Source organism: Natrix helvetica (assembly GCF_964273705.1).
Source record: "Natrix helvetica genome assembly, chromosome: Z".
NCBI lineage: Eukaryota > Metazoa > Chordata > Lepidosauria > Squamata > Natricidae > Natrix > Natrix helvetica.
Genome location: NC_138554.1, coordinates 61,954,831 through 62,074,519, shown reverse-complemented (window position 1 = coordinate 62,074,519; position 119,689 = coordinate 61,954,831). Strand labels below are relative to the sequence as shown.

The 119,689-nt window shown below is 41.6% G+C and overlaps 2 protein-coding genes across 14 annotated transcripts; one reads left to right on the top strand and one right to left on the bottom strand.

Annotated features, from left to right (window-relative positions):
• Positions 1 to 16,888: 16,888 nt before the first annotated feature.
• TRIP13 (thyroid hormone receptor interactor 13) lies at positions 16,889 to 50,968 on the bottom strand. 7 transcript variants are annotated; one of them, XM_081971630.1, is made up of 15 exons: positions 50,840 to 50,943; positions 50,610 to 50,725; positions 48,889 to 49,013; positions 45,893 to 46,058; positions 42,616 to 42,745; positions 41,662 to 41,717; positions 35,954 to 36,044; positions 35,516 to 35,588; positions 34,928 to 34,991; positions 32,420 to 32,506; positions 29,676 to 29,782; positions 26,849 to 27,002; positions 26,476 to 26,588; positions 23,968 to 24,037; positions 16,889 to 17,151 (listed from the first exon to the last, which is right to left on the bottom strand). In XM_081971630.1, the coding sequence occupies exons 3-15, from the start codon at positions 48,978 to 48,980 to the stop codon at positions 17,056 to 17,058; spliced, it is 1,299 nt and encodes a 432-aa protein (XP_081827756.1). In that variant the 5' UTR covers positions 48,981 to 49,013; positions 50,610 to 50,725; positions 50,840 to 50,943; the 3' UTR covers positions 16,889 to 17,055. The 7 variants fall into 7 exon arrangements, with proteins under 7 accessions (XP_081827756.1, XP_081827754.1, XP_081827757.1 ...); XM_081971628.1 differs by having other exon boundaries at positions 50,811 to 50,935; XM_081971631.1 differs by lacking the exon at positions 50,610 to 50,725 and having other exon boundaries at positions 50,851 to 50,968.
• Positions 50,969 to 51,003: 35 nt separating this feature from the next.
• On the top strand, positions 51,004 to 108,740 carry BRD9 (bromodomain containing 9). Of its 7 annotated transcripts, none has more exons than XM_081971612.1 (17): positions 51,004 to 51,144; positions 52,057 to 52,277; positions 64,247 to 64,379; positions 69,773 to 69,830; positions 75,223 to 75,367; positions 78,281 to 78,391; positions 79,386 to 79,561; positions 83,084 to 83,216; positions 87,047 to 87,122; positions 95,131 to 95,226; positions 96,637 to 96,769; positions 96,974 to 97,085; positions 100,767 to 100,805; positions 101,146 to 101,217; positions 102,579 to 102,681; positions 104,008 to 104,175; positions 108,040 to 108,740. In XM_081971612.1, exons 1-17 carry the CDS (start codon positions 51,051 to 51,053, stop codon positions 108,135 to 108,137), a joined length of 1,968 nt encoding a protein of 655 aa, XP_081827738.1. In that variant the 5' UTR covers positions 51,004 to 51,050; the 3' UTR covers positions 108,138 to 108,740. The 7 variants fall into 7 exon arrangements, with proteins under 7 accessions (XP_081827738.1, XP_081827740.1, XP_081827739.1 ...); XM_081971614.1 differs by having other exon boundaries at positions 69,770 to 69,830; positions 79,449 to 79,561; XM_081971613.1 differs by having other exon boundaries at positions 69,770 to 69,830; positions 79,446 to 79,561.
• Positions 108,741 to 119,689: the final 10,949 nt, after the last annotated feature.

Genomic DNA, 119,689 nt, shown 5'->3' with positions numbered 1-119,689 from the left:
GCCTCCCCAGCTTAGACTCGGTCCATTTCCATTGGACTGGCTGTGTCTGGTTATCTCTCCAACAGAGATAAAAGTAGGATTTATTAGCTAAAGTAGGATTAATTGGTGATAAGTTGTGATTCGATTTATTGGCTATTCTAAATCTTAAATTGACAAATCTGGTACTTGGTGCAAAGATTTCAGGATTTATTCTTGGGTCCTAATGGCTTCTGAGGGAATTGGGTGCACGAGTTCTTCCCTCTGGCCTATTTGCTACCTTTTTGCTGCTTGGCTGTTACATGGAGGCTTCCCAGCTCCGTTCACTGTTCAGATTCTTGCGGCTTCTGGGCCGGTGCCACAGACTTGACGCTCAGCAGCTTCCCTTTCCTGAGCTGTCAGCAGTCGCCGCCACCGGCGCCACCCTGATGTGTTGCTCCGGATTGTCGTTGTGAAGCAGTGGATTCCCTTATCAGGGCTACTGCTGTTGTTGATTGCATTAGCGAATGCAGCCTCAGACGACCAGGAGGTCGTGGTGACATAACCGGTGTTTTCGGTTCGCCTTTACAGTCCCTCAGAGGAGTCAAAGATTCTAGGTGGCCATCTTGGAAGAGGTTTTGGCGGGAAAAAGGGTGGGTGGCCATTTTGAACCATCAAAGGTTCCGTCCGCATTTTGACAGCTCCGTACAAGGTCGTAAGTTGAATGGCCTCCAAGGTCTCGGATAATTTGAATGCAGATACCCTCAGGGCTCTCCTCCTGCCTCTATACTACCTACGGGAGTTGGAGAGTCAGCAACCAGGAAAAGGGCGGGTCCTGTAAGGGAGGTCCCCCAAAGCCTGCCAAGGTTCCAGCACAAAATAAGGCCCAGAATGGTACCCCTGCCTCAGGACCCCGCAAGGCCAGAGCCAAGTCTCGCCACTGCAAGGAGCCTATTCAGGCCACAGTGACTCATTCTCCAAGGGCCCAGAGTCCTCCTGAAGAACTGTCCATTGATAGTGAACATTCTCCCCCCGCATCCCCCTTGCAGCCTGAGGATGGGGTGGTTATCCCTGATGAGTATGATTCCCCTCATCCCTGATGAGGGGAAAGGAGTCTCACCCCTGACCTGGATGTTGGTTCCTCTCCTCCAAGAGGGATTCCCTGTTATCCGGCTGACATGGCTGATATTATAGCAGCTGCCATAGAAAGAGGCATTGCTGTTGGCCTGCAACATAGCGCTGCTGTGCCTTGTACCTCCCAAGCAGCTCATTCTTCTAAGAAGGCTAAACCTTCCAGCACACAGGGGGTACCTAATGATTTTTTCTCAGGTTTTTGTTTCAGAGGTGGAGGAACAGGTCTCCAGGGATTCTGACCTTTCTGATGATGAGGATCTCACGCCCGCTCCTTCCTCCTTGGTAGGACTGTTTAAATCTATGTTATTTTGCTCCCTTCTCTTTAAGGCGAAGAAGGTATCTGGCATTCCTGCAGCCAAGTCATCTGCCAAGAAGGAGCAGGACAAGACTGACACGACTGATCCTCTGTTTTCCAGGCCTATGGTGGAAAATGATGTGGTCCCTTCGCCTAAGGTTTTTCTGGAGGTAGTCCAGAATCAATGGACTGCACCAGAGTCTGGTCCCCTCCCTTCTGCTTTAGATAAGCAACTTTATAATGTGAGTCCGGAGTTAGCTAAGTTGCTGGAGGTACCTTCCATCGACCCCCCCCCAATAGTGGCGCTGTCTGCTCCTAACACTGCCACAGCTGCATCTGAGGATGCCCTCCACCCGGAGGACAAAAGGTTTGATCAGACTTTGGTCAAGGGGCATCAGGCCTCTGCATGGGCAGTGCAGGCTTCTTCTTCTGCCTCTTTAACAGGGCAGCTTTGCATTGGCTGAAGCAACTTCAAGAGAGGGTTCCTCCTTTTGACAAGAGAACCCATAAGGACTTAAACAAACTTAAGGCTGCGATGGAGTATTACGCAGATGCCTCTTTGGGATGCCCCTCCAAGGTCATAGCTTCTTCAGTGTCCATGCGACGTCTTTTGTGGCTCAAACAGTGGCAGGCGGAAGCCAGAGCTAAGTGGAGACTGGCTTCTGCACCATTTTCTATGGATCGTCTATTTGGGCCTCCACTTGAACCTATGCTGGTCGAGTCTAAAGATAAGCGAAAGGTTCTGCCTTCTGCTACGTCTAAGACTGATAATAAATCTTCTTCCTCTTTATTTCGCAGGCAGCGCTTTCGGAACACAGATGGGGGTTTCAATTACTTCCATCAACAACGTCAGCCTCTCCCCAGGCAGGGATCTGCTACCTATGACAGGTCAGGCAAGAGTAACCAACGTTTCACATACAGAAAGCCTTACAAGGGAGCTTCTAACCGTCCATTCAGGAAGCAGAAGTGACTATATGAGTTCCCTTCCCATTGGAGGTTGCTTGGCGGCCTTTGCAGATCGTTGGGATGCCATCACCAACGATGCATGGATTTGCCGCACCATCAGATTCGGATTGGCTCTGGAGTTTCTCTCCACTCCCCCGCAGTACTTCATCATGTGTCCGGTTTCCAGGGACATCATCAAAAGAAGGTTGGTGGAAAAAGCTATACAACATCTCCTTCAGATTCAGGCCATAGAGGAGGTGCCTTCCAACCAACTGGAACGGAGTTTTTACTCCCGTCTCTTCATAGTGCCAAGGTCTTCGGAGGGTTGGAGATCGATTCTCAACCTCAAATGTCTAAATTACTAGAGGTTCAAGATGCATTCCCTGCGATCCATCTTGGAGAGTGTTCGCCCAAACAACCTCCTCTCCTCGGTGGATCTCACGGAAGCATACCTCCACATCCTGATTCTGGAGGACCACAGGCAGTTTCTCAGGTTTTGTTATGCCGGAAAGCACTTCCAATATCGGGCTCTCCCTTTCGGCCTCTCATTGGTTCCGAGGGTCTTCACAAACGTTCTTGCGGTTCTTGCAGCCCATCTGTGCGCTATGCCTATCTGCATTCTTTGTTACCTGGACGACATATTATTATTGTCCAGAATGACACACCAGGCTGACAGGGACATTCAGACCACTCTGCAGGTGCTCCGGGATCACGGGTTCCTGATCAATGCCAACAAGAGTCATTTAACTCCTGCCACTCACCTCACACATCTAGGGGCTGTTATAGACACGAATATAGGGAAAGTTTTTCTGTCTCCAGAGCAATGAATGAGCATTCGCAGGTTAGTCAGAAATACGGCTGCAGTGCGAGGTTCAGCTACTACAATTGTTGCAACTGCTAAGGAAGATGGTGTCGTGTTTTCACATTGTGCCGTGGGCTCGCTTCCACAGTAGTCATCTACAATAGCTTCTGCTTCCCTACCAGCAGTCCGACAGCAGCTGTTCAACAGTTTGTGTATGTCTCACTCCAGAGGTAAGGAATTCTCTACGTTGGTGGATGTCCCCAGCACTGTTGCAGGGCACCCTGTTCAGGGATCCTCAAAGACTGGTCCTCACCACCGACGCAAGTCTTCTAGGGTGGGGAGCTCACATTCAAGATCACGTAACTCAAGGACTTTGGTCCCGGTCCAATCTAAAGAACAGTATAAACTGGTTAGAGCTACGAGCAGTGTATCTCGTGCTACGCCAATTCAGGGAAATAGTCACCAATGCGCACGTACTAGTCCTAACAGAAAATACCACCACAAAGGCGCATATAAACAGGCAGGGGAGAACGCAGTCAAAGACTCTAATGACTTTATCATTCCAGTTAGTGGCATGGGCAGAGATAGGGCGTTGGTACTTACCTGATACGCCTCTTCTAATAGAGTGGAGATAGCATCCACTTATGGGTTAACCCTGTCCTTTCTCCTATTAGACTGAGCCTGAATATTAATTAATTAGCCCCCTATATAACCCGTCTATGTGAGTGACTCCACCCAGCTTTACGATGAAAAAAACAAGACACAGACTCCACATGTTATCCAACTTTCAACTTTAATAACGATATATAGAATAAATTCCACAAGAAATTCCACAATGATAAACAATGCCACGAACAACAGCCTGATCAACCCTTCATCCAGGTAATCACTGAAATAAACAGTCTCTAGTCAGGGTGGGGTTGGATGCTATCTCCATTCTATTAGAAGAGGCGTATCAGGTAAGTATCAACACCCTTTCTCAATAGAGCTGGAGATAGCATCCACTTATGGGACATACCCAAGCTAGTCCCCCTAGGGAGGGAGAGACTGTTGTATTACCTTACAGTATGGACTGCTTGCAGTACCCTGCGGCCAAAGGCAGCGTCTGCTGAAGCGAATTTGTCCAGCTTATCATTCTGGACAAAGGGTGATGGGGTTGCCCACGCTGCTGCCCGGCAAATCTCCCCCAGGGAAGCCTGGGTGTTCCAAGCCGCAGAAGTGGCCGAGTGCCTGCTGGAGTGGGCCGTAATCCCTTGCGGGACTGGCTCCTCATTGGAGAAATAGGCGATACACTTTCTAACCCATCTGCCTATGGTAGTGACTGAAACCCTCTGCCCCAGAGAGGAAGGCTGGAAGGAAACGAAAAGACTTTCACGAAGTCCTGTGTATGTAGGTTTGAAGGGCCCGCCGGACATCTAGCATGTGCCACTGCTCCTCCAAGGGTCTTGAAGGTGATGGGCAAAAGTCAGGTAACACAATTTCCTGCGTCCTATGGAAACACGAATTGACCTTGGGGCGGAAGGAGGGGTCAAGCCTGAGGACCACCCTGTCTTCAAAGAAGGTGCACAGACGAGGGTCTGTGCACCTTCTTTGAAGACAGGGTGGTACCAATGGATAGCGCCTGGAGTTCTAATAACCGGCACACAGATATGATGGCCACTAAGAATGCAACCTTCAGGGAAAGAAATTGTAGAGGAATAGTATCTAGAGATTCAAATGGCGTTTTCGTCAGGGAGGAGAGGACTTTCCCCAAATCCCATGTGGGATACCTGTGTACTATAGGTGGCCTTAAATTAGAATTTCCTTTCAAGTATCTCTTAACCGCCGGATGCTGAGATAACGATTGCCCCCCTCCCCAGGACAACATAGTGGACAAGGCCACTACTGTCGACTAAGGGCATTGGGCAAAAATCCCTTTTCCAGTCTGTCCTGGAGGAAACTCGAGGACTTGTGGAACTGATGCCGAAACTGGCGTTATCCTATCAGAATATCATTCGCAGAACACCCGCCAGGTAACATTATAAATACGATCCGTGGAAGGTTGCCTGGATGCCTGAATAGTGTCTATGACCCTAGTGGAGAACCTGTCCAGTCTCAGACCTTCCCACTCAAGCGCCAGGCAGTTAGCTGGAGCCACTGGGGGTCCGGGTGCTCCAGCACCCCTGAGTGAGGGACGCCTGGGCTGGTGGGATCCTCCAGGACCTCTCCACAGACAATGTCTGAAGGTCCGCAAACCATGGCTGGCACAGGCAGTGCGGGGCAATCAGTATGATCTCTGCCCTGGATGCAATGATTCTGTGTACGACTCTGGCTACCAGTGGGAGTGGGGGGAAGGCGAATAGAAGTCCCTGAGGCCAGGGCCAGCGGAGAGCGTCCGTCCCTTCTGCCCCTGGCGCGGGGAACCTTGTGAGGAACTGTGGCAGCTGAGCATTGGTTGGAGAGGCGAAGAGATCTATGATCGGGACCCCAAACCGTCGCGTAATCGCCTGGAAGAGAGAAGGGTGTAATCTCAACTCCGCCTGATCCAGGGTAGAGCGGCTGAGCCAGTCTGCCCTCACATTATCAACCCCTGAAATATGTTCAGCTATTAGGGACAGGAGATGAATCTCAGCCCAGCGGCCCAGTTTTTCCGCCTCCCCCATCAGTTGCTTCGACCGGGTGCCCCCTTGTCTGTTGACATGGGCCTTGGCCGTAATGTTATCTGTCAGAATATGTACATGTGTCCCCTTGATCATGTCTACGAAGTAGAGGAGGGCCAGACGGATGGCCCTAAGCTCGAGGAGGTTAATGCTCAAGGTACTTTCCTCTGACCACCTCCCTTAAGCACAGTGTGTGTCCAGGTGGGCGCCCCAACCTGTGAGACTCTCGTCAGTTGTGATCGTGATCCTGCCCTCTACCCCGAAATAACACCCTCTTTCAATTGCCGGGGACTTCCACCAAAGTAATGATTGATGTACCTCGCTATGCAAGGCAATTCTAGTTAGGAAGGTGCTCCTCTGTTCCTTCTGGAAGGGCAGTAGGAGTCTTTGTAATTTCCTGGTGTGTAGTCTGGCCCAAGGAACAATTGCGATGGCCAAAACCATCTTCCCCAGCAATTTAGACAAGGTAGCTAGTGATACCTTTCTTTCCCTCTCCACCTGGTAAACTAATGGCGGAGGCTGTCCTGTCTCTCGTCAGAGAGGAACACCTGGGTCGCATCCATGTCGATCCAGGCTCCCAGGTGTAAAATGCGAGTAGTGGGTAAAAGGTGACTTTTGGCCCTGTTGATGGAAAAACCATGGGACTGGAGGGCCTGAACCGTGGTGTCCAGGTCCACCAAGGCCCTATTGTGAGAGCGTGACAAAACCAAAATGTCGTCTAAATAAGATATAATCCTGATGGGCACCGTTCTTAAATGTGCTGTCAAGGTGGCCAACACCTTAGTGAAAGCCCTAGGGGCAGATGAGAGGCCAAAGGATAAGGTTTTATATTGATAATGGTGTTTATCGTAGCAAAGCCGGAGGAAACAATGGTGGTGCTGGTGAATAGGTACATGCAAATATGCCTCTGTTAAATCAATAGAGGTGAGCAAATCACCTTGCCGCACCCCTTCCAAAATAGACTGGAAGGAGTCATTTTAAAACATCGGTATTTCAAGTATTTATTAAGACGCTTCAAATCCAAAATAGCCCTCCAACCCCCCAAGGACTTGGGGATAACAATTAACACAGAATAGAAACCTTGAAAACGCTGGTCTATCGGCACCGGTTGTATGGTTTCAATGTCTAAAAGATGACGTATGGCTGAGCTCATTAAGAGCTGCCATTGCCTATTGCCCGACACTGGGGATCTAATAAAAAAACGTGGAGGGAAAGACATGAACTCAAGGGCCAACCCCGTTTTAACTGTAGTGATGACCCAACTGTCGGAAGTGGTGGATTCCCACATTTCTGCAAAATGAATTAACCGGCCACCAATGGGGAACCGCTCTCCAGGTAGCTCAGGGCCCTACGGAAGAAACGTTTCGCCTCACCCCAAAAGGGCCGCTTGGACAGATTGCCCTGCTGCTGGCGGTACTGTTGCTGTCTCTGGCGCTGCCCAAAGTTGCTCTGCTGTCTAAAGGAGGATAGGCCATAACCCTGATTTCTAAGGGGTCCCCCATAATCTTGCTGCCTAGCCCCCTGGGATAGGGTGGTACGGTCCCTTCTTATAATTGGTAGGCAGGATCTTACGCTTATCTTTCCCCTCAAATAGGAGGGCCGTGAGAGAATCCCCGAAAAGGTCCCCCCCTTTGTATGGCTCAGATGTTAGACGCCACTTATGCCACGGGCGCATTCACAGGAGCCTACGGGAGGCCACGGAGGACGCCATGACCCATGATGCAAATCTGGTGGCACTCAGGGTGGCATCCGCCCAAAACTGCACCGCAGCTATGATTTTATTCAGGTCTTGGTGTGCCCTGGAGTCCCCAGCCAGGATCCTCCCCTGCAGCTGCTGCAACCAACTCAAGCTAGAATGAGAGAAAAAGGAAGCTGCCGCTGAGACCCTGGCAATGTAGTGCTAGAGTGGAGAGCCGAAATTGGGGCATCCACGGTCGTCCACAGCAAATGTTTGTCAAGGGGCTCAGCCATGTTATAAAAACATTTGTCTGAGCTGGAGGGGGCCGGACCTGATGTTGGTGTAGCCCATTGCCTCTGGGTGGTGTCCATAAACAATTGGGGGGCCGGTTCCGGCAGCTGACAGCGACGGGCAACTCGTTGCTCGCTCCGGCTCCCCGGTGGGCTTCCCCACTTCTTGGGGGGCACAGGACGCCCCGTAGAGGCGTCCTGCCAGAGGGGCGGCATCGCGGGGGATCCCTGCATCAACGGCGGACGGCGGGAGGTCCCCTGCGCGCTCAAGGCACCGGGGAGCAGATCAGAGGGCGCGTCTTCGCTGACAGGCTGTTCAGAGTGAAAAAAGAAAGCTGAAGGATGCGGCGGCGGAGCGGTGAGGTGTAGACTCCCTTCATTCCTATTACCAACTATAAAATCTGTCAGCTGTGCAAACTTGAACTTTTGGCTTGATTTGGAGAGGTGCGGCTGGAGGGGAGCGGGATTTCTCCCCCCCCTTTGGACAAGCGGCTGGAAACAAGTGAGCTCTCAGCCCCAAGGGAAGGAGGAGGGGGAGAGCCAAACTAAAGATGTCACACCCCTATTAAATGGATTTTCAGATTTAAACTTTTAAGGTTTAAGACAATGAGATTTGGAAGCCCTGGGAACTTTGAAAACTTTATTTGTTGCCTCAATACCGGAAGCTGGCAGGGCAAGATGGCACACTTCCGTTGTCTTCATGAGATGTGAGACTTGACTCCACCTTTTAACTTCAGACTTCCGGTCTTTGTCTCCGTGCTACCTGGATAATTCTCTTGTGGATTGTTTGCTTCTGAACCTCCTGGAGTGAAAAACGACTGCTCTTTTGCCAGGGTGATTAGAAAATTCCCCTGTGCCTGGACTCTCTGTCTCCTGGACTCTCTTGGCTGTTCTATCTCTCTGACTGATCCTTCTTTATACTGACTGGAATCTTTACTTTATAAACAATGGCATCTAAAAGACCACCTCCTGGAAAGTCAGGCTTTGCTGCCTCAGCCCCAACATCTGCAACCTCCAGTCCTAGCACACAATCAACGTTAACAGCCTTCAAGCAACCTAAATCTACGGACCTGGAGTTTCATCAAATGTTACAACAACTTTTACAGGGACAAGAGGAAATAAAGAGACAATTGAAGGAGATGAAAGAAGAAATTAAAGAGAACCAGGATAAAATTAATAAAAACTCACAGGGACTGGATCTTTTGGAAGATGGGGCGGCTGAGATGAAGGGAGGGATAGAGGGTGTGCAGAGGGGAAACAAAGAACTTGACACCCAACAAATGAAAATAGAGTTTGAGAGAATGTCTTTTTATCTTAGATTCCAGAACGTGATGGAGACAGATGATGAAAACATAAGGGACATCATGACAACCATTTTGGCTGAGTATATTCAGAAGGAAAAACAACAGATGGGGTGGGAAATAGACCTGGCTTATAGAGTGAACTCAGCATATGCTAGAACACACAATGTCCCCAGGGAGGTACACATTAAATTTCTTAGGAAAAGCACAAGAGATGAAATCCTGAATGCACAAAGGGGGCAAGCCTTGACATACAAAGATAAGGAGATAACCATTCTGAAACAGATCCCCAAGAAAGTGAGGGAGAAAAGAAAATCTTATTCGCAATTGGCGAATAAACTATACCAGAAGGGGGTGTGGTTTCGATGGTTACTGCCTGAAGGTATGCTAATATTCTGGGAGGAGACAAGAGTTAGAATTAATACACCCATAGAGGCGCAGGCCTTTATGGAAAAAAACAAACTACTCCTAGAAAAACCAGAAGACACTTCAGTAGATGTACAAGACACGGGAGGGGCCGGAGCACTGCCAACTGGGGGAGATGGGGCGACATCAAGAAAGCTCAGATCACATAAATAAGTAAGAAAATCCACGTGATATAAACTGACCGAAATTACCAATTGAATTTACCACACTGACTATATGCTATTATGTAATATTTGAATTTTATGCAAATGTATACTATGAGTTTGGAGGGGGGGGTGCACCTACCGCATTTCGCAGCTGCCAAAATTTGTAACCTTTCCCTTACCTTTTCCCTATGTAAAACATCAAAAAAACAATAAAAAACTTTGTTTAAAAAAAACAATTGGGGGACAGGGATGGTGTCCATCTCCAATTTATGCTCTGTAAACCAGGTGATGGCTGTTTTGGTGACCCCGGAATTTGAGGGGGCCTCCACCTGTTCCCCCATATCGGCTGCCGCAATTGCCTTGGTTAGTAGAGGCTTAAATAGGGTCGGTGGAAAAAGGCCCAATGCCACGGGCTTGTCCGGGCCTTCCCCCTCTTCTTCAGATAAACCATCATCCCTGATCTCCCCTTCTTCTGAGGCTGGAGAATGACTGCGCTCTGGGCGCTGAGGGGAATGTTCAGCCCTCATGTCTGGTTCGAGGGTATTGTGTGCTCACGCCTGGGCAGCTGGTGGAGGTGGTGGTGGCGCACGCTGTTGCAACCCAGCTGCAATCCCCTGTTTAATTGCCTCTGCAATGAATGACTGGTAGTCCAGAAGCATGGCCTGGGCTGGGTACTCTTGGCGGAGGCCCACAGCCATGGGCATAAATGTGGCTTCCACATGTCTACTAGACAGGCGAGGTTCCATAGGGGGTGGCAGCACCAATTGCCCCCAGATCCCTGAGGTATTAATAGATAGCATTGGACTAAATGGGCCAGGCCCAGGATCCAATTGTGAGGGGAGGTTATGGCCTGAGGTGGTAATGGGGGAATAAGAATGAGACCCAATCTTAGTCTGGGGGTGGGCCTCCTTGTCAGCCGATTTGGGGTCTTCTTTGACTTAGAGCCCTTGCTGGAGGATTTAGAGTCCTTAGAGCCTTTTTCCTGTGGCTTATTTGCATTGCTGCTTTGGGATGAGGCAGGCAAGACCAATGGATCGTGGCCCCCAGCCACTGACAGCAAACTCTGAGCGCTCCCCTCCGTGTCAGGCTGTGCTGTGCTATCTGCCATCTGAGGGACCGTTGGAATTCAAAATGGCGGCAGTGCCAATTTTCCTATCCAAAATGGCAACCACGCCAAATTTTTTATTCAAAATGGCGGCCATACCGAATTTCTCCCCCTGCCAACGGCTGCCGGCTCTCTTGCTGGCCTCCGTGGGCTCCCCCCAGGCTAGTGCGGTCGTGCACGCCTCAAATCGCCATCTGCGGGCCTCGCAGGGATCGAAGGCAACATGTGAGGGCTTTTGACTCCCCGCAGCGTCAGTGAGCCTCTTAATGGCAGCGCGGTTGCTTTGACCACGAAACAGCTTGTAGAGGTCGGGCAAGGTCTGGTAAGGTGCCGCGCAGGTATGCTGCGTAATTGGCTGCTCATGAAAGGAGGGGAGGGGGGGTGCTGAAGGGCTGATTGCCAGCACGCGATTATTCTTCCCTGCTTGGCACCTGTGACTCGAGGTTGGCAGAAGCCTCAATGAGCCTCTCTCTTCAATATCCCCAGGGCTCCTTTTTAAAAATTAATTTTGCTAATGAAGAAGATCAAATACTGGATAACACTACTGTCCAGAGTGGACTGAGTTGGAAAGCTGGGTGGAGTCACTCAGAGACGGGTTATATAGGGGGCTAATTAATTAGTAATCAGACTCAGTCCAATAGGAGAACAGACAGGATTAACCCATAAGTGGATGCTATCTCCAGCTCTATTGAGAAACATCTACTTTCCATTCGATTAGAACATTTCTCAGGCGTTCACAATCTGCAGGCGGACAACCTCAGCTGAATGAACATCGACCCGGTGGAATGGAGCCTTCATTACAGTATTTTCCGACAACTCTTGGAGAGGTATGGTTGTCCAATTCTGGATTTGTTTGCGACGCAGAACAACCATCAGCTCCCCAGGTACTTCACACGTTACGCAACTGTGGGGGCGGAGGACATCGACGCTCTCAGATGCAGTTGGCCGCGGGGTCTTCTGTATGCGATTCCTCCAATTCCACTGATTCAGCGAGTAATCAGAAAAATGTTGATAGAGGAAGCAGAACTGATTCTTATAGCGCCCCATTGGCCACGCAGGCCTTGGTTTGCAGACTTGATCAACCTGTCAGTGGGTCCTCAGTGGCAGCTTCCTCAGTTCCATTTTCTTCTTCTACAAGGTTCTCTCCGGCATCCAGATCTAGCCTGGCTTCGTCTCACCGCTTGAAGATTGAGTGGGAGGCCTTGATAGCAGCTAATTTGTCCCATGATGTAATATTATTACAGTAGTGACTGATAATGGTACAGAATTCACAAACTCTAATTTTACAACTATGTTGCAAAAGGCTGGTATACAACATAAATGTTCTGCACCTTATCGTCTACAGCATAATGCATTTGTGGAAAGAAGAGGACAAACATTGCAATCTATGGTTAGAACGATGCTAGCTGATGCTGGATTGCCTGAATCATTATAGGGTGAGGCGATGATGTGTGGAAATCATATTTTAAACGTGATTAACATCACAACTGGTGAAATACCGTATACCAGATGATATGGTAAAAAACCAGACTTCAATTACATTCATATATTTGGAACTCCAGCTTGGGTTCATATTCCCTCACAATTGAGACATAAAAGACAAAAGAGAGCCCAACAACTAATTTTTATAGGCTATAATTCTAATCACAGATCCTACAGATTTTGGCAAAGAGGATCAACAAGGGTCGTTAGCAGTGCAAATGCCAAATTTATGGAACATATAGGATGGAATAGGTTAGAACTAAATAATGATGTAATTATAGAAACCAAGCCTAGCACTCATGAAGATGATGAGAAACCAGGATTGGATATTAAAAATGAATTGTCGACTCAAGAGGAAGTAGTAGTGCAGGAACAAGTGAAAATAGAAAGTCTGGTAATAAGTCCTCAGTTACCAAGGCGTTCTACACGTGTAACTAAGCCACCTGATAGGTATCAGGCAACTATGGCTTATCAGATTAACAAAGTTCCTGCAACATATCATGAATTGACCACATTTCCTCTAGAAGATCAAAAGGAATGGAGAACTGCAGTGACTAAAGAACTTAAGTCTTTGCAGAATATGAAAGTATATGAAAATACTGATTTACCTCCAGATAAGAAAACAATAGGGAGTAAGTGGATATATAAAATAAAAACTGGAATAGACGGAGCCATAACATGTAAGGCTAGACTAGTGGCTCAAGGTTTTGACCAAACAACCACAGATTATGATGAAGTGTTCGCACCTAGTCTAAAATCCACTACACTTAGAGCCGCTTTAGTTTGGGCTGCAAAAAATAAGTATTTGATTAAACACTTGGATGTAGAAACATCTTATCTACATGCACCATTACAACACACAATCTACATGAAAAAAACAGCAGGAATCAAAGACAATGACAAGTCTGAATGTTGGATTTTGAAGAAGAGTCTTTATGGCTTAAAACAGTCTGATTATGAGTGGAACCAGTGTGTAGTCAATGCTTTAACCACTATCGGGTTTAAAGCTGGTTTAACTGATCCATGTCTGTTTAGGATGGAAAGAGATGGAAAATGTTTCATTACTTCTTTTATTTACAGACGATATAGCCTTGTTAATTAAGACAGAACAAGAGGCTATTAAAATAATTGAACAGTTGAAGAAACATTTCAATGTAAAAGATCTGGGTGAAATACGTCAATATTTAGATTAAGGATTGATAAAACCAGGAGAGGGTTTAAAATATCACAGACGGATAAGATAAACAATTTACTGAAACAGTTCAAAATGGAACTATGTAAACCCTCAAAGACTCCTGAGTCAGGAGTTCAACAACAGCAATGATCAAAGTGCTATGCTTGATAAGGGTTTATACTAATCACTAATTGGAGGTCTGTCATATTTTAGTAATTGTTTAAGGCCTGATATTGCATACAGCACAAACGAATTAGCTAGGTATAATTCAGACCCAACTGAGAGGCATTGGCAGGCTGTAAAAAGGATTTTAAGGTATTTGAAGAATACGATGCACTATGCATTATACCTTGAACCTAATGAGGAGCTAAAGCTAACTGCATATGCTGATGCGAGCTTTGCTACAGATATAGACACAAAAAAGTCAACATCTGAAATAGCTGTATTTTTGTGTAAGGCATTAGTAGGATGGAGATCTATTAGGCAGAAACATCTGAGTCTGTCTACCATGGAAACAGAATTTTCTTGTCTATCACTACTTTGTACTGATATAATATGTTACAAACAGTTATTGATTGATCTAGGAATAGAAGTAAATGATTCTATTACCGTGTACGAGGACAATCAGGCAGCTATCCAAATGGCTACTAATTTGGCAGTTAAAACTAGAACAAAGCATACAGATTTGCACTATTTAAATGTACGGGAGAGTATTAAAAATAAGCTAGTGGAGTTAACATACTGTATGTCAGAGGACAATATAGCTGACCATTTTACAAAGGCTCAGGATGCTATTAAACACAAAGAAAGTTGTGGATATTATGGATTAAAATTGTAAATATATATTGGCTACCCAAAGGGGAGAATGTTGGGAGTATACTCCTAGTGTTGGGTAGGCAATATATATCTATCTACCATGACAAATGGTAGCTGTTACTTTAAATAAGTGGATGTAGCTAACAGATGTAATTATCTTTGCTATAAGAGGAAGTCAGGAGAGCTGATTCTTTCTCTGATTCTCTCTCTGCTTGTCCTATGATTGATGACTGGAACGTGAACTGCGACTGTAAGCAATTGTTTGTTCTTTGAATTGTGTTTGGACTAATATTTACTATCACTGCTTGTGAAGCAAATTTAGTAGTAAAGCTACTTAATTTTACTAGCAGTGTCTGTGACTCTATTCGTGTTTCTACGAGCAACATTTTCCTCTCCGGCTGCACATTCCGCTGCACTACTCTCTGTCTCCCGACGGAGATACCCCCTAACAAAAACTATACTGGCGGCCAGGCGTGCGTTCCACTAATCAAATTTACAACGCCACTTGGACTCAATTCTCTTCCTGGTGTCAGATACAACGAATTTCTCCATTGCAGGCCTCCATACCTAATGTACTTCAGTTCCTTCAGTTGGGACTTGACAAGGGACTGTCCCCAATATGCTACATTGTCAGGTGGCGGCGTTGTCTTCGGTCCTGTCCATAGATTCTTCCAAGCCGCTTTCGCATCAGCCTCTTATTCACAGGTTTCTAAGGGGCGCTACCAATCTCAACCCTCCTACAATACATAGGTTTCCTTCTAGGGACATTGACAAGGTCTTGGAGGCATTAACAGGGGCTCCGTTTGAATCTCTGCATTCAGCATCTCTGTATCATCTGACAATCAAGGTTGTATTTCTTGTTGCAGTCACTACGCCCAGAAGGGTTTCTGATATTGCTGCATTGTCTACCAGACAGGACATGCATATTTCATCCAGACAAGGTTGTCCTATGTCTGGACCCGACGTTCATACCAAAGGTAAATTCCATATTTCATAGGGCACAAGAACTGGTGCTTCCGGACTTTTGTCCCAATCCAGTACATCGGATAGAACGCAAATGGCACAGTCTGGATGTGCATAGGGCTTTGCGTGTGTACATCAAACACACAACGGAATTCAGAAGATCAGAATCTCTCTTTGGAGGTAAGAAGGGGTCCAAGGCTTCTTCTACAGACATTGGACGTTGGGTTCGCTCAGCTATTTCCAGGGCATATATCGCCTTATCTCTTCCGTTTCCACCACAGAGCACTGCACACTCCACACGCAGCGCTGCCGCTTCAGCTGCCTGGTCCTCTGAGGCCCCCTTGGAGGAGATCTGCAGGGCGGCCACGTGGACAACGCCAACACCATTCATCCACCACTACAGGATAGACAGATATGCGTCGGCAGATGCAGCTTTCGGATGCGAGTATTGCAGCGGGTGGTGACTCAACAGGATTCTTAAATCCTCATTCCGTTCCCTCCCATGGGACAGTTTAGGCTTTGGTATGTCCCATGTCTGGATGATGTCTCCACCTACTGGGGGAATGGGCATTGGTTACTCACCTGATACGCCCTTTTCTCCAAATGGTGGAGACATCATCCAGCCCCACCTGGGGGGTATTTTGTTTGGACTAATCTTTGTTTTTTATGTCAATAAGGAGATATCACATTTTAATCTGTAAGTGACTGTAAGTAATCAGCAGTCTTCAATTATTCTTCTAAGATGGAGAGGCTAGCACGGAGGACAGCATTTGTAAATTTGGTAGACCCAGTCCTATTGGATACTGGCTGGAACACTCATCTCTGGATGATGTCTCCACCATTTGGAGAAGGGGCGTATCAGGTGAGTAAGCAACGCTCATTCTATTATGTACTGTTCCTTCAGTGTTTAATCCTTCTGAACTAAAAACTGTTCAATCCTCTTAAAATAAAAAGAGCCTCAATAGCATTTTTAATTGTAGCTGTAGTTACTAATACATATCTTTAAAGCTTTATCATTCATACAATCTACTTAAAACCTTGGCTCAGCCTCTAATTCGTATTGATTTGTTTGATTTTAGGGCATTGCCAATGATATTTGGTTAATGTATTAAACTGCTTTTGCTTATTAGAACTGAATTAAATAAATACATATTAAATAGTAGGTAAAAAGGCAAATAACAGATATTCTGTGAGATTGTTTCTTTTTAGATTGGTCTGGCATGGACTCATGCATATATTATACAAAAAAACATCTCTGCCACTTACTCTATTAACATGTAGTTTTCTATGTGTTTTTAATCGAACAGTAGCCTTAATTAGCATATCCCAAAGATCCTTTTTTCAAAAGACAGCTGAACCTGCTTGGGTTTTTTCTTTGAAAACTTTTCATTTCTCACCCAAGAAATTTCTTCAGTTCAGGACAGAAGAAGCTTCTTAGATGAGAAGCAAAACAAACACACATTAAAAATGATTCTTATTTATTATTAATGATTGCCTAGTTAGTCTTAATCTACTGTAAGATAAGATTTTTACTACACACCATCATTATTTTTACAAGAGATATAAAAGTTAGTCATCTTGTTCAGAGAAATAATACAAAAATGATATAAATTATAGGCATTCCAACTCCAAGAATGTGTCAAAATCATTGGGAATAATAACTTGGAATTGCTTTTAAATTACTTCCCCTAACAGTACATGGCATCTTGACAACCCAAACAAAATCAAACCTTTGAATATATAGAAGTAATTTATTGTACATACAATAGTTTAAAAAAAAGTCTGAACTGATCTTCAGGTTAAAAACACATGGTTCTTAATTGGCAATCTCAGTAGGTAGATAGAAAAACAAAGTAATAATGTATGTAAATTAACTACCACAAAGCAGAGTAGGACTGAGAACATCAAACACAGTCTGAAAGCTTTGCTCGTTCTTCAAATTGCTTGTCCACTGCAAGTGATAAAGCTTGGAGGAAAGTTGCCATTATAACATTAGGAGACTAGAAAAAAAGAAAAATGTTAAGTGCCAGAATAAAAGCTTGTAAATTCACTATATAAAAATAATTGAAGAGTTATTTAACACACAATATGAAATATTACAAGCATTATATAAATGTACAAATTCCATGGAAAAAGAAACAGTTTCAATGGAATTTCTGCAGTATAATGAAGCAAGCAGTTGGGTACCTCAGAGTTATGTCTTGGGCCCAGTGCTCTTCAACAGTGGCTAAGGAAACTAGATATAATTAGCCCAGAAGTTCCCAATATCTGGCCCACTACTGGGCTGCAGCCCGCTTGGAACTGGACTGGACTGAAGCAGTGGGCAAATACGCCCATGCCAACGCACCCATGCCAATCCACTTGTGTAAGTGGTAGGCACAGCAAAGGTCCACTTGTGCAAGCAATGGGTGCACATGCCTGCCACATATGCAAATGGAGCTGGGCATGCTTAGAACCATCCCATCTCTCTGCCCCCACCCACTGGGCCACCACCAAGCTCGAAGGTTGGGACCACTGGTTTAGCTTAACAAAGGGAAGGCTTAAGGGTGACATCATAGCTGTCTTCCAATACTTGAAGAGTGACACAGGGAATAGGTGGGTTGATTTATTCTTCAAAGCACCCGAAGGCAGGAAAGAACCAATTGGTGGAAACTTGTTACAGGGAAATCCTATCTGGAATTAAGAAGAAATTTCCTGACAATAAGAACAATTAATCAATTGGGAACAGTTTACCTCCCAGAGTTATGGATGTCTATTGCTGGAGATTCTCGAGAAAAGATAGGACAACCATTTGTCCTTGATAGAATAAGGACTTCTGCCAAGGGCAGGAGATTATATTAGACTCCCAAATTCTCTAAAGTTGGTGGAGACAGCAGCCATGCATGGGTTAACTCAGCCAGAATCAATAGGACTGTCTACTAAATGATGTCATTGTCTCTGAGGAGTGTCCTCCCGCTTTTTTAGACTCAGTTCGATCAGGACTGGCTGTGCTAACTGCTCTCTCCTCAAATTAGTACTCTAAATTCCTTTTTAAAAACTATTCTAATTGGCCTTTTTCAAAGAGAATTAATTCGGAAGGATTCCTGTCTCCAAATTACAAAAAAAAAGAAAGAAAGAAAGAAAGAAAGAAAGAAAGAAAGAAAGAAAGAAAGAAAGAAAGAAAGAAAGAAAGAAAGAAAAGACAGGTATCGTCAAGGATGGCTCCTCAAGGAGTGAATGCTTTCAAACAGCCCTTCAGGGCTCTGACAGAAGGCTCCTTCACGAGAGCTCTTTCTGAGACTCGCAGCCTCCTTGCTCTCCACGGCTGCTATTTAGAGACTCCTTCCTCTCGGCGCTCCCTGGCATCGGCTATTGGAGGCCCTGCTGTTAGGCAGACACTTTAAGGACTCGGGGCTGCCCCAGCGACCTAGTTTCCCGTGCCACCACTGCGAGGGTGGATTTCATCACCACTGATTGCCGCCACAGGCGGCCACCACTACCACAAACACTACCACTGCCAAACGCCGCTGTGGCCCCAAGTACCGCTGCCACCTCAGAGAGCGCCGCTGAAGCCTCTGCCAGCTCCACAGTCTCTCCAAGGTCCAGTTATCACTCGTCTGACACGTCGGCCTCCTCAGTCTCATGGCACCTGGCCCATAGGCTCTGTAGCCTCAGCGGCCATTTTGTTTAGGTGCAAATCCTCCTGGCAGCCATTTTGATTTCTTCTTTCGGTCAGCAAGGTTGTAAGTACTGCTTTGGTGTCTTCTCCAGCCCAACATCTGCAGGTTCCTCCACCTGCCCAGGCCTAGAATGCTTCAACCGCCCCCCGCCTCCGCTGCGCATAGGCGTCGGCCTGCCCCATTGTCTCCTTCCAATGAGCCCTCTGCTAAGGTTTCCCGGCCTACTCGCAGAGCCGCCCCTTCAGACAGAGGGGATACTGCCACGTAAGCTCCTAGGAAGACCAGGATAAAACCAAGCACATAGAGCCCCATCCCAGCCCTCCTCTCGACTTATCATCGGATTCAGAGGACGATTTATTCCCTGCAGCTTCTATTATCTAGTCGCAGGAGGCCAGGGCCAAAGGCGCCCAGGTCTGCAGTGGGGAGGAGTTGGAGGGTGACAGACGGAGAACTCTTGTCCCAGAAGGATGCCTCTCCTCCATTCAGGCCTCTGACATGGCTGCTATTACGCACCTGACATGGCTGCTATCATATCTGATACAATTGAGAGAGGCATAGCTGCAGGTCTTAAACACAGGTCTTCTAACCATTCTACCCCACACAGGTCCTCTTCTTCTTCGAGTTCCAGACACAGGAATGGTGACCTTTCGGCTTCTTCCTCGCATGATCTCCCTGGTACCTCCAGCCAACCTTCTGTTTTTGGGGAGGAGGAACGCCTTGCCTGGGATTTGGATCTTTCTGAGGATGAAGGTCTCCCTCCACCCACATTTATTGGTCTGTTTAAACCTGCTATCTTCCTCTTTAAGGCAAAGAAGATTGCTGGCAGCCCTCCACCCAAGCCTTCTCAGGGCATGGAGGCGGACAAGACAGACACCATGATCCCCTCTTCATCCAGCCCAAGGTGGAAAAGGAGATGATTCCCTCATCCACCTTCATAGACATGGTCCAGAACCAGTGGGTGTCTCCAGGTACAGGCCCTTTCCCCTCCACCTTGGACAAGTGCTTGTACAATGTTGGTCCTGACCTCGCCAAGCCTCTTGAGGTACCCTCCATTGATTTACCTGTTTTGACCTTGTCCTCTCCCAATGCGGCTTCAGCTGCTCCTGAGGAAGCTCTTCGCCCGGAGGACAAAAGGCTTGAACAGACTCTTGTTAAGGCACACTAGGTCGCAGCTTGGGCTGTTCGTGCCGCAACTTCATCCTCCTTCTTTAGCCACTCTGCCCTCCTATGGCCTAGACAGTTTCAAGAGAGAATTCCCCCCAGGGATTCCAGGGCTCATAGAGACATTAACAAACGTAAGGTGGCCTTGGAATACACTGCAAATGCATCTTTAGAAGTTGCCTGTTTCACGTTGAAATCCATTGCTTCCTCTGTTTCGTCTCGCCGTCTTCTCTGGCTCAGGCAATGGCAGGCGGAAGCCCTTGCAAAGTGGACACTTGCCTCCTCAGTCTATTCTTCTGCCCTCCTCTTTGGTCCCCCACTAGAGCCCCTCTTAGTGGAATCCAAAGATAAACAGAAAGTCCTCCAGGCTGGCACTAAGAAGCAGAAGGGGCACGGACACTCTACCATAGGCAGCCCTTTCGGGGGCAGGACAGGGGTTTCTCCAACTCCTGTCCACAACGTCAGCCCCTCCCCTCCTTCTCTGATCCAACAGAAATAACTAGAGGTTCGCCCCCAGGAAATCCTTCAGGGACTCTTCCAATAAGTCCTTCAAGAGGCAGAAGTGACTGCCTGGAGGATCTCCCTATTGGGGGAACGTCTTGCGGCCTTTGCAGATCATTGGGACGACATCACCAACGTCGTGTGGGTCAGGTCCACCATCAGATTCGGTCTAATCTTGGACTTGCGCTCTAGCCCTCCGAACCACTTTGTCACATGCCCGATCTCCAGGGATCCTCACAAGAGGCTCCTGGTGGAACAGGCCATTCATCATCTGCTTTGCATTCGGGCCATTCAACCTGTTCCTCCAGGGCAGGTGAGGCGGGGTTTTTACTCTTGTCTATTTATCGTGCCAAAGTCTTTGGGGGGCTGGAGAGCAATCCTTGATCTCAAATTTCTCAACCGGTTCATAAGATACCAGAGATTCAAAATGTACTCTCTCCTATCCATCCCAGAGCGTGTGCGCAAAAATGATCTCCTCACCTCAGTAGACCTCACAGAAGCCTATCTCCATGTCTCCATTCACAAACATCACAGACATTTCCTGAGGTTCATCTACGCAGGCAGTCACTTCCAATATCGGGCCCTCCCCTTCGGGCTGTCATCAGCCCCAAACTGCTTGCTGTAGTCGCGACCCACCTTCGAGCCAGACCCATTTGGATATTGTGCTACCTGCTGTCCAGGTCGCACAGTCAGGCTCTCCAGGATCTTCAGACCACCATGCGGGTGCTTCAGGAACAGGGCTTCTTGATAAATCATGAGAAGAGCCACTTAGTTCCCACTCATCGGCTAGTTCACCTAGGTGCTCTCATAGATTTCTCTCAGGGGAGGGTCTTTCTGTCTCAGGAGCGTCAGGTCAGCCTCAGGGACTTAGCCCACGAAGTGCGCAGGAAACAACTGGTTCCACTTCTCCAACTGTCCCAGCTGCTGGGGAAAATGTTCTCATGCTTTTCCATTGTCCCCTGGGCACGGCTTCACAGCTGCTGCCTCCAGTGGTTTCTATTGCCGTACCAGAAGACCAACAGCAGTTGTTCCCTAGTGGAGGTCAGGCTGACTCCAGACGTGATCCAATCTCTGGACTGATGGGTCTCTCTGGCCATCTCTCAGGGGGGCCTATTCAGGGAACCTCCATGGCTCGTAGTCACTACGGACACGGGTCTGACAGGGTGGGGAGTTCACCAGGAGGACCAGATGGCTCAGGGCCTGTGGTCCGACTCCAACCTTGCTCACAGCATGAAGGCTGGAGTTGAGGGCAATTCATCTGGTCTTCCTTCATTTCCAGTCATCGGTAAGCAATTCCCATGTGCTGATTGTAACGGAAAACACGATGGCCAAGTCGCATGTCAACCGTCTTTCACCTAGGCACCTGGGCGGAGGCCCACCTTCTCTCTCTTCATGCCAAGCATATCTCGAGCACCGACAACACCCAGGCAGATTGGCTGAGCCGCACGACAATCAACCCAGCGGAATGGAGCCTCGACCGCCACATCTTCAGACAGTTGTCCACAAGGTACAGGACTCCAATTCTAGATCTCTTTGCAACAGGAGTCAACAAGCAACTGCCCAGGTACCTTTCTCGCTACACGACACCAGGCGCGGAAGAGACGGACGCTCTATGGTGCAGGTGGCCTTGTGGTCTCCTGTACGCATTTCCTTCCTTCCCCCTGATATAGAGGGTGATCTGCAAGATGCTAGAGGAAGAGGTGGAGATCATCCTAATCACCCCTCATTGGCCAAGCCGACCCTGGTATGCAGACCTAGTCAATCTCTAAGGAGTCCCTCATCGCGGCTATGATCAAGTCCCTTCTCCATCAAGGCTCCATTCATCACCCCGACCTCCATTGGCTCCGCCTAACCGCATGGAGGCTGAGTGGGTGGCTTTGAAGGGGGGTAATCTTTCTGACAAGGTGGTCCGGACTATTCAGGTGTCTTGGCGCCTGTCCACTAATAGAATTTATGAGTCAACGTGACAAACTTTCACAACCTGGTGCCTCTCTTGATCTATTACCGCCCTCGAGGCTTCGGTCTCCCAGGTCCTAGAGTTCTTGCAGCAGGGTTTCAACAGGGGACTTTCACCTAACACCCTATGGCAGCAGGTGGCGGCCCTTTCCTCGGTTCTATCTTTACACCATGAAGAACCTCTTTCCTTGCATCCACATGTCAGATGCTTCATTAGGGGCGCGTCTAATCTCAGCCCCCCTGTCACCCATCACTTCCCCTTGTGGGATCTGTCCAAAGTCCTTGAATTCCTCACAGAACCGCCATTTGAACCACTTATATCTGCCTCGTTGCTACATCTCACACTTAAGACATTTTTTCTGGTAGTCATCACGTCGGCTCATAGAGTTTCGGAATTGGCGGCTCTTTCTCTCAGATCTGATCTGTGCATGTTCCATCTGGACCGAGTGGTCCTTCGAATTGACCCTACCTTTATCCTCAAGGTAAATTTGGCTTTCCATCGGTCTCAAGATCTGACCCTTCCAAATTTCTTCCCAGGCCAACTCATCCCCTCGAACGCAAGTGGCACACTAGACATGCGTCATGCCCTTAAAATATATGTGGACAAGACTGTCGGCTTCAGGTGCCCCAAGGCCATCTGTTTCTACCCTACTAATAAAGGCCTTAAGGCATCCATCAATGGTTGGGCGCTGGATTAGATCAGCCATATCACGTGCTTATCTAATGCATCATCTTACGCCTCCGGACAACATTACCGCACATTCTACACGCAGCGCTGCAAAGTCAGCTTCGTGGTCCACACAAGCCTCGGTGGAGGAAATCCGCCGGGCGGCCACTTGGACTACTCCAACGCCATTTATCCACCACTACAAGGTGGATAGATACACATCAGCCGATGCAGCCTTCAGACCACATGTGCTTCAGCAAGTGCTCCCCTCCTCAAGCGTCTAGGCCACTCACATTCCCACCTGGGGACAGGCACAGCTTTGGTATGCCCCAAGTATGGCTGCTGTCTCCACCAACTTTGGAGAATGGGGCATTGGTTCTTACCTGATACACCCCTTTTCTGTAGGCAGGTGGAGACAGCAGCCATCCCCACTCTTCTGGGGACTGGCCTAGGTTGCAGAGGGACTTTTGAGGGGTCACCTGAACATAGAGGGATGACGACTATCGCACAGCAGCCTCCCTATCTCCTTCGTCAAGAAAGCGGGAGGACACTCCTCAGACGATGACATCATTTAGTAGACTCAGTCCTATTGGTTCTGGCTGAGTTAACCCACGCATGGCTGCTGTCTCCACCTGCCTAGAGAAGGGGCGTATCAAGTAAGAAACTCTTCCAGTTTCTATGATTTTATGTTACTAACCTAATTGATTTTTTTTATTTGCTATTGCACATGAATGCTTTGTTTATGCTTATTTTTTGTAACATGTACTAAAATTAAAAATGAGAAAAATTATAGTTATCACTGAGTAAAAATCAAGCTCACACATAGGGCTATTTATGTATTTTATGATTTTTATAAAATAATATCATCTTACTTGAATATACAGGGCATGGGCTAGAAAAGGAAGTTTTCTTAGGATACGGCCGCTAAGTCCTTCACTTTTCCTATAAGCAGAGATATGTTATGCATTAGGTTTAATTTTTGTCAGTATGAACATATAAAGAAATTGGAATAAATTTCACAACATAATACATATTGAACCAACTTGCTATTGGACAGTGAGCCTTGTTTGCTCGATTGGTAATATTTTTCTATTGTATTATATATTGGAAGTAGGATCTCATCTGACTGAATTAACTTTCTATCATATTACACATTTTTTAAATATATACCTTCATATTACTCACAACTTCTTGAACTTCCAAATTCAAAATAAATTTTGAGGATATATTTTGTGATTTATAGAAATATTTTCTCTTTTCTGGGCCCCAGGTTTGGATTATTGTTTTTTTAACCTGCTCTTTCTTGTTTTAATTTTTTTTCTTCTAGCATTCACCGAGTAAGTTGCAGTAACAAGAAACCTATTAGGGCCAGCAAAATATACTGTTTATACTATACAACAGTAATGATTTTACTACCCTAACACGTTTGCGTAATCTAGCTTTGTTCTATTAAGGATATACAAAATATTTCAGACCTTTGCAAAGCATTCTTAATTTTGAAATATTCTGTTTCTATTTCAAAAGTTCCAGTATAATCACTTATAAACTAGCTCTTCAATTTCTCAACTTTTAAAATAAATACTTCTAGGTTGTAAACTCCTAAAATTTAAGTAGGAGTTCAAAACAGTGGGTGTTGTAAATAAATGCTCCAGGAATTAAATCTGTCCTTCAGAAATACCAGATATTTCTTCTTGTTGCAGAGGCATTGCTTTTTCTTTTTGAACAAAAATGAACTGTCAGTGTGCATTCAGTTTTTAGCTTTCAGATTACTGAATGTATCTAAATATATTACTTTTTGGCATTCTTTCTAGGTTTTGCTGGGAAATTGTCCTGAAAATGCAGAAGTACACTTATGCAAAGTACATTAGGAAGAAGTTTCAAGCAACAGCCAGAGATGAGAACAGTATTTTTCTACTGTTAACAACAACAATAAAAGTATTCTTTATAGAATGGAAAAAGGCAGCCAGAACTGATCCTCAAATAATTTTATATATCTAGAGGAAAAAGATATAAAGCATTAAGTTTTATTCCAACTGTTACCTAAAGTAAAAATAATTTTGTTCCAAAATAGACTTCTTGGGATTGGATATAGAGGGCACTGAACTGTGGCGTACTAGTGGATTTTCTTTGGGATGTAGTACCTGATAAAGATTGCTTGTTAGCATAGCCTTTGGCCTAAGGTTCCATCTCATTTTGTTATTTAATAGCTACATGACATTTATGAAAATGTTCATTTAGAGTACTAAAATACAGTATTACAAACATTCAATTCTATTACTCCTTCTCATCAGGACAAATGAGAATATTGATGCCTAAGAATCTTGCCCAAATTTGATTATAATCTAGATAGGATCGGCAACCTGAGATAAATGCTGAAAATTTGACTGCTGATTGATCAGTAAAAAGTATTTCTCATTCAACCTGGTCTAGAAAAGTTATATTCTGAAAAATCAGGTATGTTGACTAGGATTCATCGATACTATGCTGCACTTTAATTATTTAATTGGAAATAATTATGAGACAGAAAGAATAATCAGAAAGTCAGTATAATGTTAAAGTATCAGGCTAGAAATCAGGAGACTATGAGTTCGAGCCCTACTTTACGCACCAGCTAGGTGACTTTGGGCCAGTCACTCTCTCTCAGCCCTAAGAAGGTTGCAGTATCAAACCACTTCTGAAAAATGTCATAACCCCCTGCAGAAACTAATCCAGACAGTTGCCAGGAATCACAGTCTGATTCAAAGGCATCCCTTTCCCCTATCTTACAGATAGCTGAATATTGCAAAATGTGTCAGTTTTTCAATTGTTTTTTAATCGTTGGGGGAGAGTCTACAAGATCGTTTGTCTCATGAATTTGTTATTAATACCTGCAGAAAGGGAACTTTTATTGGCATTATCACAAACAAAGACCCATTTGTTTATCTCAGAAGCAAAGCTATCCTGAGTTCTGTTTTTGAAAAACGTTCTTCCCAGGTACTATCTGGCTCCAGACCTAAAGGTGGACACTGAAATACAGCTTTCCATCTCTACTCCAGTCATGCTGGAGACCCAGTGGAAGAATTGATCCAGTGCTTGGGGGCTGTTATGGCCTGAATGAAATGAAGCTGAATCTAGCCAAACAGAGGTGTTATTTGTTTCAGATGGTGCCAATTTCAGATGGTGCTACCCCCTCTGACTTGGGCTTCTTCCAGACTTATATTTACCAATACCCTCTATCTATGTAGCAAAGACATAGGTTGGTATGTCAGAATTGGCATTATCTGGAATCTGGGGTCTTGGCTATTCGATTCTGAAAACAGTGTTTGATCTTATCGAACAATAATCACAAAGAAGCATAAAACAAAACAAAAAAGTAAGCAAAACTAAGCACTGATATATACCTTGAAATATTTTTTAACAGGAGACTTAATTTTGACACGTCGTTTTCTAAGTAACCAATCACTTCTAGCTCATGGAGTGTTAACAGTTGCTGACGGGGATATATTATTTGGCACTTCAGGGAAAAAAGTTTTTATTTACAAAAAATGTATATAAAGCTAAAAATCAATTACTTAAAAAGTGCTACCAATTCAATAAATATAAAGACAATATTCAAAGCAAAGAAGTTATTAAAAAGGAATAGGCATTGCTCACTTGTGAAAATTAAATACACAGAAAAATACATTACCAAGAATAAAAATAAAAATTATTTAAATACAATCTCTTCAAGGATAAGAATTATACTTGTAAGTATTTTAAGAATACTGAAATTACCTTCATTAGTTCTTCTATGCAAGAATGATAGATTTTGAATATAGCCGCAGGAGAAGGTGGCCCAATATATTGTTTAATATCAGCTCTATCTACAAAAGCAATATCAATTTTCTCTGTGATATTTGAAGTCGTCAGTATAATCACATTAGGATACCTTTAAAATCACAATTACAAGAGTGTCACTTCATATACTTAAGGAATACATACATTTTTCTAATTCAAATATTTTAAAATATAAAATATAGGAGTATAAAGAAAAAGAAAAAGAAGGGGAAAATAAGGGAGGAAAAGGGTCAGAGAAAAAAGTGTAGGGTAGGAGGGAAAAGAAAAAGAAACATTGACTTCTGAGTCCTTTTGATCAGTAGAATAAGGGAGTAACAAAAAACTTCAACTTTTTATTTTTATACAGGATGGATAAAAATTGATTAAAAAAATAAACTCAGATTAAAAAAATAAATCATATTTTTTATTCAAATTGATTTTTTTATTTTTATCAAATTGATTTTATAAGTTTATAAAATATATAATTTATAAAATGCTTTTGGAGTAAAAATCTAAAGATAGTTTTCTATTTAAGATACATTAATAATTTAGTTTATTCAGCATGCAATGGAGCTTAGTTATGTAGCATGAGGCTGTATGTTCTGCAATATTTACATTTTTTGTAAACTCATGCAATGAGCCCAAGTTCTGTAAGCTGAGCTTGGCACTTAACATGCCAAGTGATGTCCCGGTGTCTGGAAGCCGTACGGATCTGGATGGGAAGTAACAGACTCAAGCTCAACCCGTCCAAGACTGAGTGGCTGTGGCTACCAGCGCCCCGGTTCAACCAGCTTACTCCATCACTGGCCATTGGGGGCGAACGTCTGGCCCCCGTGGATCGGGTACGCGATTTGGGTGTCCTTCTGGATACCCAGCTGTCCATGGATGACCATGTGACAGCTGTGGCCAGGGGGGCGTTCCACCAGGTTCGCCTGATGCACCAATTGCGTCCCCTATTGGACCGGAGCGCCCTTCGCACAGTCACTCATGCGCTTGTGACGTCCCGGCTAGACTACTGTAACGCTCTCTACATGGGGCTCCCCTTGAGATGCACCCGAAGGCTGCAGCTGGTTCAGAATGCGGCCGCGCGGGCAGTCTCGGGAGTCTCTGGCTACTCCCACGTAACACCTCTCCTCCGCGGGCTACACTGGCTGCCTGTGGCTTTTCGGGTGCGTTTCAAGGTGTTGACCATCATTTTTATGGCACTCCATGGCACAGGACCTAGTTATTTGCGGGATCATATCCTGCCCCATACATCCCTTCGGCCGATTCGCTCACACAGAGAGGGACTCCTCCGGGTGCCGTCCACTAGGCTGTGCCAGCGGGCGACACCTAGGGGAAGGGCCTTCTCTGTGATGGGCCCGACCCTCTGGAATGACCTTCCTCCCGACATTAGAATGACTACGGATCTCCGCTCCTTCCGTCAGAAACTTAAAACACACCTATTCCAGCTAGCCGGCTTAGCCTAATTCCATCTTTCCCACCTCAGTTTTATTTCTAAATTTTTAGGATTGGTTTTAGGGTCTGTTTTTAATGTTTTTAATTTTTATAAATTCGTACAGGGGTTGTTTAATTTGATTTTTAGCTATGTATATGATTGTTTGTATGTTTTTAAATTTATTCCTGTACACCGCCCCGAGTCCCTCCGGGGAGAGGGGGCGGTCTAGAAATTTAATAAATTATTATTATTAAGTATTATGCACTGCATTAATGCATTCACCCAATTTCACAGTAACCATGAAATAAACCATAAAACACAGTTCAGGAATAACGCTTTATCCCATCATTTTGTAAATCTATTACACTACAAACTGTATGATTTTTGAAGAGAAATGCATCTGTACCATCAGGCTAAAAGGGTGAGAAGAAAAGGCAAGTAGTAAAAATGAAAGTGAAGCCTTCTAAGCAGCTCATAAATATTAAAGAGCATCTGTCATTTCAGATCCAACATGGCAGTGTCTGTTAATGGGTATCTACTCACCTGCTGCCTGCCATATCCCTCACCTTGTTGTGTCACTGTTGCATTACCAGCCATCCCATTAAAATGAATGGGACTGTCGGTGAATCAACAGCGAGTCAGAGGAGGAGCCACTGCAGGACAGAGATGTCAGTTGCTCTTTAAAAATTATGATTTCAATTGAGTTGATTTAAAGCAAGCCTTTTTACTGCTTGATTTAAATCTACCCTGCTTTTATACAATATATACTAGCCATTTCTATAACAATAAATCTATCTAAACAGCAAAACCCAAAATCAAAGTTTTATTCAAAGTCCAAAAGCAGAGTCCAAAGTAGAAACAAAATTGTGTTCCCTTCTTTAATCAGGGCAGTCAATTTTGCCATCTCTGCTAACTCTATCAACTTTTGCAGCCATTTTGAACACAGAATTTTTTAACACGAGACAAGTTTTCATTCCTCAAGAAAGTTTTTCTAGTATATAATACTTCTCATTATTCCTACACAACAAATTACTGCTCGGTTATGGAGCAAATGAGGTTTGACAACTTTAAATCAACTCGGAAAATTAGTGCTTTTTTTTTTATACTAATTAAAATAATTATATAATTGAACATAATGGATAGGATAATTATATCAATCAAAGCCACTCATTTTCAGTATAATTAAATAATAATAATAATAATAATAATAATAATAATAATAATAATAATAATAATGAATTGATTTCTTTTCAAAAGTTTCTGTGAAAGAAGGAATATTATCTTGCTTCCAGATAATCCTATTTTATTTTTAATCTTTTGTAATAAATGCTAATGATTAATGATTACCTTTTGATCTGATCAATTTGTGTAAGTACAGCATTTACAACACGGATGGCATCCGAAGGCTCAGTACCTGCTTGAAAAGCACTACGAGCAGCTGTGAGACTTTCCACCTGCAAAAGAAAAAAAGATTGCTACCTCATATTTTTAGTATAGCAATTTTTTAAAAGAGTTCTGCCTGAACTTTTAAACCAGGGGTGTCAAACTCACATTGTCATGGTAGCATCACGTGATGTATGGGGACTTTCCCCCCCCTTTTTGCTAAACCAGACGTGGGCATGGCCAGCGCATGACGCATCCGGCCCTTGGACCTGGAGTTTAACAGCCCTGTTGTAAACAATGTGCCATTTCTATTTTTTCCACCCCAGAATAAGAAAAAAAAAAACATTTACTATAGTATATATTACTGTAATTAAAAGACAGTGAACATCTAAAAGAGTTTTCTTTAAAAAAAATCTTTGCTGCCTGAAAATTCAGCAGAGAAAAACCTTGACCTCCAAGTGGTTTTGCTGAATTTATTTTTTGCCCACACTTACTTTGATGGAATTGGAAAACCAAATATTATTTAAAATAAAGTAAAATTTATAAATACAGAAATAGAAAAGAAATTTTGGGATCGCACAAATGTCAAAACTAAAAAATGCTCCCCCCCCCCAAGATTTTTAAGTTTGGGAAGCTTTGCAAAGAACAAAGCAAACTTTTCCTGTAATTAATTTATATCTTGATATTTATATCAATCACATAGAAAGCATTCTTTATTTCGAATTATTTTCCTGGTTGTTGTATGCCAAGTCCAAATTTGAAATTTGGCAGTGAAAATAGTTCACTATAAAATAGAAATGGTAAAATAATCACATCTATTCAATTTATCATTACTAATATCATGACTCTCTCCTTATCCCAAAACTAAATGAAATGTCATACTTTTGTTGTTAAATCACCAAATTTTGTGATTAGTTCAGTAATTCCATGTCTTCTAAAAATTTATATAAAATTTGTACATTGGCTAGGGCCATAAACTTATAAAATCTAGCCATCACTGAATAAAAGAAGAAAAAACCCTAACTCAGATGGATGTAGAGCAAAATTACTAAAACTCTTTTTTTTCCAGGGAGAAGATATTGCTGATTTATCAGTGAACCTGATTAAAGACTTTTGTCATTGATGATAGTGGCCCTGCAACAATGTTTGCCCTAGAGGTAAACCCCAGCCCGCACACTTGATTCTTAAGCCAGACTGCAATTAAAGCAGTATTTCGCCAGAAACTCTGCATCTGCCATATGCGAGTTTAATTTCATTCTTCTCTTAGTTCTTCTGGGTTACTTGGAAGAATCTCCCTAGCCTGGGAGATTGTCAATGGTTTCTTGAGTGACAGAATGTTGTTTTTCTAAAGTGGAAGTGACAGGCCTTCTTCAAGAAACCCTTCTTGGAGCTAAAACGTTTAGACAATTATCTTTTCTTTCTAAGTCAACAACAGAGTGCCTTAAAGATGCAGTGGTATTATCTAGACTCCTTTTAGCCTAGACTCAAATCTAGGCTTGGGATGAAAAGGGCATTGATTATTCTTGTCAATGATCTTAAACAGGAACTGGATGGAAAAAAATACATCCCTTTTAATCCTGTCACACCCCATAGCATGATAGCCTTAACCATGATGTCCTCATGGTTAACAGGAGGATCAGTTGACACTGAGAGTTGGAAGCTTTTGTGTTTTAGGAATTTATAAAAAGGGAAATTTCAGTTATCAGCTGTTGGAGAGATCATGTCTCCAGACTAGGCTAGGGTTGGCCTGGAAAGACAAGAAAGGGAAGTCGGGGGAGCTGAAGATCAGCTGAAGACAGTGATGGAGGCAACAGCAGAATTCAGTAGCCATCTTAGCCATGTTGCACAGAGCAGTGTAAAGGGGAGAGATGTGGAGATAGGCAGGAGCTAGTGAATCAATTTTTGTGCACCTTGATCTCTCGGTGGCTTTTGATATACAATATTCTTTTGAATTGGCTCCAGGTATTTTATGGTGATTCTCTTCTTTTCTTTTGGAACACAATCAGTGTTAGATTACAGGGTAGACTTTACTGCCAGGGCTCTCCTTTGTGGAGTGGAGCGGCCTGTGTGGTTCACCTTGTTGGTTTTCTGAAAAGCTGGCTCTTCTCCAGGCCTTGGGCTAGGTGGTTGGAGGGAGGGGATAATGAATATATTTGTATGCATGGATGTTGTTGACCACAGTTGACATCTTGTGTTTTTTTTTAAATCATAATTGTGCGTCATTTGTTTTATTGTAAGCCATTCAAAATTAGCTTGCAGCCTGTCAGTGCCTAAATCAAACTGAATTTGTTTTTACTTGCAAGCTGCCATAAGTCATTCTGAGTGGCCTTGAATCTGTGCTATAAATATAAATTAGAACTCAGATTAAAATATATATTATGAAAATATATCTGAGGTAATGTCTTCATGAATAGGTATGTATGTATATAAATTTGCAAACAAACACAGTAAGAATCATGAGCATATTCAGACTTTAACCTGAGGGTTTAAAGAATGGTAAATGTAACCTATAAAAAAGCACAGGTGGATTTTGAATTACCTAAGCCCCTGCATAAATTAAAATCTGATTTCTTTTCCTTCATACAGCCTAGCTTGGATTCTGATAGAAAAAAAGACATAGAATTTTGTAATATACATATTGGGTAATATACTATAAACACTATCTAGTGCAAACAATTTTTAATATTGAAGTACTATTATAATCATACCTCATCAATAAGTACAAATACAAGGGCATCTTTGTCATCAATTAATTCTTGAATCTTCTGAAACATTTTTGTAACAAGTTTTCCACTCTAAAAAAAACATAAATTGATAAAACATTTTTTACCCTACAGGGCAGGCCTGTCAAACTGGCGCCCACCCTGGCTCTGCAAAAGCAAAAAACATTGTGATGTCACAATCCAGTGTGCGATGCAGTCGAGTTTGACACTCCTGCTAGGGTTAAGTAATACTCCCGCAGAGAACAAGAGTCTGTTTGATTGGTCAGCCCAAGCTTTTATATTCTTGAAGAAACTTGGGGTTATTCCTAAACTCTATTGAAGAGTCTGACCAAGGCTTATTCACAGCCTAAAATGAATTAGTGCTAACACCCTTGAAGTACACTTGTATGAACTCCCTGGATGCTGTAAGGTCTCAGTTTTCAGAGGAACTCTACAAGAGGAAACAGTGAAAGACACTTAAAGAATGCAGGAGAAATAAAGAACAAATCCAACCAAGTATGAAATGGAGAGAACAATAAAATATATAAAAAAGCCTATTTAAATGAAATTTAAATAAAACAAGACCTACTTATATGAAGACTTTGCCACCATTTGGAAAAGTACTTAATTTTTCACTATTCTGCAGGCCATTTGTATTATGCAGCTATATTAAGATTACTGTGAGATTATTGACTCCACCTCCTGCTATGGGAAAGGTTTCATAATACTTTCCTACTTTACTGTTCTGACCCCCCTTCTTCCCTCACCCACACAGAACACGCTCCGGAACAATACTACTTTAACAGGATTTATCGCACAGACAGATAGACAGATCCTTGGCAGTAAACCACCACGACAAGGCTCACAGACACGAGACACGATAGCAGCTATCCAACATGCTACGTTTCCAAGACCGAACTTCTTGAATAATTCCTTTGTTGACTTCTGCAAAGGGCATATGCTCAGTCAATCTTTTTATAGACTGAAGGGGAGTCTACTTATCAGCAGCTGAGAGCCCTTACCGCCGATAACTGCGCCCTTGCTCCCTGCGTCTGTGGGCGTGGCGATAACGAGCATCTAAGAACTCCCTGCTGATGTCTGAGTCACTGTCCCGTGACTCCTCCCCACTGCTCCAAGGCATGGCATCAGGAGCCTCCCTCCTTTGGCTCTCACCGCTGCTCCATGCCTCAGGCACCTCCTGGTGGCCGACCAGACTCTCCGATCCCTGCTCAGAGTCAGAACCCTGCCCAAGGTCCTCCTCATTCTCCAGAGCTGACTCATAGGGACCCTCACTCTCGGAGTCTGGTGGCAGCTCCAACGGCTCCTGCTGGGCCACAACACTTTACCATCTAAATTGTGGTAACAGGTCGGAATTTATCTGCATACTACTATGAAAATTATGATATTATTGAGGACATTTTCTTTTCATTTATTAATTTTGCTCCCTTTTATCCTTTCTTTTTGCTGTGTTATTATATTTCTAAATGTTTATAAGGGGGTTGTTATGTGCCCGCCAAGAGTTGCTTTTCATTGCAATGACATGCAAATATATTTAACAATAATAATAAAGTGGAATGGAATGGGGAAAAATGGAAAAACCTCTGTAGTATCACTTCCTAATAGGATTTGAGATGTGTGGATATGATGTAAGGTTTAAAAAGTGTAAAATGGCACAAAACATTCAAGACTTGATATACCATAAATTGTAATAAATTTCACAGATTCAGTGGCTGGGAACTGAGGATCAAAGATTAAAGTGTTGAAAAAAAGATAAGAATAATTTTGCTTTGTTTAAGAACAATAACATTTAATTACAAAAGTTTCAAGAAATAATTAAGCAGACACAGGTCTCATAAATATATAAGTTAAAATCGTTTCCAGTGAACTATACATTAGAGCAAATAAATTTCTGCAATTAAAGAGTAATTTACATCAAATTCCATTCCAGCCTTTCCCTACTCTTCCATCAAGATTTATTACACAACAATCTTCATTTGTTTTACTTAGAGCTCTCTCCTCAGAATCTCCCTTAAACTCATTTTCTCTCTCTTGCCTCCTCCCCACCAATATTTCTCCTTTATTTCTGAAGGGGGATCTTTTTTTGGTTTTGCTCCAGCAAAAAAAAAAACACCTCTCTTATCTTGATTAGGATTCCAAAATAACTAAGCTTTTGTTAGCCCCAAAAGAAAGGTATGGATTATCCCCCATACCTTCCTCATTATTAGGCATATCCTATTTGGAAAGCAAAAGTATAGAAGCCTTGTTTGATTGAGTGTTAAATAACCTTCTGGACTGACTTAGCTTGCCTACTTTTCCAATGTATGGCAGATTCTGGAATGAATAGGGCTTGTCCATTCATTACACAGATTCATTATACTGAGATATGATCATTTATTTTTACACCAAAATCTAGTAAAATAAGAGTATAAATTCCTTAGCAATTGAACATATCACAGAAATCACAAATGGGATTTCAACATCTGCAAATATATATGTATATATATAAATACATACCTCAGAGAACCACTTAGAGAAAAGGCTGTGACTATTTATCTCTACCAACTGTCCATAGCAGTACCTAAAAGTTCAATAAAAGTAAGTCTTAAAACAAAGATTATTATTCCTGTGGTCTTTATAAAGCATTACACCAGATAATACTTTCCCCAAGAGTCTTAGTGTTATGCAGAGAGCAATGATTAAAACAAAGTTGACCATTTATCATTTTACTGTGAGAATTAAGTAAAACAAATGAAGCTGAGCAGGATCAACTTTGTCAACTTGAAATAACTATTATTAAATAAGGAAAAACAACTAGTGTCAAAGGAATTAAAAATTTCAGAGTTATTACAGGTCATGGTATTTCATTTATATTGCTCTGAAATACATAAATACTTCCGTTTTCATTAAGATGTTTACATTGTTATGGAAGCAGCAGTTGCACAACAGGGATAGTATGATGTCCAAATGCAAAAACTCCAGATTAAAAGAAGAACCATGTATACATACAATAATATTCAACCTTTGCAAATTAATATTGGAATGCTACCTTGTGAATTGGATGCTATTTTGACTTTGAATACAGAAAACATTACTTAAAGTTACCTATGTGAAAGTCTAATAGTCAACTTCTGTGCCATTGCTTTGCAAAGGGAAGTTTTACCAGTACCAGGAGGACCTACAATCAAAATATAGAATACTGTTAAATAACATAATTCAGCATGTTTCCTGCCACATCAAGTGGCAGCATTTGCTACTGAATTATGGCAGTCTCACAAGTGACAAGTCACACAAAGAAGTTCAGTACATGAAAACACAGTGCAAAGCAGTAGTTGAGATTATATTTTGCTTCATCTTTCATTTTGCTTCATCTTTCATTGTAGTACAGTATAAAAGAAATAACATGGATTTTATTACATGATTATTCTACAAATTATTTAAGCACTGAGGGGAAACATTCTCAGTTTTACAAAATGCTACAAGTTAAGCATTATACTGAAGTATTCTAGCTACATACTTTTTAATTAAAAAGTTGATAGTTACCATGTAGTAGAATAACTCTGTTCCATGATATCAAGTTGTTATCAACACTTCGGTCAGAGAATAGTAATGTTGTGGTAACATAATTTAATAACTAATTAAAGAGTAAAATAGAAAATAGTGTATCAGAACAAAACTGAACATTTTATTAATTGTTTCCATCAATGTAAAGAGCAAATCAATTCAATGATATTAAGGCATGAGAATTATTATATTATAATAAAAGTATTAGACATTAGGTTTGTTGTAGATTTAATAGACTTGAATAAAAACAAAATCAACTTGTAATTTTATCATTGAATGCTGAAAAAGCCTTTGAAAAAATGTAGCTGCTGAGATTATACTTCATTGTTTATTTTTCCTTTTGCTATTGAATCTTAACTTTTTTAAAAGTAGTTTTTATGCAGTGCCTTTTCATTGAGAATGTATGCATTTATATTATAATTATATATGATTTTTCCTTTTCTGGTATTATTTTAAAAGCAATGAATAAGTAAAAATAAGAATAGGAACTTAGATTCTTTTCTTAGTAAATAATTGTTTTTCTAAAACCCTTTTCCCACTTTGTGCAATGAAAATATGGTATTTTACATACATATACATTAAGATTTGGGGAACAAATCAAATTATATCAAAGCAGATGGAATTTGGGAATAAAATAGCATTCCCATTTATGAATTATATCTCTCTTGCAAACAGAAATTCTCAATATCCTCATTTTTAAATGCCTGTATCTTCAGGATTCAAGAATGGAGAATTTAGAATATATAATCCTAAATTAGATAATTTAGCTTTTAAAAATTGAATACTGTATTTGTACAAATGTTACATGAGATTCCCTTCAGAAAAAAAAACTTATTTTTCACTCATTGGAAAGTGAAAGTCAAAATATATGAAATGAGCCAAAAGAAAAAATATTTTCCCTAATGCCATATCACAAGTACAACTAAGATTAATAACTTTATCATTTATTTATTTCGCATTCATTCTTTCCTTCTCTCTCTCCCCCTCTCTGTATCAAGTCTGATGAAAAGTGTGACTACAATTGACATGATAACAGTGTTCCAATATCTCAGGGGCTGCCACAAAGAAGAGAGTCAAGCTATTCTCCAAAGCACTTGAAGGCAGGACAAGAAGCAATGGGTGGAAACTAATCAAGGAGAGAAGCAACTGAGGAGAAATTTCCTGACAGTTAGAACAATCAATCAGTGGAACAACTTGCCTCCAGAAGTTGTAAATGCTCCAACACTGGAAGTTTTTAAGAAAAGATTGGATAACCATTTCTGTGAAATGGTATAAGGTTTCCTGCCTAAGCAGGGGGTTGGACCAAAAGACCTCCAAGGTCCCTTCCAACTATGTTATTCTATTCTATTAAATTGATTAAGGTTCTAATGAATTGTGGATGGAAAATGTATTGAAAATAGGAATGTTGTGTTGTGAAATGAAGAGAAAGGGGGACCATACAATAGATCTGAATGAAGGTGATTTTAAAATAATTTTAAAACTATATACAATTAATCTCTACTTCACACTTCACTCACTTGTTGCAGATCCTAATTAAAAGAAAATGTTTTCCAAACTGTCTTCTTTCAAATATGACTAGCCTATCAAAGGGAAATAGCTTTTGACACTTAAGTATTGTAATATATACAGGTGAAACTCAAAAAATTAGAATATCGTGCAAAAGTTCATTTATTTCAGTAAGGCAGCTTAAAAGGTGAAACTAATATATGAGATAAGACTCATTACATGCAAAGCAAGATAGTTCAAGCCATGATTTGTCATAATTGTGATGATTATGGCGTACAGCTCATGAAAACCCCAAATGCACCATCTCGGAAAATTAGAATATTACATGCAATCAATAAAATAAGGATTGTACATAGAACAATATCGGACCTCTGAAAAGTATAAGCATGCATATGTACTCAGTACTTGGTTTGGGCCCCTTTTGCAGCAATTACTCCCTCAATGTAGCCTGGCATGGAAGCTATCAGCCTGTGGCACTGCTGAGGTGTTATGGAAGACCAGGATGGCTTCAATAGCGGCCTTCAGCTCTTCTGCATTGTTCAGTCACATGTCTCTCATCTTTCTCTTGGCAATGCCCCATAGATTCTCTATGGGGTTCAGGTCAGGCGAGTTTGGTCTTAATGAAGCACAGTGGTCCAAAGTCCTGTTGCTCAGAGGTCCAAAGACCTCTTTTCTGATGATAGCAACTTTTGCATCTCATTTGGAAACCAAGGACCCAGAGTATGGAGGAATAATGGAGATGCAAATCAAGCACAGTAATCCCACGGTCATTGAACCAGTTTTTGCTTTTGGCAAAAGTTGCTCTCATCAGAAGAGGACTTTGGACCACTGAGCAACAGAACTTTGGACCACTGTGCTTCATTAAGACCAGGGTCAATGCAAACATCTACCATGAGATTTTGGAGCACTTCATGCTTCCTTCCGCAGACGAGCTTTATGGGGATGTTGACATCATTTTCCAGCTGCCCACACGGCCAAAAGCACCAAAACCTGGTTCAATGACTGTGGGATTAGTGTGCTTGATTGGCCAGCAAACTCGCCAGACCTGAACCCCATAGAGAATCTATGGGGCATTGCCAAGAGAAAGATGAGAGACATGAGACCGAACAATGCAAAAGAGCTGAAGGCCGCTATTGAAGCATCCTGGTCTTCCATAACACCTCAGCAGTACCACAGGCTGATAGCTTCCTTGGATGCCACATTAAGGCAGTAATTGCTGCAAAAGGGGCCCAAACAAAGTACTGAGTACTGCATGCTTATACTTTTCAGAGATCCGATATTGTTCTATGTACAATCTTTGTTTTGTTAATTGCATGTAATATTCTAATTTTCTGAGATGGTGCATTTGGGGTTTTCATGAGCTGTACACCATAATCATCACAATTATGACAAATCACGGCTTGAACTATCTTGCTTTGCATGTAATGAGTCTTATCTCATATATTAGTTTCACCTTTTAAGCTGCAATCCTGAAATAAATGAACTTTTGCACGATATTCTAATTTTTCAAATTTCATCTGTATATTTGTAAACTAGACTGCACTTCACAGAATGCATGAAGTCTTATTTTCAGCTATCTGATCCTTACCATGAATTCCACTCTATTTTTAGTACTCCTGTAATACCATTTTTATTTTGCCAAAATCAGGAAGCACCAAGTTCTTCAATGACACAAACAGATGCCAGGAAACATAGTGAAGTAGTTTAAGTAAACAGTTATTAAAACAATACTTGTTATCAATCATGGAGTGAGAAATTCCTGCAATTAATAATATAGTTCTGGTCCTGTAAAATCATTGTAAAAAAGGCGTCTTTTTGAATGAAGAAAATCTGACAGTCAGATTGACCCAATCTGAATCAATTGAAGTTAGAACTGAAGAAGCTTCTTGGAGGATAATCAAAATGTTTTTTTAAAGAAAAACCAAGAAAGTCTAGTTGCCTTTTGGCAAAAGCACTTTTGGGACAACCATGACCTGAATGATTGAAAATCTCGATAGACCGAGAGGAGGAGCTGACGTCATGACGACACGACGTGCGATTTTGGAGCTCCAAGATTGCAGTCGATACTTTTGGTGCTGGACGGTCCTTTTGGACCTAAACCGTCCCAAAGAGACAGTGACAGGGAAGAGTACGTCCTGCTGATCTTAGGGACACCGCAAAGTCCCTGATTGATCCAGGAGAATCTCTTTGCTGGCGACAGAAGGGCAGCCATAGAAGCTGCTGAAGTCGGGGCAGCTCCGGAATGGGAGGAAAATGGAAAGAGAAGGTGTGTCCATCTGGTGAGGAAATTGTATTATTATAAAAGAGACTACCCCCCCCCCCAAAAAATTAAAGCTAAATTAAATTTGAGAACAAGAGGCAAAATTAAGCTACATTAGACAGTGTGTTATCCTTTTTTTAAAATTTTCTTTTACGGATGGAACTTTTGCAAATGTTTCCTATTCTTTAAATTGAATGGATTAGTTTTTTTTCTTCTACTTTTTATATTCTTTTTTTTATACCTATGGATTAAAATCTTTTTCCTTATTTTTATAATGCTGGATTGGATGGGTTTTTTTGCTCTATTTAAGAATTTTGTTTTCTTTAAGTCTGGAATATAAAGAAGATATAAAAGGAATACAAAGACGGCTGTAATAACAGAGGGAAAGGAAGTAACACTGCCACTTGGAGGCTGGAGGCTTGGAAATATTGTTTTTGCTTTTTTCTCTTTGATCATTTGACTTTGCATTTCAAGGTTCTTCAGCTTATTTACAGAGAGTGATAGTGAGAAGAGCATGGGTTGTTTATACAGGTGCTCTTCGGAAGCTTTATTGGCAGCTGGAGTGGAGTGAAAACAAAGCCTTGTCTTGAATTATTATAAATGAACTTGCTTTAAATTTAATAAAAAGTTTTGAATGCCAGACTGGCAGTGTTTACAAGTTGGAAGAATGGTGCAACATGAAAAAGAAACCTTAACATTGCAAAAGATTATGTTTGAAATTCAAAAATTATTAGAAGTAACAGAGAAAATTGAGAAGAGATTGGAGAACATAGATCGTAGAACAGTAAAATTTGATGGAAAAATTGAGGATGTTCATCAAATGAAGAAAGTGGAGGCCAGAGTTCTAAAAACAGAAGGAAAAAAAAACCAAAGAGACAAGAAAATTGTTGATACTGACAGTGAACTGAGCGTGGTTGGAAATGGAAAGAGTGCAATATGGAAAGGGGAGATAGATGAACTGGAGCTCTACCCCAGATTTCAAAGTATAGAAGAAGAAAAGAGAGAAGAATTGATGGAACTAAGGAGATAAATCTTGTCAGAAGCACTAGTGATAACCAAAAATAAGTTGATCGAAGAAGCAGATGGAGGGTTTCGAGCTTATACAAGATATGCAATAAGCAATAAGTTGTGAAGAGAAGTCCATACAAAACTTACTAAGGAAATAACCAGAATACTAATGCCACAAATGGCAAGAGACATAAGACTGCACTATTACTGGAAAGACACAGGTTGATGTAATGAAAGCTTATAATTAAAAAATTAAGTCAAATTTAGTTAAATTGAGAGCATTATATATAAAATGAAGTGATAATGGATATAATTAAATAATTGATTGATAATGATAATAATGCATATATTTGTATTGGTTTGATAAGAGGAAATTTGATATAAATTGCAAATGGTGACTATGAAAGGAGGTTTAGAAACTCTGTTATTAAATATAACCAATTTTTATTTAGAACATATTATAAAGATGTAATGTTACTGGATGATATTGGGAAGAGCTAATGGAATGCCATTATGTGATTTTGCTTTAAATCTGGAATATTTTATATAAAAGGACGTAAAAACAATTATAGTCAAATGAAGTTTGAGGTATGATGATAGTAATATATATAAATATATTTGATTTAAAATATATCATTTGATATGAATTGTAGGTAATGACTGTGGAAGGAATGCACTGAAGTTTTTGTAACCAATCGACACACTTTCTACAACTTGTAATGAAAGATGGTTTTGTGGGGTTTTTTTGTGTTTTGTCTGTTTGTGTTCAAAATAAAAAAAATAAAAAATCTTTATAAAAAAAAGAAAATCTCGATAGACCTAGCCACATTGACTTTGTCAATCTGATAAATTATAAATTACATTGTTTCAAACATAATCAACCATTTAAAAACTTGATAAAAATGCAACTTACATCTGATTTTATTTCAACATCATAAATTAGGCTTTCCCATAGACGATGAAACTCAACTGTTAAAGACAAAAACTCTATATTATTTTAAAGAGAAAAAAGGCAAACTACTAAAAGCAGTAGTTGGCAATGGAAACCTTGGAATTTTTTGAAGTAGTGACTATAGTGACTATAATAATGAGGGACTGGTCATTTTGCTATATTGGCCAGTCAGAAAACTCTCAATGAGCTAAAAAGAAAGGTTTGACAAAATGAAAAATCAAAACTACACGGCTTCAAAATAAAAATAAAACCAAAAATAGTGATAGTATGTATCTTTATGGAGTATTCATTATCTTCCTTTCAAATCTAAAGCTAAGAACATGCATTTCTGAACAAATAACATCCTTTTTAATATGATTATCTTTGCCTACACAATCATGAGGTATAAGCCAAGGTTCCTCAACCCCCCAGGCCGTGGCCCACTACTGGGCTTTGAGCCTTTCACAAAGCTTACACACAGGCATCCTATTTGTGCAAGCAGTGGGTGCATGTGCTCCATTTGCATGAATGGCAGATGCATGTGCCTACCACTCGCATGAATGAACTGTGCACATGCTTGTACACCACACATGCAGAACCATTCCCAACCACCCGCCAGCCAGTCTGCAAAACCGGAAAGGTTGGGGAACTCCGGTAAAAGGCAACTGTTAAAAAACAACTTCCCAGGTTCCAGGAATTTATGATGAACACTCATCAGTTCATGCTTCATTTTCCCACTAGAATTGAAATCTTTAAAGATCATTATTTCAACTAGAATATATTTTGTTGACTCAGAAATATTTCCAATTTCAGGAAGCTGTATATTTCATTTCAAAATGATGTTTAGTTTGATTCTTGTTTTTTTTTAATCCTCATTTAAACAAAATCTTGTCCATTTAAATAACTTAATGGTATCCTTAGGTTCTTTTGAAATACCTGTAGGTAATAACCAATGATTAGCTGCAACAATATGCTCATCTTCAGCATCCAGGCTTTCTGTAGTAGACCCTTCCTCATTGAGATGAAAAATATGGATTAAAAGTTTGCATTTATTCAAGCTGATAGGCTGCAGTGAAGAAGATGAAAACAAATTACGTGCAATTAAACTCACTCTTACCTAAAAATATTTGTAATTGTCATGGCCCAATAAGAGCCCAGTTTGGAGGAGGAGGAGGAGTTGGAATTGAGACCATCCAACAGGGAGGGCATGTCTCCCTAGGCATTTTTGGAGAGGCCAGGGGCTCCCCCTCAGACATTGGGGGAGGTGGTCGACCAGAGGAGAGAGCTGCCTGCCTTCACAGAGTGGAGGATCGGCTGTTGACAGGCAGTGGGGCTGATAGGCAGCAGATTCCTTCTGGTGAGGAACTGCTGCCACTTAATTCAAGGGCACCGAATTAAGTGTAAGCAAGCGCAGAGAAGACTACAAAGCTATTAGGGAGAAGGTCGCTCCATCCCTCCTTACAAGGAACACCTGTAATGGAGTGATTTAAGAAAAAGCTGTTGGGAGTTAGTCTTTGCCAGGAACAATTATTTTGGCTTACACTACCCCAGCTTTGACTCATGCCTTTTGCCTTGAAGATTGCTTTTCTTTGCCTAGCCGTTAGAACTGCCTTCTGCATTGGACTTTGCCCTTGCCTTGTGGACTGCTGTTTGCCCTTTACTTTGCTTTGCCTTTTGCCTTATATTTGCCCTGAGGAATGTCATTTGTCTTAATTTTGAATTTTACCTTGTGGATTAGCTTGAATTTTACCTTGTGGATTACAGTTTGTCTCGTGTATTCACTTAGCCAGGTGGACTGGACTTGGAACCCTGGACCTTGCCCTCTGAACATGTTCCTACTCTGTGGATTTTCTTTGTAATATATGGGCTGTTATTTGCAGGACTGAGCCTTTGTGGTAGTGTGGGATGAGGCCTTACAGGTTATTGGAACGCCATTTGTTTGAACATGTATTGAGAGCAATAAAGGACTCTCTGGAGTCTTACAGAATAACAAAAAGGCCAGGGCCATGTTGTTCCACAGACCAGGCACTAAAAGAGATAAGGCAGGCTTTTGGGTCTATCACCTGACACTATTTCTATTTCATAGAAAGAACCTGAAGCATAACCACTTTGTTAGCTCTCATGAGCCAAGCAAAGATAATTGAAGATGATTCCTCAAATAACTTGATCCTATGCCACTAAGAGGTTGATACTGATTATGTGTCATCAAGTTGGTGTCATCTCTTAGTAACTTAAATTGCAATTGGAAGCTTATATGGAGCCAATGTTAAATACAAATAATATAATGCTATATGGGTGCATGCTCTCATGAATACTCATAACTATTTTATTCATATTTTAAAAAACTTTTCACTAATATATATACATACATACACATACACACACAACGTATTTTCCCAAAAATACAACCTGTCCAGAAACTAAGGTCTTGCCACATTTTACTGGTGGGCAAAAATATAAGCCCTCCCCTGCAAATAAGCCTCCTGGACAACCTCCCCCCCCTCCGGCCAGGCAGAGCACCACTCACCAACCGATGGTATCCCAAAGGTGCCAAGCTGTGGGAACCGGGGGGAGGGGGGGGAAAGGTGATCATGTTGCTTGACGCCTTCGGGATACCCTAGGTTGGTGAGCGGCACTGTGCCCAGCTGAAGAAGGGGGAGTTGCCGGGCAGCTCCTCTCTTGTGAGTGGGCTCCCAAAGAGTCGGGCACAGCCTCAGGGGCGAACAGCTGTGTTGCGCTGTCGCAGCAGCGCAGCACAGCAGCCATGAAGTGACCACGCTCATGAGCAGCCACCCGGCAAACCCCCTTTCCAGCTGGGCACAGTGCCATTAGCTGATCTAGGGGTATTGCCAAGCCATATGAACACCTGTTCTCCGCCGCCCGGCTATCGCAACTTGGCGCCTTTGAAATGTCAGTGAATGGTGCTCTGCACGGCTGGAGAGGGAGGTTACGCAAGCGGTTATTCCGCTCCCGCTCGCATGTCTCCCATCCTCACGATGCCCTGGCCCAGCTCTCCCCGCAGAGTCAGAGCACCTCCGCCACCATCCCAGCATCACTTTTTCGGTGGCTTCCAAACTAAGTTTTCCCGCAGTTGCCGCTCTGGGTATACACTCTATGGTTTTACGTTCTGGGAGTATACTCTGCCAGCAGCCAACTCACAACCATAGAGCGTATGTCCAGAGCGGCCACTGCCGGAAGACTCGGTTTGGAAGCTGCCGAAAAAGCCATGCTAGGATGGTGGCGGCGGCGGCAGCGGTGGTGCTCTGGCTCTGCGGGGAGAGCTGGGCGAGGGCATCAGGAGGCTGGGAGGCGCGCGAGCAGGAGCGGAACAGCCGCTTGCGTAACCCCCCTCTCCAGCCATGAAGAGCGCCTTTCACTGGCATTTCAAAGGCACCAAGCCGCGAGAGCTGGGCAGTGACGAACAGGTGCTTATGTGGCTTGGCGATACCCCTAGGTCAGTGAATAGTGCTGTGCCTGGCTGGAAATGGGGTTTGCTGGGTGGCTGCTCCTGAGTGTGATTGTTTCATGGCTGCTGTGTTGCGCTGCTGTTACAGCGCAAGGCAGCCGTTCGTCCCTGAGGCTGTGCCCGGCTCTTTGGGAGCCCGCTCGCAAGAGAGCAGCCGCCTGGCAACCCGAAAACAATAAGCCCTCCTCTGACAATAAGGCCCAAGCCATATTTTGTGTGCAAAAAGAAAAACATGGGGTGCATGTATATATACACACACATACACACACACACATATACGTGTGTGTGTGTGTGTGTGTGTGTGTGTGTGTGTGTGTGTGTTCCAGCATAACTCTGGAACATCTCGAGCAATTTCAAACAAACTTGGTACACAGATGACTTACTCTCTGGAGAAAAATATTATGGGGGTAAGACACCCTTAACATCCCTTGGGGTGTGTGTTCTGTTAAGATGCAGCCTGCTGTGCCTTTAAATGGCTTTTACTGTACTGCTGTAAATGGCTTCTATTGTACAGCACAGTGGAGTTACCATGGTAATGGCTCCACAGTGCTCCACAAGGGGGTTCCATCTGATAAGGGGAAAAATTCAACATTAAAAATTAAGTTTGGTACGGGCATTTTCCCCCTATAAATAAATACCCGGGCAATGCCGGGTTATTGGCTAATAATAAATAAAATATGCAACATTTTGATCACAGCTAATTATGGAGATGCAAATAAGCAAAAGAAGAAATATTAATTACCATACCTGTCTTTCTTTCAGTGTTAGCTCAGTGTCCACAACTGCAATTGACTGTACATTATTTGTTAGGAAGCAATCATCAAACTCAATCCATTTGTAATCACCAAAAATAACATCGTGCCTGTTTAGTAGCTTTAAGACACTTAGTTTGATATCTTCTTTTTTTGCAGTACTGGTTAAAATAAGAGAGAGAAAAATAATCAGCTTCACCAATAATCAGTTACAGCCAGGAAATGTTAGAATGTCACTTATTTCAACCAGCTGGGATACAAAATATCATCTATCAGGTTATCAGAGAAAGATATGCAAAGCATACTTCACTGATGACATTCTTCTGATTATAATACTCCCAAACAATGGAAGAAAATGTCCTAACTTGATACCAATACTACAATGAACTTCAAAAAATCTAAATAATTATGATTGAACTACAAAATCTTACAGCACAAAGAATCTTGTCAGTACTCATGTACCTATTTACCATGATAAAAAGCAGCATTACTCTCTCTTCCATCTTCCAACTTTCCAGGACGCTTATCATTTTTGTATTTTTCTTTAGCAGGTTGGTAACCAAGATTTTAAAGAATGCTCAGAGAGCCCATAGGCAAACTTCTAAATGAAAATTACTGTGGAGTCTAAAACTTTGTAATTTCCCCTATCAGATATAAATTTATTTTAGGCCATGGAATTATTAATCCCAGAACTATCTAAAAATAGTGGTTGTAGTATTTTCATAGGAGAAAAAGCTTTCTACGGTTCTTCTGAAAAATATCATGACAGATACATAGAACCCATTCATGAGGTGTGGAGCCAGGTTCATAGAACATAATGTGAAAAAACTGAGAAAGGCTGACAAACATTTAAAACAATCCTCAACTCTTATAACCTTTATCCTTGTAGAGCAGCGGTTCTCAACCTGTGGGTCGTGACCCCTTTTGGGGTAGAACGGCCTTTTCACAGGGGTCGACAAGGAGCCCCCGCAGAGAAGTTGGCGAGAAGCCGGCCTGAAGGGAAGAAGCGACTTGGGCTCCCTGCGCGGCGGAAGGGGTGTGTGTGTGTGTGTGTGTGTGCTGGGTGTGTAAAATAGGAGTCAGAAAGGAGGCGAGGAGGGGGAAAAGAGAGACGCACACAGCAAAGGACGCTGAGAAAACAGCTCGCTCCGAGTGATGGAGATTGATGGGCAGAGCTACGGAAGCCAAGAGGTACTATTTCTGAGGCGTAAAACAAGACGAGGAAAATAAAATAAAATAACGTGGGATGTGCGTACGCTGAGATTCCCGATTAAGAGTGTTACCCATACTTAGCATGGGTAATAGTCTTAATAGGATTTGGCCCTTCTCCTGCGGCTCCCTGCTGACCCAATCACGCAATCTGCTCTCCGCCCCGAGAAGGCACGAGCCTCTCCCCTGCTTTTGCAATTCCGCGTCCTTTGCAGGTAACTCAGTGTCGGGAAGAGCTCTAGCCCTTTTCTTGTGCTTATCTCTTGCGCGCGTGCGCGCAAGCAAAATACCCTCCTGGGCCAGGATCAAGGCGGAGGGGACGACGTCTCTCCTCCCACTGTTGTCACTGTGCAATGAGGTGAGTAACTGGATACGCAGTGCAGGGGAGCCACGCTGCGCAGGAGACTCCTCAGCGCCAGACTCAGGTCAGTGTGAGCTGCGGTTCCCTTTGTGTTGGCTCAGGAAGGAGGGGAATGGGGAGCAGCAGCAGCAGCTGGTTGGGTGCAGGGAAGGAAGAGCTCCAGTTCTCCTGCACTGCACAGGGCTCTCCTTGCGCAGAGCTCTGGAACTCTTGCCGCTCTGCATCCAGAGACGGCTGCTCCGGCTCTTTCCTGAGTCAACACGAAGGGGACCGACCTGAGTCTGGCGCTGAGGAGTCTCCTGAGCTGCGCAGCCACTCACTTCTCAGTGCCGGCAGCGGAAGGAGTCACTGTCCCCGCCGCCATGATCCCGGCCCAGGAGGGTATTTTGCTTGCACACGCAAGAAAAAGATGAAAGAGAAAAGGGGAGAAAGAGAGAGAGAGGGAGAAAGAAATGAAAGAGAACTGAAGGGAGAGAATGAGAGAGAGGGAAAAGAGAGGGAAACAAATCAGGGGGAAAGAATGGAATAGAAAAGAAAGAAACTAACTTTCTCAGACCTATGACGAAAGCAATGGCAAGCTAGATCTCTTGCCAAGAAAACTGCAGTTTGCCAGAAGGCACAAATTGGAAGCAAGTCTGATTTTTTTTAAAAAAAATAACAGAGATGGCAAAAAAATGCATCTGAAAATGAGATTATTTATAATTTTGGATAACGTATTATATTGTCAAACTAAAAGAAATCAAAACAGATAACCTATTGCTGTTAGTACAATCTTGCCAGCTTCTATCAATTTAGAGTTCACTATAAAAAGATTACAAAGAAGCAATTTCCTACAATTAATAACTTTATTTTTGATTTGCTATCATATTCAATGAAAAAGAAAAAGAAAGAGGGAAAAGGAAGGAAAGAAAGGAAGAAAAGAAAGGGAGAGGAAAAATAGAGAAAAACAGAAATGAGAGGGAGGGGGAGAGAAGAGAGAGACCCTATCCCCACAGAAAACACTGAGCCATGAAACCTTGGTAGGCATGTCTGGGGGGGGGGGGATGTCATGTGACTGGGTGGGAGTGATGTTGAGTTGGCCATATCCACACAGGTTTTGTGTCTCCTGGTGTTACATAGTAGCAACAAAAATAATTTTATGGTTGGGGGGTCACTACAATATGAGGAACTGTATTAAAGGAATTAGGAAGATTGAGAACCACTGTTGTAGAGGATATTTTCATATGTTTAATGTACCTATTACATCCTGATTTGTCAGTTTTACTTCTATAAATGTTATAGATAAAACACCGGTAGGTTTATAGGTAAAATATATCTTTTAAAACTAATCATTTCTCCATCTACAGCACATTATTTGTTTGATAAAAATGGTAGGAGAGACTTTCTGCAATAGAGAACAAAATCTGCAATACAAAACCAACCTGTTTGATTTCTGATGAACTTCCACATGTATCTGCAGGGATTCATAATCATTTTGAGGAGGCAGTTTTAAATCACCTGTTGCTTCATCCATTTAATCCAAACTAATTAGAAAATAGTTATATATCTAAAATGGCCAAGAAATAAGATATTATTATTCAAAACATATATTTTATAATTTTATTAGCCAAGTTGTTTTTATTGTGTTTTCATTTCTGATTTGCTTGTCAGACACATTAAAGCAAAAATGGTTCTGACAACAATTTAATGGCACAACCATGTCATTTTCCAGAATTTCCAATCTGGCCATTGGCTGAAAGAGATTTAAGTTCTGAATAATGATCTCAAAACGAATTTAAACCATCTATTTGCATTTTAAATGTCCCTGGAACAATAAAAACATTGGCTTGCAAGCAAACACTGCCTTTATACAACTTAGAAATAGTGCTATAGAAAGATTCTAGTCATGCAGTTCATATTACTTTTGCATTATGGTGCTATGTCAGGTTTCGATGGGACTGTTACTGTACATATACATACAAGTGGCCCTCGACTTAAAACCACAGTTGAGACCAAAATTCTGTTACTGAGATATTTAAGTGATGTTGCCCCATTTTACAACCTTTCTTGCCATAATTATGTGAATCCCTGCAATCCCTAAATTAATAACAAGTTGTTAAGCTTGACTGTCAGAAGGTTGCAAAAGATGATCACATGACCTTGGGACATTGCAACTATCAGAACTGAATCAGTTGTCAAGTGTCTGAATTTTGATCACATCACCATGGGAATGCTATAATGGTGGTAAATATGAAAAATGAAAGTCATTTTTTTCAGTGCTGTTGTAACTTTGAACAGTCACTGAATGAACTGTTGTAAATTGAAGACTACAGATACTAGTATGAAATTACTTCCTAGATTTGTAATCAACTACCTGTGCTCCCAATTTATTCAGATTTCCTTTCTTTGTCTTCTGCCATTATTAAAACATGGGAAATTATGGAAGAAATTATGTGGAAAAAAACCTAAATCCCCATTTTTTTTTCTTTTCCAGGACACATTCAACATAGGGAGCAGTTTCAGCTTCTTGTTGGCAAGCTTACTGGGCAATTTTGAAAATCATTGATAGAAGATGTTCTTGAAAAGAAAGCTAGTTAGTTAATTTACTTATTTTACATTTCTAGATCTCCCATTAGGCAAGATTTGAGCTGCAAAAACCAAGCAACACTAAATAGCACCAAAAAGTTCATTTTAATCTTTATCCCTTTGCTCCATCTAATGATTGCTGTTCATCTATGTAAATTTTGCAGTTCATCTATGTAAAGCAGGAGGTAATGCATTTATTTAATGTATTTTAAGTGGTTGGGTTATTTAAAGTTTACAGTAATTAGGCAACTGAAGAGCTTAACTCCCCCATTTTAGATCAGTGAGAATGTTAAATAACTGTAAGGATTTTTTGCATCTTAATTTAAGACAAAATTGCAAAACGAATACTGGACTTTTTGTATCAATTTAATTTTTCCCCGGCCCTCCTTTTCTACAAAAAGGCTTTAGCTAAACCATTTTTTAAAAGCCCAATAGGCGGCTGATTTTACCCTCCTACTTCCGTTTTCAAAGTACAAAATCTTTTCCATGTATTGTACGCAGCACTATTTTCGCCAATAATCTCTCAGTTCATTTAATGCAAGAACACGAAAGTCACGTCCACAAGGCTTGGAATTACATCGGTCTGTGGGATCCCGATGTTTTGTTTTTATTTTTTTCCCAGGAATCCTCAGAAAAGGCGGATAAAAATCAAGCTTCCTTAGCTTCCCTCTTAAGTTCTGATTCTCCAAAGCCCTAAAAAAATTATGGAACAATATTAATTTATACAATCTCATTCAATTCACACGTTTCATAGGAGGCAAGGGTTTTGACCACGTACCCAACAGCCAAGATGCCTTCAATTGCTACCTGGAACATACGTTGGTTGATCACTGACGCCTGTACAAATTTCCCGCGCTTCTTTCTTCATTAACCAGGATCCGACTTGAATCAGAAGTGTTTCCGTGTTAGCTATCTACGTCATTTCCTGCCATTTCCGAATTCCCTGGATTAGAGGGAGAAGTGGCTTCCAGGTGGGCTGGGAATAAGTGAGTCTTAATAGTTAATTATAATTGTAGTTATGGGGAAGAAACACAAAAAGCATAAGGCGGAATGGAGATCAACATCTGCTCCGAGTGTCACTGCTACTGGAACCGGCGCTACTGCTTACGATGGTAGGTTAAATGGGCAACCGTGGAAGAGGGAAGGGAATTAGGGAGGGGAAAGTAAATCCACAATACGAGCCTCTGGAAAAGCGTTTCGCTTTGCGCGCCTTTGTCACTCAGACTTCGCCCCATTTTCCCCAGGCTGTGATAAAACGTCGTGGTGGGATTCACAGAAAGGATTCTGCTCCTGTTTCCTAACATCATAACATCATGTCAGCAGAGCTAACAATCAAGGACTATAAATTGAGACAGGCTATAATAATACGTTCCTTGTTTGAATCCCAGATAGACTAGAAAGTGGCAGAAAAGTTAATTGTAAAATAAAATGGTATATAGATATTGGCAATATTAGTTTACATATATAAATCTGTTTGTAAAAATGTTTAATACAAAAATATTTTACACTTTGGAGAGAGATTGAGTTATAATTTAGCCAAAAATATCCAATGAGTTTCTATGGCTAAGAGTAAACTTGAATTTACGTCTCCCCAGTCTTTGTCCAACATTTTAACTATTACATAGTATTGTGAGTTTTGGAAGTTTCGTTGTGTTCTTCAAAAACTAATAGTTAAGTAATTTGAAACACAGTTTACCAAAAAAAAAGTCTTTTTCTGACTGTACATAGTTGATCCCAATGCACAGCTTCTTTGATATGCAACATTTCTTCAACCATTATGGTTTGCATAATACAAATATATCACCTGAACTTAATGGTGTCTTGATGCTTGATTAGTTAGTGAAACATAGAACACATGACTGTTGCCTCATATCTATATATTATCTTTCTGCAAGGGTTAGTTCAGACAGAAGTATCTACTCTAGATCTTTTGCAGAAAACAGATAGGAAGAATTCATTCAGATTTGTTGACATGCAAAAATGCATAAATTTTATGTTGTTTTCTTACTATTTGTTTTGATCAGATTATCTGGACAAACCTTTGGAAAAGCCATTGAAACTGGTGCTGAAAGTTGGAGGTAGTGAAGTGACTGAACTTTCAGGATCAGGACATGATTCCAGTTATTATGATGACCGATCAGATCATGAGAGAGAGCGACATAAGGAAAAGAAAAAGAAAAAGAAAAAAAAATCTGAGAAAGAGAAAGAAAAGCATCTTGATGATGAGGAAAGGCGGAAGAGAAAGGTAAACAGCAATTTCAAGTAATATATGTTGTGTTGCATTTTTAAAATATATTTAAACACTGTCATAAAATAATACAACTGGAAGGATCCATTTTGTTCTAAAGGAATATAAACTGTGTGTCAGACCTGCCCCAGTCGGGTCCCTTAGGAAACAAAGATCCTTGACTTTATTAGGTTGAAGCAAAATATTCTTTTACTAAGGAAGTTGGTTGCAGTAAAGTCAGGCTTTCCTAAGGTTTCCCCACATGAAAAAGATATTTAAAAGGTTGCCTTTGCCTCTTCTTGCTGATTGTGCTTCACCAATCAGAGCACAATCATATTGCCCATTTGTGTACACACACACACACACCAGACAGGTGGCAGGACCTGACAATCTTCTCCCCCCCACCCCCAGGGACTTTAGTCCTGCAAAGGAAGAGAAGAGGGAAGGGAGAGGCACAGAATGTTTCATATTAATAATTGGTTCAATGTTTGTCTGAGTAACACTCATTGAACTTTTTAAGCAGTCTGGAGGCTTTAATATGTTTTGAATCAACCCATTTAGTCTCTGATGAAGGAAAATCTTTCCATGCCACCAGAATTTCTCTGTCTTCAAACTGTTGTGTTCCCTCAATCATAGTAGATCGAGAGGTAGTTGTCCCTTTGGATGCAGGGAAGAGATGGTTTGATTTCAATAAACTGCAATGAAATACAGAGCATATGCATTTGAGCATTTTTGGTAGTTCAAATTATATAGTGCTGAGTTAATCTTTTTATGGGCAAATGTCCAACATAATTTGGGCATAATTTTTTGGATGGTTGTCTAGACTGGAGAATTTAGTAGTCAGATAGACTTATCTGCCAGTTTAAAGTCCTTAGTATTTGTGCGCTTTTTATTGGCTTGCCTTTTGTATGCTTCTTTGGCTTCCTCCAAAGCCTTTCTTAACACTGGCCAGGTGGTTTGTAATTGGGTCACCCATTCCTGGAACAATAAAATTGATTGGGTGGCCTGAGGCAATTCAGCGATAGATACTACAAAGTCTTGTCTCATGGCAACTTTAAATGGAGTGAACACAGTACTACTGTGTACTGAGTTACTATAAGTTATTATAAGAGACAACCACAAAAGGAGAAGGTCTGTATAATTGTCCTACTGTAATTTCCATACGGGGTAATTACCATATGGTAAATGTCTTTCAAAAATCTTGGGACAATGGGGAATTACCTGAGGATTGGAAAAGAGCTGATGTGGTTCCCATCATCAAAAAAGGAAGAAAAAATAGATCCAGGAAACTAAAGACCAATTAGTCTAATATCAATACCTGGGAAGATACTGGAAAAGATAATAAAAAACAGATCTATAAACATCTAGAAATAAATAAAGTTATAACTAGTAGCCAGTGTGGGTTTGTTAAAAACAGATCATGCCAAACCAATGTTGTTTCATTCTCTGATAAAGTGACTAAATTAGCAGACTAGCAAAATGCTGTGGACATAGTATATTTAGATTTCAGCAAGGCATTCGTCAATCTAGACCACAACCTACTTCTTTATAAACTAGAAAAATGTGGGATAGACATCTTCACCTCCAGATAGATTTGTAACTGGCTGACAATTCACACTCAAAGAGTAGTCCTTAATGGTACTACATCTACATGGAGGGAAATAAGCAGTGGGGTACCACAAGATTCTATCTTAAGCCCAGTACTCTTCAATATTTTTATAAACGATTTAAATGAGGGAATAGAAGAGAAACTTATCAAATTTACAGATGACACTAAACTGGCAGTAATAGTCAACACTCCAGAAAACAAGCTTGGGATCCAAAAAGATTTTGACAGACTTGAACAATGAGCCCTATCCAACAACATAACATTTAATGTGGAGAAAAGCTAGATTTTACACCTGGGCAGGAAAAAACAAAGGTACAAGTACAGATTAGGCGAATCCTGGCTCAAAAACATTAACTGTGAGAGGGACCTTGGAGTCCTACTGGATAATTACTTAAACATGAGCCAGGAGTATGCAGCAGCAGCCAAAAAAGCTAATACAATCCTTGGTTGTATAAACAGAGGTATAGAATCAAAATCGTGTGAAATATTAGTACCTCTCTGTAAAGCCTTAGCAAGGCCACACCTGGAATATTGCATCCAATTTTGGTCACCACATTACAAAAAAAATGTTGAGTCGTTGGGAAAAAGTGCAAAGAAGAGCTAAGATGATTAAAGGCTTGGGGACTAAAACATATGAAGAACAGTTATAAGATTTGAGTTTGGCTAGTCTGTAGAAAAGAGGGACTGGAAGGACATGTTAGCAATATTCCAGTATTTGAGAGGCTGCCGCAAAGAGGAAGAGACCAATTTATTTTTCAAAGCACCAGAGGGCAGGTCAAGGAACAATGGATGGAAACTAATCAAGGAGAGAAACAACCTGGAATTAAAGAAAAACTTTCTAACAGTAAGAACAATTAATCAATGGTTAACAGCTTGTCTTCAGAAGCTGTGGGTGCTGCGTCACTGGGATTTTTTAAGAAGCGATTAGACAGTCACTTGTCTGAAATAGTATAGGGCAGCAATTGCGAACCTTTTTTGGCTCGCATGCCATGGGGGGAGCGTAGGGGGGGCGTGCACAGGCTTGCTGCACCCATAATGCAACATGCGACCCCCCCAGTGAGCATGCACGCATGAGAGGCGCTCCTCCCCATTTTTTACATGCTTTTTTCGCCCTCCCCAGGCTTCAGAGGCTTTATAGGAGCCTGGGGAGGGCGAAAACAGCCTCCCCCACCCCCACCTCAAAAGCCCTCTGAAGGCTTCAGGGACCTTCAGGAGGCGCCCATGAAGCCTCCGGGAGGGCTTAAACCGGCCCTACGAGCAAACCGAAAGTCCGTTCCCGAACTTCCGGTTTACCAATAGGTAAACGCTCCGGAGGCTTCAGGGAAGCTTCTGAAGCCTCCGGGTGTGGGGGAGAGTGAAAAATGGCTTTCAAAAAGTCTGAACTCAGCTGGCCAGCGCGCGCATACACGCTAACCAGCTGCCAGGCAATGCCATAGGTTGCCATCCCGGGTATAGGGTCTCCTGCTTGAGGAGGGCGCTGGACTATAAGACCTCCAAGATCCCTTCCAACTCTATTCGATTGATTGATAATTAATATAGCATCTGAGGTACTGCTCCAAGATCCCATTGATATGTTCACAGTCACCATTAGTAGCCAGATGATGCATGGAAGTGAGCCCCTGAGAATTTCCCAAACGTTTTAGTAACTCTTGCCAAAATTGCAAATCGGACTTCGTGATCAGAGATAATCCACTTTGGAGTGCCATGTAACCAGTAAACATGCTGCAGGAATAGTTTAGCCAAAGTGGAAGCAGAGGGGATTTTTTGGCAGGGAACAAATGTACCTACCATATTTTTCGGAGTATAAGACACACTTTTTTTCCTTAAAAAAGAGGCTGAAAATCTGGGTGCATCTTATACACCGAATACAACATATTCTTTTCCTCCCAAAGCCCCGCTCCTTCACCAAAATGGCTGTGCATACCCTTATGGAGGCTTTCAGAGAGCTCCTGGGAGTTGGGGAGGGCAGAAATGAGCAAAAAATGGGCCATTCCCCCCCTCCAGCCCCCAGCAGCACTCTATAAGCCTCCATAAGGCGCTGCATGCATTTCTATTGATACAAACAGGCCCATTTTCACAAAAAAAGGCTGTTTTTTGCTCGTTTTTGCCACCAACACCCCCGAGCACTCTGCAAGCCCCACCACCACCACCAAGGCTATTTATGCCTTTTGGGGGAAGAAAAATGAGCCCATTTTTGTGAAAAACTGGCTGTTTTGGGGAAGTGAAAAAGCTTTTTCCCCTTTTGGAAAGCTCTTTAACTGATTGATGAGAATTACATTGATCAAGTGCTGTGCCAGCAGAAACATCTACCTATCTACTGTATTTCTCTTCTCTATTTCTCTCTCTCTATCCCTTTACCTTCCTACCTACCTACACACACACACTCTCTCTCTCCCTACCTACCTACTATATTTCTCTCTCTCTCTTTCTTTCTCTCTCTTTCTATCTATCCCTTTCTCTACCTACCTAACTACTCTCTCTGTCCCTACCTATCTACTGTATTTTTCTCTCTATTTCTCTCTCTCTATCCCTCTACCTACCAACCTACCTACTCACTCTCTCTCTCTCTCTCTCTCTCTCTCTCTCTCTCTCTCTCTCTCTCTCTCTCTCCCTACCTATCTACTGTATTTCTCTCTCTCTCTCTCTTTCTATTTCTCCCTCTCTATCCCTCTATCTACCTACCTACTTTTTTTTAAATTTGCCTCTTCAAAACCTTGGTGCATCTTATACTCCGGTGCATTTTATACTCCGAAAAATACGGTATTTGGAAAATATGTTGGTTGTCACCCAAATTGCTGTGTCCCATTAACTTTTGGACCATTCTACTATAAAGTTCATTGATATCACTTTCCATAGAGCTTTTGGTTCTTCTATGGATTGAAGGGTCCCTTCAATCTGTAGAGAAGAAGAGTGTCTTCTGTTGTCTCTGGTAGAAGCACTGGTAAAACAGCTGGCTACATAGCCTTCTATGTCCTTTTTGAAAGATGGACACCAAAATTGTCACTTGACTAGGTGCAGGGTTTTTACGAACCCAAAATGTTCCTCCACTTTTGAATCATGACTCTGTTATAGGAAAAATAAATGATGGCTTTCTGGGATGTACAGTTTGGCCGCCACCCAAGCTAGATCATTCTGCGGTGTACATTCATTCTTATGCACCTCTTAGCATTTGTCTTCTCCTGAAGCTGCTCTTAGGGTGTTCTTTAGATCATCAGTTAGTTGGGCTTCTACTTTTGCCTGTGCTTGGGTGGTGATTATTTGCCTGGAGGGGATGATTGTCTTAATTACCTCTGGCTTTGAACTATTGTATTGTGGCAGTCTGGCTAGAGCATGGGTCCTCAAACTATGGCCTGTGGGCTGCATGCGGCCTGCCGAAGTCATTAATCCGGCCCGCGCAGGACCACGAGACTGTCCTGCCCACCCTTCGACCAAACACAGGACTTACCTTCACGTGCCCTGTTGGCTGGAACCGAAAGGTAAGGCCAATAATTTTGGCCTACAGAGACATTCTGGAGGTGGGGGAGTGAAAAATGGGGTGCACAGATGCCCCAGGAGGCCAAAAAACAGGCAAAACTGGCCCATTTTTCATCTTCCCCACTTCTAGAAGATAGCTAAAGAGAAATAGATAGCCAGAGAGATAGACAGAGAGAGAGAGAGACAGAGAGAGAGAGAGAGAGATTTCTCAAGCTCCTTGGGGCTGAGAAGAATTGCTGCAAAACTGAGTTTCCTGAAATGGACCACTAGACTCCTAAACAACTGAAAAAACGATTTAGTAAACAGAAAAGGCAACCAAAAGAGCACATGCAAACAAAAGCAAATACTTGCTCCCCTAGGAGCAATACAAATTAAAGTTTAGTTTGTATGCATTGTTCAATGGACTGTTAAATTGGCCATGCCCACCTCGTTACATTATCTAGCCATGCCCACCCAGTCACATGACTTCCTAGCCACACCCACCCAGCAAGTATGGCCTCCCAACAGTCTGAGGGACCATGAATTGGCCCCCTGTTTAAAAAGTTTGAGGACCCCTGGGCTAGAGTATCTTTCCTCCTGGGAGATATCATAATGTGAAGTTAAATCAGTTAAAGTACTGAGCCCACCATGTCTGTTTCAGCAATAATCTCCAGCGAGGTTCTCAAGGCTTCTAAGTTCTTATGGTCACTCCAAACTTCAAATAGGGTTTTCCTCACTTCTAGGAAATGCCTCCAAGTTAGAAGCATACAGCATGGATTGGGTTTTCCTTCCCTTTTTGTTTTTAGCAGGCAAATCCCAGGAAACTCTACAGCTGCTTTCTAGTATGGGGAGGAGCCCGCTTCAGCACTGCGTGCACTTTCTCTGGGTGAATTTCTATGCCCTCATGGGATATTCAATATCCCAGATAGTCAATCTTATTCCGGTGAACTTCACACTTGGAAAGTTTGACTTAAAAGCTGGGCAGCTTGTTTCTTAAGCACTGCCCTGACCAATTTCACATGGTCTGCCATGATCTTCATGTAGATCAAAATATCAATCAGATAGACTAAGATCCTTTTATAAAAGTGCTTCTGTATCAACTCATTCATTAGCTGCAAGAATACAGCAGGGGCACACTGCAGTCCAAAAGGCAGGACCCTGAATTGGAAACAGCCTAAGTGGCAATTTAAAGCTATCTTCCACTCATCCCCTTCCTTGATTCTCACTTGGTAGTATGCCTCCCGCAAATCCAATTTGGTGAAAATTTCACTGCCTTCTTACCAAGTTTCCATGGGAACTCAGACTATGAAGAGACTATGCAGGAGGGAGAGAGCATCTTTGAAGAGCCCATGGAGGAGGAAGAAAGCCAAGTTGGAGGGGGGAGTGGTGTAAGAGAGGAGCAGACTGAACCTGAGGGTGAGGTCAAACAGGTCATCAGTTGACAGTCAATATACTCCACAAGTCCACACACCCCCTTGAACTGTGGATTCTTATCTATTGCCTATTTGGTTAGACTGTTAGTGGATCATATTCTTATGTATAGGTTGCATAAACTCTTAGGGAGGGTAATGGCTCGTGGTTAAAGACACAGGGATTGTCAGCTGGAAACTCAACAGCCCAGGTTCAAGAGTGCCATATGACAGGAGGAGCTCCCCTTACTTGCCCCAGCTCCTGCCCACCTGGCAGTTCGAAAGATGCAAATACAAGTAGATAAATAGGTACCATTTTGATGAGAAGGTAATAGTGTTCAATGTGCCTCAGTATATAGTCATGCTGACCACGTGACCAAAGAAATATCTTTGGACAATGCTGACTCCCTCAGATAGGAAATGGAGCACCACCTCCTACAGTCAAATACAACTGGACAGGGGAAACCTTTACCTTAATAACCTTTTTGTGCTTTAAACTCAATTCCTATTAATGATTACTTGTGCCTGACAAAAGTGATTCTTATAATTAAAATAAAGTAAAGAATTTGTGCATATGCAAGTCTATTGAAAAACAACCTGCACTAGTCAAGTGCTCCATTTCCAAAATATACTCCTCCAAGAATAATTGTGTAAGAACTTTATACAGATGAGTACAAACACACTGCAGCAACCCAGAATACAGAAGAAAGAAATATACAACTATACAGCATTTTGTAACAAAGTGGATACTCACACAACTGTATCAAAAAGTCTCTGACTAATCAACCGGTTAAAGCATAACCAATACAAGCTATGAAAAGGATAACATAGATAACATTATCATATATCAAAAACATATCAGAAATAACCAGCAAACTATTACAACCATAACAAACAAATTTATAAGCCCTGCAAAACAAATCAAAGACCCAGCAGACCAAGAAGAAGAAAAAGAATAATTTGTAACTTCCTACAGCACTTTACAACTACTGTGTGGAATAGATATAACTATCAACTAGCAGTCAAAAAACATCACAGAAACTCCTTAATTTCACAACACATAGACAGACTCAACCATCGTTTCAACTGGGAAGCTGCAAGCATTCTAGACTAAGCTAAATCTAAAAATGTTTGGAAGCTTGACATTCAGATAAATTAGCCATCAAAAGACATTTAAAGATAAATCACATTTAGATACCATTCAAAAGAGACAGTAAAAAAGTTAAAAGGAAACAAAAAGACCAAAACACATCCTCTCCAGCAACCTAAACACAGATAAGCAGACAGTAAGTAAGGAGAGCCAATTTGGTCTAATGGTTTAAAACACCAAAAGCAGAGATCGTAAGTTTAAGTCTTGCTTAGCCATGAAAACCTGATGGGTGACTTTGGTCCAGTCATTCTTTCAGTCCAACCCACATCGTTGAATTGTTTTGGGTGGGGGGAGAGAAGGGGGAGGAAGGTGCATTGGATATGTTAGCCCACCATGATTGTTATTGTTTGCAAAAATAATAAAAGCAAGAAAGAAAGAGGAAGAAAGAAGAGGGAGGAAGGAAAGTACAAAGGAAGGAAGGAGAATATGAATGAATGAATAAATGAAATGAAATTATTAGCACCAGATAACTCAAGCAGAAATAATAATAATAATAATAATAATAATAATAATAATAATAATAATAATAATAATAATAATAATAATAATAATAATAATAATAATAATAATAATAATTTGAATTTATTAGCCGCTCCCTTTCCAGGCAGGACTCGGGGCGGCGTACAATGGAGCATATAGAACATAAAACATGTGTACAAACACATAAACATACATATATACAAAGACACACATGCACGGAGGAGGTAACAAATTACAACATTTAGACAGTTAAAAATCACCATTAAAATACCCCAATTGTAAGAAACCCAATGTATAATTAAAATTTAAAATTTAAAAAGACAGTCAGGAGGAGTGAGAAAAATTACGGTTGAGCCAGGCCAGATAATTGAAAGAGGTGGGTCTTCAGCTGTACATGGAAGGAGCGGAGATCGGAAGTAATCCTGATGTCACGGGGGAGGTCATTCCACAGGGCTGGGCCCATCACAGAGAAGGCTCTGCTCCTGGGTGTCGCCCCCCCGACACTGTTTGGCGGACGGCACCCGGAGAAGTCCCTCTCTGTGTGAGCGAATTGGTCGTAGGGATGTGTGGGGCAGGATGCGATCCTGCATGTAACTAGGCCCTGTGCCATGAAGCGCTTTAAAGATCATAATCAAAACCTTGAAACGCACTCGGTAGACCACAGGAAACCAGTGCAGCTTGCGCAGGAGAGGTGTTACAGGGGAGTATCTAGTCCTCCCCATAATCACCCGCGCGGCCGCGTTCTGAACCAACTGTAGTCTCCGAGTGCATCTCAAGGGAAGCCCCATGTAGAGAGCATTGCAGTAGTCCAGGCGAGACGTCACTAGTGCATGGGTGACTGTGCGTAGGGCATCCCGGTCCAATAAAGGGCGCAATTGGCGCATCAGGCGGACCTGATGGAACGCCTCCCTTGCCACAGCTGTTACATGGTCATCCATGGACAGCCGGGCATCTAGGAGGACGCCCAAATTGCGCACCTGTTCCATGGGGGCTAGTTGCACGCCCCCGATGGCCAGAGATGGAAGCACCTGGTTGAACCGGGAGGCCGGAAGCCACAGCCACTCCGTCTTGGAAGGGTTGAGTTTTAGTCGGTTGCCATCCATCCAGACCCGTACGGCCTCCAAACACCGGGACATCATTTCGACGGCCTCATTGGGGTGGTTCGGGGTGGAAATGTATAGCTGAGTATCATCAGCATACAGATGATATCCCACCCCAAAACCACGGATGATCTCGCCCAGCGGTTTCATGTATGTGTTGAACAGGAGAGGCGAGAGCACCGATCCCTGTGGCACTCCACATGTGAGTGGCCTCCGGGTCGATCTCTGCTCCCCTGCCAACACACGTTGCGTCTGGTCAGAGAGGTAGGAGCCAAACCACCGTAAAACGGTGCCCCTGACTCCCAACCCCTCTAGCCGGTGCAACAGGATACCATGGTCGATGGTATCGAACGCCGCCGAGAGATCTAATAGGACCAGGATAGAGGAACAACCCCTATCTCTGGCCCTCTAGAGATCATCAACCAATGCGACCAAGGCCGTCTCCGTGCTGTGCCCGGGTCGGAAGCCGGACTGGCGCGGGTCTAGATAATCATTTTCCTCCAGGTGACGTGGGAACTGCTGTACCACCACACTCTCTACAACCTTCGCTAAGAAAGGAAGGTTGGAGACTGGACGATAATTGACTAGGTCCGTTGGGTCCAGGGAAGGCTTCTTGAGCAGGGGCCGGTAGAGACCCCTCACCCAACGAGACGTTCACTAGGCCCAGGAGCCAGTCGCGCGTAACCTCCCAGGATGCCAGTACAAGCCAGGAGGGACACGGGTCCAATAAACATGTGGTGGGTCGCAGACGTCCACGCAACCTGTCCAAATCCTCGATGGCAACCGAGTCAAACTCCTCCCAAAGCGGTCCCTCAAGACTCGCCACGGGCGTCTCTACTGAACCACTGAAAGGGGCCCATCCCATCCGGAGTTGAGCGACTTTGTCCTGTAGATATTTCCCAAACTCCTCTGCTCTGCCCTGTAAAGGGGCTTCCCGCGGTCTCTTAAACAAGAGGGAGCGAGTCACCCGAAACAGGGCGGCAGGGCGGTTATCTGCAGACGCAATAAGAGCGGCGCAATGTTGACGTTTGGCCGCTCTTAATGCCACGAGGTACGTCCTCAAATAGGCTCGTGCCTGTGCTCGGTCAAATTCGGAACGGGAGGATCTCCAACGACTCTCTAGGCGTCTCTTGTGGCGTTTCATCACCCTTAGCTCCTCGGTAAACCAAGGGGCCAGGGTGGTTCGTCGCCGCAGGAGAGGCCGCAAAGGCGCCATCCGGTCTAGGGCCCCGGTAGTCGCACTATTCCATGCGTCTACCAGGTCCTCCACTCGGGGGCGGGTCAGGTCCACAGGAGGTGGCCCAAGCTCCGTCTGGAACCTATCTGGTTCCATCAGGCGCTTGGGGCGGAACCATCTAATACCTTCCAGTTCCGCCTCCTCGCGGCGGGGGGTAGCACCAGGGAAGTCCAGCCGGAGAAGTGAGTGATCCGACCATGACAGGGGAATAATGGCTGGATCCCCTATTCCCAGATCACTCATCCACTGGCCAGAGACAAAGACAAGGTCCAGCGTGTGGCCTCCCTCGTGAGTAGGGCCCTGAATTAACTGGGTCAGGTCCATGGCTGTCATGGAAGCCATGAACTCCCGAACCCCCTCAGACACTTCTCCCATCGACGGCAGATTAAAATCCCCCATCACTAAAAGTTTGGGATGAGATCAGCTCAAGGAGTTCAGGCAGGGCCGCTGACGTATAGCGAGGAGCCAGGTATACTATCAGCAGGCCCAACTTCCTCCCTGGGCCCCATCTCACGACAAGGGACTCACACCCGGATGTCTGTGGCACGGTGAACTCTCTCGGCTCTAAGTCTTCCCGGATAATCACTGCTACCCCGCCGCCCCTTCCCTGGGAACAATATCCTCTGTTTTCTAAGACAAAACCACATCTCCACCAATACTGTTTAGGCAATATTGCATATAAGCAAATGCCACATTCACTAGCGTTAATGATGTTACTTACTACTCAGTTGGGTAATGAAATGTTTGCGAGCAAATAACCAAACTCAACATCAAGGATTTTATGGTTAATTCTTTGGAAGGGCAAACTTTTATCTTGTTACTTTCCATCATTTTTCTTAAGTTACATCTCGCCTACATTTTGGTTTCCAGATAGGTGATCTCTGTCACTAAGCTAATTCCTTTTCATCTTTGGTTTGAAATGGGAAGAATATGAATAGACTTTCTAAATGAGATTATTAGTGAACATATACTGATTTTTCAACTCCATTCTTTTTACATTTTTCATTATATACTGCTCTTGATAACAGAAGATAAAATATTTTTGCCCATACTTTATAACTACTTTGAGTTCTAAACAGCCATTGAACTGTTTATGAGTTATTTTGTTTTCTTTACAAAAGCTGTTACCACCATGTGTGATCACTTCAACTAAAGGGGGAGATAGCAATGGCTATTGTTCCCATTGCTGCAGTTTCCATATTTACAGTGTGCTTGGAGAAAGCATACCTAACAACGTCTCAGTGTTATTTCGCCTAGACATCAATAAAATGAGAACCCAGATTATTGGGAGCAATATGCTGACCCTATAAACTGTTTAGAGAGGGCTGTAAAGCACTGTGAAGCGGTATATAAATCTAAATGCTATTGCTATAAGCTACAAGGTTGAAGGAGCCATTTTCCCTTTTGAAATCTTACAGTCATCCTCAGTTATTTTGTTCTCAGTTTAATATAATTAAAGTGCTTGCTAATCTTTATATTACAGTAATAAATATTTCCTATAAATATATATATTCATATGAAAATATTGACCACATTTTTTTAATATCAGGAAGAGAAGAAAAGAAAGAGAGAGAAGGAACATTGTGATACGGAGGGTGAAATGGATGACTTTGATCCAGGAAAAAAAGTCGAAGTTGATCCACCTTCTGATCGTCCAGTCCGGGCCTGTAGAACTCAACCTAGTGAGTAATTTATATTTGGTATATCAGTAATGCCAGTCATGATAATGCATTTACAAAAGTCATGGCAAATCTATAATATGCATGTTAAAAGTGACTTGTCATGATACTTTGGATGATGCCAGCATTCACCAATATCAACAAATGTTCTGAAAAGCATGCCCCATTCTCATATGATTTTTAGTAACTATGTGAGAATGGAATGTGCTCTCAGGAGGCGTCTGGACTCTCCAGAAGTTGTGTGTGGGGGCTATGCTCTTTCATAGCATCCAGAGCCTCTGAAATCATGTGAGAGGGGGATGTGCTTTCATGCACTTTTGGAGACTTCAGAGGCTGCAGAAGGGTAGTCTCCAAAACCACTTCAAGAGCGAAGGCCTCATGCAACCAGTTGCAGTCTTGGGTAGGCTAGAGCCTCTCAAGCAGTGTGTAGTAGATCCTAAGACAACAAGGCAGCCTTTTTGATGTCAGTGGTGGTGTTAGAGCTGAATTAGAAGCCCACACCTTTACTTCAGGTCCAACCTCAGTGCTACTGCCAGGTTTGTCTCAACTTAGATGTTTAGGAAAAAAAGACTCCATTTTCCAGTGGAAGAGAGGGAGTGGTCACGTGTAGGTATTCTCATAGCCTGATTGGTCCAAAGACTGAGAGCAAACGCTTAAATACTCCTGCCTTCCTTTCCTTCCCAGTTTCCTCTCAGTGTTTTTGGTCCAATCACTTGAGAATCAGTGGGTAGGTAGGAAATAAGTGAGTTTGTTGATCTCTTTATCTAATTTGGTCTGGATTTGGCTAATTGGACATTCTAAAACGTTTTCCAATTTTTTAAAAATTTGCAGCTGTGGCCCAAGGGACAGTTTTGGCCTCTGGGCGGTCTGGGGGGCCCCTTGGGGATTCCAGCCTCCCATCCGCGGGCACGGAGCCTAGCCCGACCCCCGGGGCTGCAGGGGTGCCGGCTCTCGGGCAGCTGCAGCCACACCGACCGTTCTCCTTTAGGGAGGAAGCCTTCGGCGCCATGAGGTTTTAGGGCGGCGGGAGAAGCCGCCGATCGCTGGAAGCGGCGTTTTTCGCCCGGGTGCGATCTTGAGTGACTGAGGTGAGCGAGCGAAAGGGGGAGTGCGCGCAGGCCTGCCGCGAGACCCCAGGGAGCCGTCGCCACGGAGGCCGGGAGAGCCGGGACACGCGGTTTCAGCCATTCTTTTGCCGCGCTAGAGTCCCGATGGCCATTTTGGATCGCGCCCCGTGTGTGCGGATCCCGCCGCGTTTGGGGGCCTACTTGAGGCCTAATCGGAGGCGGGCGGCCTAGCACGGGCGTCGGCTGCAGCAAAGGTCCAGGCTCCGGAAGGGCCTAAGGTGGCCTTCTCTCTGCGATCCCTAAACTCCAGGACACGTGCGTGAGGGCAATGGAAAAGGACGCGGTTATTCCCCAGGGCCAGGCCAAAGGCCCGGCGAAAGGGGAGGAAGCCAGGGGGGCCGGGGATCCCTCGGTTAATCCAGGGGCGGCCAAGTGATCCTTCAGATCCTCCACCAGGGAGGAGGCTAGGAGACATAGGGCATTGGAGAAGACCTTTGCCAGGGCCGAAAGGCAGGCCAGGTCTGCAGGGCGGGGTTCAGCCAGCAGGTCTTGTTCACCCATCAAGCCTCGGTCTGAACAATCCTCTCCCAGAGGCTTCAACCCTTCACCCCCCTCTGTTTCTCCGCCCAGGTCCTGCAGGTATTCCAGGCGGAGGGGGTCTCCCTCTCCTTCCCCTCTGTCTCTCCGGGGTTAGCACAGGGGGATCCCTTGGAAGGGACGTCCAGGGGACATGGTTCCTCACGCAGGTTGGCACCCCCTCTTACAGGGCTCAGGAGATTGTTCTGCCGGATTTTTGTCCAGGGCCGTCTTCGGATAGGGAGCGGCTTTGGCACCGTCTGGATGTTCGTCGGGCCTTGCGCATTTATCTCCGGCGGACGACAGAGTTCCGTTAGTCGGAGGCTTTGTTTGTCTCTTTTCAGCCTAGGACCTTGGGTGCTAGGGTGTCCTCGGCCACCATTGACTTCGTCAAGCCATCAAGGAGGCATATGGGGCGGTGGGGCGTCCCGCCCCTTCAGGTATAACGGCCCATTCCACTAGAAGTGCCGCAACCACGGCGGCGTGGGCCACTAGGGACCCCCTTGAAGACATTTGTCGGGCCGCCACTTGGGCGTCCCCGACCCCGTTCATCAGGCATTACCATCTGGATTTGTTCGCTTCGGCAGATGCTTCCTTTGGACGGAGGGTTTTACAGAGGGTGGTAGCAGATGCTCCCCTTGGGCCATAGTTGGTTGTTGCCTTATCCCTCCCTTGGGACTGGGCTTTGGTATGTCCCACACGTGACCACTCCCTCTCTTCCACTGGAAAAAGAATGTTGGTCTTACTTGAACGTGTCTTTTCTGGGGAAGAGAGGGAGTGGTCACAACCTGCCCTATTCTTGGTAGTTAGTGCCAAGGGGAGCCCGGGGTCCCCCAGAGGGGGCGGTTGTGTTGTTCTGTTGTTTGTTGTTCCAGTTCTACTATTCGCCTTCGAGGAAACTGGGAAGGAAAGGAAGGCAGGAGTATTTAAGCATTTGCTCTCAGTCTTTGGACCAATCAGGCTATGAAAATACCCACACATGACCACTCCCTCTCTTCCCCAGAAAAGACATGTTCAGGTAAGACCAACATTCTTTCTTTGAAGTGAAAGACTCTCACTAAAGTCAAGTAGTTACAGTGAAAGCAAACCTGGATCTGAATAATCCTGCACAAAAGTTGCAATTTTCCCCTTCTTCTGGCTCTCTCTGATGATTTGGGAATGACTTTGAAGATTGGTGCCTTCAAGTTTTGCATGCTATTCTCGGGCTTCATCCTTGATCAGCCAATTTAGTCCAGCTCAATAACTTCCTATCACTCTGGCATTTATGCCATACCCTAAGATTTCTATCCTTGCACATTCCCATGCCCAATTCTTATGTACCCAGTTGCTTTCCCCTCCCTTGCATTTTATGGTACGATTCCATGAAGGGAGGTATGCTGAAGGTGGGAGGTCTGACATTCTGCCCCCCTTGAAAAGACATTAGTCCTATAGGAAAGGAGACAAAAAGGAGAGATAGTTGGAGTTTAATGAGGCTTATTTGGATATTTGTGGTGAAATTTATGAAGACATTTTGGTGCTTGCACATGTTGGGTATCTCCCCATTCTGTCTGTGAGGGGAGGAAATCCTTCCACGCAATTTTCCTCAGTGTCTAGAGAATTAAAAATGTCTTTAATTTCAAAATGCTGTTCCCCTTCAATTAAAATGAGAGTTGGTGTTGGTTTTGCAGCGTGTAGGGGTTTCAATTGCTGGTTTCAATAGGCTACAGTGAAGACAAGGTAGACATGCCTGAGTGGTTTTGGTAGGTCCAATTGAATTATTACTGAATTGATTAATGCTGCTGACAGGGAAAGCATCAATATATTTAAGACCCAGTTTTTTCAATGGCTGCCTAGAATGCAGATATTTGGTGGAGAGATAGATTTTATGTTAAAATCTTTTGGTTTGGAGCATTTTTTGTTGGCATTATTTTTATAGATTTCTCATGCTTCTTCTAGTGCTTTGCACACTATTGGCCAAGTGCTTTGTGTAATCCATTTTGCTCATGGTGTAGTTTGTGGCTTGGCCTGGGGTAATTCAGACATTGCTACAAAGTCCTGGCCAGTGACGACTTTAAAGGGGGTGAAGCGTATACTATGTACTGCGTTATTGAAGGCCACTTCTGCAAAGGGGAGGACTCAACCCTTGCAGACCTCCTCCCTCTCCCCCCCCAAAAAGCTTTCTCCTCTCTCCACTGGCTTTCTTTCTGCCCACCATGCCCAGTCCATTTACTTGTCACTTTCCCTGCAGGAGCTGACAATTGTCTCAGCGAGAATGCTAACAAAGGCAATTTAGGTTTGGTTTGATTTGGTTTATTTAGATTTATATGCCGCCCTTCTCCAAAAGGACTCAGGGCGGCATACAACATTAAAAAACACACATCCCAAAAGTTAAAAAAGATTAAATCCATATCCAAAAAAACAAACCGAATTTTAAAAAAACAATACATTTAAAATAAGTTAAAATTAAAATTAACAGGCCATGCCGGCTTGTTTACCTCAAGATTAGAGAGGCAATATTTCTCAAACCTGGCCAGGAATAGGAACTTTGCTTCTGGCTCTCCGAGACCTTTCCACACATCAGTGGGCCTAGTTGATAGAGACCTTCTGGGCATGGTGGGAAATAGGGGAGGTAGTGAGCAGATGAGTAGGGAAAAAGACAGACTTATTGTGAGTGATGGTGGGGAAGCAGGAGGCCTATGCACTGCTGGACCTAACTGGCTGAGAACTTCCATCCCGTGGCAAGTTTCTGCACACCAGTGGCCTAGTTATCTGAGGTCTCTCAGATCTTGGTATAGTGGGAGTTGTCAGAGCAAAAACACTGGCAAGCACCCTAATTGTGATGACACAGCCACTGGGATGCTGCACTGGGCAGCGGTTGTAAGTCTGTTTTGGTCACTGAGCAAATGGTTGTAAGTCGAGGACTACCGTATTGAAACAGTTTTGTCCTCATATTTTCTACAAGAAACTTTTGAAAGAAAGATCTCATTTAAAGATCTATTCAAAACAGATTTGGATCCAGATGCTTGAAATATTTACTCCTTCAGCATAAGTCTGAATCTGCTTAACCTCTTATGTATACTGATATGTTTAAGATTTGTTGATGATTGCCTGCATAAGGGTCTTCTTATTGCAGTACCCATATATAAAATTCCACATGCTGAAAGTTTTCTCTTCACTGGTATCTCTTTAGTATTTTTTGGAAGATATTTGATTTATCTTATTTAATTTTATTTATTGCAGTTTTAGGTGGTACATTTTGGTTTTGCTACCCTGTTTCCCTGAAAATAAGACTTCCCTGGATAATAAGCCCAATCAGACTTTTGAGCACATGTACTAAAATAAGCCCTCCCCCAAAATAAGCCCTCCCTGAAAATATTGCAACGCAGCAGCAGCCATGAGGTGATCATGCTTGCCGCTTCCTGTACCTCAAAAATAATAAGACTTCCCCGGAAATCAGGCCAAGCGCTTATTTGGGGGGGGGGTCAAAAGAAAATAAGACCCTGTCTTATTTTTGGGGAAACAGGTATTTCTTTTTTATATATGTTTTAATGAATTCTATTTTTAACATTTGCATGTCTCTTAAGCTCTTTTGATTAGTTCTTTTTTCTGGAATGGAAGATAGAGTATGCACTTCTTAAGTGAATGATTAATTTGTTCTCTTTCTTGTGAAGAAATACATTCAATAGTAGAACACGTCCGTAGAAATATCTTATTAGAATTGTGAAAACATAACAATTACTATCAAAATCTATTTTTTATATTGTATTATAGCAGAAAATGAGAGCACTCCTATTCAGCAATTATTGGAACATTTTCTTCGTCAGTTACAAAGGTAAGAATATATTATATATAAATATAATAAGATGTACAGCTTCTGTTTTGAAATTTATATGCTTAACAATGTGTCATCTCTGATTAAGAGGTGTTTTAAAGTTTAAAATTTCTTTACCAGATTGATTCACTTTATTCTTTGCAATAAGAAAAAGGCTTTGGACACTCTGGAAATATTTATGGATCATATTGCTTGGTACAGGTAGATGAGCTTTAATCATGGTTCTTAATTTATCTCCAGGTTTGGAAGACCCTTTCCATTTATGTTCATTTTTGTTACAGTTACATTTATATTTACATTACATTTGTGTTAAGAGCCATGGTGATGCAGTGGTTAGAATGCAGTACTGAAAGCTACTTCTGCTGATTGCCATCTGCCTGCAATTTGGCAGATCGAATCTCACCAGGTTCAAGGTTGACTCAGCCTTACATCTTTCCAAGGTGGGTGGAATAAGGACCCATATTGTTGAGGGTAATATGCTGACTCTATAAACCGCTTAGAGATGGATATAAAAAGCACTGAAGCAGTATATAAGTCTAAGTGCTATTGCTATTGTTGTTTGTCCTTCTCCTGAGAACCCAGATTGTTGGGAGAAATATGCCGACTGTGTAAACAGAAATGGCTGTAAAGCACTGTGAAGTCTAAGTGCTATTGCTATTTATTGTGTGGAATCTAATGGGAGAAGAATAGGTGACTACTTTGAACAGTATTTGCATTGAACAATATCTCTTATTCATAGGATAATTAAATTGAATTATTGCTTTTTGCAGTAATTCAATATAGCAACTAATAGGTTTCACTTTCAAGCAGTCTATAATTAACCCTCTACCCATCACCAAGCATCTTGTCCTCAGAGCACTTGTCTCGAATTTTTGACTTTCTCCAGGAATATCGGCTACCTAGATCCTCTTAAAGGATCAGTTAGATTTGGCTTAGGCCATGTAGAAACATGCAATAGGTGTACCTAGCAGCACTAAGATTGTAATGCGTGATTTAGAGTAGTTTCTCACAAAACTTTTGCCTTCTTCCTACCTACTCAAGACATAAAGTCTATAGGTCCTTTTATAGTTACATATCAAATTAACCCAGTGACTTATATCTGCAATTGGATGCTTCAAAGAAGATTAATTCAATACAGGTAGTGTTTAAATAGTTAATTTAGTGACAGAAGTTACAATGGTGCTGAAAAATGTGACTTACAGTTAGTCTTAACAACAATCTTTGCAGCAGCCCCAGAGTCGCGTGATCAAAATTCAGGTGCTAGGCAACTAGCATATATTTTGATGGTTGTAGTATTCTAGGGTTAGGTGATTGCCATTTGTGATCTTCCCAGATGGCTTCTGACAAGCAGAATGAGTGGGGAAAGCAAGATTTGCTTAAGGACTAATATTCACTTAACCACAATATTAACTTAATCACCATGGCAAAAAGTCATAAAATTGGGTGCAACTCATTTACAGAATATCGGTTTTCAATTCAGTTGTATAGAATGTGAAGGATGTGTGTTTGTGTTTTCTTTTTATAATCATGCGTACACTGAAGATGTCATTTAACTTCATTGTACAAGGTGCAATGACAATAAAACAAACTAAAAAAGAAATTATAGTTCCAATTCTGGCATAGGTCAAGGACTTTCCATATCTCATCAGTTGCTCTCTGTTTGAGAGAGATCCATTCTTCACATCTTCCTCATCTATCTCATCCTACCCCGAACACTAATTCTAGCAGATGGGAAAGACTATCAAGCAAATAAATTCACTGGAAGGATAACTTAATCAGAGCATCAGTGGGAGGGAACAAAGAATGTTTAATCATCACAATTTGTGTGTCAGTTTCATCTGAAATTCCCCCATAAACCCATCCTTATGAACTGCCTTCAAAATTACTAGAGTTTATCTCCCAGGATGAAGAAACTTGATTTTCGGTCATGTCTAATTCCCCATTTGTGTTTGATGTGTAAAAGAAGAGAGAGAGACCTTCCAATTCTGCTGTGCTATGCTTGTCTATTAAATTTGGCAAGCTGTTCGGCCCATCTTCAGGCAAGGAAGATGGGGAAAGATTATATGGATGAGATGAGAATTTTCCTTCTGATAGATGAGATAATGTGACAGAATACAGATCTGGCTTTTAGAAGGGAAAAGAAAGCAATGAAGTGTTAAAAGGAAGGAAATTGCAATTCTGTCCTGAGAAAGTAGAATGCATTAAAAAAATACTCCAAATAACCTCACAATTTATTTGATATAAGATGGGACAGATAGAAACTCTGAGAAGCTTTCATGATTGTATTATGGTACCCTACAACAGTGAAGAACATCTGGAATTCTTTACGCTTTAACTTTATCTACATTGAAAGCCTGTTAAAAGAGTCACTGGATTGTTTGGTAATGTAAGTGTCAAAGGCATCTAGCTCATAAAAAGAAAAATTAGAAGGAGGAATATCTTATTAGAAGCCTGTTGCAGACCCCCAAATGATTCAGAACAACTTTAGGAGGATAAATAAAACTTTAAAAATCTATGACGACATATCTTGAAAAATTAATTGTGCCATAAACAAGATGCCAGATAATTTCTCACTTCTCTTTGCCTTTTTCTTTTTTCTTTCCTTGCCTTTTTCAAAAGGTAGCTTGCAATCTTGGATTCATTAATTGATTGATTGATTAAATTTATATGATGTCCATTATATTGTCAAGCAACTCTGTGCTTTGATCTATACTACTAGAGACAGTGGAATTATAGAATAACAGAGTTGGAAGGGACCTTGGAGGTCTTCTAGTCCAATCCCCTGCTTAGGCTGGAAACCCTATATCATGTCAGACAAATGATTATCCAATCTCTTCTTTAGAACTGATTGTACTGATACTCCACTATATATACACTACTGTGTGAAGTTTCATCCCAGTAGGTATGAGGTCAGGAAAGCTAGGCTAGCGAGAGACAAAAATTATCAATAAAGACTTTAAAAATATGTAAGAAGAAAACGATAACAGAGGCTCACTGACTATTCCAACCAGAAAAAAATTAAGATGAGCAAGAAAAATAGAGGAACTCAATTCCTATTTTGCCTTTGTCTTTACATCTAAAGGATCTAGTGATTTGTGTAGCATTTGAGGAGTCCTGGAGAACTGGCTGGGGGTGCCAGAGGATTGGAGAAGAGCAAATGTCTCCCTGCTCAAGAAAGGAAAAATAGAAGATCCTAGTGATTATTGAACAGTGATCCTAGCATCAATACTTGGAAAGATATGTTAGAGCAGATAATAAAGCCAATCATTTGTAAGTTTTTTTTACAAACAATGTTGTGATTTGCTAAGAGTCAGCATGACTTTTTCAAAAGTAGGCCATTTGGGACAAATGTTATTTTCTTTAACAAGGCAACTATTTTTTTTCTGGGGGAATGCAGCAAATACAATTTATGGTGATTTTAGCAATTTTTAACAAGGTTCCATATTTCATTGACAAAGAGCTAAAGTATGGTTTGGAAGGTTCTACAGTAAAGTCAGTCACAATTGACTACCAGTATACTCAGAGTCAACATGCGTCTCTCTTGGGCCAATACTATTCAATATTTTTATTAATAATTTAGATAATGGAATTGGTAGTTGGTAATTGGTGACTACTTATCACAAAATGGAATGACTGACCAACCTGGGAAAATAGAACAATATTGCATTCTAATCTGGACAAGTTGAAAAACATGGATAAGAACAACAAGGTATCCTTCAATAGGGATAAATCTAAGTTATAAAGTTTAGTGAAGAAAAATATTTGGCATACATAAAAGTTGGGGGAGTTTTAGCTTAGAGACACTCCTTTGAAAAAGATTTGATTATGGTCATTGCCAACAACTTGCATATGAATAAGCAGTGTAAGTCAGCTTCTAGAAGGACTTATGCAATTCTGGGCTGCATTAAAGTCATTGCATGAGAAATGTGTGAAATATTTCTTTCTTTCTATTCCGAACTAGTACAATCATATCTGGAGTTCTGTTATGATTCTGGACATGGCCAAAAGATATTGGAAATTTAGAATAGATTCAGTGGAGGATAACAAATGCAATACAGAGACTTCAGAATATAATCTACTGAAACAAGAAAGAACAAAAAACATCAGTTTAGAGAAAAGAGAAAATATAATAACATTGTTTAGATCAGAGGTGGTATTCAGCAGGTTCTGACCAGTTCTGAAAAACCAGTAACAGAAATTTCAAGTAGTTCAGAGAACCAGTAAATACCACCTCTGACTGGCCCCGCCCCCATCTCTTCTCTGCCTCCCGAGTCCCTGCTGATCAGGAGGAAATGGGGATTTGCAGTAACCTTTCCCTGGAGTGGGGAGGAAATGGAGATTTTACAGTACCCTTCCCCTGCCATGCCCACCAAGGTACGCCCAGCAAGCCATGCCACACCCACAGAACCGGTAGTAAAAAAATTTGAATCCCACCACTGGTTTAGATACAGATAGAAGAATGTCAAAGGTCAGGAACTCTACAACATAGAAAGTAGATCCAGAAATAGGTTGCAGCTATGTAGATTTCATTTAAATATGAAGACAATCTTCTGTAAGCTCAATAGAACAATATAACAATTTCTCTAAGTAGCTTATCCAATTTATGGGAAGGTTCTCAAGATTTTGATCCATTAGGAAAGATTGGACTTTATGATTCTTGTGGTTTCAACTCTACATTTTTATGATTCTAGGATACTTTTCACGCACATAACTTTCTCTCAGGAAAGGGGAGTTGATTATTTTGAAGAGAGGTTGAAGGAAGAAAGAGATTGCTGCTGAACTAAAATGGATTCTGGGCAGCATTGGCTACTGCAACTTGTTTGTTCCAGGGGAACCCAAGACCATTAAAGCAGTCCAAAGGAGAATGGAATAAAAATATAATTCAAAAATCATCAGAAAAGGAAGATGGGATCTGAAAGCATGTCTTTTTGGTGCAGGTGGTCCTAGGAAGGAGGATGTATGTAGTTGAATATAATAGACTCCATCTTAAACTGCCTGAAAGGGATTTCCCTTAATCTGAATGGAGAGAATTTAGGCCCTTAATCTGGATGGAGAGGATTGTAGAAATACTATGCAAAGTTCTGCTTTTTGTTTTATTCTACTTTCATTAGGAATAAACATAGAAGGAGACTTTTTGTCCCAAGTTCAAACCCCTCAGCTGGAAATAATGGCATACGCTGAATATTTGTTATTCTCAAATATTTATTTGTGGTAGATGCTCTAAGATTTTTGGCACTTTGATGGGTTAGGAATTGTATTTCAGTTCTTTATGTTTTCCATTCCTTGGCTTTGCCTTCGGATATTGCATATTGCAGAAAGTTTTAATTGATATCATTAACATAGTATAGCAATATTATACCTAAATATAATATTCTGTGCTGTTTTTTTTTAGGAAGGATCCTCATGGTTTTTTTGCTTTTCCAGTCACGGATGCTATTGCTCCTGGCTATTCCATGATAATAAAACATCCTATGGATTTTGCTACCATGAAAGAAAAAATTGCAGCAAATGAGTACAAATCAGTAACAGAATTCAAGGTAAATTAATGGATATTTATTAATCCAATATTAATGTTCATATGAATCTTTGTTTTCTCTGTAACAAAGCCAGGGATAGATATAGAAATCTTTGTACTCTACAGGAATGTGCTTCAACCTAAAAAATCAAAGCCATTCAGTGTGTTCAATGTATTATATTGCTACTTGCCTTACATATATGCATTTTATAAGCTATAAAAATATTTTAAGATTATAGCAGTCTTCTAATAACTTGGCACCTTCATTTTTTATTATTTTTCAGATTTCCCCTATAATTTCATTGGCAAATTGCTTAATTCCGCCTCCCCAAATGTATTAAAAAATAGGACAAAAGTAAATAGTAAAATGAAATTCTTGTTTGGTTCTTGGAAGCATCTTCCTTCCACCTCTTTTTCTGCTTTTGCCAAAACAATATTTATATTTCATACTTTTCCTCCCTTTTCAGTCAAATTATTCTCTAAATAAACTTGCCTCATAGACGTTGTCGTCGTCTTCTTCCTCCTTCTCTCCTCCTCCTTATTATTATTATTATTCCAGAGAAAAAGTTAACAAGAATTCTATACTCTAAGAAGTAACATTGATATTCCTTGAATGGATGAGTAATTAAATTTTCACTGATAATTCTGATTTAGACTAGTTAGTAGAATATTCTGTAGATAAGTAATATCTACTCTTAATTATTTTATATATGCTAATATATAAGTTTATATATTATAAGTGTATATAAGTTGTGTGTATAATATCACAAGTTCTTACATTAAGATTAACTTCATCCATAAATTTTATTTTGGTCCACTTATCAATATTCTCCTGATACCAATTCACTTGATGAATATTTAACAAGTATCTAATAATTACCTTTTATTTTTAAATATTTAGCATATTTTCTAGTGTTGCTTACAGACATAGTCTCAATTTAATATTCAAATATTACATATATAATTTATTTTTAAGAAACATGATTATGGCATAAAAAATAAAAACAAGAGATTGAGAAAAGTACTAAAATAGAATATGTATAAGTTAAAAGAATGAACACTTAACCCTTTGTTTTAACTATAGGAACAACAGTTGTTGTCATCTAAGTGTCTGGTATTTCAGGATTTCTCAAATACTAAAGGTGTGACAGATCATCAATTACATTAATAGAATAGAACAGAATATTCAGAATTGGAAGGGACCTTGCAGGTGTTCTAGTCCAACCCTCTGTTCAAGCAGGAGACCTTGTACTATTCCAGACAAATGACTGTACAGTCTCTTTTTAAAAGCCTTCAGTGATGAAGCACCCACAATATTTAAAGCAAACAATTCCTTTGGTTAATTGTTCTCATTGTAAGGAAATTTCTCCTTAGTTCTAGATTGTTCCTCTCCTTGATTAGTTTCTGTCCATTGTTTCTTGTCTTGCCTTCTGGGGCTTTGGAAAATATATTGACTTCCTCTTCTTCGTGACAGCCCCTCAATTATTGGAACACTATCATGTCAGCCCTAGTCCTTCTTTTCATTAGACTAGACACAACCATTTCTGCAACTGTTCATGTTTTAGCCTCCTTCATATGTTTTAGCCTTCATAAGGATGTATGTCATGTTACATTATGTTGTTATTATTCGTATTATATAATACTACTATATATGCATGCCCTTTCTACTGTATATTTCTGTAAATCTCAAGCTGCAGTCTTGCCTTTCAGTTTCCTGATGGAATGAAATTTTGAACAGACATAAAAATAGGAATTAACTATCTTCTTTTCTTAACCATTAGCGTTTTGCCCTTTTCTTTGAATAACTAGTATATTGGCTGCTTTCTTTTCAAGTATTTTTAAAGAAATCTTTTTGATTTGATTTGATTTTTTAACATCTAACTAGCATCAGTTCATTTTGAGCTTTGTTTTCATGACATCCCGTATATTGTCCCAGGCTATATACTTGTATATATATATTTGTGACCTGTCTTCTTTCCATTTTTTTGTATATTTGTATATGTTTCAAATCTTCATTATTTTTTTAAATTAAATCACATTGTTTCTTAAATCTCCATTTTTCTCTTCTTATTGGAATTTTTTGTACAGGTACAATTAGTCCTAGACTTAAAACAGTTCATTTAGTGACCATTCAAATTTATAATGGCAAAATGACTTTAAAATGACTTATAACCATTTTTCACCATTGCACCATCCCCATGGTTACGGGATCAACATTCGGGCACTTGGTAGCTGACTCATATTTATGATTATTACAGTGTCCCAGAGTCATTTGACCACCTTTTTCAACCTTCTGACAAGCAAAGTCGATCAGGAAGCCTGATTCACTTAACAATCATACTACTAAGTTAACAGTTGAAGTGATTCACTTAACGACTATAGCAAGAAAGGTTGTAAAATGGGGTAAACCTCACTTAAATGTCTTAATAACACAAATTTTTGGGTCAATTATAGTCATAAGGCATGGACTACCTGTAGTCCTAAAGTTATAGCTGGTCATTTAATATGTTTGAATTACAATTGCCTCATAAAATGGTGCTTTACAGCCTCTTAGGCACTTCTGGCTATTATAAAATGTTGCCCATGCATCCCCAGGATCATGTAATTGCAATCTTGGTGCTTGTCAACCTATCCTTTGGCAGGCAGCTCTTTCAGTCAGCCACTAGAGATGAGACAGATAAAATCCAAGTAAAGAGCAGGGAGGCAGCACAGTAAAAAGTATGGGTGGATTGGGACCCTGGGAACACAGGAGTGTGTCTGTTTCTCAAGAGCTGAAAATCCTGCTGACATCCTTACAGGGAGAATTTTCAGCTCCTGTGTGGAGGCTGCCATGGTATTCCCTGCCTGTTTAAATTTTAAGATTCTACTGAAATTGAATTTCTTAGGATATAAACAGTTTTGAAAATATAGCAATAATTATGTTTATATTTTCCAGGCAGATTTTAAACTGATGTGTGACAATGCAATGACTTACAACAGACCAGATACCGTGTATTACAAACTGGCTAAAAAGATTCTCCATGCTGGCTTTAAGATGATGAGCAAAGTAAGACAACTACAACAGAGAACATATTGGAACCAAAAATATAGATTAACCTTTGTAGATGATTACAATATGACATTGTTTTATACTTCTGGTTTAGATTTAGTTTCAAAAAGGTGATTCAGGTAAACGGGTATGTGAATGCTTAGTACAACAATTGCTGATATGCTGCATTCATACTTCCACATGCTCTTAAACATTTAACTTTACTTTAAATAAAATACTCTACTGTAGGTTAATTATTTATCGCCCTAGAGGCCAGACTGTCTTTATAAAATAAAATTGGAAATTTAAGGAATTTGGATTTGCTCTTAGTGTTGCTTCTCAGACTGCTGGATTTACTAAAGGTCTCATTGGCATTTCCATTATACATCTCTTTTCTTTTAAAGTGAATGCTACTCTTTTAAGAATTGGTTTATTCTTAAGATAAAAATGTCAAACTGAAGCTTTCACTGAAGAAGTAAACATTGTCTTATTAAAATAAATTTGGAATTATTCTAGAATGTTAAGCATTTTGCTATTTTTATGTTTCTTTCCCTAAAATATTGGAAGAAATGCATACAAACTCTTTATTTTAAAGCTGTTTGATTATATATTTAATGAATCCCTAAATACAGTACCTATTCCTTCACCTACTGAATAGTATAATGGAAATGTTTATATAAAATGAGTGAAAGGTGGATTTGTGTAACACATATTTGTTATGTAATACTATTTTTCAAAATAATAAAAACTCACTTCAAACTGAACAATTGATTATCTTTTATGAAGATTGTGTACAGGTAGGTAGCCATTTGTTTGTATGGTTTCCCTTCTGAAATAGGTTGCAGGTGTTCCGGTGTCATGCTGCTCATGATTGAATCACCTTGCATCCTCATTGAAGATGTAGTTCTTAGGTGCAAAGCCATGGCCATTCCCATCCCATCCCATCATCATAGCATCTTCGCTATGAGGGAAAGGTGTAAAGTCCCTGCTGCTCTGTCCTTTCTAATTCTAGGAACGGCTGTTAGCTTTGAAGCGCAGCATGTCGTTTATGCAGGACATGGATTTTTCTCAGCAGGCAGCTCTTTTGGGCGATGAAGATCCAGCTGTTGAAGATCCAGTGCCCGAAGTTGTTCCTGTGCATGTAGAGACTACCAAGAAATCCAAAAAGCCAAGTAAAGAAGTTATTAGGTAAATGTTGGAGGAAGTGTTTTGCTCTTTTGTGTCTTTATTTGCAAGTTAAATCCCTATTTTTGGAATGAATTAATTAAATCATCAGTTTATAACTTTGAAATGCTAGGCACAATATATAATTGTTTTTCAAGGAATTTAAGCCCCTTGGAGATCTTAAGCAGAATCATTATGCATCCCTGCAGTTCTTTCTAGAGTTCACAGTCAGTATAAGTAGCACTTGATAAATATTTTGAAAATGAGCTGAAATAATTGAAAGATATGAGCACACAATATTCCTTCCATTCATTGTACGTTTTCCACATGAGCCAGGAAAAAAAGATACAGTTGTAAGGGGTGCTTTAATTTTAATCAGCTCACACAACTTTTTGGAGAATGGAATAGAAGTGAAAAGAGAGATATTGTTTTAATGAATAGCAGCATGACGTGTTCATTCTTATGCAAGAATTAAAACAGTTCTTCAAATTTATTTTTAAAATTAGAGGTCTTGGTGCCACTTGAGCTTTCTTGTTTTTTTTTGAAGACATTTCATTACCCAAACTAGATAACATCATCTGTGCTAGTAAGGACTGCTGTTTGCTGTCAGTTTATATTCAAGTGGTTTGCTTGTCACTACTGTTGGTGAGGGTGGTCTTAGAAATTCTTTGGTTGGGCTGTTTGCTGTTGGCTCCTTTGGCAATTTCTCCTCTTAACATTTTTAACTCTTATACATACTACTTTATATTTTAATATTTTCTTGTACATCGCTCAGAGGCTCTCTTTGAAGGAGATAAATGGTTAAGAAATTAAAAAAAAAATCAATGAGGTATTCTGTCTAATTCCATTGGATATCATCCATAACTTCAATGTTAAAACCTGTTGCTTGATATATGCATTACATACTTTCAAAGATCTGGAACACAAGGGAATTTCCAGAGGACTGGAAAAGAGCTGATGTTATTCGCATCTTTAAAAAAGGAAAACAAAAATAGATCCAGGAAACTACAGACCTATCAGCCTGACCTCAATACTTGGGAAGATTCTGGAAAAGATAACGAATCAACGAACACCTAGAGGCAAACAAAATCATAATCAAAAACTAACATGGGTTTGTCAAAAACAGATCATGCCAGACAAATCTTATTGAATTCTTTGACAAAGTGACAAAATTAGTTAATTAGAGGAATGCTATGGCTAAAATGTGGGTTAGACTGTAGACAGTATCACCACCAGATGGATTCATAACTAGATGACTAACCGCATTCAAAGTGTAGTCCTCAATGGAATTGTATTTACACGGAGGGAAGTATGCGGTGGGGTACCCCAAGGCTCTGTTTTAGGCCCAATACCCTGCAACATCTTCATCAATTTGGATGAGAGAATAGATAGGGAATTCATCAAATTTGCAGACCACACCAACCTGGCAGGAATAGCCAACACTCCAGAATATAGGCTTAAGATACATTAGGATCTTGACAAACTTGAAAATTGAACACTATCTAACAAAATGAAATTCAATGGTGAAAAAAGTAAGGGTATACATTGGGCCAGAAAAATGAAATGCACAGGTATATTGGTACCTGGTCAATAGTAGTAACTGTAACAGGGATTTTGGAATCCGAGTGGACAATCACTTAAATATGAGCCAGCAGTATTCTTGTTGTTAGTTGCGAAGTCATGTCCAACTCCCCATAACCCCATGGACAACGTTCCTCCAGGCCTTGTGTGCTTGAGCTGCCAAAAAAGCCAACACAATTCTAGGCTGCATTAACAGACAAGATAGAATCAAAATCACTTAAAGTGTTAATATCACTTTATAATACCTTGGTAAGGCCACACCTGGAATACTGCATCCAGTTTTGGTCGCCACAATGTAGAAAAGATGTGGAGACTCTAGAAAGAGTGCAGAGAAGAGCAACAAAGATGATTAGGGGACTGGAGACTAAAACATATGAAGAACGGTTGGTGGAATTGGGTATGTTAAGTTTAATGAAAAGTAGGACTAGGGATGAGATGACAGCAATGTTCCAAGGAGTTCCAATATCTCAGGGGTTGCCACAAAGAAGAGGCAGTCATTTTCCAAGTACCTGAGGACAGAACAAGAAGCAATGGATGGAAACTAATCAAGGAGAGAAACAACCTAGAACTAAGAAGAAATTTCCTGACAATTACAACAATTAATCAGTAGAACAACTTGTCTCTAAAAGTTGTGAATGCTCCAACACTGGGCATTTTAAAGAAGAGATTGGACAACCATTTGTCTGAAATGCTATAGGATTTCCTGTCTGAGCGGAGAGTTGGATTAGAAGACCTACCTTATTGTTATTTCTTCTACTGTCAAATTCCTTATCAACATTTGAGTTTTCTCTTTATTCATCTGGTAACTTGACACTGAACCATATTGTTTTACATGCTCCATCACTAATTTTAAAGAGTCTTTAGGGTGAGCAATTTAAATACAATATCATTAGCAAATGGTAATTTTAATTTATATTCTTTTATAGTTTATTTTTTTGAAATTTTGCTCTCTTAGTATAGCTATAGTAGGCTATGGTTTTCATGCCAATAAAGATAGGGGATTATCCTTGTCCCCTTTGATATAATATATTGCTTTGAAATAAGAACATTTACTACAATTTTGGCTGCTTATTTTTTTTTATAAATGTATGAATATAAGAGAATTATCCCCAACCTATTTTTTTTCAAAACTGCAAACATAAAAGCCCATTTCATATTGTCAGAGTTTTGTTTAGCAGCAAGAAATATCATGGCCAATTTTTAATTTTTCTGATATGTGTTATTGATAATATTTAAATTATATATAATATTATTCCAGATATATTTCTTTGAGGCAAATCTGTCTAGTCAAAATGTATCATTTCAGCTAAAAGCCACCTAGAGTCACTTTGGATAGCGAGACAAGTGTCATATAAAGTTAATAAATAAATGACTATTTAAACTCAGCAAAAATTGCTGAAAAATCTTATAATTCACAATCAGTAAAATGTAGGTCTATGGTTCAGAATGAGTTAGATCAGATAATCCAGAACATAGCAGCATGGATAGTTATGAGCATACCACAGTATCATCATGTAATTCCTCTGCTTCATGGTTACCCAGTAGGCTTTTGGGTACAATTCAGGGTGCTAATTATCAGCCATAAAAAAATTGTATCATAAAGCCTGGATGTCTGAACTTCCATCTCCTTAAATCTTCCCCAAACTTTAAAGCCTGGATCTTCCACTAGGGTTTGGATTTAGTCAAGAGGTAGACTGTTGGTGGGAATGATATATGGTGAGAAGATGCTTGGTTTTATTCTCATGGACAGCTTTCCTGTTGCTGTTAATTTTGTTCTTAATACTGTCACAATGCGGCTGGGATATTAAAATTAAAAAAATACAATAAGATGAAAAGAATTTGATTTACCCAGTAAATTCATTATATTTACCTAGTGGTCATAAAACTCAATGGCTTAGAACCTATTTTGTGGAGAAGGAGGGCATTTGATTTGTTATTTATTTAATAACATATGCTTTGTTATAGCTGTGTATTTGAACCAGAAGGAAATGCATGCAGTCTGACAGACAGCACAGCTGAAGAACATGTCCTGGCCTTGGTAGAGCATGCAGCAGATGAAGCACGGGATCGGATCAACCAGTGTCTCCCAAACAGCAAGGTCTTGTTAAATTAATTCACATTTTGTTTAGCTAATTTTCACAAGAATTTTTGCTCAGCTGGACAAGAATTTTTACATAGTATTTAGTATCTGAATATTTTTAATGAGGAGTTTTTATATTAAATTTTTACAATACAGATTAAAAATTACATGTTTTAGACTTTAGTTTGAATATAAGTGGAAATTAAATGACATGTTCTTAGTAATAATAATAATAATAAAAAATATTTATTTCTTAGCCGCACCCTCTCCCGAAGGACTCGGGGTGGCGTACAATGAAACATATGAAATAAATATGTGGACAGAACAAACATATAACAGAGACATATACCGAGACATACACAAGGAGGAGGTCGGCTGATAAATAAAACAATTAAAATACAGTATTTAAAAACCCCTAGATAATTAAATATAATTAAAATACCCAGTAAAAACCCGTCAGGAGCGATATGGTTAGATCAAAGTTGAGCCAGGCCAGCTGCTTGGAAAAGGTGGGTCTTAAGCTTAATACGAAAGGAGCGGAGGTCAGAGGTATTCCTAATATCCGGAGGGAGGTCATTCCACAGGGCTGGGCCCGCCACAGAGAAGGCTCTACTCCTAGGCGCCGCCCCCCGACACTGTCTAGTGGACGGCACCTGGAGGAGGCCCTCTCTGTGCGAGCGGATGTATGGGGCAGAATACGATCCCGCAAGTAACTAGGTCCTGAGCCATGGAGCGCTTTAAAGATTATTATCAAAACCTTGAAACGCACCCGATAGACCACAGGAAGCCAGTGCAGCTCGCGCAGGAACGGTGTCACATGGGAGTACCTAGTACTCCCCATAATTACCCGCGCGGCTGCGTTCTGGACCAACTGTAGCCTCCGGGTGCATTTCAAGGGAAGCCCCATGTAGAGAGCGTTACAGTAGTCCAAGCGAGACGTCACCAGCGCATGAGTGACTGTGCGTAAGGCGTCCCGGTCCAGTAGGGGGCGCAATTGACGCACCAGGCGAACCTGGTGGAACGCCCCCCTTGCCACGGCTGTCACATGGTCATCCATGGACAGCCGGGCATCCAGGAGGACGCCCAAATTGCGCGCCCGCTCCACGGGGGCAAGTTGAACGCCCCCAATGGCCAATGATGGAATTAATTGGCTGAACCGGGGAGCTGGCACCCACAGCCACTCCGTCTTGGAGGGGTTGAGCTTGAGTCGGTTGTCATCCATCCAGATCCGTACGGCTTCCACACACCGGGACATCACTTCGATGGCCTCGTTGGGGTGGTTCGGGGTGGAAAAGTACAGCTGAGTATCATCAGCGTACAGATGGTATCCCACCCCGAAACCACGGATGATCTCACCCAGCGGCTTCATATATGTGTTGAAGAGGAGTGGCGAGAGGACCGACCCCTGTGGCACCCCACAAGTAAGGGGGCGTAGGGTCAACCTCTCTTCTCCTGCCAACACACGCTGCGTCCGGTCAGAAAGGTAGGAGCCGAACCACCGCAAAACGGTGCCCCGGACCCCCAACCCCTCCAGCCGGCGCAGCAGGATACCATGGTCGATGGTATCAAAAGCCGCCGAGAGGTATAATAGGACCAGGATAGAGGAACAACCTCTGTCTCTGGCCCTCCATAGATCATCCACCAACGCGACCAAGGCCGTCTCCGTGCTGTGACCGGGGCGGAAGCCGGACTGGCGCGGGTCTAGATAATCATTTTCCTCCAGATGTCATGGAAACTGGTAGGCCACCACACTCTCTACAACCTTCACCAAAAAAGGGAAGGTTGGAGACAGGACGATAATTGGCCAGCTCCAAAGGGTCCAGGGAAGGCTTCTTGAGCAAGGGTCTCACCACCGCCTCTTTCAAGGCGGCCGGGAGAGACCCCTCGCTCAGCGAAGCATTCACTAGGCCCAGGAGCCAGTCTCATGTAACCTCCTAGGATGCCAGTACAAGCCAGGAGGGGCACGGGTCCAATAAACATGTGGTGGGTCGCAGTCGTCCACGCAATCTGTCCAAATCCTCGATGGCAACCAAGTCAAACTCCTCCCAGATCGATACCTCAAGACTCGCCATGGACGTCTCCATTGGATCACTGACAGGAACCCAATCTCTCCGGATTTGAGCGATTTTATCCTGCAGATATTTACCAAATTCCTCTGCCCTGCCCTGTAGGGGGGCCTCCCGCGGCCTCTGCAACAAGAGGGAGCGGGACACCCGAAACAGGGCGGCAGGGCGGTTCTCCGCGGATGCAATGAGAGTGGCACAATATTGGCGTTTGGCCATTCTCAATGCCATAAGGTACGTCCTTAAATGGGCTCGTGCCTGTGTTCAATCAAATTCGGAGCGAGAGGATCTCCAACGACTCTCTAGACGTCTCTTGCGGCACTTCATCACCCTTAGCTCCTCGGTAAACCAAGGGGCTAGGGTGGATCGTTGCTGCCGGAGAGGCCGCAAAGGCGCCACCTGGTTCAAGGCCCCGGTAGTTGCATTATTCCATGCAACTACCAGGTCCTCTACCCGGGGGCGGGTCAAGTTTACAGGAGGTGGCCCAAGCTCCGTCTGGAACCTATCAGGTTCCATCAGGCGCCTGGGGCGGAACCATCTGGAACTTTCCGGTTCCGCCTCCCCGCAGCGGGAGGTAGCACCAGGGAAGTCAAGACGAAGGAGTGAGTGATCTGACCATGACAGGGGAGTGATGGTTAAGTCCCCTCCTCCCAGATCACTCAGCCACTGGCCAGAGACAAAAACAAGGTCCAGAGTGTGTCCTCCCTCGTGTGTCGGGCGTATTCAATGAAGGTCTTAAAAATTCAGTTGTTTAACCTACACGTTAATGTTGCTTAAGACAGTATATTAAAAAAGATTATATTTAAGAGTTTAACCAAACTAGAAGAGTTTAAGTTAAAATTTGATGAACAATATCAGCTGATTATATTAATCTAAATGAATATATTGGATAATTCCATTTTTTCCTCTTTTATTTAGAGCGTTTATGAATACAAATGCTCTATTTTTTAGAACAACATGGAAAATTTTGTTTCAGTACAATGTTTGAATCCAGTTTCATTGTATATTATATTTAAGAATGGAAATATTCATATCCTATTAAAAGGTTATTTATTAGATTGCATAGGCACAGCTCTTCTTCCAGTGACACATTCAACATCAGATATTTTTAGTATCTGCTAACATAGCGGTCCCCAAACTTTGCCGATGGAGGGGAGAAGGGAACCAGCCAGGCCATGTGAGTGGCGGGCCAGTGAACATGTGTTCAAGCAGCTTAATTCGACAAATTGTGTGCAGGCACTTGCACATGCATGCACAGTTTCATTAGAAGTTGACCTGTCCATGTGCGCCAGCCGGCCACTTGTGTGAGTGGAGCTGCATGTGCATCTGCCCTGACTGGCTGCTCGCACAATTGGAACTGCATGCTTGTGTGTGCATCGGCCTACCTATTGTGCAGCCCAGTTCCGAATAGGCCAGGGCCCCGGAGTGGGCCCCGGCAGTGGTGAAATTCAATTTTTTTTACTACTGGTTCTGTGGGCGTAGCTAGGCAGGGGGAAGGATACTGAAAAATCTTCATTCCCTCCCCACTCCTGAAGAAGGATATTGCCAAATCTCCATTCCCACCCCCCTCTGGGGCCAATCAGAGGTGGTATTTGTCAGTTCTTCGAACTACTCAAAATTTCCGCTACCGGTTCTCCAGAACCTGCTGAATTTTACCCCTGGTCCACAGCCTGGGAGACGGGGACCCCTGTGCTACCAGATCTGTTGGTATCTGTTAGTATTTACTGATTAAACAGGAAACATTAAAATAAATCCTGATTGTCCTTTTGTTATACTTAAGTACAGATAGGTTACCTGAAAAAGAATACTGATGGATCTTTGATCTTCAGTGTACTCAATCCATCAGATCCTGAAACAGAAGGTACTTTTCAGATAATTTTAATAGTTTATATTTTAAAACATGTTTTTAATTATACATAACTAAGTTTGTGTTTGTATGTTAATTATCAAAAGAAAATGTATAATATTTTCATCTTTATTTAATAGACATAGGTTATTCCATTTGAATATTAAATATGCTGATGTGTCAGAATTGGCAACAAAAAGATTTGCAAACTGAAATATATTTGGTGAGCTAATATTTGAAGGCTTTTGGCTAATATTCTAGTAAGGTCAGAATTAAGTTTAATTTGTGATAAAATATAAATCTACAAGTAACTCTAGATGAATAAAGACTGTGAGCTCTAACTCAAATACCATTAATATTTATTCATTATTTATTCATTTTTCAAATTTTTGCACTGCCTATCTCCCTCTGATGTTGCTTAGTCTCCAAAGAGGGGCATGGGAGGAGTCACAAATGGGTATTAACACAGCCCTTTTGCCCTGGAGACCGAGGTAAATCTTGAGGCCACACTTCTGTACCTCCTCTGACCTCCCAGATTAATCTCAGTCTCCGGCCCAGAAGGAATGTTTTTCCTGACTCCCTCACTTCATAGACTTAGGTTTGTTTCTAGTTTTTTTCTAGGTTTTTTTGTTTTTCCTTCTCAATTTCCTCTTGAATTAAATCACCCCTCCTCACCCGTGCTCTACTGCTGCTGACTAGAAAGCCTTGCCGCTTTGCTAGCCTAATCCCCGGGTGGCCGGACGGCCGCGTAAGAGGGGGGTAGGCTCACCTTGCCGCGAGCCTCACGCAGTCGGCTATGGAGGATCCAGTGCCAAAAGGAGAGTCCGAAGATCGCTGCAGCGTTCCGAGGCGAAGAGGAGAGATCGGACCACAGGTCAGTGGTCGCCATCTTCCTTTGTTGTCATCTTAGAGCACGTAAGTGAGCACATGGTCGGCTTGCCTCCTTCGGACGCCGGGAGTGCTCAAAGTCACTGCCAAAGCCGGAAGAGCTTCAAAGGCCTAAAACTCTGCCGGCTCTCCGGGGAGGGCCCAGAGTTTGGCGGTGGGCCGACATTCGAGCCACGGATTGGCAGCTGGGAATGGAAGAGCACGGAGCCTTAAAGAGGCAGAGCGCACCACAACCGAAGCTGGCAGGAAGGACGAGGTGGTGGACAGCGTAACACTCATTAGAGAGGAAGGGACACACCCTGGACGTAAGGAGGGCTCTGAGGATTTACCTTAGAAGAACCGACCGAACAGGAGATCCGAGTTTGTCCGTTTGTCTCCTTCCAGCCGGGGTCCTGGGGGAACAAGGTGACTTCCACCACCATAGGCAGGTGGTTATGAACCTGTATTGGTACCCCCTACCAAGCACGGGGTCTGCAAACACCCAGCTCCATTACAGCGGCATTCCACACGAAGCGCGGCCATCTCATTGTTGGAGATCTGTAGGGCAGCTACTTGGCCTCCCTCTCACCATTCGTGAGGAACTACAAACTGGACTCCTTTGTCTCTGCAGAGGCTCCATTCAGGCGCAGGGTGTTGGAGGCTGTGCACAGGGCGGAGGTGACGCCTCACCAGGCATACGTTTGTGCGTGTTTTTAACAGGCATAACCCTCCCTAGAACCAAGTCCAGCGGCTACCACCTCTAGCACAAGCGGGAGGAACAAGAAGGGGTCGTTCCATAGGCCCCAGGTGGAGAAGGAAGAGATCCCTACTCCAGACATGTTTTTGGAGATCCTTAAATCTCAGTGGGTTAAGCCAGGTTCCTTCCCTAACCCAGGGGGCAACGAACGTAGATTTTATAATCTCAACGCTACCTTCGCCCAAGCTCTGCAGGTACCTCCAGTGGACACTCCAGTCGCTAGCTTGGCTTCATCTTCCGTGGTGGTGACTGGAGACATCTCTAACTGTCTCAAAGCAGAGGACAAGAGAGCGGAGAGGGTAATGCATAAGTCCTTTCAGGCTATAACCTGGGCTATTAGGGTAGCGGCGACCACCTCTTTTTTTAACAGGTCCACAGTCCTATGGCTGGAGCAGCTAAGAGACAGGACCCTGACCACAGAGGTGCGGCTGTTGCAGGACATCTCCAAGGTGCTAGCAGCCACCCAGTTTTCGGCGGACGCCACGTTGGATGCGGTAAAGTATGCCTCGAGAGCTTTATCCTCCTCTGTAGCATCCAGGCGCCTGCTGTGGCTGCGCCATTGGCAGGCAGAATCCCACGCGAAGTGGCACCTGGCTGGAGCAGACTATACCGGCGACAAGCTGTTCGGTTCTTCGTTGGATCCCATTCTTATGGAAGACAGGAATAAACATAAGGTCTTCCTGGCCACGACCAGGCGGCCAGAGCACCAACAGGCCCTTACCCCAGGAGAGCAGCCTATCGCCCACAGGAGTTGGACTTCCAGAATCAGAGGTATATGGCTTCCAGGTTCCCCAGAAAGGGAGATAGACAGTTCTTAAGGGACAGATTCAGAGGCCAGCAGCAGGGCAAAGGGCCCTTTCGAGGAGGTGGCAGCCACCCGTTCTGCAGGTTCAAGTGATCCAGCCCTAGATCATCCCATCGGCGTCTGCCTCCTTATTCGCGGATGCCTGGGATCGCATCACCTCGGACAAGTGGGTCCTCCAGACTGTTAGGCTCTGGCTTCAGCTGGAGTTCTGCTTGCAATCCCCGAATAGCTTTCAAACTTTCGCCTCCTCTTCAGACCCGGCCAAACGGGCCCTACTGGGCAAGGCCATCAGGCACCTGCTGGACATCAGGGCAATAGAAAGGGTTCCAGAGGGGGAGAAGGGTTCTGGTTTTTATTCTAACTTGTTCCTGGTTCCCAAGAGCTCAGCGGGGTGGAGAGCCATTCTGGACCTCAAGCTACTCAACTCCAGAATGGTCTACCGTAGGTTTAAGATGGTCTCTCTTAAATCCATCCTAGAGTGTATCCGACAGGGGGACTTCCTTGCCTCCATCAATCTCACGGAGGCCTACCTACACATCAGGATTGCCCCTGAGCATTGAAGTTTCCTCAGGTTTTCCCACGAGGGCAACCACTTCCAGTATAGGGTCCTTCCCTTTGGCTGGCATCAGCCCCCAGGACCTTTACCAAGGTACTGGCCGCGTCCGCGGGTCACCTTCGCTCCTTCCCGGCCTGGCTTCATTGTTACCTTGACGATATCCTTGTCTTAGCCAGGTCACCAGCGGGGGCTGAGCAGGACCTGGGACTTACCATCGACATCCTAAGGTGCCTGGGGTTGTCGATCAACCTCGAGAAAAGCCACCTAGTCCTCTCTACCAGGCTCCAACACCTAGGGGCCAACATAGATTCGGTGTCTGGAGAGGTCTCCCTCTCCCGAGAACGTAGGGACAGCATTGTTCAGCTGGTGCAGGAGATCCGTAAGTCACGCTCTGTTCCTGTAGTTCTTCTTTCCAGGCTGCTTGGGAAGTTCATCTCTTGCATAAGGATCGTGCCCTGGGCTCACCTTCATGCCAGAGAGCTCCTCTGGTTCCGTACCAGAGAGCCGGGATGAGCGACGCCAACTTTAAGGTACTCGTGACACCCCAGGTGCACCTCTCACTCTGTTGGTTGATGACTCCAGCTCTGGACAAGGGATCGCTATTCAGGGAGCCAGCGAGGATGGTCCTCATGACAGACACAAGCCTGTTTGGCTGGGAATCCCTGGAATCCCAGATAGCCCAAGGCCGCTGGACTCCAGCAGACCTGCGCAACAACATCAACTGGCTGGAACTCAGAGCCATCCACCTAGCTCTGTGCCACTTCAAGACTGCAGTGACCGCTTCCGGGTCCGGATGGCGATGGATGCGTTGTCCGCCATTCGCTTTTCCGGTGGGTTCCGAAAGGAACACAGGAGACTCTGGATGGGTCTCCTGCCGAAGGCCAGCTTGCTTGGCGCCCCGCAATCGGCGGCGGCCAGCAGGGGCGCTTTACCAGCTTCGCCTAGGTGCCGGGGAGCAGAGGGCGGGTCGAGTGACTTCGACCTTTCGCCAAATGGCTCCGGAGGGTTTTAAAACAGCAGGAGAAGTGCGGCTGGGGACTGGAGGTGTGGATCCTGTCCGGTGCTCTCTGTCTACTTAGAAGAAAAACAGCAGACATTTGTAGAGATGGTCCTAGTGGCCCCCTTCTGGCCACGCCACCCCTGGCTAGCAGACCTGTTGGATCTGTCCTCAGCCCTGCATTGGAAGATCCCTCAAGGGGAGATGACCCTGCTCCAGGGGTCTCTGGAGCATCTGGACCCGGAGTGGTTCCATCTGACCGTCTGGCGATTGAGCGGGAACAATTAAGAGGGGCCCAATTCTCCGCAAAGGTCATTAGGACCATTGAGGCGTCCAGGAGACAGTCTACCACTCACATTTATAATGCCTCCTGGGTCGCCTTCGCAGATTGGTGCCGAGTGAGGGACATCATCCCAGCTGCGGCATCCATGCCCCAGGTTCTGGACTTTCTGCAGGAAGGTCTGGAAAAGGGTCTGGCCCCAAGCACCCTTAGGAGACAGGTCTCTGCCCTTTCCACGATCCTGGGGGGGAGGAGGGCCTTTATTCCAGCACCCTGTCCTAAAGCGTTTCCTCAAGGGGGTGGCGAATCTGAAACCCCCTGTGGTCCATCGATTCCCGACCTGGGACCTACCCACGGTCCTCCAGGCACTGACTGAGGCACCCTTCGAGCCCTTGAGGGAGGTTTCACTTCAATTCCTGACCCTCAAGGTAGTCTTTTTGGTTGCCATTACCTTGGCCAGGAGAGTATCTGAGCTTAACACGCTCTCCAGCAGAAGGGACCTCTGCACATTCCTAGATAACCGGGTCATTCTCAGACTGGACCCTGTGTTCATACCCAAGGTCAACTCTCCCTTCCACAGAGGTATAGAGATAGTTCTGCCGGACTTCGGTCCGCAGCCTTCTAGGGATAGAGAGAGATCTTGGCATCGCCTAGACATCAGAAGAGCCTTGCGCATCTACCTGAAGCACAAGGGGCCCTTCAGGCGCTCAGAGGCTCTCTTCGTCTCCTTTCAGGCATCCATCGGGGAGCCAAGGTCTCCCCAGCCTCCATTAGCAGATGGATCAGATCAGCCATCTCCAAGGCCTACGAGGCATGAGGACTCCAGGTTCCTGAGGGCATCACCGCGCACTCCACCAGAAGTGCTGCCACCTAAGCGGCTTGGGCCACCCAGGCTCCTGTCGAGGAGATCTGCAGGGCTGCCGCCTGGTCCTCCCCCTCACTTTTCATCAGGCACTACCGGCTAGATGCTTACGCCTCTGCAGAGGCAGCCTTCGGGAGGAGGGTTCTTCAGGGAGTCCTAGACTCTCGTGGGACTCAGGCCCAGTAATCCCTTCCAAGGACATTTAGCTTTGGTATGTCCCATTCGTGACTCCTCCCACGCCCCTTTTCAGAGACTGTCAGTTGGTCTTACCTGAACTGCATGTCTCGAAGATGGCGTGGGAGTAGTCACTTCCCCCCCATTAGGGCGCCCCGCGCCAGGGCCTGAGTTAGTTCAGCAGTCAGTCAGGGATCAGGCAGGTAGGATGTGTGTGTGTTGCTCTATCCCTTCCTTTCCAGGTTCTCTGCTATGACCATCAGTTAATCTGGGAGGTCAGAGGAGGTACAGAGGTGTGGCCTCAAGATTTACCTCAGTCTCCAGGGCAAAAGGGCTGTGTTAATACCCATCGTGACTACTCCCACGCCATCTTCGAGACATGCAGTTCAGGTAAGACCAACTGACATTCTGCAACCATTTTACCTAATTAGTTAAAATCTGTTCAGTTGCTCCTTAAAAAGTAGACCATAAAGTATAAAGTAAACCATTACCTACTACTAGATAAAATAGAAAAATGTGGGTTAGACATCATAACCACCAGATGGATTCGTAACTGGCTGACCAACAACACTCAATGTGTAGTCCTCAATGGAACTGCATCCACATGGAGAGAAGTATGCAGTGGAGTACCCCAAGGCTCTGTTTTAGGCTCAGTATTCTTCAGCATCTTCATCAATTATTTGGACGAGGGGATAAATGGGGAACACATCTAAATTGCAGACCACACCAACCTGGCAGTAATAGCCAACATTCCACAAACTTGAACATTGGATGCTATCTAACAAAATGAAATTCAATGGTGAAAAAAGCAAGGTTCTATATTTAGGCAGGAAAAACAAAATGTACAGATACAGTATAGGTGGTACCTTGCTCAATAGTAGTAACTGTGAGAGGGATCTTGGAATCCTAGTAGACAACCATTTAAATATGAGCCAGCAGTGTACAGCAGCTGCTAAAAAAGCCAACACAGTTCTAGGCTGCATAAACAGAGGGATAGAATCAAGATTACGCGAAGAGTTAATACCACTTTATAATGCCTTGGTAAGGCCACATTTGGAATACTGCACTCAGTTTTGGTCGCCACAATGTAAAAAAGATGTGGAGACTCTAAAAACAGTGCAGACAAGAGCAACAAATATGACTGAAGGCAAAAACATATAAAGAAGGATTGCTGGAATTGGGTACATCTAGTTTAATTTTTTTTAAGGACTAGGGATGAACATCTTGCCTTAAGAAGTTGTGAATGCTCCAACACTGGAAGTTTTAAAGAAGATATTGGATAACCATTTGTCTGAAGTGGTGTAGGGTTTCCTGCCTAGGCAGGTGGTTGGACTAGAAGACCTCCAAGATCCCTTCCAACTTTGTTACTCTATTCTATTAAGCTGAACTTGTGTAGAAGATTATTAAACCTGGTAATAGTATTAAGTCTGTATTAGATTCATTTTGATATAGATAATTAGTCTCCAATCCATTTTTCTTCTGCATCACCTTTAAATCAGGTTATTGTACTGATGTAGCACCATCTCGGCATTATTGAATAAAAATGCTATATTTTAAAGCAAAAATGCATAGCCATGCAAAGCAATATACTACTAGTTCAACTTGTCCTACAGTTGGGGCAAGTATTCCCATTGCTAAACAATGCAGTCATAAAGTAAGATATCACATTAATATATTGCAATTCTGGAACTCTCAATTACTGTCACTAAACAAATATTGTGGATTGTTAAGTGAATATCCACCCAAATCCAAGCCTTTCCAGATTTCACCCCTCCTAGCCCCAAGCTCCAGTAAGATAAAGGACTGCCGCCAAGTCCTCCCATCTGCCTATTCTCTTCCCACTTATTTTTGGAACAGCAAACAACTCCCGAACTTGCATCTCTGGTACTCTTTGCTATGCCCCAAGAAACTACATAAATCAACTAAATCAGTCCCAGCCACAGTTACCCTCAACACCTGGTACTCCACTGCCTCAAATGATCTACAAAGAAGGAGGAAGTCAAAAATCAAATACTTATCTATATTATTTTTAGGAGTGTTTTCTTTTTTACATTTACAACTACGGTAATAGTATCATGAAGATTAAACTAAAATGTATGCTTCCTTTTCAATTCAGTGTATACGCTTGATATGTAATGTTTTATCGAGCATTAATTGTAAAATTTCAGTCATTATCATTCCATTTATAGATCTTTTTTTAAAATACAATTCTGTTATAATTTTAAAAAACATAAGACCTAACCTCATTTATATAACCTAATATTATTTTCTTTTATTTGTTTATTATCTAATTTGTGTAGTTCATTTGTTCTTTACTTTTTTAAAAAAAGTTACTTTTTAAAAATAATAATTTTTGAATAACCTTTTAAATAATTTCAAGCAAAAGTTCTTAAAATCTGTGATAAAGTTACAAGAGTATCATCCTGTCCATTTGAAAATACAGCTCTGTTATAATTTTTAAAAAGATAACTGAAAAAAGAATTATTTTTGCTTATTTAGATATGTAAATAATAACATTTTTTATTTTTGTTCATTATCTAACTTACCTTTTCTGAAGTTCATTTGTTTTTTACTGATACTGTTTAAAACACTAACAGTTTCTGAACAGCCTTTTTGTAATTTCATGCAGAAGTTCTAAAAATCCATGATAGTTTTATAAAAATATCCTCCTATCTATTATTTTTGAAAACTTAATAAACATTTATTTATGTTTATTTTTTAAAAGAGGAGGAAAGCCATCCAGTGGATCTGAGCTCTCTATCTAGCAAATTATTACCAGGTTTTACAGCATTAGGTTTTAAAGATGAAAGAAGGCACAAAGGTAAGTTCTGTGATGCAAAGAATGTTTATATTTACAAAATTAAACATTTGTCTTCATATTTATAAGATGCTTTCATTTACTTTTGAATATTTTAGAATGTAATTACTAGATAGCCAGTGACTTAGGCAGTTTGGTCCTGTAGGTCTAATTGCAATGTAAATGATTAATTTTATTTGGATGAGGTACCATAATGCAAGCTTTTCTCAAGCAACAAGTTCTTTGTAGTGTCCACAAAGCTGACTTAAAAACCAAGGAAGGCTTATCTGTAACTCGCTGAACTAGAGACATATTTTGGTGGCATAGTCATGACACTTGTTATTAGCTCAGAATACTTCAATTTTAAAAGTATATATATTTCAGCCATTTTAAAATATGTTTTCATATGTATATCATATGAAAAATATCATTTTTAAAATATCATTTTCCATATGTAATAAGAATACCAAACAACAATATTTCTTTAAAAATCAACAAGGAAAGTTCAAATACCATTAAAACGTGCATCATAGTGCAATTAAATAATTTTAAAACTTTATCAAATGTGAAAAAACAGAAAAATGGAAATTGACTGAATCTGTAAAGGTTGTGTGCTGATTATTTATTAATTTGTGTTATTAGTTTTTCTAGCTGTCCAAGATGAAGTTTGCAAGCTATAATGTGGAAAAAAGAGGAAAAGAGGGAGTTAATATTTTTACCATCTGTTTTAGTCTTTTATTTTTACAGATGGTAGAAATAAATCTGTGGAATCTCACCTGTGTCCTGAATCTTTTACAAAATGAAGAACAATTTTGTGTAAATTGCAGTTATACAAATTGTAGGCATACTTTTACTTACATTTGATTTTTAATTTATGATTGACCTCATACAGGCTGAACAGAGATAGCAAATGTGGTCAGGGATGTAAAATACCCTGGTCTGATCAGGATTCTCAATATAACCAGCTAGATAGGAAGCAGAAACGTTAAACCTGGTTGAGAATTCACCACTTTCCTGCTTCTCCAGGCTGGGTGCTGTTTATTGCCTTGACTTTGATGTATAATGAGTGTCTTTAGATTGCCTGAGCACTGCAGGATATCAAAGATCAAAGTCCTGCTCCAAGAAGATTCCACCGAAAATGTGGCAAAGATATGGGGTAAAACAAAAGAGTTTGGCATTAAAACAAGAGAAAGCACTTTGTAGGATGGTTTAATGAACAATGCTTAGATAATAACTTCAAAAGACTCATATGTCTTCTGTCTTATTCTTTTACCATACTCTATTATTTGTAAAGATTGCACAAATAATTTTAGGAGTCACACTACCACAATGAACCCAAGATATAACCAGTTATTTACTGTAAAATATGTAAAACCCAAGAGTTACAGCTCTATTTTTTGCATAATATTTCAAACACATTTTTTATATTTTCAGTTACATTTCTTTCAAGTGCTAATACAGTGGTTTCAATGCAAAACCACTCTATCTTTCATGATCTGAAAATGGATGAAATGGAGCTGCTATATTCAGCATATGGAGATGAGACTGGGATTCAGTGTGCTTTAAGGTAAGATTGTTAAACTGCATTATTAAACCCCTGATCTTATAACACTGTTGGCAATATACATGGTCTTAGCACATGAAGGAGCCCAATTTATTTTGAAGCTAGTATAAATAACAAAGAGAACAATTTTAAAAATATCCAAGAAACATAATCAAAAGCAAAATATGAATGCATCTGATATTTGTTTTGCACTGGAATTTCTTTTAGTCTTCAAGAATTTGTGAAAGATTCTGGAAGCTATAGTAAAAAAATAGTAGACGATTTGCTGGATCAGATCACTGGTGGAGATCATTCCAAGTCTATTTATCAACTAAAACAGGTAAGTGTGTTCACCAGACTTTCCTATAAAAACCTACTTTATAATATAGAATTTATAGCTGAAATTATTCTTAAATTATTCTTTTTATTGAAACAAACTATCCACCTCATCTAAATGGACTATAGCTAAATTACAACTAAAACCTGTGTAAAGACATTTTTAAGCTCAGAAATATTATATTTGACATAGTCATAAAAAGTATTCTTTTCGTCACAAAGATAGTTAAAAGGTACTTCTTCCTTTTAAAAAAAGAATGTGCATAGATAAATTTTTAGAGTGTACTATGCCAGACATAGAAGTTATGTACAGTGGATATAACAGCATCCATGTTAAAATGTCAGATTTTTTGAGATGTAAAAAAATAACCAGACCAAGATATGTTTCCCATTTTTAATAGACTAGAACAGAGTAAAGAGTGAAGGTCTTTTAGTCCAACCTTCTGGTCAAGCAGGAGACCTTATACCATTCCAGATAAGTGGCTGCCCAGGCTTTTCTTAAAAGCCTCCAGTAATGGAGCACCCACAACTTCTGAAAGGAAGCCATTCCACTGGTTAACTGTTCTCACTGTTAAAAAAAATTCTCCTGAGTTCTGGTTGCTTTTCTCCTTGATTAGTTTCCATCCATTATTTCTTGTCTTGCCTTCCTGTGCTTTGGTAAATAGGTTGACCTCCTCTTCTTTGTGATATTGGAACACTGCTATCATACCTCCCCTGATCCTTCTTTTTACTATACTAGCCAAACCCAATAATATATTGTATATTAATCACATATTAATATATTTATAGCAATAACATATAAATATAACATATAAATTGAACATTTTGTTTGAAAAACAAACTGAAATTTTCGGGGGGGGGGGGACGACAATAAAAAACCTACAATGATATGATTGCGTAAGTGTGCATAACCTTAAACTAATACTTCTTTTATTTTATGACAGTACTTGGGGTAGGAACGTCTATGCATGGTACATCTTGCCTTGGGAATCTTTGCCCACTCTTCCTTGCAGAAGTGCTCCGAATCTGTCATATTGTAAGGACATCTCCTGTGCACAGCCCTCTTCAATTCACTCCACAGATTTTCAATTGGATTCAATTCCAGGCTCTGGCTGGGCCATTCCAAAACTTTGATCTGGTGAAACCATTCTTCGGTCGATTTGGAGATGTGCTTTGGCTGTTGTAATGTTGAAAGGTGAAATTCTTTGCATCTTCAGCATTATCAGAGACCTGAAATTTTTGGGCCAAAATTGACTGATATTCGGAACTATTCATAACTCCCTCATCTTGACTAAAGCTCCTGAAGAAAGGCAGCCCCAAAGCATAATGCCACTATTGTGCTTCACTGTGGTTATGGTGTACATTTGGTGATGTGCTGTGTTGTTTTTGAGCCAAACATTTTTTGGGGGGATTATAGCCAAAAAGTTCAACTTTGGTCTAATCAGACCATAATATCATTTCCGATATGCTTTTATCATACTTGATGTAGATTTTTATAAAATGTAGTTGGGCTAGGATGTTTTTCTTTGTAAGAAAAAGGTTCTGTCTTGCTACTCTACTTTACAGCCAAGACATACGAAGAATATGGGAGACACAACCACTATTTTCCAGAAATTCCTGCAGCTCCTTTGTTGTTGCTGTAGGTCTCTTGGCTATTTCCTGGACCAGCTTTCCTCTTGGAAGGACATCCAGTTCTTGGTAGTGTCACTTTTGTGGGTCTACAACTTGGCTGACAAATCATACTTAGTGTGTAGTCCTCAGCAGAGCTACATCTGCGTGGAGGGAAGTAAGTAAGGTTCAATTTTGGACCCAGTACTCTTCAATATCTTTATAAATGATCTAGATGAAAGAATAGATGGGGAACTCATCGAATACAGATGACACTAAGCTGGCAGGAATAGCCAACACCTCAGAAGACAAGCTCAAGACCAAAAAGACCTTGACAGACTTCAACACTGGGGCTTGTCTAACAAAATGGAATTCAATGTAGATAAAAGTAGGTTCTACACTTAGCCAAGAAAAACCAACGGTATAGGTACAGGCTAATGCCAGTAATTGTGAAAGGAATCTTGGAATTGTCCTAATGGACAATCACTTAAATATGTGCCAACAATATGCAGCAGTAGTCAAAGCAGCCAATGCAGTCTTACACTGTATTAATAGTGGGATAGAATCAAGATCACGTGAAATTCTAGTACTGCTTTACAAAGCCTTAGTAAGACCACACTTGGAATACTGCATCCAGTTCTGATCATTATAATCACAAGATATTGAGCCTCTGGAAAGAATGGCGAGAAGAGCAAAAAAATGATTAGGGGGTTGGAGTTGTTGGAAAACAGCTTTGTATATATCTAAAATCATGTCTGTCGTAGATTTACATCTATATATGGCTATAATTCTATGAGGATCTGAATTGAGAAAAACAAAAAAATATAAAATAAAAATGAAATATAATTTTAATAAAATTCATGTATGTTAAATGGTCATGCTGGACCAGCATGAGTCTGAAAGCTCAGAAGTTGAAACCTCTGGGCCTCGTGACGAACCCAGATTGGATCTTACAAGACATTTTCAATTTCAATATAATTCAAATACTGCTTCTAAGAAATTTATTTTTCTTACTGAATCAAATTATTGTAAATTACAGGTAGTCTTGGTTAACCATTCATTCAGCAATCATTCAGAGTTATGACAGTGCTATAGTAATGGCGGCCATAACCAGTTCTTGAAGTTTTGACCATTCAATACCCCTTCAATACCCCATTCAATACCCCAAAATTTAGGTACTTGCTACTGGTCTGCATTTATGACTGCAGAGTGTTTTTCAATTTCCCCTATCCATCTGTCTCCTCACATCTTTATCCTTTTGGCCATTCTGCATTCTACTGCCACCTCCCCTCAACAAACCTTTACTTCTTCCTCTCAATGTTGGCCCAAAATCCAGGGTTGGGCGAGGGTTCAGCCCTGGGATATGCGTACAGTGAGTGCAGCAGGATGGTGAAGCCATGTCTGCAAAAAGGAGCTTGCCAGTTCAATTAGGACGAGGCAGCAGGATAGAGCTAGCAAAGGTAACAGTAGGGCCAACAATTCCCTGGGCAATTATCAGCCTTATACAGTGCTACCACTTGTATCACCACCATGGCTCCTTTACCAACGCCATCCCTCTTTCCTTCCTTGATGGCCTAGCAAGCTCCCTTTGATATGTGAGAGTCTGCTACTCTGTTGTTCTTATTGAACATGTCCTAGAACCATGCCCTCAGCTAGCTCCTGGATCCTGGGCCAGCAGAGGAGGGAGAAGACAGTGGAGGTTAAAAGAGGATGGCAGGGGTAGGTGTGCTGGGTGAACAAAAGGGTGGAAATGGGAAGAAATGAAGGGAAGTTGAAGTGGAGGAAAGCATTGTACCGGTACTACTGTACAGCCTTGTTTGCTGAATGGAGCTTGGAGAGGAGGCAACAGGTCCAAACCAACTGTTCACACAGGGCAAGAGCAGCCCGACAACTTTGCTAACTACTGCAACCAAGATGACCAGAACTATTGTCACTAAGTGGAGCATTATATTTCCCCTAATAAATGTTTTGCTTAGTGATGAAAATTCCAACCCCAATTAGTTGTTCATTAAAGACTAACTGTACCAGAAAAACAGCAATATTATTTTTAATTTATTTTTACTATTATAATTTTCAGAGAAGAAACATTCCAATGAAGCCACCAGATGATCTCAAAGTAAGTAACATTGCATCTCTAAACCTCACCTTCTTGTAAAAAAATACTGTTTCTTTAATGGAACAAAGATTTCATTTATATAATAAATGAAGATAATAGTTGTATTATAGTAAAATTGCTTACCAGTATTCCTGATCTTTATAACACTTTTAAATTTTATGCTTGTTTTGGGTGAAAAAATGTATGTAATTTTGCCATGATTTTTCCTATTAAATTATTTGAAGTCCCTTAAATAAAAGTCATACTATTTTCTTGCTGTAACTCTAGTGATGCAAAAATGATGGTTCCATAAGGAAAATGATTATGAGGTATAAATTAGCTTTAAACGTGATGTTTTTAGGTTCCGTCAGTCCTCATAAAAGAAGAACATAAGTTATGTAATACTTGCCCAGATGACTCCAAGCAAAATATGGTAATATTTCTTTTTAAGTTTAATTCTTTCTTAACTTATTATTTCAAATAGTTGGTTCTTAGCATTTTCTACCTATTTTTTAATTTTCCTTTCCTTTTTTCTTTTAAGATTACAGACCTTATTCTTTGTCACTCTTCTTCTCTTTCCCCCTCCTCCCCTCACACACACATACATGCATGCGCGCGCGCACACACAAAACACATGCTGGTCATAGGTCAGCAGATGATCCAGGTCAAGAATACAGGTAGTCCTTGACTTACAACTTTTAGTTACCGTTCGAAGTTTACAATGGGACTGAAAAAAGTTACTAAAGACCATTTTTCACACTTATGACCATTGCAGCATCCCCATGGTCATGTCATTTATATTTGGATGCTTGACAACTGGTTCATATTTATGATGGTTGCAGTGTCCCTGGGTGTAATCACCTTTTGCAATGTTCTGACAAGCAAAGTCAATGGGGGAGCCAGTTTCATTTAATAACCGTGTTACTAATTTAACAACTGCAGTGATTCATTTAGCAAATGTGGCAAGAAAAGTTGTAAAGTAGGACAAAATTCATTTAACAAATGTCTCACTTAGCAACATAAATTAACTTGCACACAATAGTTCAAATAGACTTGGAGTAACACTGAGCTTTTTTGCACTTAAGTATACTGTCCATCAGCTCAAACTAATCAGTTTCATATGATTTACAGTATATGTACAAGGGATGTTACATGTGACAAGGCCCAGAAAAGATGATAATTATATCTGTGTCTATTAAAATTTTGTGGACACCTTGATTGACCAAAGCAAGGATGGGCAGCCGTAATCAATGTATCGCCTATCAGTGTTATCCCTGATTTCTAAGGTGAATGTAAGAGAAAATGTAGATCTGAATGAAAGTAGTTTGATCTTGTCAAGTTGATGACTCAATGCTAGAAGTTATGGTTAAGGAACAAAAAGGCAAAAATGTATGTCAGAAAGTGTAAATTGTAACTTCATTGGTGTAATGTAGGTTGTATATATGAAAGTAGGGTGATCCATACAGCTTTTGGTTTGGAGTTGTGTTGAACAAACATACGTTTCAAAATGATTCTGCAAATATAAAATTTGTTCCTGAATAAGAAAGTTGTTGCAAATAGCACTTTACTGAATTTTTAGCCCTAGATATACAAACAAAAAATAATAGCATATTTGCATAGTAAATATTTTTTTCACATTTGGCTGCTATGTAGAAAGAATTAAACATTTTATGTTGTTGAAACTTTATTTACATTTTACTAAATACTGAACTGATAGCAGCTTTCAGCACAGTGATGCTTATTATAGCTAATTAATCCATTGCATAGATATAATTTTCTTTCTTTTTTTTCCAGATTGGAGAAGCCATTGGAGATAATAATAGTTCTGTTTTGGACTTTTTATCTATGAAAACCTATTCAGATATGTCACTTGATATATCCATGCTGAGTTCATTAGGTAGGTGTTCTCATGCAGTAGTTTAGCACTGAAGGTAAAAATAAAGTGCTATACATATTATCTGTTCCATTAGTCCATTAAAATGTTTGGGAATTGCTGGGTTTTGACATAAACCTTATAATATATTCAGTACTCCTTTTAATGCTTTGCTATGAAAGTCATGGTTTCTACTCTAGATGGCAGTACCTGGAGGGAGACAGAATTATAAAAACTATGTAATAACTGCATATGCTCTTTGTGGTTATAATATAATAACGTGTGTGTGTGTGGGGGGGGGTGAATTAATGAAAGGGATGGAGCATTCTGAGAAAAACAGCATCTTCTACGGATGCTCATAGCTTCAGGTCGGTTGTCAGTTATTTAAACCAACACTCATCTATTCTGTTTAAATTGCTAATTCGAGCAGCCTATGACTGCTCCCACTGCTAATATATGCTTACTCAATTTATTCTATTCAAGCTGCTGGGAAGAATGCTCAGCTGTAACAGCTCCTTTTTTCAGAAAGGAATATGTAAATCAAATCATAAGATAGAAAAACATATTAAAGAGAATCTTGCATTTTTAACAGCTATATAACAGTATCTGATAGGATTTCATCTGGAAGTATCTTTGTGCGAAATTAAAAGGTTTGGAACATTTTAACTTTTTAAAAAAATAATTGTTTAATTTGGGGTTCTATTTAGACCATCAACAGGTCATCGCCTATATTATATTATGGTGATCACAGGTACCAAGTTGTTGATTCCCAATTTTATGTAGTCCTTAAAAGATTCAGATGGCAATGTACTAGTTCATGTAAGGAGGAGCTTGGGAACTGATTACTTAAAGGCATCATGGAGTGATTGATACATTGACAATTATAAAGTGATCACTAGAAACCTTTATGAATTTTTGGTTGGATAATTTCATTAATAGAATGTGGAATATAATATCTCTTGATCTCATTTAGACATTTGATAAATACTTTCTTATAGTCTGTCAGGAAGTTTAGTTAAATAAGTAGATAATTAAGTGGATCATAACTATCTGGAAAATTGCATTCAAATTGTTTATAAATAAGGAAATCAGAAATGCTCTGTTTAAAACAATTGGAACGGGCCCGGCGTCGCCCACATGGATACGAGTGGGGACTTCCACACACACGTGCAGCACAGGGAAGTATCTATACAACTTAGTCCATATTAGCCTTATTCTTACATTTTATTCAGCATATATTAGTTTTATCTACCGTTATATAAGACTGGTGGAGTAACAAATCTTTTTGATTTTAACTTCTTAAACCATCTCAAATTCTTTTTGTACTCAATAATCTAATGTTGTTGACAGGTAAAGTAAAGAAAGAAGTTGATCATGATGACAATCATTTACACTTGGATGAAACAACTAAATTATTACAGGACCTCCATGAGGTACAGACTGACAGAATAGGATCCAGGCCTTCCTCCAACCTTAGTTCCCTCTCTAATGCTTCTGAAAGGGAACAACATCACCTAGGTAAAGTGTTTTAACAGTATAATTACCAAACTCTTTATTTTCATTAAAAGTTGTTTGTAAGATTATGAGGGTATAAGTAAAGCTGGTTTCTTTGTCTTTTTAACATCTAGCATCTAGTAGACTAATTTTCTCTTCTCATTCCCAACTTCCTTATCTCATAGATTGTTTTGATCATAAAGGTACCGTATTTTTCGGAGCATAAGATGCGCCAAGGTTTTGAAGAGCCAATTTTTTTAAAAAAAAAAATTTTGCACTCTGCAAACATGCAAAATTGGCCTGTTTTTCATGAAAACTGGCCTGTTTTTTTTTTAAGGGCATGAATAGCCTTTAGGAGGCTTATAGAATGCTCTTGCGGGGGGGGCAAAATTTCTGCACTCCCCAGCCCCCAGGAGCACTCTGAAAGCTTCCTAAAAGCTATGAACAGGCGTTTTGGTGAAGGGGGCGGGGTTTAGAAAAAATGCTGTATTCAGTGTATAAGACGCACCCAGATTTTCAGCCTCTTTTTTCAGGGAAAAGGGTGCGTCTTATACTCTGAAAAATATGGCACATTAGAAATATTTCAAAAGGCAGAATATAAACACTGAATTCTAAATAAATACAGATTGATAAATTTGACCAAAATTTAGTTTTTCTAAATTTTTATGGATTTTTATTTAAAATATAGATTTAATATTATTTCACCAAATTAATTGAGATAGCCCTCTCATAGTTCCAAATAGACATTTATAAACATTCAAACAAAATTATTGGTAATATAAAGAAACATAAAATATGTTATAAAAATTATATTTTACAGTAAAAGAATTTATTAATCTTGGAATTTATTATTCACTGATAGTTTATTCCATCATTCCAGAATGCTACTGAAAAGTTTCTGCTTCTAATGATTATTGGCTCACTCTTAATAGGAGAAAGTAAACATATGTTAGATGAATGGAGTGTAAATTTAATTATGAGGCAGAATCTTTCAACAGAATAAATGCTGTAGTGATCTTAATGTGACCTGTCCGCTAAATCTCTGTGAGCATTTATTTGTATAAAATTGAATTGATAAACCAGGACTTCTCAAGTCACCTTTCAATCAGACTCATGTAGAAACAGCATAGTCATCTGCCAGTCAAGGCATTTATTGTTATATGTCTGACTGGAGAAATCCTGGTCTGCCATTTTTTATAGCAATCATGTCATATCAGACCAGCAGCACAAACCAAAATGGCCATGAACAAAGTTGAAATAAGGGACATACTTACAGGCAGAGGAGCTAAAACTTGTCAGTAGAAATTGGCTAGATTTTAGCACTGCTATTACATTATCACCATTGCCAATGAAAGATTATCTCAGGAGAAAATACCAGATCAGAAAAACCCAAAGTTAGTTAACCTCATTATATTCTGCAGATGAGAGGAAAGCTGGAGTATGTAGGCATGTCCTTAAAATTATATTTGCCTAATTCAGTCAATTATGAATGCATCTCAGAAATCATGTCTTGATAAAACGGCATTGTGAATTAGTTCTCTAATGCTACATACATCTAATTTGCTTCTTCCTCAAATGAACAATTTACTATATAGTCTAGACTGCAATAACTTAATAAATACTTATGGTTTATTATATTAAAACTACTTACCTAATATTTAACCTTGTTTAAATCCAATAATTCTAGATGCAAGTGTCTATCTATCACTTCAATTATCAGAGTAACTCTAGGTGGATTACATATTAAGATTAAAATAATAAAATTCTAAAACAGAAAACAAAAGTAATGCATAGTCATGCATTATGGAGGATAACCAACATTAAACAATTATAGCAATCAGGATTTAATTAGTAGAGAGTAGGTTATGCATCCTATTGCAAAGTCTTCTGGAACAACTTTTCACAGCTTTATGAATGCCTTGGAAAAAGGCTCAGGAATACTGTATTATACAGATTAATGGAAAAGTTGCACTTCCTAGGTCCGACAGGATTGTAGTGCTTCACAGCCTGACTTGGCGTTCATCAACTCTGGTTGGGCAGAGAGAGCAGAAGAAATATTGTAATTGATACAGTAAAAGATAGTAAAAGATACAGGTAATTAAATCCTAAGCAATGTGGAATTCCATAAGTGATAACCAGCACCTTGAATTGTATCAGATTATGATGTAACCAGTGCAATTTGCAGAGCAGAGATGTTACTAGGGAAAAAGAAGAAATACCCAGAAACATTCACTTGGCTGCATTCTGGACCAATCACAGCTTCCACATAGTTGGTAGTTGACCATCCCTGTAATTGACCTTATATAGAACCCATCTCCTCTGTACGCTATATAATACTTTTGTACGTCGCCCCGAGTCCCTGTGGGGAGAGGGGGCGACTAATAAGTTCAAGTAATAAATAAATAAATAAATAAATAAATAAATAAATAAATAAATAAATAAATAAATAAATAAATAAATAAATAAATAAATAAATTGCAATAATTCAAAGAGAAGATACACCACAGCATAAGTAACTGTAAGAATACTCTCCCATTCAAAAAAATAATGCAACTAGCATCTCAGAGGGATGTATTTATTTATTAAGTTTCTATGCTTCCTATTTCACAATTCAAGGTTACTCTGGGCAGATTTATGCAAAAGCCCTTCTGGGCCATGGCTTCCACCTACTTGTTGAATCTCAGGAGGATTCCCAAACTGTATCAGTTCTACTTGGAGAAATGTGATTCTGTCAAGAACTAAAGGGTTCAATATAAAGTTGGATATTATTTGTATACCGATGATTCCTGATCCCATGCATATGTAAAGCTTTATCTAATGGCCTCATGTTGATATTAAATAGGAATGGGGAGAGGATAAAACTAGGTGGGTTTCTATATAGTAAGGGTCTTGGATTAGATGTCTCTTCACTTATCAATACCAAGTGAAATCAGCTTAGAGGAAGGTGAGAAACATGGATAATAGCTATCATTCCCAACCCTTGGAGATTATCATATTGTTCAGAAGGGATGCTATGATTGATTTTATTGAATGCCATTGAAGTCAGGCAGAATCAATAGGGTCACAATGGCCCATCCTGTTCTCACTATGCACAAGCATAGTCTCTATGCTGAACCCAGATCAGTCTGAAAAGGATCCTGATAGGTCACTTCCTTCAGAACCCCCTAACGTTGCCGTACCATCACTTTCTCCCAAAAGAATATGATGCAATAGTGAACAGGAGACATACAGTACCATTGATGTCTTTAAGACTGGTGGGATAGCCCTCTAACTCGAGTATGAATTCACCATTTGCATCCAGCCAGTAGTTAACTCCTGGGATTCCTTGGGCAAGAAATATGAAGAAGTAGTAGCACTAATATTACCAAGGACCTTGTCCACTTTCTCAAGATTCACATGCTTAAACTCTTCTAGATAAATAGGGCAAACCCCCCTCCACAGTCAATTCCACAGGACCTGTCCAGTAAGTGTTCAACTCTAAACCAATTGGGATGATTATAGTCTCACAAAATGTAGTACTTAACACAGAAGTACTTAAGATATTATTTGACGATCTGTGATACTTTTTTGTAGCTCTTGAGCTTTCTTTAACTTTCAATAGTAAAGCCAACAAAAATCACTATTTTGGAATCTGAAATATAGAAAAGCTAGAATGTAATATGAATAGTAAGACTTACACAGCTTTTAAAAAAAAGAACTTTCTTGGCATTCCAAAGAGTAAACAATAAATTTGTTAAATTTGGCAACATTTTTGACATTAATAAAATTGGCATTATAGTCTGGATCATATTCATTTAAAAATTGTGATAAGACATTTAAAAAGTGAAATTTTCAAAATGTCTCATAATTAATATTAATTTGATTATTTTCTGTCCATGTTTTACACAGGAAGCCCATCTCATCTAAGCATAGGAGAGCAGCAAGACATGGTCCATGACCCCTATGAATTTCTTCAATCTCCAGAATCTACAAATACCAATAATTAATCTCTGATATTCTGTGCATATTAACTGTATAACAGTTAATAGAATCCCATGAAACAGTACACATTTCAACCCCAACCTTCAGATAGGAATTAATGTTTAGTAACATGTATACATTTTACTTGGATAAAAAACGTAATGGTATTGGTACCACCAGAAACTATATTTTAGCAGTATGTGCAAAGGACATTGCTGAAGGAGTTACAAATTATGTACTTTGGAAAAAAAACTTGTTTAATTTTATAAAAAATGGCTAACTAGCTGTTTATCATGCTTTTGATTGTACCGCATACTTGATGTACAAGTGTGTCTATGTAAAATTTTGTTAGGATAAATTTATTTTATTTGTAATATAAGTTTTAGACATAGGATAGTTTTCATATTTGCCCTCCTATCAGTTTTTCATTGTCAAGATGGCCTGATGAAAAGGAAGTTATTGACGCTTCATTGGGAATGAAAAACAAAGTACTCTTTAGAAGTTCTTTTTAAAATTAAGTGTTTGAAATTTGATATTGAATGGTTTTTAAACATTATGTGGAAACTAGAATAATACATTCAATATTAACAATATTCCAAATATTAATAAATGTGTACTTGTGTTCTGAAGTTTCCAATTGATAATTTGTCAGCTAGTTCATAATTTGTCATCTTGAGTTAATTATGATGTGCTATATATGCATCACTTTAATATTGTAGTTTTAAGATTCCTATAGCAGGGATTGCAAACGTGACCCAAGAGCTGCATGCAGGCTGCTGAATTCTTTTGTGTAGCCTACATTAACTCATCATGAAGTATTGTTTGCTTCTCCTCTTTTTTTTTGACCTGGAAGGCCCCAGCTCTCTACCATTGTCCTGCTTTGCAGGATTTCTTTTTGCGTGTTGGGGCAGCATTTTTGTAAGACTAAATCTTATGTGCAGCTATGATGGCACTAATGATGATTCTAGATATTGGTTAGGGTAACTATGGAGAGCCAGAGAACCATGGAGAGCCATGTCAATGCAGTATGTTTGTACACAGATCAACATAGTGGCTGAGGTATGCAACAATATGCAGGTTAAATGGAGAAGATCAAAATGCATCTGCTTCATTTTTCCTTGCTATAATAACTCATGATTAAATCTTTTACTGCTTTACAATAAGTAGCAAATTTCTGCTTTGTAAAGATGAGTAATCTTTTAATTTAATTTTAATAATTACTAATATATTTCATTTGTTATTTAATAATGTATTTTAATATTTGTTGTCTTTTTCCCTTTTTAAATATGTGGCCTAAACTCAGTGCATTTTATGTAAGATACTACTCATGTTGATTTTGTTTGAGATTACAGATACAGAATACAGATAATGCTTTCTTACTGATATTAATTAGGACAGAGATTCTGTTTGCTAATCAACACTGGCATAAACACAATATCATGTAACTGTGCTAAGTTACGATGGCAGTTCCAGCAATTCCATTTGCCCTTGTTAAGCAAATTCTCAACATCTTTTTTATAATGTGTTGACCAAAACTGGATGCAGTATTCCAGGTATGGTCTTACCAACGATTTATAAAGGGCTACTAATACTTCATGTGATTTTGATTCTATGCCTCTGTTTATACAACCAAGGATTGTATTATCTTTCTTGGCTTCTGCGCACACTGCTGGCTGATGTCCCAGTGATTGTTTGCTAGGACTCGAAGGCCCCTCTCAAAGTTACTGTTTTTGAGCCAAGTTTTCTCCTAATCTGTACTTGTATCTTTGGTTTTTCCTGCCTAGGTGTTGGAACCTGGCACTGAAGGTTGCCAATAGTAATTGTGACTATTGAGATGCTGTGATGTGTAATTGCATTCTGATTGCTAAGCATCTGAATTACAATCTCATGTCATAACTTTAGACAATCACTGAATGAGTGGATGTTAAATAAGGAGTACTTGTATGAAGTTTTCACTCATGCTGTAAATTTTCAGGACAGATGTATTTACTTATTAACAGTGTTAAGACTGGACGCCCTGTAAATTTATTGAATTCATGGAAGGACTGTGCGTGTTGGTTCATGTCTCTCACTGGAAAAGTAGGTTACAGATCCCAGTAATAATAATACATTTCAGACATTCTCTTCATCTCCCACCCTGTGCATTTATATCCAAATGTTGCATATAAAGCTGATCCCCATGTTTTCCAAACATTATTGGCAAAGCCTCTCTGTCACCCCCTTCCTCCACCCTCCAAATAGTGCTGCTGAACGTGACACCGCAGCACTCCTAGCACCCCCTAAACCACCAGTGCTTTCCAGCACTCCTGCCAATGTGCCTCTCCCCATGAGGCATGTTCCAAAAGTGCTCTATAAACACCAGAGGTGTATTTAATTATCAGTGGGGGGAATTGGCTGTGAATACTTAGATTGTGATGCATCGGTCATGATTAGGCAGCTTCGAAGAAGTAGCAGAGAAGTGGCAGTAGTATATGACGGGTGGAGGATGAGCTGTGGACAAAGGGCCATGGTGGATCAGCTGTACTGGAAAATTAGGGTGAAATAGGCAGGGTCATGTAGCCATGAAGAATTGTCCCAGGCCCTTCTGGAGCTGTGCTTCAAAGCAGCAGATGTGCAGACAGCTGGGGGGGGCAGGGCTACAATCAATTCATTGTTGAAGAAGCAGCCATTTTGAAATTTATTTTTCAAATGGACAATATGCCTTTTATTTCTTAGTAATTTTTAAGGCACATTAATCTTTATTAAGCTAAAAGCCTGTTTTTTTTTAAAATCACATCCTGTTATTTCTTTTTGAACATCTGTGCCATTTTGGGGATTTCTTCATTGTTAAACCACAAGGAAGAAGGATGCTGAAGGCAAGCTAAAATAAGGAAGTGTGGAGTATCTTTTTTTTAAAAAGTTCTGTAGGAAGTTAAAACCGACTCCTCTCCTAGAAAAATGAAATATCCTAGGAAATATTGAAAAGGTAGAATATTATATTTTCCTGGATGTGAAAAGGGAGAAACACATATTAAGCACAAAGTAAATTCCTGCAATTTCCTGCCCACCCCCCTTTTGTCATTGGGCCATTAAGATGTCCAAGCCAATCTATTTAGATAACAAAGACCCCTCCCCTTCAGCTCCAGTTGATGGAATCAAGGCATTAGCCCTTTACCCAACTCAACACATGGCATCTGAGAACTCAACCAAACCTGGATACAGCCTAGAGAGTTGCCCCTGCATGGCCCCAAGGGAGTCTGACAACTAATCAGAACACATTTCTTACACAGGAACAAGAAACAAAGAGGTGGGGCTGAACAGAGTATTAAAAACCAAGCTAGCCCCTCCTCTCGCTCTCTTCTTTCTTCACCCAACATCTGGAAGCATGTGATCACCTTTTTTTCCAGGACCTCAAGCCATGTGGTCCTGTCCACCATTAAACCATCCTTCTAAGCAACCTCCATGTTTCCAGTGTCTTCTTCCCCACTTGGAACTGAACCCAGAAGGACATTTCTTCCAACAGTTTGATGGAGAAATATAAGACAGAAAGTTATGGCTCTAGTTTATTACTTTTGTAACTTGGTCTGCTTTGCTGTGGGTGGCTATATTTTCCAATTTTTATGAATCCTGATTGGCCAGCAATTCTTAAATGACTTAACAGAAAAGCTACTCTGACTGAAGAGAAAGTTAAGAAGATTGAGGAGCAAATTATTAGAGATGTATTTTTAAAATATTTAAATAAAATATATCAGTTCATAGATCAGCTATGCTGCAAAGATGTTTAAAAAAATCTTCTCAAACTATGGTACTTCAGAGTTGCAGATATGGGTAAAAAGTTACAAAATCACGGAGCTAATTTCATAAGTACCTAACAAAAGCAGAGGAATCAATTGCAATTTTAGAATATAAACCTGACACCATTTTTTATTCTTATGGTTTAAATATATCTTAAACCTCCCAACACAATTGAAAGAAGAGCCCAAGAAAATCTGCAACTTTTAAAAGGACAAGTTTGGAACTTTTTTTCCTCAAGGACATTATCAAAGTTGAGAAATCCAAGGGGAAAAGAGAAGCTTATAAATGCTTGACAAACATTCCAGAGGAAAAAAAGATTTTATTCCATGAAGACAAGCTGGAAAGAATGACTTAAATTTAATGGAGTCAGTTGGAATTGGGATGGATTTTTTTTTGGGGGGGGGGGGGTTCTGATATTTGTAATTGAACGAAAGTCTTAATAATCTAAACTTTGAAAACCCATTTTTTCCTTTATATATAATGCTTAACTAATTCCTAAAGTTGTAAAATATTGAAAGTGTATTTGAAAGTATGTTAAAAGAAAGTTAAAGAAAAAGATGTATTAATTAGTTAAATAAAAGTTTAGAGTTTTAAAAAGGATGTATACAAGAAGGAAAAAATATTGTATGAGGGTAACTTGGAGGGAGTGATATACATGTAATTAGTTAATTGGAGTTAGTTGGAATTTTATTTAAAGTGAACTTTAAAGTACTGTTTATATGTTAAGAAGCTAAAAATGTATTAGAATGTTTTGATTTTAGAAATGTTTTTAAAGAAAAGTTTGGTGCTTTAAAATGGATGAAAAAAAGTACTTTTTCCTTTAAAGTTAAAGAATACAGTGAATTATGTTAATATAAATGGTGATAGTTTATAAAAATTATTAAGTGCAAATAGACGTACTATTTCCACAGCCAGGAAGGTAAACCAGAAATGATTAAATTGATTGTTTTATTCAAAGAGAATATATTTAATTATGTTTTTTATTTGAATGTCACTTCTAGATTTTATGCTTGTGATGAAAGAAATGAAACTTTGACTTTGGTTTTGCTGATTAGATAGATTTGTTGTTATAGAAATGGCTAGTTATATATACTAATGTGTAAATGTAAAAAAATTGAGGTTGTAATGTTATCTTGTACTGTGTTAAAAAGAGTCGGAAGTCAACACTTTTTTCTTTCTTCCCTTATACCTCACATTTTCTTTCCCCTCTCTTTTTCCTTCCCTTAATTTCCTATTTTTTAGTTTTCATTGTATTTTATACATTGATAAAACAATAAAAGTCATGGGATAAAACATCTTCTGTTCCAATACACAAGAAGCAGTGAGTGGCCCAAATTAGTGATGGGTCAAGTGTGGGTCTACCTTTAATCTGAAAAGATTAGTTTAAAGCAAAGTTATGCTGGCTCCTTTGAACTGAAACATTTGATCTTTATCAATATGACAAAGTGACTTGATTATATTTTACAATGCCGTATACATTTGGGTTAATTTCCTTCATCTTATATAATTCATTTCTCAAGAAATGTATACAATCCTTGTTAAATTACTGTTTGGAGAATCAATGTCCCTGTGCCAAAAATAGTGTGAATTTGAGATGTTTTTAAGTTCTATGCAAATACAGTTTCATACACTATTTTTTTCTGATATATCTTTGAAGGATTTCTATTTTGTAACAGATCTAATAGAAATAGAATAATATTGGCTGCTTTTTACTGTCACAGACCAGCGAAGTTAAATGGCTTCAGAAAACAATAAAAATAATTCCACCTTTGGGAAAAACATTTTCATAAAAGATCTAGATTAGAGGATATAAGGAGCCTCATCAAATTTGCAGACAACATCAAGCTGGGAATATTGTCAACAATTAGGAACATACTGTAGCCTCAAGTTTCAGAAGGATCTTGACAGACTTGAGCATTGAGCCCTATCCAACAAGATGCAGTTCAGTGATGAGAAACATAAGGTCTTGCACTTAAAACAGGAAAAACCAAATGCATAGGTATAGAATAGGGGGCACTTTGTTCAAGAGTAGTGACTCTGAGATGGTTCACAGTTATTATCCTGATGCATCATTGATAGTGCATCACCATTGAAATTTGAGTCAGCAGTGTGCTGCAGCTGCCAAAAGGCCATCACAGTTCTAGATTGCACCAACAGTGGGAAATTTAACCCGCAAAATCTAGGATGGCAGCTCCGGTGCTCTTCAAAAAAAAGAAAGACGGGTTTTTGAGATAATGCATGGATTTAGAGGGGGATTAATGGGATCTGTATAGAAAACATGTACCCCTTCCCTTATGAAGTACATCCTGGGATACCTGGCCAAGGAAAGGGTGTTCACCAAGCTGGACTTGAGAGAAGCGTATTACAAAGTGAGAATTGAAGAGACGATGAGTGGAAAACAGCTTTCAATTGTCCCTTAAGGTGTTATCAATTCTGGGCGATGCCTTTCAGGCTGCAGGGAGTACCTGTGATATTCATACAACCAATAAACAAAGTACTGCATGACAACCTGCATAGGAGGGTGCTGGTGTACCTGATCGACACCCTTGTTTATTCTGAGATAATGTTAGTGCGGGAAGTGCTATATACTAAATTAAGAACAATGGTGATTAGAATACAGTACTGCAGGCTAACTCACTGTTCACTCCAGGAGTTCAATTCTGAGCGACTCAAGGTTCACTCAGCCTTTCATTCTTCTGAGGTTGATAAAATGAGGAGTCAGATTGTTGGGGGCAATATGCTGATTCTGTAAACCACTTGCCAACGCTGAACCTAACCTGGCAGAAGTCATTCTCTGGATAAACATTTACACACTATGGAAAGGGGGGGGGAGTTGGAATATATTACTAGACACAAACCGAGCTTTTTCACAAGAGGCAGGGTCATCACCTGGGCAACGGACGGAGACAAATGCAGGAGAAGGCTGCCAATTAACCTAATTGGCCAATGTGATTAATGACACTGGGGAAGTCATTATTGGTTGTCTATCCAAATGTGACTTCCACAAAACCAGTTTGGATTACTTGGGGTAGTGCATATCCAGTGAGGGGATGGAGATGGACTCTGAAAAGGTGAAAGCCATACTACAGAAGGAAGCCCCCCCCCCCAAGACCAGAAGGCAACTACAGAATTTCTTGAGTTTTGCCAATTTCTACCACCAATTTATTCCCTCATTCTCACAGATAGCCCTGCCTATCACTGAATTACTAAAAATGGGCAGGGTTTTTTTTTTTTGAAACATTAGAAACATGTTCCTGGGCTACAGTGGGGCTTCTACCCCATGGTAGTGGTTGCACCTCTTCTAAATGGGGCACTGGCATCTCTCATGCATTTGGTGGGATTAGTTCTTATGCAGTAGTGAAATCATAAAATTTTTCCCTACTGGTTCTGTGGGTATGGCTTGGTAGTCATGGTCATGTGACTGGGTGAGCTCAAAAACCAACTTTTACACTTCACACACAAACAACATAAGAGCCACACAACTGACACACAATGCAAAAGCACACAAAATGGCCCCTGCAACAACAAGCAGGAACCATAAAGAGCTCAAAAACCAACTTTCACACCTCACACCCAAACAACACAAAAGCCACACAACTGACTCATACAATGCAGAAGCAGCTGGACTTCACACAAAATAACCTTTGCAACAAGCAGGAACCTCATAGAGTCACGGTTAGGATTAATAGGCAGTATGCTTTAAAAAAAAAAGGGTTCGACATAATAATAATAATAATAATAATAATAATAATAATAATAATAATAATAATAATAATAATAATAATAATAATAATAATAATAAATATTTATTTCTTAGCCGCACCCTCTCCCGAAGGACTCGGGGCGGCGTACAATGAAACATATGAAATAAATATGTGGACAAAACAAACATATAACAGAGACATATACCGAGACACACACAAGGAGGAGGTCGGCTGATAAATAAAAACAATTAGAATACAGTATTTAAAAACCCCTAGATAATTAAATATAATTAAAATACCCAGTTAAAAACCCATCAGGAGCGATATGGTTAGATCAAAGTTGAGCCAGGCCAGCTGCTTGGAATAGGTGGGTCTTAAGCTTAATACGAAAGGAGCGGAGGTCAGAGGTATTCCTAATATCCGGAGGGAGGTCATTCCACAGGGCTGGGCCCGCCACAGAGAAGGCTCTACTCCTAGGCGCCGCCCCCCGACACTGTCTAGTGGACGGCACCTGGAGGAGGCCCTCTCTGTGCGAGCGGATTGGTCGCAGGGATGTATGGGGCAGAATACGATCCCGCAAGTAACTAGGTCCTGAGCCATGGAGCGCTTTAAAGATTATTATCAAAACCTTGAAACGCACCCGATAGACCACAGGAAGCCAGTGCAGCTCGCGCAGGAACGGTGTCACATGGGAGTACCTAGTACTCCCCATAATTACCCGTGCGGCTGCGTTCTGGACCAACTGTAGCCTCCGGGTGCATTTCAAGGGAAGCCCCATGTAGAGAGCGTTACAGTAGTCCAAGCGAGACGTCACCAGCGCATGAGTGACTGTGCGTAAGGCGTCCCGGTCCAGTAGGGGGCGCAATTGGCGCACCAGGCGAACCTGGTGGAACGCCCCCCTTGCCACGGCTGTCACATGGTCATCCATGGACAGCCGGGCATCCAGGAGGACGCCCAAATTGCGCGCCCGCTCCACGGGGGCAAGTTGAACGCCCCCAATGGCCAATGATGGAATTAATTGGCTAAACCGGGGAGCTGGCACCCACAGCCACTCCGTCTTGGAGGGGTTGAGCTTGAGTCGGTTGTCATCCATCCAGATCCGTACGGCTTCCACACACCGGGACATCACTTCGATGGCCTCGTTGGGGTGGTTCGGGGTGGAAAAGTACAGCTGAGTATCATCAGCGTACAGATGGTATCCCACCCCGAAACCACGGATGATCTCACCCAGCGGCTTCATATATGTGTTGAAGAGGAGTGGCGAGAGGACCGACCCCTGTGGCACCCAACAAGTAAGGGGGCGTAGGGTCGACCTCTCTTCTCCTGCCAACACACGCTGCGTCCGGTCAGAAAGGTAGGAGCCGAACCACCGCAAAACGGTGCCCCGGACCCCCAACCCCTCCAGCCGGCACAGCAGGATACCATGGTCGATGGTATCAAAAGCCGCCGAGAGGTCTAATAGGACCAGGATAGAGGAACAACCTCTGTCTCTGGCCCTCCAGAGATCATCCACCAACGCGACCAAGGCCGTCTCCGTGCTGTGACCGGGGCGGAAGCCAGACTGGCGCGGGTCTAGATAATCATTTTCCTCCAGATGTCGTGGAAACTGGTAGGCCACCACACTCTCTACAACCTTCGCCAAAAAGGGAAGGTTGGAGACAGGACGATAATTGGCCAGCTCCAAAGGGTCCAGGGAAGGCTTCTTGAGCAAGGGTCTCACCACTGCCTCTTTCAAGGCGGCCGGGAGAGACCCCTCGCTCAGCGAAGCATTCACTAGGCCCAGGAGCCAGTCTCGTGTAACCTCCCAGGATGCCAGTACAAGCCAGGAGGGGCACGGGTCCAATAAACATGTGGTGGGTCGCAGTCGTCCACGCAATCTGTCCAAATCCTCGATGGCAACCAAGTCAAACTCCTCCCAGATCGATTCCTCAAGACTCGCCATGGACGTCTCCATTGGATCACTGACAGGAACCCAATCTCTCCGGATTTGAGCGATTTTATCCTGCAGATATTTACCAAATTCCTCTGCCCTGCCCTGTAGAGGGGCCTCCCGCGGCCTCTGAAACAAGAGGGAGCGGGACACCCGAAACAGGGCGGCAGGGCGGTTCTCCGCGGATGCAATGAGAGTGGCACAATATTGGCGTTTGGCCACTCTCAATGCCACAAGGTACGTCCTTAAATAGGCTCGTGCCTGTGTTCGATCAAATTCGGAGCGAGAGGATCTCCAACGACTCTCTAGACGTTTCTTGCGGCATTTCATCACCCTTAGCTCCTCGGTGAACCAAGGGGCTAGGGTGGATCGTTGCCGCCGGAGAGGCCGCAAAGGCGCCACCCGGTTCAAGGCCCCGGTAGTTGCATTATTCCACGCAACTACCAGGTCCTCTACCCGGGGGCGGGTCAAGGTTACAGGAGGTGGCCCAAGCTCCGTCTGGAACCTATCAGGTTCCATCAGGCGCCTGGGGTGGAACCATCTGGAACTTTCCGGTTCCGCCTCCCCGCAGCGGGAGGTAGCACCAGGGAAGTCAAGACGAAGGAGTGAGTGATCTGACCATGACAGGGGAGTGATGGTTAAGTCCCCTCCTCCCAGATCACTCAGCCACTGGCCAGAGACAAAAACAAGGTCCAGAGTGTGTCCTCCCTCGTGTGTCGGGCCCTGAATCATTTGAGTCAGGTCCATGGCTGTCATGGAAGCCATGAACTCCCGAACCCCCTCTGATGCTTCTCCCATCGATGGCAGGTTAAAATCCCCCATCACTAAAAGTTTGGGGGTCTCAACCGCCACCGATGCAATCAGCTCGAGGAGTTCGGGCAGGGCCGCTGATGTATAGCAAGGAGCCAGGTATACTATCAGCAGGCCCAACTGTCTCCCAGGCCCCCATTTCACAACAAGGGATTCACATCCGGACGTCTGAGGCACAGTAGACTCCCTCGGCTCTAAGTCCTCCCGAATAATTGCTGCCACCCCACCGCCCCTTCCCTGGGCCCGGGGCTGGTGAAATGCTCGGTAGCCTGGTGGGCATATTTCCACGAGGGGAAGACCTCCCTCGTGGCCCAACCAGGTCTCCGTTATTCCCGCGAGGTCCGGCTCCCCCTCTAAAATTAGATCGTGAATGAGGGGGGCCTTGTTAACAACGGACCTCGCATTGCATAACAACAGCCTCAGGCCTTGGGTCTGTAACTCTTGACCACCTAGAACGCGGGGGTTGGTACAAGCGACCGGGTGTAACCAGCAACCACGGTCTCCCAACCGACTGTAAGTTCTTAAGCTGTCCTCGTATCTGCCTCGTATCTGAATTAAAGAGCCCTCTATAGGAATGGTATCCTCCCCCTCCTCCTCCCTTCCGCTCCTTCTGCTCGCGACCACACCTGGAGGCCCGGCTCTCACATCGCTCCTGATCTGACCCACCCGCCCCACAACCCCTGAGACCCCACCCCTACAAATTTTTAAAAAACAACTGACTAAAAACCCCCTGAGTCTCCGCTTCCTCCACCTCTTGGGATTAATAAATCCGTCATCAAGGTGGGCCCTCGAAAGGGCGGAGGGCCACACCTGCGAGAGGGGGGACTCTCGCAGTAGGATCAGGTCTGACCTTAAATACATAGAGTGTTAAAAGAGTTCGTCGTCGGGGCTTGGGGTCTGTGCTGAAGATGTCATAATCCAGTAAAAATTTGAAGAGCATGGTTGCAGCAAAACAGAATAGTCCAGTCATTAGTCTTAGATGGGGGAGTGATGGTAATAGGTTGGTTAGATGACAATCAAGAGGTGGGGGCGGTGGGTGGTAGGTGGCAAATGGCAAGGGGTAGTTGGACTGTAGTTGGAATAGGCAGGGGGCAGATGGTCAATCAGCAGTGAATCATATAGGGTAGGAAGAAGTCCTCTAGGGCTCACGCAGATGGAATCCGGGGCAGTTGTTAATAAATAGTCAGCGGGGGGGTAGGTGGGGTGCAGTCAGAGTGCACGATGACAAGGGCCTCCTGGCAATCCACCAACAAAGCTCCCCCCCCCCAGTCTCTATACAGCCTCCTGAATCGTAGTCCTATTCCTACCAGGTCCTAGGCTTTTAATCCTGCCTTGACCTGCAGCTGCGAATTTGGCCCCC

Excerpts from the sequence above, each read along its gene's own strand:
- TRIP13 (XM_081971631.1), bottom strand. The coding sequence starts at position 48,980 with ATGGATGAAGCAACAGGTGATTTAAAACTGCCTCCTCAAAATGATTAT. Across the intron at positions 42,746-45,892 it reads TAACACTGAAAGAAAGACAG|CCTATCAGCTTGAATAAATG; the intron begins GTATGGTAATTA and ends TCTTCACTGCAG. Across the intron at positions 36,045-41,661 it reads ATGTTGAAATAAAATCAGAT|TTATTAAATTATGTTACCAC; the intron begins GTAAGTTGCATT and ends CTCTTTAATTAG.
- BRD9 (XM_081971611.1), top strand. The coding sequence starts at position 51,051 with ATGGGGAAGAAACACAAAAAGCATAAGGCGGAATGGAGATCAACATCT. Across the intron at positions 51,145-52,056 it reads CGGCGCTACTGCTTACGATG|ATTATCTGGACAAACCTTTG; the intron begins GTAGGTTAAATG and ends TGTTTTGATCAG. Across the intron at positions 52,278-64,246 it reads AGGAAAGGCGGAAGAGAAAG|GAAGAGAAGAAAAGAAAGAG; the intron begins GTAAACAGCAAT and ends TTTTAATATCAG.